The 144,179-nt window shown below is 46.2% G+C and overlaps 1 protein-coding gene across 2 annotated transcripts; it reads left to right on the forward strand.

Moving 5' to 3' along the window:
- The first annotated feature begins 10,905 nt into the window (after positions 1-10,905).
- LOC146355507 (vomeronasal type-2 receptor 26-like) lies at positions 10,906-114,518 on the forward strand. 2 transcript variants are annotated; one of them, XM_084840966.1, is made up of 9 exons: positions 10,906-11,132; positions 13,225-13,351; positions 44,422-44,713; positions 59,779-59,905; positions 99,596-99,882; positions 100,702-101,514; positions 109,491-109,617; positions 110,625-110,900; positions 113,552-114,518. In XM_084840966.1, exons 2-9 carry the CDS (start codon positions 13,320-13,322, stop codon positions 114,199-114,201), a joined length of 2,604 nt encoding a protein of 867 aa, XP_084697092.1. In that variant the 5' UTR covers positions 10,906-11,132; positions 13,225-13,319; the 3' UTR covers positions 114,202-114,518. The 2 variants fall into 2 exon arrangements, with proteins under 2 accessions (XP_084697092.1, XP_084697093.1); XM_084840967.1 differs by lacking the exons at positions 10,906-11,132; positions 13,225-13,351; positions 44,422-44,713; positions 59,779-59,905 and adding an exon at positions 90,878-91,131 and having other exon boundaries at positions 99,591-99,882.
- Positions 114,519-144,179: the final 29,661 nt, after the last annotated feature.

Genomic DNA, 144,179 nt, shown 5'->3' on the forward strand with positions numbered 1-144,179 from the left:
CATACAGGGAGCTTAAGAGCCGCTTAAGTGAACGTGAATGTGAGTAGAAATGTCCAGGCAATTGTGAATTCTGCAGATAGGCTAATACACCACATTGAGGCACAACAGGGTTCATAAGCCTGGAAGACTTGCTGCAGATTAGAGGTCCAAACATGGAGAGCGAATGTACAACAGAATTTACTCTTTCCCAAATGTGTTTTTTTTTCCATGTCATTCTAGTTTCACCCTTTTCTAAGAAAATTCCTTCTTTACAATACTTCCATGGATGGAGCTTATTTGGATGAGAACTGGGAGCTGGCATCCGACTTCTACATTGTGAACTGGGTGGTGTTTCCCAACAAGTCCACTGCTAGAGTGGAAGTTGGGAGTACAGAGAGAAAGGTCTCCTCGGAGATCAAGTTCACCATTGATCAGAATGCCATTGTGTGGCCTAAGTCATTTAACAAGGTGTGGTATGTCATTCATTTCTTTTCTTGCCCTGTAATGTCTCTTTCCATGCAATCCTATCCATGTCTAATGCAAAGTATAGCCCATTGAGTTTAATGGTGCTTAAATCCTCGTATAGGAGTGGGCATAGGCTTGCAATGTTAATGCCTATTGTTTTGTAAGCTACTGTACATAATGTTTAAAGGATGTGAGTTGTAACCCATTCATTGATACTGAAACAACATAGTGTCTATGAATAGGAAACATTAAGAATGATTTTAAGTAACCCTTGTAGTCCTGCTGTGAAGTTCATTAGGCCAGTGTTCCCCTATCTTTTTTACAAGGCTTATTAAAAAATGTTGCAGACTCTTCTGGGTGGTGTCACAAAACGTCTTCCATGATGGGGTGTGATCATTCATAAAATGGCGGTTAATGTGGGCCTGACCATCACAAGACCCCCATTTCACAGAAGGCATCAAAGGGTTCAGGGAAGCAGGGCAGCGTAGAAAGAGATCCCCCTGCTCTCATCATGTGTGCCATTGTATGGGGATGGTTGAGTCACCTGTGCAGGTGAGTGATCCAAACTGGCTTTATTGCATGGGTGTCCTGTGTGAATGGGGTGGCTGTGTTTGGTTGTGCATGTGTGTGCGAGAGAGAGGGAGAGAGAGAGAGAAAGGCCGGCTGACTGGATCCTGACCCCATGCCAGAGGAAGATAGGTTTCTGCATGTGTGCATGTATGTGTGTATATGCACACGCACACACACACATATATACAAATATAAATTTTTAGGTTGTTAAAATATACTTGTAAACTCATTTTGAGACCTCTTTTAATTTTTGTTTGTTTGTTTTAAAGAAACACCTCACTTCAGTGTGTTTTGCAACTGTATTTGTTAAACCACTCAAAATCATTGGTTATTATGCAACCCCACTACCTCACACTCAGCTTTTCAGGTATGCTTTCTCATGCTTAGTCCTGAGTAATCCAGTCCTCTGTACTTGTGGGTAGACCTGCATAAGATGGAGTTTTGTACTCTCCAGCTTCTCACTGTTACTTCTGAATAGGTATGAACTGGGGTCCATCCACATCTGATGAAGTGAACAGTGTCCACTAAACTTAGTCCAAAGTGAATTTGTTAGTCTTTAAGGTGCCACAAGAGTCTTTGTTGTCATTAAAAGAGGTGATATTTGGATGGTCTCAGAATTTGTTTTGGGGTTACAAAAACTGATTTTCTGTGTAGCTTTGAGGATATCATCATCATCATCATCATCATCATCATTCTTATGTGGCTGCCCCACTGTTCCAAACTCATGATCTTTAAGTCACTTGATTCCCTGTTCAATGTGAGGTGCTGATGGAACAGGAGAATCTGGGCCTGAACTAAAAGAATATTTTTGTTTGGATTGTTTTTGTCATTGTTACAAGTTGGAAAGGGGTGGTTTAGCGTTGCTCTGAGTATTGAGTGCTGTATTTCAAAGACTGCCTTTCTGTATGACTCATCATCACCATCATCATCATCATCATCATGACTTTATGTGGCCGTGAGACTTCTGCCCCCCCCCCCTTCACTGTTCTGGCCTGCTTTGGACGATGTCTGTGTAATAGGAGTCATTGCTAAAACAACTGTGGGCTCTGCCACTGAGATACAATCCCTCCCCAAGATCTCTCTCCTTTCTCTTTCTTTCCCTCCCCAGGGTAGGGGTGTATGAACCCCACTCACCCATCCGGTCCAGGGCATCCACTGGGGGGGGGAGATGATCCGTCCCTCCCACCGGAATCCTTCCTGGCTGGCTCCGCTCTGTGGCAAGTCCGTGGAGCCGCCGGCCGGGCCCGTCCGCAGCAGGACTTCTGGCCGCTGCCACGCAAATGGCATCTGGCATAGCGGATGCCATTTACGTCCCTGCCCTTGGCTGTAATAGGCTACATAATTATTTACGTAGTCTATCACAGCAAAGAACAGGGATGCAAATGGCTACGCCGGACGCCATTTGCATCTGCAGCCTGGCAGTGGATGGCTGCGGACGGCAGCAGATGGACCCGGACTGGCCGGTGCCAGGTAAGGTCCATCCCTACCGGACTTCACGGGGTGGTGGTGGGGAGCAGTCCATTCTGCCACAGACTCTGGGGGGTCTTTAGAATCTGGCCTCACTGGAGACCATGGCAGATTTCTCCACCATCCCTTCCCCAGGGCGGAGGATGAGTTTATGCCCCTGTGTCAGTTTTCTGAATTAATGACCTGTTCAACTTAATTAACTCTGGTCTTCATTCTGGTACAATGTTTAAAACCACCTCCTAAAAAATGTACCTTGAACATACTATGAAAGATAAGTTGAAATTAAAGAGTAAAAAGATTTAACTGGTGTACCAAAATTGTGGCATAGGCTGACCCTTTGCCCCTAAGGAAAACTACAGCTTTAGGGCAATGTCGGGCAATCTTCAGACTTTTAGGACGCAATTCCGTGTTTAGACAGGAAAAGGTCGTACAACTCCCAGGATGCCTTGGCCAGCCATGCAAGATGTGGGATGCTGGGAGTTGTAGGACTTTTTGTCCTACATGCATAGGATTGTGGCCTAAATTGTAGGGCTGTGTTAGATAAAAAGTCCTTGCTTTCAGTTTAGAAGAAAAGAATGCCAGGCAGGCAGCAGTGGATCCAACACTATTTTATTGAACGTTTTGCAAAACGGGTGCAGAGCAGTCTGGACCCCGAGACACGTGTGCAAAAGCCTTTTATATCATATCGCTTCTATTGTTCTCACCAGTAACCAATGAAACAGTTAGTACATCGGCTCACTAAGTTAATATCCAATAAACAGTCACTATCAGCTTACCAAGCCGTTAGTCATGAGTGCGTCAGTATGATTCCCTTTTTGCTCCGCCTATATTTTCCCGCCACTCGGGCTCTTACGTAACTTGAGACGCCAATGGTTATGGAGTCTCCTTTTTCTAACAATTCCCTCCTTTAAGTCTTTATTCACGTCTTAAAGCATTTAAAACGGAGTTTCTTTATCAGCACAATAAAGCAAGAGCATCTGTTTTGACAGAGCGGTTTCAATTAACCGCTGGGATAAGCCTCTAGCGCAGGGGATAATGCAACAACCAAATAACACTAAAACTCCTATCATCACTACAAGCGAAATAAGGATTGAGGCTGCTAGGTGTTTCCATTTTCCAAACCATCTCTCCAACCAGTCAGTCACGGGGTTGTTAATCCCTGAATTCTCGGCTAATTCTTCAGACAAGGCGGTGAGACCCTGCAAAGCCCTTGTTACCGTGCCATCTGGGGCAGTGTTGTTAGGGATGAAGGTGCAACACCGTCCACCTAGCATGACACAAACCCCTCCTTTTTCTGCTAACATCATATCAAGAACACGCCGATTTTCCCAAGCCATTTGGCTGGTGGCATCTAGCTGCTCAGCCAATCCTTTTACAGCATCTCGAGTATAGTTTATAAACCTCTGCTGATTATAATAAACGTAATTGATCCAATCTACATTTTTGTTAATGGTCACCCACCAAAACAGGGTAGATTCAAATCCTGCAGAAATTTGATTTCTTCCTTTGAACTCATCTGGCACTCCCCTTGGTACTCCTATGGAGTCAATATATATTTGATCATCAAAAGGGGTTACTGATCGTTTCTGCCGGGGTTGGCCAGTCTTCTCTGCTGGATGGTATGCAATTGAAAAGGGGACTGCCAACTGAACTAACCCACAAGCTCCGGACCAATTGGAGGGCAATACCTCATACAACTCTAGGCCACCACAATACCACCAGAGATCAGCTCGTGGGATTGAAAGGGAATTATTCCTAAAGCGGGTAGAATTAACACATCTTACTTTACTCGTCAGGTTCCCTATACGCCCCTCTGTGTCTGCAAGGTTTCGGTGTATGCATCCGGTATGGTTTCTTCTTTGCAGGAAGACTGTGGAAGGTCTGACACGATCCTTTGATTTGAGTGGGGGGTATAATTTATTGAGGGTTTGGCATTCCTCCTCTCCCCATGCATCAGGGTGTTGGAACAAACGGATCACGCAGGTGAGGAGGGAAGGAGTGTCCCATCCCAGTGGAAAGGGCAGCACCTTTGCCACAGATCTCCCTGTGGCACAAACAAAACAGTCAGACTTATTTAAAGACTTGGCTGTATACTTTATCCACTCTAACCACACATTATCAGTTTCCTCTGTTATTGGGATCCCTAACCTGGTTCTCCAGGGACGCCTCTCTTTCTCAGGGATCTGTACCAGAAGTGGTCTGAGGGGTGTTGGTGTGACATTTTGGGGTTTTATCTTAAAGCTGTCAAGCCCAAGTCCTTGAGGTATCACCATCCACGTTAATATTTCTTTAACCAACATTACCAACACCACCCACAATACTTGCTTCATATTACAAGTTTTTTGTAATTCGAACCCGAGCTTTTCCCAGATGTTGTGACTTGTATATTACAGGCGATTGTGGCTCCTGGATGGCTTCTTCGCCTGTGTCCTTGGCAGCTTCCAGAGGGGTGCCAGGGAGCAAAGGACCGTTGCCTGTGTCCTCCTGTTCTTTCCAAGTGACAGAAGGAAGCGAGGGTCGCTTAAATGGCTTTATCCGGCTGCAATGTGTCCATTTACTAGAACCCACAAGCTTTACACACGAGTGGCTGGTTGGTCCCACCAAATAAGGCCCCTCCCACCCTTCCTTTAAAGCTTCTTTATTCCACTTTTTCAGCAACACCTCGTCTCCCGTCTGGAAGAGATGGATAGGTGCATCTAACGGCAGTCTCTGAAACGGAACGGAATAAGCTCGTAGCTGTGAAAGAACAGACTGTAGAGAAGTCAACTGATCCCTTAGCATCTGATCACCCACCTCCCACTTGACTTCCTCCCTCCTTCCGCAGTGTACCCGAGGCGGGAACCCAAACATCAGTTCAAAGGGGGACAATTTTATGTCCTTTCTTGGCATCCTTCGAAGCTTCGTTAAAGCTATTGGCAGAGCCTCAACCCAAGTGAGCTTCACCCCTCGTTGGAGTTTGGTTAAAGTCTCCTTGAGGCTCCGATTGATTCTTTCAACCTGTCCACTTGCCTGGGGCCTCCAGGGGCAATGTAAATGCCACTCTATTCCCAGAGCTTGTGCCAGCCCCCGTGTAATAACTGAGGTGAAATGTGAGCCCTGATCGGACTCTATAACTTCGGGCAGGGAGAACCGGGGCACCACCTCCTGTAACAATTTAGCAACAACAGTTTTAGCTTGGCAGTTCCTACATGGAAACGCCTCTACCCACCCTGTCATTTGACATACTATTACAAGCAAATACCTGTAACCCCTACATGGTGGCATCTCAGCAAAATCAATCTGCGCCCTCTGGAAAGGATAGTAGGCCCATGGTCGCCCTCCTTTTGGAGGAGGGGGTGCCCTGGGAGGGTTGGTTTTCTGGCAAACTTCACAGGTTGCGGCTAGTCGGTGGGCGCATACAGTTAAGCCAGGGGAGACAAACAGCCTCTTGCAATAGTCGATCATGGCTGATGCTCCAGGGTGTCCAAGGGAATGGTGAACTTGCTCTAGAACAACCCTCTGCAGGGTCTGTGGAAGAAGCAGTCTTCCATCTGTCATCTGGATCCATCCGTCATCACAGGGACTTATTCCGTGTTCTTGTGCCATTCGTAACTCAGCAGGGGAGTATGTGGGGCGCTCTTTTCTTTTGGGTAGAATGAGGAATGTTCCTTGGATTCCCTCTCTGGCTGCTCTTTTTGCGGCCTCATCTGCCTTCTGATTTCCCTGTCTCCATTTTTCCTCTTTTTCTTTCCCATGGGCTCGGACGTGGACAACAGCTACTTGTGAGGGTAGCTGGAGGGCATCCAGAAGATCCACTATTAGGCCGCCATTAGCCACTGGAGATCCGTTTGCTGTAAGGAATCCCCTCTCTTTCCACAGTTGCCCATGACCATGCACAACGGCGAAGGCATTTTTGCTATCGGTATAAATATTTACTCGCTTTCCCTTGCTGGCTTGCAGGGCTCTTGTCAGGGCTACCAGTTCAGCGGATTGGGCGGAGAAATGAGGAGGCAGCCTTTCCTCACGCACACTCTCCTCTAGAGTAACGACAGCCGCGCCTGTGTAGCGCCTTCCATCCAGCATATAGCTAGATCCATCTACAAACAGATCTCTGGCTCCCTCTATTGGTTCATCCTCAAGGTCCGGTCGGCCTTTGGTGTCCAGGTCTAATACTTCAAGGCAGTCATGATCTGGGAGTCCTGATCCGTTTGTGCCCAGTAATGTTGGCAGCAGTGTGGCGATATTAAAGCTGGAGCAAGCCTTAAAAGTGAGGTTTTCGTTTGTTAGTAAACCTATTTCATATCGGGAATGCCGGGCTGGGTTGAGAAATTTGCTTCCTCCTCCTGATCCCAAAATTTGTGGCACTCCATGCGGCACCCAAATTTCAATGGGTCCTCCCATTGTCAATTTCTCCGCTTCAGCGCAAACCAGAGCCGTTGCCGCTACTGCCCTCAGGCAACTTGGCCATCCTCGCGCTACGACATCTAGGACCTTGGAGTAATATCCCACTGGTCTCCAAGAGGGCCCTTTTCACTGGCAAAGCACTCCCGAAGCTATGCCCTTATTTTCATGCACATAAAGTCTAAATGGCCGGCTGGGATTTGGTATGGCTAGAGCAGGTGGTGACACAAGAGCAGCTTTAAGACTGAGAAAAGACTTATTCATTTCCTTAGTCCATTTCCATTTATCCAGTCTATCTTTCTGCAGCGCCTCATACAGCGGCCGCGCTGTTTCCCCATAGTTTGCTATCCATAGTCGGCAGAATCCGGTCAACCCCAGGTAGGCCCTCAATTCGCGGGGGGACTTAGGGACAGGAGTGTCACGGATGACTTCAACTCTTTCTTGCCCTAGGCTCCGAGTCCCCTTAGTTATGTGGTAGCCTAGGAATTTTACAGTTGGTTGGGCCAACTGTACTTTTTCTTTTGACACTTTATACCCCCCCCCCTGCTAGATAGTTGAGGAGGGAAACCGTCCCACTCAGGCACGCATTCTTGGCCTTGGCTGAAATCAGGAGGTCGTCACAGTACTGGAGGAGATGCACCTCTGAGTGCTGCTGGACCCAGGGTTCGAGATCCTTTTGGAGCTGCTGGCCAAAGACCACCGGTGAGAGATTCAGCCCCTGAGGGATGACTGTCCATGCTAATTGAACTTTTGACCCCCCCCCCTGGGCTTTCCCATTCAAAGGCGAACAAAGGCCTTGAATCAGGGTGGAGGGGGATGCTGAAAAAGGCGTCTTTTAGGTCTATGACAGTGAACCATGCGTGCTCTTCCGGAATTCCTACAAGGAGGGTGTGTGGGTTGGGGACCACAGGATGGGGGGCCTCGATCTGCTGATTAATGAGCCGGAGGTCTTGCACTAAGCGGTAGCCCTTGCCCCCCCCTCCCCTTTTTGGCACAGCGATGATGGGCGTGTTATAGGGAGACATTATCTCAATGAGCCGGCCTTCTTCTCGGAGCTTTGTTATTACTGGTTGTAGGCCCTCCTTTCCTTGGCGGGAAAGGGGATACTGTTTCACATGAACAGGCCTTGCTCCCTCCTTGAGGGGAATTTTGTATGGTGCTGCCGACTTGGCACGAGAGGCCCCTCCAATCCCGGCCCAAGCTAGAGGGTTGACTCTGTTTTCTATTAAGCTCCAGTCCTCGGTGGCCTCTGGGATGGATTCTTCTGCAACCTTCAAAAGGGCCATTTGGTAGTTACTACTCTGCTGTTTAGGGAGCCGTATCTCCATCCTTCCGTCAGGAGTAAAAGCAATCTCAATTTGGAGTTTAGTCAATAAGTCCCTCCCTAGCAATGCCACCGGACAGGAGGGGGTACAGACAAATGCATGTTCTAGGTGTGTTTTCCCAACCTTGGTGAACAGGGGACGAGAGAGGGGCACTTGAGTTGCCCTTCCCTCGACCCCCATTATGGTGGTGAACCCCCCACCTCCCGTTGGGGGCTCACTGAGGGGGAGGACGGACAGGGCGGCCCCTGTGTCCACAAGGGCTTTATAGGAGTGGCCCCCAACCTTTATTTTGACCATGGGGTCCCGTCTTGCCTCAGAGACGGCTAAGAGGGGGCCGGGCCCCGGTCTGTCCTAATCTCTTTCCTGTTCATACAGAACTCTCTGCGCTTCTCCCGTATTTTCCCCTCTCTCTTTCTGCTTCAAAGCCTCACAGTCACGCTTCCAGTGCCTCATTTTCTTACAAAAGGCACATTGATCTTTCCCCAGGGGAGATCCTTTCCTTCCCCCTTTCCTCCCCTTCCTAGCTCCCTCCTTGTCAGGTTTAAGAACCGCAGCAAGGAGCTTGGCCTGCCTCTTGTCTTTTTCTTTTCCTTCTTCTTCTTCTCGCCTCTCATAAACCTTTTGAGCTACTTCAACTAAAACTCCTAAGTCAGCTGCCAACCCTCCTTCAACTTTTTGCAACTTCTTTCTGATGTCCTGGCAGCTATTTCCCACGAACTGAGTCGTGAGGATCCTTAAATTATTTGGATCATTCAAGTCAATGTCAGTATATTTAGCGAAGGCTTCCCTCAGCCTTTGGAGGAACACAGCAGGAGGTTCGTTTTTGTCTTGCTTTAGAGTCAGGACTTTTTGCAAATTGGGGGCCCTTCTCGCGGCTTGCTTCATGCCTGCTAAAATGAGTCGAAAATATTCAGCATGTAAGCGTCTATGTGCCGCTGTGGCCACCCCCCAATTGGGTCGCCCTGTGGGCAGAACCTCCACCGTCTCCTCCTCAGTTGCTTGGGGATTTTCCTCCCTATACTTGGCTCGTGCCCCTGCAAGGATGGTTGGCTTTTGGCTGAGAAAACAGGTGTTCAATAGCATTTGTGTATCGTCCCATGTGGGGTTGTGAGTAAGCCTCACATTCTCCATCAGAGACAGGAGTGGCCCGGGATCCTCTTCAAAGGAGGGGTTAAATTGTTTCCAGTTATACAAATCAGATGTTGTGAATGGGACATAAACAAACATCGTCCCTTGAGGATGTTGGGCGGTAGGGTCGGGGACTTCTCTGATGGGGAAGGTGAACTTCACCGGTGGTTGGGGGTCCTTTCGCAGGTTGTAGTTAGGTCCCCCTTTTGCCTCTCTCTGTAGGACCTCCAATTTTTCCTCTAGGGAATATAGACGAGCTTGGAGAGTGTCCTGGCGTTCAACTAGAGGGGTGGGGTCCTCCGGTACTATTTCATGAGAGGGGTCCTTCTTGGGGGCATCTAACCGCTGGGCGGGCCCCTCAGGAGAGGGTGGTGGTTGCAACGAGCGCCCTGCGACGGCTGTCCCGTAGGGAGGAGGAAGCAGTAGGTCCTCCGGTGCCGTGGCCACGACCCTGGGTGGTCCTTCTTTTGGTGGTTTCCTTTTCACCACCATGGGAAGGGCAAGGGACATGCATTTAACAACCCACGGAGCAGGCCTGCCGCCAAGGGGCACACAAGTTGCCCACGAATCAATATAAGGGAACTGGTCCCAACTTCCCCTCTGTGCTACTATTGTTCGCACATCAGATACCAAGGTTGGGTCAAAAGACCCCTCGGGTGGCCATTTGGGTTCTAATATTGGCCATTCCCGGGTGCAAAAAAAGACAAGACGATCCTTTGTCATCTTAGTTCCATAATCCTGCTTAAAATGTGACCAATTGCGCAAACAACACTCCAAGGGCGTATGGGACTTCTTCGCAGACTTAGATTGGGACCCGCCCATGATGGTGGGAATTTCAGTCAGCAATTCTTGCGCTTCGCCCTCCTCTGACCTAGCCCGTCTCCGGGGTAAGGAAATGCAGATCGGGGCTCCTCACTCGCTTCGCCCATAGGCGTCTCACACAATCACAAACACACCACCGTCCCGCGTTTATCCCCTGATGTAAGCTGTTTCACTTACCCCAAAAGCCTCTTCTGTCCCGCCCGCAGCTGCGTCCAGCTGCTTTATTGATCCACTGCCGGTGCCTAAAAGGAGTGATCACGTCTCCCTCTTCCTCTGGCGTTGGTCCCCAGGCACTTCTGCCGCCACCGTCGAGGCACTTCGCGCTGAGCCGAGGGGCCGCGTCGGAGAAGGCAGTATAAAACAACCGCCTGTGGCCACTTCTCCTCCGCGGCCCCTCGGCTCAGCGCGAAGGGGACGCGCCCCGAAGCAGGATCCGAGTCACGGCACCAAATTGTTAGATAAAAAGTCCTTGCTTTCGGTTTAGAAGAAAAGAATGCCAGGCAGGCAGCAGTGGATCCAACACTATTTTATTGAACGTTTTGCAAAACGGGTGCAGAGCAGTCTGGACCCCGAGACACGTGTGCAAAAGCCTTTTATATCATATCGCTTCTATTGTTCTCACCAGTAACCAATGAAACAGTTAGTACATCGGCTCACTAAGTTAATATCCAATAAACAGTCACTATCAGCTTACCAAGCCGTTAGTCATGAGTGCGTCAGTATGATTCCCTTTTTGCTCCGCCTATATTTTCCCGCCACTCGGGCTCTTACGTAACTTGAGACGCCAATGGTTATGGAGTCTCCTTTTTCTAACAGCTGTGCATTGCTTCGGTGCCGAGTCTGAATCCCCAGGTCAATCGATTCGGGTGTGCCTCATTGAGATCCGAAGTGGATCAGAACAGCACCGAGGTACGCCGAAGTGAAGCAGGTCACTGACAAAGCACCTCGGTCTGCCTCAGAGATTCAGAGATATTTTGAAGCCATTCTGAAGCCCAGGTAGCCTGTCTCTAAATGTATCAACTTGTAAAAGGTCAGGGAGGGGGCAAGGAGGAGGAGGGAGGGGGGAAAATGGTGAGCTTTAGTGAATGGCAACTCTAGCTGCCAAAATAGGATTGAACCTAATCCAGCAGTGTCCAATAAGTGACAGTGGTGGAGGAGGGGGCAAGGGAATACTGTATATATTGGAGATCAGCCTGCGTTCATTTTATTGTGTGAGAGAGAGCTGGTTAGAGTTGGCTACAGAGAAAGTTGGATAGATCTGTGTGGTGTGTATGTGTGTGTTGTACTGCAGTTTTGTTGTTCTTCTTCCTTCACTCCCAGCCCTTCTCAATTCAACTATTCCCTTCCTTCCTTCCTTCCTTCCTTCCTTCCTTCCTCTCTCTCTCTCTCTTTCTTTCTTTCTTTCTTTCTTTCTTTCTTTCTTTCTTTCCTAGATTCTTTATTAAAAAACAAAACAAAAAAACACTTAAAAGGAGTTTGCTTCCTCCTTTATTTGCCTTGTTCTTTGGCTCCCCACCCCCCTCTCAGTTCAACCATTCTTATTAGTTTTTGCTTCCTTCCTTCCTTCCTTCCTTCCTTCCTTCCTTCCTTCCATCTAGATTCTTTATACTAAATAAATAAATAAAATCTAAACAGTACATTAGTTTCCTCACCTTGACTTCTTCTTTGGCTCCCCCCACCTTCTCAATTCAAATATTTCTTAGTAGTTTTCCCTTCCTTCCTTCCTTCCTTCCTTCCTTCCTTCCTTCCTTCCTTCCTTTCTTTCTTTCTTTCTCCTTTATAAAAACACTAGATAGATAGATGATAGATAGATGATAGATAGATAGATAGATCGATCTTGCCTTTCCTTGTTCTTAGCTCCCCCACCCCACCCCCCAGACACACACACCCTTCTCAATACCTGTATTAATTCCCTTCCCATATTTGAACTTTGTATTTTTTTTGTAAAAAAGAAAAAAAGAAAAGAAAACCCCTTTTCTCTTCTACTAGGATTATAAATAGTGTACCGTACTCCCCCCTCCCCGTGTGTGTGTGTGTGTGCATGCGTGCTTGCGTTGTGGTCAAGCAAGTGGTAAAGAACTACACACAAGTCCACATTTCAAAATATAGTGGGCAAAACACTACAGGAATTAACATATATTATTTAAAATTAATACTGCACTCTGTGGCAAAACAAGCCCAATATGATGCATATTTGGGGTCTTGGCATGGGGGCTGCCCATTGCCCAGATTTTCAAGTATTTCTGTGCAACCAGTGAAAAGTTATAGCCCTTTGCTTTGAGAATTTGTGTTAAAAAAACACAATTTAGCACAAAAACTACTCCTGTTTTCCCAGGTAAGGTATGTAAGGTGTATTCCATTCAACCAAAGAAAGCCTGAGGTCATCCACTGTGAAGTAAAAGGGGAGAGGAGTAATTTGCACTTCAAAGAAACCTACACCAGAGATTAGGGATAGTGGTGTCCTCTCAATCACTGCTTACATACCTCACTTCTCTGATGATCCCTGTATGATATTTGGTTTGAGTTTCTGAGAACAGCATTTTTTACCTGTGCCTAGCACAAACACTGCTGGGCCACACTGTCTGGAATTAGGCACCTGGGCTCAACTCCATGGGGGCTGCCAGGTCTCCAAATTTCATGTATTTATGATGTAAACTGAAAAAGCGATGGCTGTTTCTCTTTTCCAATGCAAGTCAGTGGGACATCAAATCCAAATAATTTGGATATCCAAATCTCGCTTTGGATCCAAATCTGAAATAAAACGTATTGGGTCCAAATCGGTTCAAAACAAAGCAGGACATCTTCTGAATTTCCAAAGCAGCATCCAAAGCAAAGCCAGGAGTCTATGCAAAGCCCTCCTAAATTGTTCCTGTCAAGCACCAGATAGAAGACAGCCTCTCTCGTTCTTCTAGTATCACAAGTACAGCCACCAAGAAAGTGTATTTGGTGACAGAGTGAGAAAATTAGGTGTCGGGCTAAATAAAGTTTCCCTGTTATGCCATTTCCAAGTGTTTAACTAATTTCCACTGATTTAAATAAAACTTCAGACTAACTGATTTTCTTGGATGTTTCTTCTCTCAATGGATAGACTGTGTGTATTTCTCGATGTACTGCAAGTTGCCAGCGTGGATATGCCAAGTTGATTAAGGAAGGAGAGCCCATTTGTTGCTATGCTTGTGCCCCATGCTCAGAAGGAACAATCTCCGCTCAGGAAGGTAGGTGACTCTAGAGCAAAGAGCTGCTTTTTTGGAATAGGTTCACACACATTGGCATATTCTGGGAAGGGTTGTTTTTGGCGCAGGTTCCTTTCTGGCTGTTTGTATAGTGAACTATTAGTGGATTCATGAACTAATTTCACAAAGAGAGTTGAAAGAAATGTCCTGAAGCAATGGGGTACAGGAAGGAAAGCAGCCAGTCGGTGGACTCTTCAACATGATCCACTTGTGCTCCCCTTGTGTGCTTTTGTGACACTTTTAGTCTCCCATCTACTACTTGCTTTACACTTCAATGGACACACAGACCCACATTTAAAGACAGTGTTGGGTGCAGTTTGTGTCAGGGTGGAAACTGAGCCCAGAGAGCCTCAGAGCAGTTCGGATTCTGAGGAGGAACAGCTATCCATGGGAGAGGGGCCAGCTCATCCCTCACAGGCTCAGCACCTGGCAGAGATTCCTTCTGCCAGCATTCCAGAGATAGATAGTGACCCTGGCAGTGAGGGAATGTGGGAGGGGGGCTTCTTAGACGCTCGACGCAGATGCAAAGAGCGACGAGCGATGGAGGGCGTGGAAAGGAGGCATAGCACCCGTTTGGCACGCAAGCAACGGCCACCTCCCATGGACCCAAGGGAAAGAAGGAGGATCTCTCCCTAGCCCATAAGTTCAGGGTCTTCAATTGACTCCCTTTCAAATGGGGATAAACTGACTACTTGAAACTTAGGCTACCCTGCTGTTTCTTGCTTAGCTGCTGCTGATTAGCATCTGAAAGAATAATTAAGTTGTAAAAGGATTAAAGCTTTGAATAGAAATCCTTTCGTCTGTGTCTTAAGTTGGCAATTGGAATGTACTGGGAGAAGCCACCAGAGCGCTCCTGACAGTTTGGCCCCAACAGTATGTCCTGATTAGCGCAGCAACTAACCGGGGTGGTAGAGGTTCAGTTGATCTCTTAAGTACCACCATGAGCACAAGATAGCAACAGAGCTAGCCTCCATGAATGTATCTAATCCTTCTTCAGAATTACAGGCCACCACCTCATATTGCGGCATGGAATTCTGAAATCTGGCCTCTTCTCATCCCTAATTTATGTGGATAGTTTTTTTGCTCTGTCCCCCATCCTTGTCTCATCTTCCTCTCATGGCATCTATGCTTACACCCGCTAGCATATCCTTCAGAGCAAGGGTGGGCAGAAATTTGATCTCTAATTATTTGGGACTTCAACTTCCAGAATCCCCCACAAGCATGGCCAATGGAAAGAAATGCTGGACTCAAGGTCCAAAATATTAGGAGATGTATTTTCTGTCCTCCTCGGGTTTAGAGAATGTAACAGGCCACAGACTATGATAGATTGCAGCAGGTTTCCAGCACGTATCTCCCGTCAGATGTACTGAAGTTCAACTTCAGCAGACTGAGCCATGATGACCAATGCTCAGGAACCCAGGGAACTGTAGCCCAAATCATTTTCAAGGCATCACCATTATAAGGTGATGCAACTGGTCTTTTTATTTTTTCTCCCCCAGATGCTGGCCTTTGCAACAAGTGTCCTGATGAACAGCATCCAAACAGAGAACGATATCTATGTGTTCCTAAGGTTCTAAACTTCCTCTCCTATAAAGAACCTTTGGGGATCATCCTAGCTTTCTTTTCCCTTTTCTTATCCCTAACCACTGGTCTACTGTTAGGAATCTTCATTAAATATCGAGAAACTGCGGTAGTCAAAGCCAACAACCGTGACCTCACCTACATGCTCCTCGTCTCCCTCCTGCTTTCCTTCTTGTCCTCCTTCCTATTCATTGGTCGGCCCCAGAAGGTCACCTGCCTTCTCCGCCAAACTGCCTTCAGCATCATCTTCTCCATTGCCGTCTCTTGTTTGTTGGCAAAAACGATCCTGGTAGTGGTGGCATTTCTGGCAACAAAGCCAGAAAACAGGATGCAGAAATGGCTGGGGAAGAGTATGGCGAACTCCATTGTCATTTCTTCTTCCAGCGTTCAAATGAGCATCTGTATTCTCTGGCTGGGAATTTCTCCTCCATTTCCAGACTCTGACATGCACTCTCAACCTGGGCAGATCATCTTGCAATGCAATGAAGGGTCTGTCATCATATTTTATATCACACTTGGCTACATGGGCTTCCTGGCTGCCATCTGTTTCACTGTGGCTTTCCTAGCCAGAAAGCTGCCTGGTGCATTCAACGAAGCCAAGCTGATCACCTTCAGCATGTTGGTGTTTTGCAGTGTTTGGGTGTCCTTTGTGCCAACCTACCTGAGCACCAAAGGGAAGTACATGGTGGCTGTGCAGGTCTTCTCCATCTTGGCCTCCAGTTTGGGGTTACTGTGTTGCATCTTCATCCCCAAATGCTACATTATTTTATTGAGGCCGGATCTGAATAAAAAGGAGCATCTAATGATGAAATTTAAAGATGGCATCTGATTTAAGTACACTTATTTTTTATAGCATTGCATGGCAATAATAAAAACTAATGTACCTGCCTTGGGAGTGAACTTTATTTGTATGCTATTCCAACAAATCTCTCTTCCTTGCAAATGCATTGCAAAAAGAAACAATCTCTTCTAAGAAATGTCTGGCTGGGTGATGCTGGAAATTGTCTAGCACATCTTGGGGGCACCAGGATAGGGAAGCCTGATTTAGAGTGTGTGTGTTAGGTCTGTAGAGGATGTGGCCCACATCACCTTCTGTATTAGTGAAGGGCAGAGTTTGAAAATCAAGGAGATTTTATGTCTGCTTGGTCCTGTGTTGGCCTTTGTGTGTGCCAGAAGCTGGATACATCTGGGAATTGCAGCTTCCTCTCCAGCTCAAAGACTGACATGGCAACAGAGGCAGCAGAAGAATCAGAGCACAATTGTGCATGCATGTAAACGATGCAAAACAGGTATCTTGACCTGGTTAATAAGTGCTGTTCAGGAGAGAGTGGGAATTTTAGCTGGTGCTTGGAAAAGGGAAGGTTGTAGTTGTTCAGCAATTGAACACGGTTCTTGGGAAGTGGTGTATCTCCTTTGCTGGAGGTTTGCTGGCATCTCCTTTGCATTTAGTAGGGAGTTTGATTACATGTTTGTCGATGTCCCTTCCAACTATATACATACTTCTAGTAATATAAAAAAGAAGGCCCCCTGAAATTGTTATCCCTATGGATGTATGGAGCCATGTCTGTCCAGTGTACCAGAGAGTGTGATGAGCTGCCCCCCCACAATGCACACGGCCCAGACTTGTTCAGTGAGCCTCCCTGCTTATACCACCTGCCCAATGAGCCATGCAAGCTGCTGCTCCTGTCTGTGCCAAGGACTCCAGCAGTTAAGTCCTTGTGCTTTATGCAGACAAGCACTTGTCTGTTGGAGTCCTTGGCATATATACCCCCCTTGCCCTGGCCTCCCCTTGGAGCTGGGTGCTGCCAATGCCCTTCCTCCCCACACTGATTCTCAAAGGCTTCCTTGACAGCTGGCGGAGGCAGGAGGGGTCCTGGCTTGGCCAGCCCCCAGCGCTCTCACCCTGGCCACCCCCAGCTGGACACCAAGCTCCAGGGTGCTCAAGGGACATGCACATCAGTACCCCAGGGCTTGGCAAGCAGGGTCCAGGAGGCCAGACTGGGGGGGGGGGAGTCCGTCAGACTCCAACACTTTTTTCAGACTCCTGCACTATCCCTAGTTATTCCTTGATTGGAAGCTTGATATGTCAGTCACGTAACTACAGATCCCCCTCTTCCTTGCCCCTCTGCTGATATGGAGAACTTGGGGAAATGCTACAGTTTCAAAGAGATGGTCTGGGTCCATGAGAGTTTTCTGGGAATTTCGAGGCTTCCCCAAGTTTTGAGGCCAGTTAGATTTTGGATGCCTCAGAGGACACCTGCTTCAATTTGGCAGAGCCACAAATAGCTCAGAAGCAGCCAGAGTTGGTTCCGGATTCATCCAAACCAAATGCACAAGCCTACTATGAAATGATGTTACTGGATTTGTGGTGTCAGTGGACCAGGTTTGCATGCTTTAATTTTAAAACTATAACTGTGAAATTTATGGATTTTTGTAGCCCTTCTTCCACACATAACTGTGACAGAACCAATTTCTGCAGCTTAGACAAATTAGGGAAGGCGGAGAATTCCACCACGGATTCCAGTCCGGCCCCCCGGAATCCGTGGTGGAACGGTCTCCTGCCCTCTGCCCCCCCCATGGAATCCCCCCAGGACGGAACTTACCTGGAGCGAATGCAGCGGCTTCAGTGGCAGTGGCTCTGGCGGCTCTGGAGGCTGGTCTCCTGGCCGGCCGCGGACGGGCTGCTGCAGCCGCCATTTCCTTCCTTGCAGCTGTGATAGGCTACATAAGTATTTACGTAGCCTATCACGGCTAACCCCCCCAAAAAAAAACAGTGTACGCAAATGGCGGCGGCTACAGCGGCCACCATTTACGTTCCCTATTTTTTGCCGTTTTATCCTACGTAAATATTTATGTAGGCTATTACGGTGAAAAAAAAAGGAATGCAAATAACGCCCACTATGCTATTTGCGTTCCCTTTTTTCGCCGTAATAGCTTACGTAAATATTTACATAGGCTAGAATGGCGAAAAATAGGGAACGCAAATGGCGGCCGCTGTAGCCGCCGCCATCATTTGCATATGCTGGATTTTTGTTGTTTTTTTGGCTTGCCGTGATAGGCTACATAAATACTTACGTAGCCTATCATGGCAGCCTGGCTGGACACAAATGGCGGCCGCTACAGCGGCCACCATTTGTGTCCACAGCAGTCCGTCCGCGGCCGGAACTCCGGCTGTGGATGGCCCTGGCCGGCTGCTCTGCGGAGCTGCCGTGGAGTGGGGCCAGCCGGGCAGGATTCCGGGGGGGAGGACTGGATCGCCTCCCCCACCATTGAGGTTTCCGCGGGGAGGGACGGAGCGCCTCCCCCCCAACGCGAATCACATCCGCGAACAGGTAAGTTACTTTCGTACATCCCTAAGACAATATTTTTTTTAAGTCCACCTTTAAGTGCAGAAGAAATGGGATTTTCACCTTCCTCATAGCAATGTAAGTTGGATGAAAGGTCAGTTCTTAAGCATCGTTGTCACAACTTCAGTGTGGACGGCATTGGGCTCGATCCAGGTCAAAGCATCCCTGGGGGTGGGCAACAGGGCTCCAGCCCAGTTCAAGGGCTGGCATGCTGGTGCCACTCCCAGGGGAGCAGGGGGGAACCATGTGAAGGGCCCATGCCATGGCATGGTCAACCCCATGCTCAGGCCAAAACATCCCATTTAGAGCCACCAAACACACATGCTGGGATGTAAATCAGTCAGCAGGGAGACTGGCCGATTATTGGATCCAGCCCCATAGCATATCAAACTCTACACTGTAAGCAATAAAGTTATGGCCAGGTTATAACCCAACACTTTCTCTGTATGGTTATTGGTAGACCTTCCTGGGGTGGCCACCAAATAAGCCCTCCACATGCAATTTGTTTCTTCATTAATGGTCAGTAAAACATTGCTACCACTCATGTGATAAGTAACTTTTATATCCTGGACACATGGAAACCAGACTTATGGCTTCTGTTTATAGAGAAGTATAGGTCCTGTTTCCCTAGATCCCTTTTAAACTCCTTAAAAACCAAGCCAGTGCCTGCCAAGTGGTCCAGGTTTCAGGCAGACCACCCTCAAGCTAATCCAAAGACCTAATCATCTCCAGTGTCCAACTGATTATCTTCATCCATGAGAAATGGTTGGTTGCATTTGAGATTTAAAGATCATAAAATTAAATGCCTAAGGTCATTCAAACGTTGTTGAGTTACTCTATCACTGAGCCATGAAATAGGGTGACACTGCTGAGTTATGGAAAAAGGTTTTCTCCAGCTGTGCACCTGTCAATGGAGCCATACAGAGAGTCAACAAAGTTGCAGGAGTGATTTTTGCTGCCTTATAATTATAAAAACCATGGTTATTTATTCTAGTGCTCATCAAACCTTGAGGGATTTTGATTTCCAATGGTCAGTTTTGAAAACAATGCAAGAATCCTCAAATCAAGAGCAACACTTGCCCTTAGGGATGTACGAATCCCTTACCTGGCTCTGTTCTGGGGCGTCCGTGGTGGTGGGGAGGCGATCCATCCCTCCCCCTGGAATCCTCCCTGGCTGGCTCCGCTCCGTGGTGAGTCCATGGAGCCGCTGGCTGGGGCCGCCCACAGCCGGACATCCGGACAAACTCTAGACTTTGCTCTAGAGTCTTTATTAGTCAAGTTACTTCATCGGTAAGAGGTTGGCTTCCAATTAGTTGTTCCTGAGACCAGTCACACACATGTATATGCATGCATGTGCACATGAGGAACAGAAGGAGACTGTAGACACCTTTTCCAGCATGCTGCTGCTGCTGCTATTCCTTCTTCTGTTGCTGCACATTCCCTGTGGGATGCTGCTGAAGACAAAATGCCCATTGGATGTGATAAGTGATCAGAATGACCCATTTAATTTTTACAGGCCAGGAGAATACCTCATCGCTGCAATCACATCTACAGCAAATACTGTATTTCAGCCATATGTTTTCTTGGAGCCACCCACTACCAGATTTCACTCACGAATGATGAGGTGCCCAACTCTGAATTCCTATTCTCCAGATTTTCCTTTTTAGCATTTAATTGGTTGTCTGCCAATTCTAAATGTGCATGAACTGAAGAGGCCATACACACTCACAAGTACACACAGTCATTATCATGCCATACATAGCAAACATGGAAACAGAACATGGGCACATGCATGCAAGTCATTGCTCTTCAGAACTTTGAGTAACATTAATAGCCATATCATCATCAAAGGGCTCCTCCTTGTCACTTGATGACTATTCTCTGACAGTTGCAGCTGATGGTGGTGGAGGAGGAGGGAGGTGTTGCTTAGGAATCCATTTCCTGTTAGAACCTATAAAGTCAGGGGTACAGACATGTTAGTCTACTTCGCTGCTTGCTGACAATGTTCCAGGTGGTTAAAAACAGCCTTTCAGAGGACACACTCAAGGGAGGACAAGATAGATGGTAAATGGCAACTTTGGTCAGATTTGGCCAAACACCAAATTTTGTTTTCCAGTACAGGAAAGAATCACTCTCTGGTCTGCTGTGCATCACAGAGAAACTGTCTTGGACGTAAGCTTCCAGTTCCTTCCTAGCCACATCATAACCAAATCCTTTGCTGTGTCTTTCGGTATGGCTCTCCTGCACAGTTACATCAAGTTCCACTGCCAATGGAACTTTTCAAAAATTCATGCGATGTTCCTGTATGCGCTGGTGAACTTACTGCTGCAGATATTATCTTCAGGGGAGGTAGTAGTCCTCCTAGCCTCATTCTTACCCAGTTCCTCCTCATTCAGTACATCTTTCTTGTAGCACTCTATGATTTTCTCAGTTATATAGGTTTTAAGACTTTGGAAATCAGGGTCCTGGCTTTGCTGCACCTCCTTCATTGTGCTATCCCTGAACCATGGTTCAAGGAATGATGCAGCAATGTATTTCATATCCCTCCTCGTCAAAGGGATGTGTTCATTGGTGCAATTCTCCTCTAGAAGGAATTTAGAAAGCCCAACTGCAAGGTTGGGGACTTGAGTATCTTCAGTACCCCTGTGCTTACAAAGCCCAGTACAGCATTTTCTCAGTACTCCCTCTATAATCTTCAGCACAGGTAGGACTTGGCCTAGTGTAGAATTGTCTGCACTAAGTAGTGCTGTGTATTCATCAAATACCTTTCATATGTCAACCAGGTCTTTCATCAACACCAACTGCTCTGGTTTGACATACAATTTAGAAGAGTGTTGTTTCTCTATATCATAATCATTTATAGCTGCTTTCTTCTCACAGAGTCTCTCTAGCATATACAATGTGCTGTTCCAGTGTGTACACACATCCAAGATAAATTTGTGTTGGGGAAGACCGCAGCTACATTGGATGGCGCCTATTGCCTCCATTGATGATCACGACTGCCTGAAATGGGTGCAAATAGATTGGGCCACCTTAAGTAGCTTGCTTATTTCAGGAGAAGCAGTGTTCAATCCTGAATGCATCACAAGGTTCACACAGTGCACAATGCACTGAATGTGGTTTGGGCCCGCAATGCGGACCACTTTCAGGTAGTTGGAGGCATTATCTATAGCTAAGCAGCCTACTGATAGGTTTAGTGGGATGAACAAGGCTTGAATGACTTCATCAACTTTTTATGCAATGTTTTCTTCTGTGTGTGTCCTGGAGAAAATTGTAAGGGTCAAAGTTGATGTTTGTTGAGCCAGTCTACAGATCTCATTAATGGATACCCATTGCACAGTGACACACAGATAAGACTTTATTTGATTGCTTGTCTCTGTGTCACTTGTTAAATGCACACTTCCTGCAATTGCACATTTCAAACCCTTATGATTTCAGAAGCCAGGGCGGGAATGGCAATGTCGCTAGTGTAGTGATGAGAAGGGACCTCCCACCGAGGGCACAATTGTTTAATGAAATCCAGGAAGGCCTCCTCTTCCACTATGGAGAAGGGCAGCATGCATCGAGCAAAGTACTCTGTCAGGGCACAATTCAACCATGCTGCCTGGACGCTGTGTGAAAGGAATTTCTGTGTTAGCATGAGGCATTTTTTCATTGGCAGCTGCCACTGAACTAGGTTGCCTTCTCTGTTCTTCTCACCCACTTTGCGTTTGGTCTTTGCCAGATGATGCAAACAAGGCAGTAATGGTCTTTTTGGATTGTGGTGAGAGTGACTTGCCTTTACTATCTCTTGGCATGAGAAGATGATGATGCACCTCCATGTGTCGCTGCATGGCAAACATGCCCACTCGTCCACAGCCACCTTCCTTTTCTAGGCACACACAACTTTGACAAACACTGCAAATTACAACATACCAATCATTTCCATCATGTTGAAAGAAGCACCACACATAAGAAGTCACTCTTCCACCATCTTTTCATTGGTGGATGGGAGTTTCAGTTTCAGAAGAAGTGCACTGGCAACTGTACGTCGCCACTTATTTCTGCTTGTGGATGGTCTTGGTGGCATTGGAAATGATGATGACTGGTTCTGAGGAGCATGGGATCTTCATTCCTAAGATTTGGGTTTGTGCCAGAAGAACACTGCAGGCTTGGTCACAGACACAGTCTCAGCATCCATGGTATTGAAAGGCTCATCATTGTCATCAGTGTCTGAATCACACACATAAATAAGTCTTCCTGGCCTATTTTCCAACTTATTTCTACTACTGCCCTCTAAGTAAATATTAGATGGTAGCTCTGGACCTGGTTCATCCTCTGCTGTCTCACTTTTGCTCTCTGATACAGGGAGAGTGGTGGCTGTTTCTGTAAAGAATCCAAATAGAAGTGGAATTTCAGGATAAATGCACCTTTCACACATGGATAATAACAATGCAACAACACTATACAAATTTATAAAATGTAGCTTGAAATTGCAATCCAGAAGGTGCAGATATAAGGTACTACTGCACTAAAAGCACTGAAAAAAGATACATCGAAAGGTGCAAATACAAGGTATATACTTAAAACTTCCACAAGAGTTTTCCAAAATTGTCCTCCCTGCTTAGTCTCTGAAAAGACTGTGCCATTGCTGTGGGAGGATTGAGTCCTACCAGATTCATCCTTTGAAATGAGATAGATTTTGTGACTGTCATTCTGCTGCACTTGAATCTCTGTGGGAACAGGTTCATCTACTTTGGACACACTTCTACCTTTCTGCTCTCCATGTATGCACATTATTCCTGTTCCTCCAGAAATATGGTTGGCTGTGCCCCTTTCAGTAGCAGTATTTGGAAGTGTGAGCTTCTTGAGCTTTCAGGGTGGTGGACTGATGCTTGATCTGTTGGTGCTGGTCATACCTTGGGCTTCCTCCTCCTCCAAATATCGTTGAACTGCAACCTCCATGCTGACTCTCTGACGTCCATACATTTTTAGAGTACTGGTTTGATTACAGGTTCTTTTTTCCTCCATGTTCATGTGTCTCTGTGGTGGGCAGGATAAATAAATGCATGTGAGAATTACTCATGAACATATTTCACTATAGCAAAGCTGAACACATGTAGACAGCATAGAATCAGATATAGTCAAGAAAAAAATTGTTTCACATTTATTTGTGTTGAAAAGGAGAAAAGATGTTATAAATTGGGAAATTTCCCTTCAGGGGGTGGGGTGCCTGTGCCAAGCCCATTAGATGGCAAAATGAAGAGGATAGGGTTGTATAGCCCTCCTCACACTTCTGATGAAGGAAATTGTGCCGTGCCCTTAACTTCCTCAGAGAGTATTCCTTCCCCAAACTGCTGCCCTCGGATGAATACCCAGAGTAACTGGGTATTTTAGGGAAGCATATTCCACTCCCTAACTTTGCATCTAGTGAACACAGCCTTCCCCCACTGTATGCCATGCCAAATTGAATTCCCAAAATAAAGGCACATTTAGATTTCCATGGAAAGAATCCCCCTGTACAGACTGAAATACAGGCTGGAACCCTTCCCTGGCAATGTGCCACCCAAAATTCCAAAATAAAGGCATGTTTACATTGAAAGAACCCACTTTTACAGACTGAAATGCAGGCTGGAAGCCTTCCCCAGCCATGTCCACACTCCACACCAAATTCCCATGATAAAGGCACATTTAGATCTCCATTGAAAGAACCCCCTTGCACAGACTGAAATACAGGATGGAAGTGTTCCCTGGCCATGTCCCACCCCAAATTCCCAAAATAAAGGAGCATTTACATTGAAATAACCCACCTTTACAGACTGAAATGGAGGCTGGAAGTCTTCCCTGGCAATGTGCCACCCCAAATTCCCAAAATAAAGGCACATGTACATTGCAAGAACCCACCTTTACAGACTGAAATACAGGCTGCTTGAAGTTGGAGTCCTGCAGTCCTGTAAGGAAGATGGAGTCCCGTAAGTAACTGTGGCATTCCCCTGCCTTATGCCACCCCCAAATCACTACATAATAAAGGCCTATTCATCTGAAATATATCAAAGAACATACCTTTATGGACTGAAATACGGGTTTGAACTGTCCCATAGAACCAACGACGACACAACTTCCATGTCCCCACAGTCTGTCTGCAGGCAACAGCAGCGCCTCCAGCAAGCCACATGATGCCTCAACTGGTGGGAGAAATGGTTGGAGAACTCTCTCCTCTCTTCCCCTCTCCCCTGAGTCCCCCCCCTCCTGCTGGAGAAGGAAAAAAACCAAATGCTGCCCCATGTGCTTGGAAGAGCATTCACCTTAATGTAAATCCTGTATAAGCAAGCAAGACAAGCAGATGTGATCATTTTAAGCTCATCTATCTGGAGCATGAGGAGGTGGGTGGGAGGGGTCTCTCTGCTATGGCTCACCTCACCTCACCAGACAAGTAATAGAGGGCCTTAAAAAAAGATTGAGAATAGTATACCAATCATTTGTTTTAGAAGGATTATAGTCTTGTCTTTTTAATGGAGCTGTACAGTTCATTAAAAAAAAAACCTAGACATTTATTATCGTAATATTGCATGAATCGCATTCACATACTATCCTTCCGATTTACGAATTATATTGCACAGTTATTTACATGAACTTTGCGACTTTGCGAACAACAATAAAAGACCACATGATCGCAGGTTCCGCAGGACCACATGGCACCACTCTGCTGAGAATTCCACGGCATGGACTGAAGGGAATTCAATCCCATTTCTGTTCGTGGCAGAATTCTCTGACATCCCTAGCCTCATTACTGGAGGTCATAACTAGCCATCCTGATTAGTAGCCACTGATAGGTTCTCTGCCATGAATTTTTTATTTATTTATTTCATTTCTATGCCGCCCAATAGCCGAAGCTCTCTGGGCGGTTCACAAAAATTTAAACTTTTTAAAACTAAATTTAAAAATTTAAAATTAAAACTAAATTTGTTTGATCCCCTTTTAAAGCCATCCAAGCTATTGCCCATCTTGTAGTAGCGACTTCTGCAGCATAACTATTGTTGTTCAGTCGTTAAGTTGTGTTCAGCTCTTCGTGACCCCATGGACCATAGCACGCCAGGCCTTTCTGTCCTCCGCTCTCTCCCGGAGTGTGCTCAAGTTCATATTCATTGCATCCGTGATGCTATCTAGCCATCTCATCCTCTGCCGTCCCCTTCTCCTTTTGCCTTCAATCTTTCCCAGCATCAGGGTCTTTTCCAGGGAGTTTTCTCTTCACATTAGGTGGCCAAAATATTTGAGCTTCAGCTTCAGGATCTGTCCTTCCAATGAGCACTCAGGGTTGATTTCCTTTAGGATGGACTGATTGGACCTCCTTGCAGTCCAGGGGACTCGTATGAGTCTTCTCCAGCACCACAGTTCGAAAGCATCAATTCTTCGGCGCTCAGCCTTCCTTAGAGTCCAGTTCTCACAGCCATATAGTACTACTGGGAAAACCATAGCTTTGATTAGATGGACCTTTGTCGGCAAGGTGATGTCTCTGCTTCTTACTATGCTGTCTAGGTTTGCCATAGCTTTCCTTGGTATTCCTGCATGGCATAGCTTATGGCTTCACTGAGTTACGCAAGCCCCTTTGCCACAACAAGGCAGTGATCCATGAAGGGGAACATAACTATACACTGTGTGAAAAAGTAATTCCTTTAATTTGTACTGAATCTTCCAGCATTCAGCTTCATGGGATGACTCTGAGTTCCAGTGATATGGGACAATTTTTTCCTCTGCATCATGCATTTTTTTGCACACATCACATCTCTGCCATAAACACCTTCAACCATCTTGGACATCTACAAAATCCCACAGGTATATGGATGGGGGTGAGTGATGTAGGCTGAATTCTACTTTGCCATCTCTGATCTCTCCAGAGAAATCCAGAAGGTGGCATCGGGCTGGACATCATTTTCCTTAGGACACACCCTTATTCCTTTTGTCCCCCTGCCATCTCTGCACAGGGAAGTTTGAAACAGTTCAAAGGGAGCAGTGAGTTTTCAGTTTTTGAAATGGGCTTGAATCCAGATTAAGGGTGCTTCCAGGTGGAAGACTCCTAGCAGTAATACTCCAGAGGCATCTATTTCCTTAATGTATATTTTTCAAGTAAGAAAATAACCCAGAAGAAGAGGTGGGGAAACAGGGGAAGGTCACAAAGCGAAGACATCATCTTCTGGAACTCCAACTTAAGTAGTCCCATTGCAATCAGTGCACTGTGTGGAAAAGTAGTTCCTTTAATCTGTCCTGAATCTCCCAGCATTCAGCTTCATGGCATGACCCTGGTTTCCAGTGATATGGGACAATGTTTCTCCCTATCAGTTTTCTCCACATCATGCATAATTTTGTACACCTCTCTCTTCTCTCCCTATAAACACCTGTTATTCTAAGCAAAACAGTCCCAGATGTTGGAACTTTTACTCCCAGAGGAGTTACTCCAGCCCCTTTAGTTTCCCCTTGCTGCACCTCTTCCAAGTTTAAAATCTCCTTTTTTAAGGTTTGGTATCCACCATAGGATTGTAGTAATACATTATGATATTGGCTGTTGTATTAACAGTTCTCTTTTTTTCTGATTATGGACAACAGAGAAACTTCCTTGGTCAGAGCAGACACACACTGCCTCAACATTTATATCAAGCTGTTCACCACAACCCCAAGATCTCTTTCTCTGTCAAGCAATGCTAGCTCAAATCTCAACAGCATATGGAGGTGTGGTTTGCCTAGGCTGGTGTGGAGGGTGCTGGGGCTTCTGCTTTGCCTGTGTATGTGTAGGAGAGATGATTAGGGGACTCGAAACAATGCCCCATGATAAGATATTGAAGGAACTGGGGATGTTTAGCCTTGAGAAGAGAAGACTGAGGGGAGATAGGATAGCGCTCTTCAAGTACTTGAAAGGTTGTCACAGAGAGGAAGGCCAGGATCTCTTCTCTATCATCCCAGAGTGCAGGATATAATGGGCTCAATTTACAGGAAGCCAGATTCCAGCTGAATATCAGGAAAAACTTCCTGACTGTTACAGCAATATGACAATGGAACCAATTACCTAGGGAGATAGCAGGCTCTTCCACACTGGAGGCATTCAAGATGAGGCTGGACAGCCATCTGTCAGGGATGCTTTGATTGGGATACCTGCATTAAACAGTGGGTTGGACTCGATGGTCTTATGGGCCCCTTCCAACCTTACTATTCTATGTTTCTCTGATTCTATGATAATATCTCTTCCCACACAATCCTATACATGTCTAATGTGAAGTATGTCCCATTGAGTTCAATAAGGCTTGGTCATTGAGTTCAGTGGGGCTGACTCCCATGTAGGCCAGCATAGGATTGCAGCCTTAAGCTCTATCAGTTTGTTAGCCACTGTACATAACACTTTAGGAATGTGATTTCCAATCTATTAAATTGTACTAAAATAATATAGTGACTATGAATTGAAAAGGTTTAGCATGATTATACAGAACCTGTGGAGTCCTGCTGTGAAGTTTGCTAGTCCAGTCTTCCTATAACTTTTTCAGGGCATATTTGAAATGTTCCAAATTGTTGTGGGTGCTGTCACAAAATGGCTTCTATGAGGGGGTGTGCCCATTCAAAAAATGGCTGTTCTGGCGAGCAGGGATATCACAAGACACAGATTTCACAGAAGGTAGAAGAGAGAGCAGAGAAGCAGGGTAGTGATGGGATTGATCCCCCTGCCTCCCATCATGTATGCCATATTATGGCAATGTTTGCTCATGTGGCGCAGGGTGGTAGGCAGCAGTATTGCAACTGAAACTCTCCCCACGACCTGAGTTCGATCCCAGCGGAAGCTGGTTTTCAGGTAGCCGGCTCAGGTCGACTCAGCCCTCCATCCTTCCAAGGTTGGTAAAATGAGTACCCAGCTTGCTGGGGGAAAGGTAGTCATGACTGGGGAAGGCAATGACAAACCACCTTGCTATAGTCTGCCATGAAAATGCCAGCACAAGCGGCGTCCCTCTAGGGGTCAGTAATGACCCAGTGGTTGCACAGGAGGAACCTTTCCTTTCCTTGCATCTCCTCTGTAGGAGCTGGAACCCAAATTTGCTTTAAGGCATTGGTGTCCTGTGTGAATACGGGGGCTATGTGTATGTGTGTGTGTTTGTGTGTGTGTGTGTGTGAGAGAGAGAGAGAGACAGAGAGACAGAGAGACAGAGACAGAGGTGTAGAAAAGCAAGCTGACTGAATTCAGACCACACACCAGAGGAAGGTAGGTCTCTCTCTCTCTCTCTCTCTCTCTCTCTCTCTCTCTCTCTCTCTCTCTCTTTCTGAACACTCCCCAGATATCATGTATACACCCTAAAAACTGAAAAGGGTATGGCCATTTGTGTTTTCCCATGCAAGTCAATGGGAAAACACCAGAAACGAGTGATTGGGACGTCCGTATCTCACTTCATGATTCGGATGTAGGTCAAAGTGGATGTGGTCTCAATCAATCTGAAACAAAGTGAGGCCCCTTCCGAAGGTCCGAAGTGGAATCTGAAGCAAAGCAGGGAGTCTGTGCACAGGCAGCCCTAGTCAAAACTATATACAAGTTCTATGGACAAGTGCCTACTGTTCCTCATTGGATGCTTATATAATCAGACTTCTAATCAACTTAGATGTGGGCAGCAGGGACAAATTTCTAATCCAATCCCTGTTACAAGGGGCATAAGAAAGGGCCATATTTTGCCCCCTTTTCTTTTCAGTTTATTTTGAAATGATTTGGCCTCTTATGTTTGTAATGTTGATTCCCATACTTCCAATCTGTGCAATGCTAAAATACCTCTACTTTTCCATGCTGATGTTGCTGTACTGCTGTCACTTTCCAGAATTGGGTTCAATTGCTTATTGTCTGCATTTGTGTTTTATTGCTCCGAGAACAGCCTGACCATCAATTACAGCAAGTCTGAAGTTTTAGTGTTCTCAAAAGCTCGTAAACAATATAAATGGACTTTAAATGGTAACACCATCAAGCAAGTCTCCCATATAAAATACTGAGACATACAAATGCAGAGCACCGGATTCTGGTCTGAGCAACGTAGGCAGGCAATTGATTCTGCAAACCTTAGCCAGCAGCTGATCTCAAGATTTTTCTTTATGCAAGATGGTCAATTGACCCCCTCTGCAATTCAGATTTACAAAGCAAAGACTTTGGCCCAACTCACTCATGGCATTCCTGTTTGGATTTCGAGATTCAATTCCCAAATGGAAAGAGTCCAGTCTGGATTTGTTAGTGTGGTGTGGGGAACCCTTCTGGTGTGGGGAACGCAGCAATCTATCTGGAAGTGGGTATCCAATTGAATGCAAGGTATGGATCGATGCCTTCAAGTGGTGGTTACGTTGATGCTTTCTAGCAGTTCCTGATAGCTATCTCTCCTTACTGCTTTCAGATTCCTCTGTTGCCTGCTAAGAACGATGGAGAAGAACCTACATAGGTTATGCTTCTCTGCGGAAGTCATGGGCAATGATGGGCTTGAGAAGGCTTGTTGTTCAAAGTCTTGTTCAAAGTCTTGAACTTGAACAACAAAGACTTGTTCGAAGTCTTGTTGTTCAAAGAAGTCTGGTTGTTCAAAGGCTAATAGACTTAGACCTACAGCATCTGAGAACTGCTGCAAATAAAGTGTGCGTCCATTACATTATGCTAAATGTAATAATTTAAAAACTATGGAATCACTGCAGCTCCATATCTGTACACATTATCCATTCAAAACTACAGAAGAGCATCTGCTCTCTTGCCCATTTTACTGTGCTGCCATTGGCACTATTAAATTGATGATTTAGTAAGATCCTGGCTAGTGAAGAGATATGTTTCTGTAGTGCTGGAGTAACAGGATCAGTTGAACATATTCTCTTATATTGCAACTTCTATAGGGAATGCAGAGAAGGCTGAGTTCCCCAAAATTAACTGCTGTCCCAAGAAATACCTCCACCACTTTGCTCTCCATTTGGTTAAGGAACATGTCTATTTGTGCCACTGGAAGGGTTGCCAGGCTTCTTATGATTTCGTTGCAAACTAGGACAAAGTGTGGTTATTTTCTTGAGAGAAGGAATCTCATGTGTTGTATTTTGTTACTCTACTAGTTTTAACTGTGTTGTATATGTTTTATATTGATTTTGCTGGTCTGTGACCGTGCTAAATTAATTCATCCATTTACTAATTTTATTGACATATTGTAACATTTGGTACATCAAGAGTTTGCCTTTTCCCTCAAGGTCAGTCGAATTTTGCCACCACCCATGCCTTTAGTAACTCCTGTATCTTGGATATGGGAATCCAGACTTAATGGTTGTATTCATGGAGAAGGATAATTTTTCTTCTCTTCCCCCCCCCCCAAGATCCTCTTTAACTCCTTGATCACCAGGTTAGGGCATGCCAAGTGGTCCAGGCATGAGTCAGACTGCCCCCAAGGTAGGCCAAAGAACTAAATCAACTCCAATGTCCAATTGAGTGTATTTATTCATGAACCCAGCAGAAAAAACTTCAGAAATGGTTAGTTGCCTTAAAAATGAAATGAAATGTACAGTTAACTAGCTAATATCAGTCAACGTTTGCTGAGCTGCTCCCTCGCTGACTCATGAAATAGACTTACACTGGTGAAAGGTGCAAACATGTTTTCTCCAAATGGGCACCTGCCCATGGAGGCAGAAGGGGGGGGGGGAGAGAGAGAGAGAGAGAGAGAGAGAAGTTTGCAGAAGTGATTTCTGCTCTCTTATAATTATACAAATCATGGTGATTTATTTTACTTCTCACTAAGGCTCAAGGAATTTGGATTTCCAAAGATCAGTTTTGAAAATGATGCAATGAACCTCAAGTCAAGAGCAATACCTGGCAACTCTTCATATCTGAACGCTGAAACGCTGGTGCATAAATAGCTCCTGACTGAGTCTCTGAGAGCCTGGGGAGATGCAGGGAAGGCAGGGACTGTGCCAGTGTGAGGTTTCATATCATACTCTTCTAGGGTGGTCTGAGAACAGCACCTGGACAGCAGAGTGAGCAGGTGCACAGGTGAACTAGTTAGTCTCTCCACTAACTCTCCACTGAAATGTCTTACAATGTTATTTAAACTATAGTTACACTTTCTAAATACATATAAAATTAATACATATACATATAAATTTTCATATGCAAAAAGTCATGCAAATTGGTGTCCTCTTTGGTCCTCTGTTTTGGCAATGTGTAGCTAGCCACCCTTTGACCCCTTCAGAGCTGAGGCCAGGCCAGACCATAGCTTCATTAGTCAAGGTACTTCACCTGTGAGAGAGGCAGGCTCCTAATTCATTGTTCCTGAGACCAGTCACAGGATTTCCTTTCCTGTGTGTGGAGACCCAGGAGAAACAGAAGGGGACTGTAGCTGAACTTCCCAGCATGCTGCTGCTGCTCTTGGTTATTCCGTTGCTCCACATTCCCTGTGGGATGCTGAAGACAAAATGCCCATTGAATGTGATAAATGAAGAAAACAACCCATTTAATTTTTACAGGCCAGGAGAGTACCTGGTTGGTGGGATCACATCTACGGCAAACACTGAATTTGAGCCATATGTTTTCTTGGAGCCTCCCTCTACCCGATTTAAATCATAAGTGATGATGTGCCCAACTCTGAATTCACATTCTCCAGATTGTCCATTTTAGGAGAGGGGACACAGTGACTCTCCCTTTTCTGGTATTTGCCCCTTTCCATCAGGGTCCTTGAGTCTGGTAGTTCTCATCCCTATTTTGTCCTTCTTTCATTCCAGGGAAAGATTCTTGGGGAGGGTAGGCAGATGCTTGGGCATCACTAGTTAGTGCACAATGTGCAGTTTCAAATGTTGCCCCTTTTGAGGTTCTTTTGGACTCTTCAGTCAGGACCAGCCTCAGCACCTGAGGTGACTGGGCAGCTGCCAGCAGTGGTGCAATTGCTGCAGGATCATAAGGTGAGCGTCTGGGCCCCTGCAGAATAGCCCCCCCAAAAAAAAATGACTACCCAGACATCACCAGGTGATGGGAACACCTTCATTCTGGGGCTGAAAGTATTCACCACAGCATCTTTTGTTTCATAGTATGTTAAAAACGTATTTTATATTCAGGCTGCAATACAAAATGAGGCATAGATATCATTAAAGATCCTTATTTTATTATTTTTCAGCATATACAATCCTTTCTTTCCATTTCATTTCTTTTGTACAACAGTATGATGTGTATTCCCAAGTGAATGTGCTCAGCATCAGGGAAGCAGAAGCAAACTCCATTTTAATCCGATAATCATGATGGTGCTGTGATGTAATTAAGTGAGCTCAACTTGTGGAACTGCAGTTGCTGACAGGATTAACTTCTTAAGCAGGGTTGGCAAACATTTTGGGGTGGAGGATGGTTTCCAATATCTGAAGAATGAAGAAACAATTGTAAAATGTGCAGCTGTGGTGGTGGATGGGAAAAAATGTTCATTGTGTGCCACAAAACTGAAGTAAGACACCAATAGGGATGTACGAAAGTGACTTACCTTTCGCGGATTATGTTGATGGTGGGGGGGAGGCGTTCTGTCCCTCCCCCCGGAATCCTGGCCGGGGGGGAGGCGCTCTGTTCCTCCCCCCCGGAATCCTCGAACAGCTGGCTGTGCTCCACGGCAGCTCCGCGGAGCAGCCGGCCAGGCCCGGCCCGGCCAGGTCAGAGTCATCCGCAGCCGGATTTCCGGCCGCGGACGGCTCTGAGTAAAAAACCCCACAAAAAACGCGTACACAAATGGCGGACGCTACGCTATTTGCGTTCCCCTTATTTTCGCCATCTTAGTCTACATAAATCTTGACGTAGACTAAGACGTGCCAAAATAAGGAACGCAAATGGCGGCGGCCGTGGCTGCCGCCATTTGTGTATGCGCGTTGTTGTTGTTGTTTTAAAGTCAGACGTGATAGGCTACGTAAACATTTACTTAGCCTATCACTCTTTTTTTTTTTTTAACTGGAAATGGTGGTGGCGAAAGCCGGTCGGAAGACCAGCCATCGCTGCTGCCGCCGCACCGCCACCAGAGCCACCGCCGGAGCCGCCACTGCCCCGAAGATCCGCCCTAGGTAAGTCTCATCCTGGGTGGGGGGGGCGGGGGGGGCAGGCCGTTCCACCACCGATTTCAGGGGGCCGAATGCACTGGCATTCGGCCTCCCCGAGATCCATGGCAGAATACTCTGACATCCCTAGTGCCAACCTACCTGAGCACCAAAGGGAAATACATGGTAGCTGTGCAGTTCTTCTCTATCTTGGCTTGCAGTTTGGGGTTACTGGGTTGTATCTTCATCCCCAAATGCTACATTATTGTATTGAGGCCATATCTGAATAAAAAGGAGCATCTAATGGTGAAACTTAAAGATGGCATCTAATTTCAGTACGCTCATTTTGTATAGCACAGGAGAAATAAAAACTGATGCACCTGCCTTGGGAGTGAACTTCATTTGTATGCTATTCTTACAAAGCTGTCTTCCTTCCAAATGCATTGCAAAAAGAAACCATCTATTCTAACCAATGGCTGGCTGGGTAATGCTGTACGATGTTCAGCACATCTTGGGGGCACTAGGATAGGGAAAGCTGATTTAGAGTGTGTTTTAGGTCAGTAGAGGATGAGGCCGAAGTCACCTTCTGTATTAATGAAGGGTAGAGTTTGAAAATCCAGGAGAGTTTAAGTCTGCTTTATCCTCTGTTGGCCGTTGTGAGTGCCAGAAGCTTGATACAAGTGGGAATTGGATCAGTTACAGCTTCCTCTCCAGCTCAAAGCCTGATATGGCAACAGAGGCAGCAGAACAATCACAATTATCCATGTGTGTAAAAGATGCAAAACAAGTATCTTGACATGGTTAACCAGTGCTGTTCAGGTGGGCTTGGAATTTTAGCTGGTGCTTGGAAAAGGGAAGGTTCTAGGTGTTCAGCAGTGAAACAGGCTTCTTGGGAGATTGTGGATCTCCTTTTCTGGACATTTGCTCGAATCTCTTTTGTGTTTAGCAGGGATCTTGCCTAGGGTTGTACGAAAATTCTGCCACAGATCTCGGGGAGGCCGAATGCCAGCACATTCAGCCCCCTGAAATCAGTGGCAGAACAGCCTGCCCCCCGCCCCCCCCCCCGGGATGAGACTTACCTTGGGCGGATCTTCCTGGCGGTGGCGGCGGCGGCGGCTCCGGCGGCATTGCGGCGGCGGTGGCTGCGGCGGCCGGTCTTCCGACCGGCTGCTGCCGCCGCCATTTCCAGTTAAAAAAAAAAAAAACGTGATAGGCTATGTAAAGATTTACGTAGCCTATCACGGCTAGGTTTAAAAAAAAATTGTGATAGGCTACGTAAATATTTATGTAGCCTATCACGGCTGACTTTAAAAAACAACAACAACAACAACGCACGTATGCAAATGGCGGCGGCCATGACCGCCACCATTTGCGTTCCTTACTTTGGCACGTCTTAGTCTACGTTAACATTTACATAGACTAAGATGGCAAAAATAAGGGGAACGCAAATAGCATAGATGCTACGCTATTTGCGTTCCCCTTATTTTTGCTGTCTTAGCCTACGTAAATGTTTACGTAGACTAAGACGTGCCAAAATAAGGAACGCAAATTTGCATACGCGCGTTGTTGTTTTTTTTGTTTTTTTAAGTCAGCCATGATAGGCTACATAAACATTTACGTAGCCTATCACGGCTGACTGCAGGGACGCAAACTGCAACGGCTATGGCCGCCGCCATTTGTGTCCCTGCTAGCCAGCGGCCAGATGTCCGGCTGCTGGCAGAGCCGCCCGGCGGCTCCGCAGAATCCCTGCAGAGCACAGCCGGCCAGCCAGGATTCGAAGGGGGGAGGAATGGAGTGCCTCTCCCCCCATCCAGGATTCCGGGGGGAGGGACGGAGTGCCTCCCCCCCCACTATCAGCATAATCTGCGAAAGGTAAGTGATTTTCGTACATCCCTAGTCTTGCCTAGATGATCTTCAACATCCCACCCCAATATATCTACAAATAGAAAACAAAAAGCCCTGGAAATGATATTCCTATGGATGGATGGACCCATCTCTGTCCAGAGCACTGGTGAGTTTGATGAGCAGACACCACCACCAGCTCACACGGCCCAGAGCTGCTGAGCGAGCATCCCTGCTTGCCCCCCCCATCTGCTGAGTTGTGTGAGCCACCGCTCTTCTCTGCACAATTCTTTGGCATGTGTACTCCCACAGTGCTCTCATCCTGGCCTCCACTTTGCACTGGGGTGCCGCCAGTGCCCTTTCCCCCAATGCTGGCTGTCATTGGCTTCCTTCACTGACAGCGGAGGCATGATGGGTCCTGGTATGGCCAGCTCCCAGTATTCTTGCCTTGCCCAGAGGGCTAGTGTGCCACAGCACTTCCAACAACTCAAGGAGTTCTGGGGTTCTGGAATGAGGTTCCTGTCAGTGCCCCATGGCTTGGAAAGCAGGGAACAGCAGGCTGGGGGGGAGTTCATCAGGGGTTCACCACCCCTTCTTTGGACTCCTGCACCATCCCTAGTTATTCCCTGGTTGAAAGCTAGAGATGTCAGTAACATGACTACACGTCCCCCTCTTCCTTGCCCCTCTCCTTATAGGGAGTGCTTGGGGAAATGCTGCAGTTTCAGAGATGGTCTGGGTCTGTGAGAGTTGTCTAGAAACTCTGAGCCCCCACCCCAAGGATTGAATCCACATAAACTTTGGATGCCTCAGAGGACACCTGCTTCAGTCTGGCAGAGCCCCAGATACCTCCAAAGCAGCCTGAGTTGGGTACGGATTCATCCAAACCAAATGCCCAAGCCTAGAATGAACTGACATTCCTGGATTCCCGGTGTCACTGGACCACTTTTGCATGCTCTAATTTAAAAATATCAATGTGAAATTGAAGGATTTTTGTAGCTCTTCTTCCACACATAATTGTGAAAGAACCCATTTCTGCAGCTTGTACGTCTGCACACACATTTTTTTGAAAAGGCCTCCTTTATGTGCAGAAAAAAATGGGATTTGGCTTATCGTGAGGATATTAAGTTTGTTTCTGAAAAGATGCCTTACTCATTCTGGGTCTCAGGACTATTTCATCGTTATTATGGGAGGCGAGTTCTCCTTTTGCTAATATTTCTCCTGTATAACTTTAAGGAAAGACCCTTTTTTATCCCTTGTCTTTCAGTAGCAGACCAAAATGATCTTAATCTACATAGTTTTGTACTAATTTGCAAGGGATTGGGGAATGTCTTTTAGTTTCCTGAAAAATCTATACTATGTAAATGCGTTAGATATACAGAATTAATCTTGACAGACTACTTGGATAATTTCTGCTCCTCTATTGCCTGCTTCTGTTACTCCTTCCTCTCCCCCTCATGGAGCACAAGCACAGCCAACAGAGGTCTCAAGAGCTAGCTAACCACTGTTCAGTTTTACTGGCATATTGTAGCCCTTAATACATCAAGAACCCCGGTTCCCACCACTGTGGTATGGGTACTCAGACAGGAAACCTCTGAAATGGGGGGGGGGGTCCGAGGTTTCAGCCAGCTGCTTATGGCTGCACCTCCCACAGCCCAATCAGTGGCGTTGGCGAGGATTGTGGCGGATGGGGCTGAAGGAGCAAACTGGAGGGATTAGTTTTCCCTCCAGTCCATTCCTCAGGTAATTCAAACAGGCTGCAGCTGCCGCCTGGGTGTCCTCACTCTGCTGCCTCAGACATACCCAGCTGACCCTGCCCTAAGGAGGGTTGCCTACTGCTATGGACTGCTGTCAGCCACCGTATGATGGGGCTGGAAAGGAATTTTACCTGGGGACCAACTAGCTTGTTTTCCAGTGTTTCCACCTTCCTTGTAGCAATGTATGTTGATTGAAAGGTCAATCCTTAAGCATCATTGTCACAACTTTAGTGTGGATGGCATTGGGCTGGATGCAGGTCAAGGGGGAAGGGGGACACCCCTACCCCCCTGCGGATGGGGGGTCCTAGGTTTGGGCAACAGGGTTCCCACCTGGTTTGCAGGTTGGCATGCCAGTGCCACTCGAAGGGGAGCAGGGGAGAACCATGTGAAGGGCCACACCGTAGCATGGTCAAACACTCAACTTTAGGGCCACTCAGCACTGAGGTTTGGACGTGAATCAGTCAGCAGGAAGGTGTCAGGGTGGAAACTGAGCCCAGAGAGCCTCAGAGCAGTTCGGATTCTGACTGAGGAGGAACAGCAACCCATGGGAGAGGGGCCAGCTCATCCCTCACAGGCTCAGCACCTGGCAGAGATTCCTCCTGCCAGCATTCCTAGGATAGATAGTGACCCTGGCAGTGAGGGAGTGTGGGAGGGGGGCTTCTTAGATGCTCGCCGCAGATGCATAGAGTGATGAGTGATGGAGGGCGTGGAAAGGAGGTGTAGCACCCATTTGGCATACAAGCAACGGCCGCCTCCCATGGCACCAAGGGAAAGAGGGAGGATCTCTCCCTAGCCCATAAGTTCTGCGTCTTCAAGTGACTCTCTTTCAAACGGGGATCAACTGCCTACTTGAAGCTTATGCTACCCTGCTGTTCCTTGCTTTAGTCACTGGTGATTAACATCTGAAAGAGTCATGAAGTTATAAAAGGATTAAAGCTTTGAAAAGAAATTCTTTCATCTGTGTCTTGAGTTGGCCATTGGAATCTACTGAGAGAGGCCGCCAAGGCTGGCCAATGATTGGATCCTGCCCCATACCATGTCAAACTCTGTGCTTTAACCAATAATGTTGTGGCCAGTTTATACCCCAACATTGTCTCTGTATGGTTGATGGTAGAACTTCCTGGTGTGGCCACCAAATAAGCCCTCTGAATGCAATTAGTTTCTTCATTAATGGTCAGTCAAACATTGCCACTACACATCTGATAAATAACTCTTATACCCTTGACACATGGAAACCAGTCTTATGGCTTATATTTCTGGAGAAGGATAGGTTCTGTTTCCTACATTTCATTTTAAGTTCTTGTAAACCAAGTCAGAGCCTGGTTTCAGGCAGACCACCCTCAGGCTAAGCCAAAGACCTAAGTCAACTCCAGTGTACAGTGGAGTATCTTTATTCATGAGAAATGGTTGATTGCATTTAAGATTTAAAAATTGTAAAATGAACTCCCTAAGGTTATTCAAGTGTTGTTGAACTACTCTGTCACTGACCCATGAGATAGAGCTACACTGATGAGCTATGGAAACATGATGTCTCCAGATGCGAACTGCACATGGAGCCACAAAGAGAGTCAACAAGTTGCAGGAGTGATTTTGCCTGCCTCATAATTATAAAAATCATGGTTATTTATTGTCCTACTCACCAAAGCTCGAGGGATTTCTATTTGCACAGATTGCTTTTGGAAACAATGCAAGAATCCTCAAATGAAGAGCAACACTTGTCCTCCTCATACATGAAGCCTGAAAAAATGGTGCATAAATAGCTCCTGATCCTCTGAGAGCCTGGGGGGAGAAGCAGGGAAAGCAGAGACTGTGCTACATTGCGGTTTCAAATCATCCTCTTCCAGGGTACCCAGCTGTCTTCCATTAGAGAGAACAATCCTCTATTCTGAAGAGCTAGGAGAGGACAGTCCTGTATTTGGAGGTGTTCTCTCTGAGGTGGGCTGCCCAGACCAAAGCTGTTTTAAAAATAAAGAACCACAAGGAGGGAGAGGACATGGGGGCCTTGAAGGTTCCTAACAATAGAACCTGGACAACAAACTGAGCAGGCACACAGGGCACCTAGTCAGTCTCTCCACTATTGTGAGATGTCTTAAATTTTCATCTAAACACTAGTTATTATTTCTGCATTTGCACCTCTTCATATAAAATTGCATATGCAAACGTGATACAAATCTGTGTCCTCGTTTGTCCCCTTTTTTGGCATTGTGTATTTGGCCAACCTATGACGCCTTCAGAGCTGAGGCCCAGACAACATGTAAGTTAGTCAAGGTATTAGTCAAGGTACTTCAGCAGTGCCAGTGACAGAGGTTGGCTTCCAATTAGTTGTTCCTGAGACCAGTGTCACAGGGGTGTATATGTATGCATGCACACATGAGGAACAGAAGGAGACTATAGACACCTTTTCCAGCATGCTGCTGCAGTTGCTTCTTCTGTTGCTGCACATTCCCTGTGGGATGCTGAAGAGAAAATGCCCATTGGATGTGATAAGTGATCAGAATGACCCATTTAATTTTTACCAGCCAGGAGAATACCTGATCGGTGCCATCACATCTACAGCAAATACTGTATTTCAGCCATACGTTTTCCTGGAGGCTCCCACTACCAGATTTCACTTGTAAGTGATGAGGTGCCCAACTCTGAATTCATATTCTTCAGATGGTCCTTGTTAGCAGAGGGGACACAGTGAGTCTCTTTTTTCTGGTATCTGCCCCATTCAAGCAGGGTCCATCCATCTAGTTAGTGCGCAGCCTTCCATTTCGAATGCTGCCTCTTGCAAAGTTCTTTTGGACTTTTTAGTCAGGACCAGCATCAGCTGAGATCACTGGGCAGCTGCCAGTAGTGGTGCAATTAGTGCAGGATCTCCATGTGAGAGTCTGGGCACTGCAGAATAGTGTCCCCCACACACACACACACACGAACACACACTACCCAGAGATCAGCACATGATGGGAACAGCAGCACACATGCATACTGGAGTTGAAAGTATTGACCACAGCATCTTTTCTTTCTTGGCATTTTAAAAACACATTCTATATTACTGGGGCTATAAACTACTAAATATAGATATCATTACAGATCCTCATTTTATTATTTTTCAGCACATATGAACCCTTCTTTCTCTCTCTCTCTCTCCTTTTCTTTTATACTACAGTAAGGTGTTTATTGTAAGACCCTTGTGTGGCGCAGAGTGGTAGGTGGCAGTATTGCAACTGAAACTCTCCCCACGACCTGAGTTCGATCCTAGCGGAAACTGGGTCCCAGGTAGCTGGCTCAGGTCGACTCAGCCTTCCATCCTTCCAAGGTCGGTAAAATGAGTATCCAGCTTGCTGGGGGAAATGTAGTCACGACTGGGGAAGGCAATGGCAAACCACCCCGCTACAGTCTGCCAGGAAAATGCCAGCGAAAGTGGTGTCCCTCTAGGAGTCAGCAATGACTTGATGCTTGCACAGGAGGAACCTTTCCTAAGGTGTTTATTCCCAAGAAAATGTGGTCACCATCAGGGCATAAGAAGCAAACACTATTTCGATCCTGTAGTCATGATGGTGTTTTGATGTAGTTAAGTGAATTCAAGATGTGGAACTACAGATGCTGAGAGCATTAACTTCTTAAACAGGGTTAGCAAACATTTTTGGGGAGGGTGGGGGAAGGTTGTCCAACACCTCAAGAATGTAAAAGCAGTTGTAAAACATGGAGCAGTGGTGGTGGATGGGGAGAAAATGAATGTTTGTTGTGCCCTTCAAAACTGAAGTGAGACATTGGACTATCTACGTTGTGGGGGTGCATAAGACCATTACGTTCTTAATGGTCTTATTACAGTCATGATCCCAGCTGAAGAAAATATGTTCAGCATGGCAGGACATGCTGAGAGAGAATCAGATCTAGAGTTCTTTCTGATCATTTCCCAGAGACAAGGAAGTTAGGAAGGCATTTAGTCGTATGTATGTATGTATGTATGTATGCATGTATGTATGTATTTAATGTATTTATTTACTTAAGTCAAAAAGTGTCCCTGCCTCTGGTCTCTTTGTCAAGGGTAATACTTGTGGAGCATTTGGGGTGGGATGAGGCTATCCCTGCCTATTTTTCAAAAGCTCTGAAATTATTGTAACTTTTTAGCAATGTGGAAGTAAATGTCTGCCCACCCTCCATCTCCAGCCCTGTGTTCCCTTCCTTCTGGGAATGTTCTGTGGACATGGAAAGGGTGGGTTTGGGATGTCACTTGCTGCCCATGCTCAGTCTTGGGTTCCTGTTATTTCTGAGGGTAGAGGCTGTGGGTCAGTTGTAGAGAACATGCTTTTCATTCAGGATGTCTAGTTCAATCACTGGCATCTCCTGGAAGACTGGAGAAACTCTGGCCTGGACCATTGGAGACCTGCTGCCAGTGAGTGTTGCCATTACAGGGCTAGATGGTGCAGCATCCAATGTTCATAGCATTCTTCATTGTGCTGCTTCTCAATGTTATATGTGAAAAGACATGTAGAGGGATTTTGGGGAAATGCTTTGTCATGGAATATGCAAAGGGGAAGGCTTTTGATGGTCTCAGAATTTACTCTAAATTTTCAAAGGCTGTTTGGCTTTTCTATGTGTCTCTGAGGATATGACGATGATATACAAATCTCCCTTTTGCAACAGGTCATTGTTATTGTGTAGTTGTTGTTGTTGTTGTTATCAGAGTTATTATTATTGTTTGTGTGTTGATTCCCTTACAACCCCCCCCCCCTTTTGCACTTGTGATATTAAAGTCACTTAAGTCCCCTGCTTCCATGTGTTGCTGGAGCATTAGATGGACGAAAGAGACTTACTTGGTCCCGCAGCTTGCTTCGTGGTGGGGGGGAGGCGCTTCGGTTCTCCCCCCGAAGTTCAGGTGAGGGGGGGAGGCACCCCACCTCGCCCGGCCGAAATTCAGGCAGGGGGGGAGGCGCCCCATCCCTCGCCAGCGAAATTCAGGCCGGGGAGGAGCGCCGTCTTCCCGGCCGCAAAAAAAAAAAAAGTACAGTAAAAAAAAACACACACCCCCGTGATAGGCTACGTGACGATTTACGTAGCCTATCACGGCTAGATTTCCAAAGTCAGCCGTGATAGGCTACGTAAATCGTCACGTAGCCTATCACGGGTGACTTTTGAAAAAAAAAAAAAGCGTGTACGCAAATGGGCGCCGCCATTTGCGTTCCTTATTTTGGCACGTCTAGTCTACATAAAGATTTATGTAGGCTACGGCGAAAATAAGGGCAATGCAAATAGCGTTCCCTTATTTTTGCTGTAGTCTATGTAAATCTTTACGTAGACTACCCCTGTCCAAATAAGGAACGCAAATGGCAGCGCCCATGAAAAAGCGCTTTTTTCTTTTTTTTTCAAAGTCACCCGTGATAGGCTACGTGACGATTTATGTAGCCTATCATGGCTGACTTTGGAAATCTAGCCGTGATAGTCTACGTAAATCGTCACATAGCCTATCACGGATGTGGGGTTTTTTTAAAACTTTACTTTTTTATTTTGTAATGGTGGTGGCGCCCCTGCCCCTGCCGAAATGCCGCCGGGACTCGCCGCCGAGATGGACATTGGCCAAAGGTAAGTCCCATACCAGGGGGGGCGGGGGGCCGGCAGAGATTTTCCCCACCAATTTCGGGGGGCCGAATGCGTCAGCACTCGGCCTCCTGAAGATTCGTGGAGAAATTCTCCGCCATCCCTGAGTGTGGGTCCAAAGGAGTGCTTTAATTTGGTTGTGTTAATCCCCAAAACCTCCACTGCAGGAACTTAAAGTCCCTGTGATGCAGTTCCCCATTTTGGTGGCTTGAAGAGCTGGCAACTGGGGATTGCTCCATCTTTGGAAAACCTGCTCTCTGGGACACTCAACAGCTGCCATGTAGGGATGGGAGAGAATTTCTCCCCGAAACTTCGGGGGGCTGAGCGCTAATGCATTCGGTCCTCTGAAGGTTTGTTTGGGGAGAACTTCTCCGCCCCCCCACCCCCCGCCCCCCCCCCGGGATGGGACTTACCTTTCACAAATGTCCCTCCTGGCGGTGGGTCCCGGCGGAGGTTCGGCAGGTCTTCGTCAGGGGCGGGGGCGGCAGCCAGTCTTTCGACCAGCTGCCGCCGCCGCCATTACAAGCAAAGAAAAAAAAAATGCCCCTGTGATAGGCTACGTGATGATTTACGTAGCCTATCACGGCTAGATTTGCAAAGTCAGCTGTGATAGGCTACGTAAATCGTCACGTAGCCTATCACCGGTGACTTTAAAAAAAAAAAAAAAGCACGTACGGCTAATGGCAGCCCCCATAGGGAGCCACCATTCTCTTTCCTTATTTGGTCCCAGCGCAAATAGCGTTGCCCTTATTTTCGCTGTAGTCTACGTAAATCTTTACGTAGACTACAGGGACCAAATAAGGAACGCGAATGGCGGCTTCCTATGGGGGCCGACATTTGCGTACGCGCTTTTTTTTTTTTCCAAAGTCACCCGTGATAGGCTACGTGACGCTAAAACGTAGCCTATCATGGCTGACTTTGCAGATCTAGCCGTGATAGGCTATGTTAATCGTTACGTAGCCTATCACAGGGGCGTTTTTTGGTTGTTGTTTTTTCTTTTGAAGTTCGCGGCCGGGAAGACGGGGCGCTTCTCCCCAGTCTGAATTTCGGCCGGGCGAGGCAGGAAGCCTCCCCCCCAGCCTGAACTTTGGGGGGAGCAGCGAAGCGCCTCCCCCCCACCATGAAGCAAGCTGCAAGACCAGGTAAGTGACTTTCATGCACCCCTACTCAGGAGTCATAATATGGGCACCTCATTGCCCTGGAAATGCCAGGAAATATATGTTCCCACCAAACCGCACCAAAAGCAACACCACTTCCTAGAGCACCACCCCATCATCTCATAAACTACTTCACCATATATCTTGTTTGAACCAAAGGCCAATTGTGCATGATCAGTCAGATGTTCATACCACTGTACCCAATAGGGCTCATTCTCAGGCAAGTAGCTTTCGGATTGCAGTCATAAATCATTGATGGGTCTGCACAGCCTTCTCCAGCACTTGGCTGGACATCTGCCCTGGTTTTGTTATCAAGGGCCTTTTGTTTGCAAACAGTCATGTGCCTTGTCATTAAGGAAACTCCTTTCTACACACTCAATAAGCTGGGATCATCAGCTATGTTGCATGAGGCTTTAGATCGGAGATAGCATGAGGGTCATGATGTGACATTAAAGGTGAATAATTGAATGTAACATCCACCTTTTTAGAAATATCAAAAACTGCTAGGCAGGGGGGACTGTTAGGTACATGGCTACAAATGGAGGGGGAGGGGGAGTGCAAACCTTTCCCTCTCTGTCATGGACCTAACAAAGAACAAACAACCCCATCCCAACCCTGCATGGAGACAGCCCTCTGCATTGGGAGGAAAGTTCCCATTGGTGTTAAGTGGAATGTAGTTCCAAGAGTAAACACTGGAGATCTCTGTTGCCTGAATCATGTAAGAATCGTTCAATGTTTTCATGGAATTAAGGATAAAACTCTGATGGCATCTGTATTTGTTACAGTGCGAGAGAAATGAGGAACTGGTCGATCCTGCCCTTCTTGTTAGCCATTCATGAGATCAACCAGAATCCGAGACTCTTGCCCAATATCACCCTGGGCTACAACATCTATGAGAACTATTTCCATGGAAGAATGACTTACGAGACCATGGTAGACCTGCTGTCTGTTGGGGGGCAAAGTATTCCAAACTTCAGCTGTGGAAGACAGAATAACCTCCTGGCAGTCCTTGAAGGGGCCGACTCGGAGATCTCCACCAAGATTTCAGCCATGCTGGACATCTACAAGATCCCACAGGTATATATGAATGGGGGCGAGGGATGGAGGCTGAGTCTGCTTCTGCTTGGGCCTGGCCAGAGAAGTTCAGAGGGAGGAATTGGCCCAGCACCACCAAATTAGGCTGAAGACAGGCAGTCCTCTGAAAGGAACTGAACATGGTTTGAGAAGGTTTTCCTCTCCTTATTTCTTTTGTTCCCCTGTCACCACTGCTAGGGATGTCAGAGAATTTCACCATGAATCACAGGGAGGCCGAATGCCAGTGCATTCGGCCCCCTGAAATCGGTGGCGAAACGGTCTGCCTCCCCCGACCCCCCCAGGACGGGACTTACCTTGGGCGAATCCTCCTGGCGGTGGCAGTTCGGCAGCAGTGCAGTGGCGGCGGCTGCAGCGGCTGGTCTTCCGACCGGCTGCCGCCGCCGCCATTTCCAGTAAAAAAAAAACATGATAGGCTACGTAAAGTTTTACGTAGCCTATCACTGCTAGATTTTTAAAAAATACCGTGATAGGCTATGTAAATGTTTATGTAGCCTATCACGGCTGAGTAAAAAAACAAACAAACCGCGCGTACGCAAATGGTGGCGCCCATGGGCCCCGCCATTTGTGTTCCATCTTTTGGCACGTCTAGTCTACGTAAACATTTACGTAGACTATGGCGAAAATAAGGGGAACGCAAATAGCGTAGCGTCTATGCTATTTGTGTTCCCCTTATTTTCGCTGTCTTAGTCTACGTAAATGTTTATGTAGTCTAAGACATGCCAAAATAAGGAATGCAAAAGGCAGCGCCCATGGGTGCCGCCATTTGCATACGCACTTTTTTTTTCTCTTTTAAATCAGCCGTGATAGGCTACATAAACATTTACGTAGCTTATCACGGTGTTTTTTAAAAATCTAGCCGTGATAGGCTACGTAAGTCTTTACGTAGCCTATCACGTTGTTTTTTTTTTAACTGGAAATGGCGGTGGCAGCAGCCGGTCGGAAGACCGGCTGCTGCAGCAGCCGCAGCGGCCGCCGAACCGCCACCGAACCGCCGACGCAGCCGCTGCCGCCGCCGCCAGGAAGATCCGCCCAAGGTAAGTCCCATCCCTGGGGGGGCGGGGGGGCAGACCGTTCTGCCACCGATTTTGGGGGGCCGAATGCGCTGGCATTCGGCCTCCCCAAGATTCGTGGCGAAATTCTCTAACATCCCTAGTATAATCCAATGAACTGGAGGCTTAACAACACTAGCAACATTTCAAAAAGTGTTTTACAGGTGTAACTTGCAAATGGACTTACATGCGGATATTTGGTCTGTTTTCACTGAAGTTGAGGTGTAACCTCCCCCCGGCTTTTCCCCCTCGAATATAGTAAAGTTAGAAACTATAAATTTTGAACAAGTTTTTGTTTTTTATTTCAATTCCATTCCTTTCTCTTTTTTTAGGTTTTGTAATGTTTTCAGTTTGTTTTGTTTTGTAAACATTCACAATTAAAGATTAATTAAAAGGAAGAAGACTGTAGACTAGGAATGCCTCCTGATGGAGGCTCAGCTAAGACACTCCAAAGTCATTCTGCAGCTATTTGGACTTTTTGTTTGTTTGTTTTAGTTTTACTTAACAAATATTGATATAGTATGAAAACAACAGCGAGAAGAAGAGGGGGGAAACATAGGAGGAGGTGGGGAAACATTACAATACGAAAACATTCTCTTTTGTGCCTCCTATAAAAATCATCACCGGGAAGCATCCAAGGTCAGTCATACAGAGGTACCACTGCAATTAATGGGACTGGAGACACAGTTGATTTTTCACAATGATTTCAGTTTCAAGTCGGACAGATTTAGGCTGGATTGAACTTTGTATTTTGTTTTATTATATCAGTAAAAGCAAAACATGGACTGAGTGTATGCACCATATGCAGAGAGTCCTCTATCACCCTGCATGCAACAGTCCCTCGAGGATACACACAGACACACACACACACACACACACACACTTCAATCTATATCATGTCTCATAATTAAATTTCCTTTGAACCACTTCCTTTTTATAATTAGGGAAAAACGATCATGTGCATTTCAAGTAATTATACATTTATTATGGCATATCCATTTGTGGAAAAGAGTGTGCTTTTTTTTGGTTATGTAATTCTCCCACCCCCATGGATCACTGCCTTGATGTGGCGAAGGGGCTTGCGTAACTCACAGAAGCCATAAGCTATGCCGTGCAGGGCCACCCAAGATGGACAGGTCATGGCGGAGAGTTCTGACAAAATGTGGTCTACTGGAGAAAGAAATGGCAACCCACTCCAGTATTCCTGCCAAGAAAACCCCATGGAACGTATCACAAGGCTAAAAGATATGATGCCGGAAGATGAGCCCCTCAGGTCGGAAGGTGTCCAATATAGTACTGGGGAAGAGCAGAGGGAATTTCCAAGTAGTGCCAGAAAGAGTGAAGCAGCTGGGACAAAGCCAAAAGGACACTCAGCTGTGGATGTGTCTGGTGGTGAAAAGAAAGTGGAATGCTGTAAAGAACAATATTGTTTAGGAACCTGGAATGTCAGATCAATGAATCAAGGTAAGCTGTCTGTTGAGACAAGTGGCTGTCTGTTGAGGCTTTACAAGTAGCTGAGGAAAGAAGGGAAGCGAAAAGCAAGGGAGAAAGGGGAAGATATATCCAACCGAATGCAGAGTTCCAGAGAATAGCAAGGAGAGACAAGAAGGCCTTCTTAAATGAACAATGCAAAGAAATCAAGGAAAACAATAGAATGGGAAAGACTAGAGATCTTTTGAAGAAAATCAGAGAACTCAAGGGAACGTTTTGTGCAAAGACAGGCATGATAAAGGACAAAGAAGGCAGGGACCTCCCCGAAGCAGATGAGATGAAGAAGAGGTGGAAACAATACACAGAAGAACTATACAGGAAAGAACTTAATGTCCCTGATAGCCATGATAATGCAGTCACTGAACTTGAGCTGGACATCCTAGAGAGTGAAGTCAAGTGGGCCTTAGGAAACATTAGTAACAACAAAGCTAGCAGAGATGACAGTATTCCAGCTGAGCTATTTAAAATCCAAAAGATGATGCTGTTGAAGTGCTGCACTCATTATGCCAACAAATTTGGAACACTCTACAGTGGCCACAAGACTGGAAAAGGTCAGTTTACATTCCAATTCCAAAGGAGGGCAATACGAAAGAGTGTTCAAACTACCGTACAATTGCGCTCATTTCACATGCCAGCAAGGTGATGCTCAAAATCCTACAAGCTAGTCTTCAGCAGTATGCGAACCGAGAACTACCGGAAGTACAAGCTTCAAAGCGGCAGAGGAACTAGAGAACAAATCTCCAATTTGCTGGATCATGGAGAAAGCAAGAGAATTCCAGAAAAAATGTCTATTTCTGCTTCATTGACTACGCTATAGCCTTTGATTGTGTGGATCACAACAAACTGTGGCAAATTCTGAAAGAGATGGGAGTACCAGACCACCTGACCTGTTTCCTGAGAAACCTGTACGAGGGTCAAGAAGCAGCAGTAAGAACCGGACATGGAACAACCGACTGGTTCAAAATTGGGAAAGGAATATGACAAGGCTGTATATTGTCGCCCTGCTTATTTAATTTATATGCACAGTACATCATGAGAAACGCCAGGTTGGATGAATCACAGGTCGGAATTAATTTTATTTATTTATTTATTTATTTATATATATATTTATGTATGTATTTATGTATTTAATATTTACTTCATTTCTATATCCCCCAATAGCCGAAGCTCTCTGGGTGGTTCAAAAAAATTAAAACCAAACAACACACATTAAAACAATTTAAAATATATAGAATATTAAAACCACAATATAACAATAAAACCACAATAAAACCTAGCAGCAGTGCAGGAGTTTAAAGTACAAATTTTTAAAACAGCAAAGCTAAAAGTTTAGAAAGCTAAAATGCTAAAGTGCCTGGGAAAATAAAAAGGTCTTCACCTGACACCGAAAGAATACAATGTAGGTGCCAGGCGAACATCACTAGGGAGCTCATTCCAGAGCCAGGGTGCCACAGCAGAAAAAGCCCTCCTCCTAGTACCACCTGCCTCACTTTCTTTGGCAGGGGCTCATGGAGAAGGGCCACTGACGATGATCTTAAGGTCCGGGCAGGCACATATGGGAGGAGGCGATCCTTCAGATAATCTGGCCCCACGCTGTTAAGGGCTTTGAATGTTAATACCAGCATTTTGAATCAGGCCCGGAAATGGACTGGCAGCCAGTGAAGCTGAAAAAGTACTGTGCCTCAAGTGACAGTTCTGGATCCAAGAGCAACCCCAAACTACAAACCTGGTCCTTTAGTGGGAGTGCAACCCCCTCCAGAACAGGTTGAATATCACCTAGCCAGGCAGACGAACCACCCACTAACAGTACCTCCATCTTGTCTGGATTGAGTTTCAGTTTATTGGCCCTCATCCAGTCCATTACTGTGCTCAGGCACTGATTCAGAACAGCCACTGCCTCACCTGGGTTTGATGAGAAAGAGAGGTAGAGCTGGGTGTCATCCGCATATTGATGGCACCTCAGCCCACACCTCTGGATAACCTCCCCCAGCGGTTTCATGTAGATGTTAAACAGCATGGGGGATAAAATAGAGCCCTGTGGAACCCCATGGCACAATTGCCATGGCACAGAGTAATAATCCCCCAGCACCACCTTCTGGAATCGGCCATCCAAGTAGGAGCGGAACCATTGTAGTGCAGTGCCTCCAACTCCCAACCCAGACAACCTATCCAGAAGGATACCATGGTTGATGGTATCGAAAGCCGCTGAGAGGTCCAGAAGAATCAACAGGGTTGCACTCCCCCTGTCCCTCTCCCGCAGAGGTCATCCCACAGGGCTACCAAGGCAGTTTCCGTTCCAAAACCAGGCCTGAAGCCTGATTGAAATGGATCTAGATAATCACTTTCATTCAACAGTGCCTGGAGCTGTCCTACAACCACCCGCTCAAGCACCTTGCCCAGGAAGGGGATGTTGGCCACTGGCCTATAATTGTTAACATCCTCTGGGTCCAGGTTAGGCATTTTCAGGAGTGGTCTAATTACCACCTCTTTTAAAGCGGCGGCACCACTCCCTCTCTCACAGAGGAATGTACAACCTCCTGGACCCAGCCGGACATCCCCTCCTTGTTTGATTTAATAAGCCATGAAGGGCAAGGGTCAAGCACACAAGTGGTCTATCGGACTTGGCCAAGCTCCTTGTCCACATCCTCAGGCCTCAGTAACTGAAACTCATCCAATAAAACTGGACCAGACGGTGCTCTGAACGCCTCTACCAATGGAACTGCATTAATTGTGGTGTCCAATTCATGACGAATTTGAGTGACTTTATCTTCAAAGTGCCGTGCAAACTCGTCACAGTGTGCCACTGAGGGTTCCACCATCTCTCTCCCTGGCCCAGAATGTAACAGGCCATGAACCACTCGGAAAATCTCCGCTGGACAACACTGAGAAGATGCAGTGCTGGTGGAAAAGAACTGTCTCTTTGCCACCCTCACCACCACAGAGTAGACTTGATAGCGGGCTCTTACCTGTGTTCGGTCAGACTCAGCATGAGTTTTCCTCCATCTGCATTCTAGCCATCTCCACTTTTGCTTCGTTGCCCTCAGCTCAGGTGTATACCAAGGAGCTGGCCGGGCTCTGCTCAGAGAGAGAGGACGCTTGGGCGCGATTGTGTCAACCGCCCGAGTCATCTCTGCATTCCACAGAGCGACCTGGGCTTCAGCAGGAGCACCAGCCATACCAGCAGGAAAATCCCCCAGAGCCCTCTGGAATCCATTAGAATCCATTAATCTTCGGGGGCAATTAAGATTGCTGGGAGAATTAGCAACAACATTAGATACACAGACGATACCACCCTAATGGCAGAAAGCGAAGACAATCTAAAGAGCCTCTTGTTGAGGGTGAAAGTGGAGAGTGCAAAAGCTCATTTGAAACTCCACATTAAAAAAACTAAGATCATGGCATCTGGCCCCATCACTTCCTGCCATATAGAAGGGGAAGAAATGGAAGCAGTGACAGATTTTATTTTCTTAGGCTCCAAGATCACCGCAGACGGTAACTGTAGCCATGAAATTAAAAGATGCTTGCTCCTTGGGAGGAAAGCTATGGCAAACCTGGACAGCATAGTAAGTAAGAAGCAGAGACATCACCTTGCCGACAAAGATTCGTATAATCAAAGCTATGGTTTTCCCAGTAGCAACATATGGCTGTGGACTATAAGGAAGGCTGAGTGCCGAAGAATGGAATCCTTCAAACTGTGGTGCTGGAGAAGACTCTTACGAGTTCCCTGGACTGCAAGGAGATCAAATCAGCCCATCCTAAAGGAAAGCAACCCTGACTACTCATTGGAAGGACAGATACTGAAGCTGAAGCTCAAATATTTTGGCCACCTAATGCGAAGAGAAAACTCCCTGGAAAAGACCCTGATGCTGGGAAAGATTGAAGGCAAAAGGAGAAGGGGATGGCAGAGGATGAGATGGCTAGATAGCCTCACCAGTGAAATGAATATGAACTTGAGCACACTCCGGGAGGGAGCGGAGGACAGGAAGGCCTGGCGTGGTGTGGTCCATGGGGTTATGTAGTCAGACATGACTTAACGACTGAACAACTACAACAACAAACAATTTTCCCCCAGGGAATGCACCTAATGTACAATCCCCCTCCCTCCAGTCCCTTCCTGGCACAAGGTATCACTGGCAAACTTTGCTGGGGAAAGACAGGAGACAACATGAGGTGTGCACAGACCCTGAGCTTTGTTTGTGAACTGACCCTGATTCATCACTGTGAAAAGGGTCTGCATTCTGGACAGACTGATTTGGATCCAGTCTGCTTTGAGTCACCACCAAACCCAAGTCGAGGTTTGGAAATCTGGGGCTTCCTGCTCCCATTGACTATCATAGATGAAATTTGTAGACATCATAGCCCTTTAGGAGATGTTTATGCTTGCCAAGAATCATAGAAATTATGGCAGGATTTGTCATGCTCCATCTGTGTGCATGTGCGAGTGCATGCCTGTGTGCATGTGCGTGTGCGAGAGAGAGAGAGAGAGAGAGACTCTTTTGGTCTTCTTTCTATCTAGTGGGAACTGCCAGGAACTCATTTATTCCTTGGCAGATGTGGATGCAATTCTCTTGGACAGTTGGTGCTTCAGGGGGGATCGAACCAGTTTGGGCTTTGTGCAAGAGTAGCCTTGAAATTTTCAGGTTATCCCTATGATACCCACCTATGATAAGAACGTGAGAGCTGTGCTGAATCCGACCAAAGGCCAATCTAGTCCAGCAAACGCCTTTCCAGTCCAGGCCAACCAGCTTCCTGTGGGCCCACAAAATAATGTGAGCACAACAACACCCTGCCACTCATATTCCCAAGCAGCACGTAAACAGATGTATCCTGCCACAATACTGGTGGTCATAAACAGTCGTCGTGATTAGTAGGCTAGGCACTGATATCTGCCATGAATGTCTTTATTCCACTTTTAAAGCAATTGAAGCTATTGCCCATTTTGTGGTAGCAACTTCTATAGTATAAGTATCAACTGTGTGAGAAAGTAATTCCTTTCATCTGTCCTGAATCTCCCAGCACTCAGCTTCATGGGATGACCCTGGGTTCCTGTGATATGGGACAATTTCTCTCCCTATCCCTTTTTTCCACATCATGCATAATTTTGTACACCTCCCTCATCTCTCTCCATAAGCACTTTGTATTCTAGGCAAAATAGCCGCAGATGTTGTAATCTTTCCTCACAGCGGAGTTATTCCAGCCCATGCAGTTGTCCTTTTCTGCACCCCTTACAATGCTACAATACGATTTTTTTGGTTCGGCATCTACCATAGATTTGCAGTAGCATATTATGATATCACCTGTTGGATTAACATTTATATTTTCTAATTACGGCAAAGAGAATGGTCATTTTTCACAGCAGACACACACTGGATCAACATTTTCATTGAGCTGTTCACCACAGCCCCAAGATCTCTTTCTCTCTCGAGCAATGCTAGCTCAAGTCCCAGCAGCCTATGCAGGTGTGGTTTGCCTAGGTTCATATACAGGGTGCCGAGGCTGGTGTTCTGCCTGTATGTGTTTCACTAAGCATCACCAATTTTAGTTGCATGCTTTGTGGGGGCAAACATGTAGCTTTGGCCTCAGAGTCCATCTGTGCCTGATACGTTCCTTGGCCAAGGTAGTTTTTTCTGAGCCAAGTCAATTTACCTTCTGTAAATTGGGGAAGGATGGTAGAACCAGTGATAGTCAAACTTGCCAAAATTCTCCAGAATCCACATGCAGCCTTATTCTGTTTTCAACCTGTTTTCCATCTTGTTGAAATGGGGAAAATTGAATATATCAGTGTGTGTGTTTTCCCCAAAATTGCACGTTGCTCACATAGACTGAAGTGGGAGAAGTAATACTTATTTTTTGGAAACACCCATGTCTTTCTCTCTTTTCTAGGTCAGTTATGGGTTTTTCAGTCCAGTTCCCAAGGGTAGACACAAGTACTCTTTCTTTTACCGGATGGTTCCCAAATCAGAACCTCCATACTTGGGGATTGTCCAATTGCTTCTGCACTTCAGATGGACTTGGATTGGCATCTTGGCTCCAGACAATGACAATGGAGAAAGGTTCATGAGCAGCTTTCCACCTTTGCTTAGAAAAAATGGAATTTGCATTGCCTTCTCAGCAAGCATCCCAGTGCTGGATAGGAGAAAATGGAAGTTCAACATAATTTCATATTTTATGGACACTCGGGTCAATGTAGTTATTTTTCCAGGGGACTATCAGATCATAACAGCTCTAGGACTAGTAATTCATAGAGTTGAGCAGATCACAAGATCAACTGTGGGGAAAGTGCTGATTGCAACAGCTCTGCGGGACCTCCACATAAGCTTGTTGTACAAAACAGTTGATCTCCAGAACACCCATGTTTCCTTGTCCTTTGTAATAAAGAAAAACAGAAGGACACAATATGACAATTTCGACTCATTTTTCATTGCTGTCAATCAGTTTGTGGAGACAGTGTTTCATTGTTTATATTCAAGGTATATTTTGTCCATCAAAGCCTGGAAACGATGTACAGAAAACAAGAAGTGGGAAAAATTGCCCCAGGATGTGATTGAAAAGGTCCTGTCTCAAGACTCCTACAGTGTTTACACTTCCATCCAGGCTGTGGCATGGACCTTACATGCTGCATACTCATCTCGACTGAAGGGGATGAGGATGGTGGGTAGAGAGAAGCCAGAACTTCAACGGGTACATTCATGGCAGGTATTCATTTTCCTTCACAGACATTGCCTTCACCTATGTTTATCCCCCAGCTTTTCTCCAAGGAACTCCAACCCATTTTTTGTCCTCACAACAGTCCTTTACATTAGGTTAAGCTAGTGAGCTTCATAGTAAAACTATAGTGGGGATCTGAACCCACCTGGGGGCGGGCATACAGAAGTGGATACACTTAGGGATGCTCAAGAAATTCGAGACAGACTGAATTGTGCTTGGATTTCTAGAATTTCTACATGCAGAACCCACTGTGGAGCAACCCCTTCAGGCAGGATGGAGTCCGTGGACTTCCGGATGATTTTTTTACTTTCCCAACATTTACGCAAATAAATTCATAGGAAAATATGTATGTTTCTGCTGAAGAAACATTGAATGCAATGGGGGACAATACACTAAATATTATGTACTAAGGTAAATTATGTAAATACTTATGTAAGTACTTATGTGAATATTTATTTAATTATTTGCGTATTTTTCTGCATGATGAAAAAATATATATTTGTATCAGTGTGTGGCAGACAATGGAACAAAAAGCACCTGACAATTCGTTAAACACAGACAGAGCGGATTCTATAGAGTCCATACATCCCAAGACATACTGTGTTCTATCAGGTGCCTCAGTCAGAAATCGTTCTATTCTTGAGTTGTTATTTTGAAAAGAAGTCCAGGAGCACCAGGGATTCCATGGCTGTACTTAGCAACGTATGAACCCCTCACTTCCCAGTCCGGGGGCTGGGTGTCTGTGGAGGGGCAATCCGCGCTGCTCGGGGCCCTGCAGGATCCTCTGGGGCCTATTCGCTTCCACTGGAGTTGGCAGAGCGGCTCTCCAGCTCCCTATACAATGAAATATGCTAATGGCAGCTGCCTTTAGCCTATTGCAGAAAAGATACAGTCGTCAATGGTGTATGGTACACCATTTGTGGCCATAAAGCACTGACTTTGATTTAAATTGCAGCAATTTAGGTCAAAGTCAGTGCTGTACCACCACAAATGATATTCGACTTGCCATTTGCAGCTGTATTTTTCCACATGGTAGGCTAATGGCATTAGCATGTTGCATTGTATAGGGATATTAAGAGCCGCTCTGTGGGAACTCCTCAAGACCCAGAGGTAAGTGAAGCTGCTCTACCGTGGACTCTGTAGGTTGGATTCTTTGGAATCTGGCCTCATTTGAGTCTGCAGCAGAATTCTCCAGCATCCCTAGCTGGACCACACAGCCCACTACAAAACAGTCTGCCAATCTGGTCTATCCAGGGTGGTGTCAGATGTGGTTTTGGGGAATCTTGAGGTAAATGTGTTGAGACACTTCAACATTCACGCAGAGGCTGCCGTGCTGGGACTGGCTTTGGGTTTCATGGCTGTATCCAGCAAAGGCTGGTGGCTAATCTGCCTGAGGAGGATATGCAAAGGCCTCTGTTTTCTCACAGGATGATCTGGGCCAGGCACTACCTCTCAGCCTAACCTACCCCACAGTACTGTGAGGTTAAAAATGGGGAGGAAAGGCAGAACAGAAATGTAGTAAAAATGAAGTAAATAATTGTAACCTAGAAAAACGTAATTGTCTTCCACTATGTTAATCATAAGCCTCCTAGTATGTAAAATGGCCATCTGTGCAATGCACTCCTGTGTGTACAGCATTAGTGTTCCGGAAAGACCCGAGAGGCCAATTTTGTAACAATAGCAGATCAGGGAAGGAGCGGGAGGCCTACCCCCATTTGTGGACTCTGCAGCACTCAGTGAATGGTCCGGTATGTGCCGCACGGTCTCTCTTCCACACATAAACATGCAGTAGGGATGTCTGGATTTGGAGAAATCTGTCCTGTGTGTGTCTTCTGGATTGTGCAGTGTCCTTCATTATAGTGTCCACTCACAGAAGGATTTGATTTTTTTCCCCATTACGTGGAAAAATATGCAAATGATTCAGTAAGATGGTTCACAAGAAGGTATGTAATTTACATTACATTAGCACGTAAATTTTAGTGTATTGTCCTCTATTCAATTCCCCTCTTTCCTGCATACATTTTCCGGGATGGCATATGTCTCAGCAGAAACCTCTGTATTTTCCCACAAATAAATTTCCTTAGATTACAGGAATTTTGAAAAAAGAGATCCAACCGTCCATGGGTGCCACGTGACCCAAGGAGTTCGCTGTGCAGCAGATTTCGCAGGTCAAATTCATAGAAATACAAGCTCATTTTAGTCCATCTCAAATTTCTCCAGCATCCCTACCCACTGCCCCGGGTTGTGTCAGATGATCTGCCTCTGGTTTTTTTGTTTTGTGTAAGGGGATGATGGTGATCTGGGTATGTACGCAAAGAAAGTTGTCTATTTGTCATGGAGAGATCACAACCTGGTTGGTATTACAAGAACTGCCCCACTTTGCTTTGAGCTGCAGGCCTGGAAGGACCATGTATGTACATTTGCTTGAACAGGACTAGAACTGTCCAGGCAATTGGGAATTCTGCAGACAGGCTAACATACCATATTGAGGCACCACAGGCCTCACTGGCCTGGAAGACTTGCTGCAGATTAGAGGTCCAAACATGGAGAGCCAAGATGTACAACAGAAGTTCCTCTTTCCCAAATGTGTGTTTTTTCTATGTCATTCCAGCTACACCCTTTCCTAAGAAAATTCCATCTTTACAATACTTCCACAGATGGAGCTTATTTGGATGAGAATGGGGAACTGGCATCCGACTTCTACATTGTGAACTGGGTGGTGTTTCCAAACAAGACCACTGCTAGAGTGGAAGTTGGGAGTCTAGAGAGACAGGCCTCCTCAGAGATCAAGTTCACCATTGATCAGAATGCCATTGTGTGGCCCAAGCGGTTTAACAATGTGAGGAATATCACTCATTTCTTTTCATGCCCTTTAATATCTCTTCCCATGCAATTCTATACATGTCCAATGCAAAGTATGGCCCACAGAGTTTAATGGTGCTTAACCCCTCATAAGTGGGCATAGGATTGCAACCTTAACGCTTATCGTTTTGTAAGCTACTGTACATAATACTTTAAGGATGTGATTCGTAACCCATTCATTTATACTGCTGTAACATCGTGACTATGAACAGAAAACATTAAGAACAGTTTTAAGGAACCCTTGGAGCCTTGCTGTGAAGGTTGTTAGGTCAGTGTTCCCCTATCTTTTTTACAAGGCTTATTAGAAATGTTGCAAATTCATTTGGGTGCTGTCACAAAATGGTTTCCATGACAGTGTGTGGCTATTCATAAAATGGCTGCTACGGTGGTCATGACCATCACAAGACATCCATTTCACTGAAGGTAGCAGAGGGTTCAGGGAAACATGGCAGTGTAGGAAGACATCTCACTGCCTCCCATCATGTGTGCCGTTGTATGGGAATGTTTGACTCACCCATGCAGGGGTCAGATTTGGATTTGTTTTACGGCACGGGAGCTCTGTGTGAATGGGGTGGCTGTGTTTGGTTGTGCATGTGTGTGAGAGAAGGAAAGAAAGAGGGAGAGAGAGAAAGGCCAGCACACTAGATTCTGACCACATGCCGGAGGAAGATAGGCTTTGTAGGTATGCTTTCTCATCCTTAGTCCTGAGTAATCCAGTCCTCCGCACTTGTGGGTAGGCAGTCGTGAGATGGATTTTTGTACTGTGTGGCTTCTCATTGTTACTTCTGAAGAGGGGTCCATGTGCATCTGATGAAGTAAACAGTGTGTATGAAATTCAGGCCAGAGTGAATTTGTTAGTCTTTAAGGTGCCATAAGAGTCTTCATTGCCATTAAAAGAGCTGGAATTTGGATGCTCCCACAATTTGTTCTTTGGTTGCAAAACTGCTTTTCTGTATGGCTCTGGGGATATCATCACCCATCATCTTATGTGGCTGCCCCCACTGTTCTGAACTTGTGATCTTAAAGTCACTTTATTCTCTGTGTAATTAGGGATGGCGGAGAATTCCCCCACGGACTCCAATGAAGCTGGATTCTAAGAATTCAGCCCCCCAGAGTCCGCAGTGGAATGAAAGACTCACCTCCGCCACCTGAGGGAATCCACGCCGGCCAATTTTACCTGCTGCTGTCCGTCCGCTGCCATCCGCTGCCATCTGCTGCTGCCTGTCTTCGGACGCAAATGGCATCTGGCATAGTGGACGCCATTTGCGTCCCTGCCTTTTGCTGTGATAGGCTACATAAAGATTTACATAGCCTATCACAGCAAAGAGCAGGGACACAAATAGCATCCGCTACGCTGGATGCCATTTGCTACGCTGGACACCATTTGCATGGCAGCAGCCGGAAGTCCGGCTGTGGATGGGCCCGGCTGGCGGCTCCGCGGCCTTGCTGCAGAGCGGAGCCAGCCAGGGAGGATTCCGGGGGGAGGGACAGATCACCTCCCCCCCCGTGGACCCCCCCCAGCAGACTGGTGAGTATGTTTCGTACACCCCTATGTGCAATGCGAGGTGCTGTGGGAACAGGAGAATCTAGGCCCCAACCAAAGGAATATTGTGTGGATTGTTTTTCGTGTTGCTATAACATGTAAAGGGGTGGATTAAGGATGCTCTGAGTACTGAATACTGTGTTTCAAAGACTGCCTTTCTGCATGGCTCATCATCATCATCATCATCATCATCATATGTGGCTGTGTGAACCCCAGCCCCCACCCTTTCACTGTTTTGGCCTGTTTTAGAGAAGATCTGCGCTTGTCGGAGTTGTTCCTGAAACAAATATGGGCTCTGCCACTGAGATAAAATCCCTCCCTACAATCTCTCTTGTTGTTCAGTCGTTCAGTCGTGTCCGACTCTTCGTGACCCAATGGACCATAGCACGCCAGGCCTTCCTGTCCTGCGTTCTCTCCCGGAGCGTGCTCAAGTTCATATTCATTGCATCCGTGATACTATGTAGCCATCTCATCCTCTGCCGTCCCCTTCTCCTTTTGCCTTCAGTCTTTCCCAGCATCAGGGTCTTTTCCAGGGACAATCTCTCTTCTCTCCCTTTAATTTTCTCCCCAGGTTGGTGTATGAGTTAATGCCCCAATGTCAGTTTTCTGAATTTCATCACTTATTCAACATACTCAATTCTCATCTTTATTCTGGTACAGTTTTTAAAACGACCTCCTCAAAAATGTACTTTTCAATTCAACTATTCTTAATAGTTTTCCCCTCCTTTCTATATCCTTTATAAAAAATAATTATTCTCTCTCTCTCTCTCTCTCTCTCTCTCTCTTTTCCTTCTTCTTGGCTCCCCCCAACGCCCTTCCCAATTTCTGTATTCCCTCCCTTCCCAATTTTGTAGTCTATATCTTTTCCCTAAACAACAACAACAATGAAACAGATTACAAACCCTTTTCTCTTCTGTCAGCACCACAGATAGTGTACTGTACTCCTGCCCCACCTTGCTTGTAGGTAGTTCTGTATTTGCTTTCCGTGTGTATGTGTGTGTGTGTGTGTGTTGTGGTAAAGCAAACAGTGTGTGGCAAAAAACTACACACAAGTCCACAATTCAAAATATAGTAGGCAAAGCAAAGTGGTTCCAAATCAGTCTGAAGCGAAGCAGGGCTGATTAGGAAAGACCGAAACGACATCCGAAGTGAAGCGCAGCCCTCCTAAATTGTTCCTGTCAAGAGCCAGATGGAAGACAGCCTCTGCCTTTCTTCCAGCATCACAAGTACAGCTACCAAGAAAGTGTACTTGGTGATAGAGTGAGAAAATCAGGTATGGGACTGAATAAAGCTTCCATGATATGCCATTTCTGAGTGCATACCTAGTTTCCACTGATTAAAATAAAACTTCCAGACAGAAAAATTTCTTCAATATTTCTTCTCTTCATCAATAGATGGTGCATTTTTCTCGATGTACTGCAAGTTGCCAGCGTGGATATGCCAAGTTGATTAAGGAAGGAGAGCCCATTTGTTGCTATGCTTGTGCCTCATGCTCGGAAGGAACAATCTCCCCTCAGGAAGGTAGGAGACCCTAGAGAAAAGTGATGGCCAATGGAGAGAAATGATGGAGTCAAGGTCCAAAACATTAGGAGATGTATTTTCTAGGGATGGCGGAGAATTTCTCCCTGAAACTTCGGGGGGCCGAGCGCCAACGTATTCGGCCCCCCGAACAAGTTTTGGGGAGAAATCCTCCGCACCCCCCCGCACCCTGCACCCCCCCCCCGGGACGGGACTTACCTTCCCTGAATGTCCCTCCCGGCGGCGGGTCCGGCCAGCGGTTCGTCGGGTGTTCGAGCGGGGCGGGAGCGGCAGCCGGTCTTTCGACCGGCTGCCGCCACCACCATTGCAATAAAAGAAAAAAAAAACGCCCCCTGATAGGCTACGTGACGATTCACGTAGCCTATCACGGCTGACTTTGCAGATCTACGTCACGTAGCCTATCAGGGGGCGTTTTTTGTTTTTTGTTTTTACTTTCGCGTTCGCGGCCGGGCGAGGCGGCAAGCCTCCTCCCCGGCCTGAATTTCGGCCGGGCGAGGCGGGAAGCCTCCCCCCCCGTCCTGAACTTCACGGGGGGAGCAGCGAAGCGCTCCCCCCCACCGCGAACAAGCTGCGAGAAAAGGTAAGTGACTTTCGTCCACCCCTAGTATTTTCTCTCCACTCTGAGTTAGGGAGTGTAACAATCCACAGACTGAGATGGATTTTTTTAAATTTTTAAGCAGCTTTCCCTGACCCATTTCCCATCAGATGTAGTGGAGTTCAATTGCCAGCAGACCAAGCCATGATGGCCAGTGGTCAAAAACCCTGGGAACTGTAGCCCAAAGCATTTTCAGAGCACCACCCATTGGATAAGGTTGGTAGGGATGTCAGAGAATTCCACCACAGACTCCAGTTAGGCAGGATTCTTTAGAATCCAGCCCCCCAGAATCCATGGCAGAACAGCCTCCCCCCCCCCGCCACCCCGCGGATTCCCCCCAGGATGGATCTTACCTGGCGGTGGATGCAGCGGCGGCTCCAGTGGCAGCTCCGGCAGCAGCAGTGGATGCAGCAGCGGCGGCTCTGGCTGGTCTCCCAGCCGCTGCCAGGCTGCTGCAGCCACAAATGGAGGCCGTCATAGCGGCTGCCATTTGCATGGTTGCCTTTTGCCGTGGCTGCCTTTTGGCAGCTGCTATGCCATTTGTGCCCCTGCTCTTTGCCGTAATAGGCTATGTAAGTGTTCACGTAGCCTATCACGGCAAAAGGTAGCCACGCAAATGGCATAGCGGCCGCCATTTGCATGGCTACCTTTTGTCGTGATAGGCTACATAAGTATTTACATAGTATCACAGCTTGGCAGCCACACAAATGGTGGCCAGCATAGTGGCAGCCATTTGTGGATGCAACAACCTGGCAGCAGCCGGAATTCTGGCTGCGGCCAGCCCTGGCCAGTGGCTCCACGGAGTCGCCATGGAGCAGAGCCAGCCGAGGAGGATTCTGGGGGGTGGGACAGAGAGCCTCCCCACCACCACGGTTGCCTCAAACAGGATGAGTGAGTGGGATTCATACATCCCTAAAGTCTGGATTATGATGCTGATGCAATGGGACCTTTTCCTTCTTCAGATGCAGAACGTTGCAACAAGTGCCCTGATGATCAGCATCCAAACAAAGAACGATATCTATGTATTCCAAAGGTTCTAAACTTCCTCTCCTATGAAGAATCTTTAGGGATCATCCTAGCTTTCTTTTCCCTTTTCTTATCCCTAACCACTGGTCTACTGTTAGGAATCTTCATTAAGTATCGAGAGACTCCAGTAGTCAAAGCCAACAACCGTGACCTCACCTACATGCTCCTCATCTCCCTCCTGCTTTCCTTCTTGTCCTCCTCTCTATTCATCAGTCAGCCCCAGACGGTGACCTGCCTTCTCCGCCAAACTGCCTTCAGCATCATCTTCTCAATTGCTGTCTCTTGTTTGTTGGCAAAAACTATCCTGGTGGTGGTGGCATTTCTGGCAACAAAACCAGGAAACAGGGTGCGGAAATGGCTGGGGAAGACTTTGGCAAACAGCGTTGTCATTTCTTGCTCGAGTGTTCAAGTGGGCATCTGCATTCTCTGGCTGGGAATCTCTCCTCCATTTCCGGACTCTGACATGCACTCCCAACCAGGGCAGATCATCCTGCAATGCAATGAAGGGTCTGTCATCATGTTTTATATCACACTTGGCTACATGGGCTTCCTGGCTGCCACCTGCTTCACTGTGGCTTTCCTAGCCAGGAAGCTGCCTGGGGCATTCAATGAAGCCAAGCTTATCACCTTCAGCATGTTGGTGTTTTGCAGTGTTTGGGTGTTGTTTGTGCCAACCTACCTGAGCACCAAAGGGAAATACATGGTGGCTGTGCAGGTCTTCTCCATCTTGGCCTCCAGCTTGGGGTTACTGGGTTGCATCTTTGTCCCGAAGTGCTACGTCATTGTATTGAGGCCAGATCTGAATAAAAAGGAGCATCTAATGATGAAACTTAAAGATGGCATATGATTTAAGTACACTTATTTTGTACAGCATGGTGGTAATAAAAATCAATGTACCTACCTTGGGAATGAAATTCATTTGTATGCTATTCTAACAAATCTCTCTTCCTTTCAAATGCATTGCAAAATGAAATGATCTGTTCTAACAAATTGCTGACTTGGCAATGCTGGAAGTTGTTCAGCACATCCCCAGGATGGGGAAAGCTGATTTAGTGTATGTGTGTGTTAGGCGTGTAGAGGATGTGGCTGATGTCACCTTCTATAGTAACGAAGGGCAGAGCTTGAAAATCCAGGAGTGATTAAGACTGCTTGGTCCTGCATTGGTCTTCGCATGTCCCAGAGACTGGAAACAAGTGAGAATTGGATCAGTTGCAGCTTCTTCTCCAGCACTAAGCCTGATATAGCAACAGGGGCAGCACAACAATCAGAACACAATTATCCATGCATGTAAAAGATGCCAAAAAGGTATTTTGACAATGTTAATATGTGCTGTCCATGTGGGAGTGGGAAGTTTAGCTGGTGCTCTGAGAAGGGAAGCTTTTCAGCAGAATTGCTAAGTGATGGAACAGGCTTCTTGAGAGGTGGTGGATCTCCTTTGCTGGAGATTTGCTCGCATCTCCTTTGCTTTCAGAAGGGGGTTGACTACATGATCTTCAAGGTCCCTTCCAACTATATACTTCCACAATCATAAAAAGGAGAGCCCTGGAAAAGTTATTCCAGGGTTGGACAGACCAATCTCTGTCCCTTACAAAGGGGAGTTTGATGATCTGCCCCCTCCTTTCTGTGGCCCAGACCGGCTTGGGGAGTCTCCCTTCTTGCCCCACCTGCATGCCGAGCCACTCCTCCTATTTGTGTGAAGAACCCCAGCAGTCAAGCGCTTGTGCTATATGTGCACAATGTCTTGACTGCCGGCCTCCTCGGTGCACATCCTCCCCAGTGTCCACACCCTGGCATCCACTTGATGACGCCAGGGTGAGAGTACTAGGGTGCCACTGAGGCCCTTCCTCCCCACGCCAGCTGTCCAGGGCTTCTTTGACAGCTGCCAGAGGTCCCAGTGTGGCTATCCCCCAGCACTTTTGTCCTGGCCTCCTCCCAAGGTGGCCAGGGTGAGAAGTGTTACACAGTAGCTCTCTTTTTAGTGAACACTTGTTGTTGTTCAGGCGTTCAGTCGTGTCCGACTCTTCATGACCCCATGGAACATAGCACGCCAGGCCTTCCAGTCCTCCGCTCCCTCCTGGAGTGTGCTCAAGTTCATATTCATTGCATTGGTGATGCTATCCAGCCATCTCATCCTCTGTTGTCCCCTTCTCCTTTTGCCTTCAATCTTTCCCAGCATCAGGGCCTTTTCCAGGGAGTTTTCTCTTAGCATTAGGTGGCCAAAATATTTGAGCTTCAGCTTCAGTATCTGTCCTTCCAATGAGCAGTCAGGCTTGATTTCCTATAGGATGGACTGATTTGACCTCCTTGCAGTCCAGGGGACTCGTAAGAGTCTTCTCCAGCACCACAGGTCGAAGGCATCCATTCTTCGGCGCTCAGCCTTCCTTACAGTCCAGTTCTCACAGCCATACATTGCTACTGGGAAAACCACAGCTTTGATTACATGAACCTTTGTCAGCAAGGTGATGTCTTTGCTTCTTACTATGCTGTCTAGGTTTGCCATAGCTTTCCTCCCAAGGAGCAAGCGTCTTTTAATTTCATGCATACAGTCACCATCTGCGGTGATCTTGGAGCCCAAGAAAAAAACATCTGTCACTGCTTCCATTTCCTCCCCTTCTTTATGCCAGGAAGTGATGGGCCAGATGCCATGATCTTAATATTTTTAATGTGGAGTTTCAAACCAGCTTTTGCACTCTCCACTTTCACCCTCAACAAGAGGCTCTTTAGATCCTTTTCAGTTTCTGCCATTAGGGTGGCATCGTCTGCGTATCTGAGGTTGTTGATAATTCTCCCGCCAGTCTTAATTCCGAGCTGTGATTCATCCAACCTGGTATTTCTCATGATGTACTCTGCATATAAATTAAACAAGCAGGGTGGCAATATACAGCCTTGTCATTTTCCTTTCCCAATTTTGAACCAATTGGTTGTTCCATGTCTGGTTCTTAGTCGTACAGGTTTCTCAGGAGACAGGTAAGGTGGTCTGGTACTCCCATATCTTTAAGAATTTGCCATAGTTTGTTGTGATCCATACAATCAAAGGCTTTAGTGTAGTCAATAAAGCAGAAATGGACATTTTTCTGGAATTCTCTTGCTTTCTCCATGATCCAGCAAATGTTGGTGATTTGATCTCTAGTTCCTCTGCCTCTTCGAAACCCCGCTTGTACTTCTGGTAGTTCTCGGTTCACATACTGCTGAAGCCTAGCATGTAGGATTTTGAGCATCACCTTGCTGGCATGTGAAATGAGCGCAATTGTACAGTAGTTCGAACACTCTTTGGCATTGCCCTTCTTTGGAATTGGAATATAAACTGACCTTTTCCAGTCTTGTGGCCACTGTTGAGTGTTCCAAATTTGTTGGCATATTGAGTGCAGCACTTTAACAGCATCATATTTTAGGATTTTAAATAGCTCAGCTGGAATACCGTCATCTCCACTAGCTTTTTTGTTACTAATGCTTCCTAAGGCCCACTTGACTTCATTCTCGAGGATGTCCAGCTCAAGTTCAGTGACGGCACTATCATGGCTATCAGGGACATTCAGATCTTTCCTGTATAGTTCTTCTGTGTATTCTTTCCACCTCTTCTTAATCTCATCTGCTTCTGTCACCTGCCTTCTTTGTCCTTTATCATGCCCATCTTTGCACAAAACGTTCCCTTGAGATCTCCAATTTTCTTGAAGAGATCTCTAGTCTTTCCCATTCTGTTGTTTTCCTCGATTTCTTTGCATTGTTCATTTAAGAAGGCCTTCTTGTCTCTCCTTGCTATTGTCTGGAACTCTGCATTCAGTTGGATATATCTTCCCCTTTCTCCCTTGCTTTTCGCTTCCCTTCTTTCCTCAGCTAATTGTAAAGCCTCATCAGACAGCCACTTGGCTTTCTTGCATTTCTTTTTCTTTGGGATGGATTGAGGTGCTGCCTCCTGAACAATGTTACGGACCTCCGTCCTTAGTTTCTCAGGCACTCTGTCTATCAGGTCTAATCCCTTAAATCTATTCCTCACCTCCACTGTATATTCGTAAGGGATATGATTTAGGTCAAACCTGAATGGATTAGTGGTTTTCCCTAAGTTCTTCAATTTAAGCTGACATTTTTCAAGAAGCAGCTCATGATCTGAGCCACAGTCAGCTCCAGTTTTTGTTTCGACTGACTGTACAGAGCTGCTCCATCTTTGGCTGCAAAGGACATAATAAATCTGATTTCGATATTGACCATCTGGTGATGTCCATGTGTAGAGTCGCCTCTTGTGCTGTTGGAAAAGAGTGTTTGCTATGATCAGCGTGTTCTCTTGGCAAAACTCTATTAGCCTTTTCCTGCTTCATTTTGTACACCAAGGCCATGCTTGCCTGTTATCCCAGTGATTTCTTGACTTCCTACTTTAGCATTCCAATCCCCTATGATGAAGAGGACATCTTTTTTGGCTGTTAGTTCTAGAAGGTGTTGAAGGTCTTCATAGAACTGATCAACCTCAGCTTCTTCGGCCTCAGTGGTTGGGGCATAGACTTGAATTACTGTGATGTTGAATGGTTTGCCTTGGAGTCGTACTGAGATCATTCTCTCGTTTCTGAGATTGTACCCCAGTACTGCTTTTCCCACCCTTTTGTTGACTATGAGTGCTACTCCATTTCTTCTAAGGGATTCTTGCCCACAGTAGTAAATATGATGGTCACCTGAATTAAATTCACCCATGCTTGTCCATTTTAGTTCACTGATTCCCAAGATGTCGATGTTCAGTCTTGCCATCTCATGTTTGACCACCTCCAGCTTACCTTGATTCATTGATCTGACATTCCAGGTTCCTAAAAAATATTATTCTTTAGAGCATCAGATTTTCTTTTCACCACCAGACACATCCACAGCTGAGTGTCCTTTTGGCTTTGTCCCAGCTGCTTCACTCTTTCTGGCACTACTTGGAAATACCCTCTGCCCTTCCCCAGTAGTATAGAATCATAGAATCATAGAATAGTAGGATTGGAAGGGGCCTACAAGGCCATCGAGTCCAACCCCCTGCTCAATGCAGGAATCCATGTCAGAGCATCCCTGACAAATGGCTGTCCAGCCTCGTCTTGAAGGCCTCCAGTGTGGGAGAGCCCACCACCTCCCCAGGTAATTGGTTCCATTGCCGTATTGCTCTGACACTCAGGAAGTTTTTCCTGATGTTCAGCCGGAATCTGGCTTCCTGTAACTTGAGCCCATTATTCCGTGTCCTGCACTCTGGGATGATCAAGAAGAGATCCTGGCCTTCTTCTCTGTGACAACCTTTCAAGTACTTGAAGAGTGCTATCATATCTCCCCTCAGTCTTCTCTTCTCAAGGCTAAACATGCCCAGTTCTTTCAGTCTCTCTTCATAGGGCTTTGTTTCCAGTCCCCTGATCATCTTTGTTGCCCTCCTTTGAACCCTCTCCAGCTTGTCTGCATCCTTCTTAAAGTGTGGTGCCCAGAACTGGACACAGTACTCCAGATGAGGCCTAACCAGTGCTGAGTAGAGGGGAACTAGTACTTCCCGGGATTTGGAAGCGATGCTTCTATTAATGCAGCCCAAAATAGCATTTGCCTTTTTTGCAGCCACATCACATTGTTGGCTCATATTCAGCTTGTGATCGACGACAATTCCAAGATCCTTCTCGCTCGTAGTGTGGTTGAGCCACGTATCCCCCATCTTGTAACTGTGCATTTGGTTTCTTTTTCCTAGGTGCAGAACTTGGCATTTGTCCCTATTAAATGCCATTCTGTTGTTTTCTGCCCAGCACTCCAGTCTATCCAGATCACTTTGAATTTTGTTTCTGTCTTCCAAAGTATTAGCTATCCCTCCCAATTTTGTGTCATCTGCAAATTTGATCAGCATTCCCTGCACCTCCTCCTCCAAGTCATTAATAAAAATGTTGAAGAGCACTGGGCCCAGGACTGAGCCCTGCGGTACCCCACTCGTTACCTCTCCCCAGCTTGAGAAGGTCCCATTGATAAGCACTCTTTGAGTCCGATTCTGTAACCAACTGTGGATCCACAGGATCGTTGTTTCATCTAGCCCACTTCGAGCAAGTTTGCTCATCAGGAGATCATGGGGCACTTTGTCGAAAGCTTTGCTGAAATCGAGGTATATGATGTCTACAGCATTCCCACGGTCTACAAGGGAGGTGACTTGATCAAAAAATGAGATCAGATTTGTCTGGCAGGACTTGTTTTTGACAAATCCATGTTGGCTTAGAGTAATCACGGCATTGTTGTCAAGGTGCTTCCAGATGGATTGCTTTATGATCTGCTCCAGAATTTTCCCAGGGATTGATGTCAGACTGACTGGTCTGTAGTTCCCAGGTTCCTCCTTTTTACCCTTTTTGAAGATAGGGACAACGTTAGCCCTCCTCCAGTCATCTGGCACTTCCCCGGTCCTCCAAGATTTCTCAAAGAGAATAGACAGCGGTTCTGAGAGTTCTTCTGCCAGTTCCTTTATTACTCTAGGATGCAGTTCATCTGGCCCTGGAGATTTGAACTCATTCAAAGTAATGAGGTGTTTCTTGACCATATGCCTGTCGATCTCAAGCTGCAATCCTGCCCCTTCAGCCTGTACTTCGCCTTTGCCAGGGGGGTCATAGACCCTCTTTAGGGAGAAGACTGAGCCAAAGTAGGAATTGAGCACCTCTGCCTTTTCTTTGTCATCTGTTATCATTTTGCCATCCTTATTTAATAGCTGAACAACCATTTCTTTCCTCTGCCTTTTACTATGCACGTAGCTGAAGAAAGCCTTTTTGTTGTTTTTAGCATCCCTCGCTAACCTCACCTCGTTCTCCGCTTTAGCCTTCCTGACGCCATCCCTGCAATTCTGTGCTACCTGTCTGTACTCTTCCTTTGTTACTTGGCCTTCTTTCCACTTCCTATATGTGTCCTTTTTTGTTTTCAGGTCATCCCTAAGCTTTTTGTGAAGCCACATTGGCTTCTTCTGTTGTCTTCCACCTTTTCTTCTTGTTGGAATTGTTTGTGATTGTGCCTTGAGAATTTCCTTTTTTAGAAGTTCCCACCCATCTTGGACTCCTTTTCTCGCTAGCATTGTTTGCCATGGGACCTTACTGATCATTGTTCTGAGTTTATTAAAATCAGCTTTCCTAAAATCCAGGGTACGCGTTTGAGTACACTTGGCTTTTGCTTCCCTTAGAACCAAGAACTCAAGTACAACATGGTCGCTTTCCCCCAGAGTTCCTGTAACTGCTACTTTATCCACTAAGTCATCTCTGTTGGTTAGGATCAAGTCAAGGATAGCCGATCCTCTAGTTCCTTCCTCTACTTTCTGTAGGAGGAAGTTATCCGCCACACAAGTCAGGAATTTCCTGGAGGGGCCATGTTTTGCAGAATTTGTCTCCCAACAAATATCGGGGAAATTGAAGTCCCCCATTACTACTACATCATGCTTCCTTAAAACATTGGCTATTTGCTTTTCAGAAGTTTCATCCTTGGCTTCTCCTTGATTGGGTGGCCGGTAGTAGACTCCGACCACCAGGTTCCTTTTATTCTTTGCTCCATTTATTTCAACCCAGATGCTCTCGATGGGGCTACCAAGCTCCTCCTCCTGTATTTCTGTGCAGAGATATGTATTTTTCACATACAGTGCAACCCCGCCTCCCTTTCTGTTCCTCCTGTTCTTTTTGAACAAGTTATATCCTTCAACTGCTGTATTCCAGTCATGAGAGTCATCCCACCAAGTCTCAGTTATACCTATCAAGTCATAATTTCCCTCCTGTATTAAGAGTTCAAGTTCGTTCTGTTTGTTTCCCATACTCTGGGCAATAGTATATAGACATCGAAGACCATGTGCTTCATAGTCTGGCTTTCTTCCTACATGTGTCTGAAGACTATTATTGGGCGCTATCAGCGCTGTTCTCTCCATTGCAGTGCATGCGCCTACGTCCATTGTTTTGGACGTCCATTGTTATATTGGACACCTTCCGACCTTAGGGGCTCATCTTCCAGTGTCATATCTTTTAGCCTTGTGATATGTTCCATGGGGTTTTCTTGGCAAGAATACTGGAGTGGGTTTCCATTTCCTTCTCCAGTGGACCACATTTTGTCTGAACTCTCTGCCATGACCTGTCTGTCTTGGGTGGCCCTGCACGGCATAGCTTATGGCTTCACTGAGTTATGCAAGCCCCTTTGCCACAACAAGGCAGTGATCCATGAAGGGGTCAGTGAACAGTACTGGTTCCATTTTGAGGCACAGCCACAAAGCCAGGCATCTTCATTCCCAGCCTCAGCAAAGGTGGGAGAAAGGCACACGAATGGGGCTGGGGGCAACGTGCAAGACCAGATTAAGCAATTCAGTTTCTAATGGACTGCTTAAAATGCCTTCCCCAAAGGCAAAGGTATGGGTCAAAATTCAGCAAAACATGAATGTGCTGGATAGCAAGAGTGATACATGGGAAATTACCTAGTCAGCCCCCTCCAATATGCTCCTATTGTTGAACTCCAGCCTTGACACCTGTCTAGGGATGTCAGAGAATTTCTCCACGAATCTCCGGAAGGCCGAATGCCAACACATTCGGCCCCCCGAAATTGGTGGAGAAACGGTCCGCCACCCCCCCTGCCACCCCCCGGGATGGGACTTACTTTGTGCGAATGTCCTTCCCGGCGGCAGCTCCCAGCGGTGGTTTGGCGGCTCCCGGCAGCGGCAGCAGCCGGTCGTCCGACCGGCTGCTGCCGCCACCATTTCCAAGTAAAAAAACAAAACAAAACAACAAACGTGATAGGCTACGTAAAGATTTATGTAGCCTATCACAGCTAGATTTTCAGAAAACACCGTGATAGGCTACGTAAATGTTTATGTAGCCTATCACAGCTGACTTTGGAAAAAAAAAAAAAGCGCGTACGCAAATGGCGGTGCCCATGGCGGCGCTTTTTTTTTTTTTCAAAGTCATCATGATAGGCTACGTTAGCAATTATGTAGCCTATCCTGGCTGACTGCAGGCCAGGGACTGCAGGCCAGGGATGCAAACGGCGGCGGCTACGGCCGCCGCCATTTGCGTCCCGGCAGAAGTAGAACTTTCGCGGCTGGAGAGGCGGTGCGCTCCCCCCCAGCCAGAATTTCGCTGGGGAGGGATGGGGCACCTCCCCCCACCAAGAATTAAGCCGGGGAGGGATGGGGCACCTCCCCCCCGCCCAGAATTTTGTGGGGAGGGACGGCGCACCTCCCCCCCACCGTGAAGCAAGCTTCGGGATCAGGTAAGTGACTTTCGTCCATCCCTAGTCTTCAAGACAGACTTTGAGATGCAAAGTCATATTTGTGAAGTGAATAAGAGATAGAAAGTAGGACTTTTGTTTCCAGCAAGTACAGCCATCATCCCCAAGCACCCTCTTTTGTTAGACGGGATGGAAGGCCAACTCAGTCTTTCTCCCATAGCAAGCAGCACCATTCCCAGTGCCTGGGTCATCAAGGGTTGATGTCATGGCCTTTCTCTGAATTGTGTAAGAAGCCCCAGGTGGGAACAGTCCGAGTCCCCCTCTTCCCAGAGGTGGGGGGCCATGCTGCTGAAATCACTAGGTGCCTCACATCTCCAGCGGGATGGTGCCACACCGCTGCTGAAATCACCCAGAGTCTCTCCTACCAGAGGAAATGCTCCATACTGAAATCACTGAAATCGCGAAGCTCCTTGCTTGCCAGAGCAAGGTGCCAACAGTGAGTGTTTTGCCTTCCCTTGCCAAGGCTTTCTGCTCTCCTTCCTCTTCCCCCAAGACCTGGGCAGGGATGTACGAAAGGTACTTAGCTTTCCGCGGATTATGCTGATGCTGGGGGGGAGGCGTTCCGTCCCTCCCCCCGGAATCCTGGTTGGCTGGCTCTGCTCTGCAGGGATTCTGCGGAGCCGCTGGCCGGCTCCGCCAGCAGCCGGACATCCAGCCACTGGCTAGCAGGGATGCAAACGGCGTCGGCCGTAGCCACCGCCGTTTGCATCCCTGCAGTCAGCCGTGACAGGCTATGTAAATGTTTACATAGCCTATCACGGCTGATTAAAAAACAAAAACCAAAAACACGCGTATTCAAATGGCGGCGCCCATGGGCGCCGCCATTTGCATTCCTTATTTTGGCACGTCTTAGTCTACGTAAACATTTACGTAGACTAAGGCGGTGAAAATAAGGGGAAGGCCAATAGCGTAGATGCTACGCTATTTGCGTTCCCCTTATTTTCGCTGTCTTAGTCTATGTTGATGTTTACATATACTAAGATGTGCCAAAATGAGGAACACCAATGGTGGTGCCCATGGGCGCCGCCATTCGCGTATGTGCATTTTTTGTTTTTGTTTTTTTAATCAGCCATGATAGGCTTAGGGATGTACGAAAGGGACTTACCTTGTCCCGCAGCTTTTCTCGCGGTGGGGGGGGAGGCGCTTCGCTTCTCCCCCCGAAGTTCATGCGAGTGGGTGGTGTCTTCCCGCCTCGCCCGGCCGAAATTCAGGCCGGGGAGAAGCGCCCCGTCTCCCTGGCCGCGAACTTCAACAGAAAAGTTAAAAAAAAAAATGCCCCGTGATAGGCTACGTAACGATTTACGTAGCCTATCACGGCTAGATCTGCAAAGTCAGCCGTGATAGGCTACATTAATCATCACGTAGCCTATCACAGGTGACTTTAAAAAAAAAAAAAGCGCGTACGCAAATGGCGGCCCCCATAGGGAGCCGCCATTCGCGTTCCTTATTTGGTCACTGTAGTCTACGTAAAGATTTACATAGACTACGGCGAAAATAAGGGCAACACGAACATCCTCAGAATCCCTGCAGAGCGGAGCCAGCCAACCAGGGTTCTGGGGGGAGGGACGGAACGCCTCCCCCCCAGCATCAGCATAATCCATGGAAAGCTAAGTACCTTAGCCTATCACAGGGGCGTTTTATTTTTTTTACTTTTCTTGGAATGGCGGTGGTGGCAGCCGGTCGAAAGACCGGCTGGCGCCCCCGCCCCTATCGAAGCCCTGCCAAATCGCCGCTGCGACCTGCCACCGGGAGCGACATTCGGGAAAGGTAAGTCCCATCCCGGGGGGGGGGGGCGGGGGGGAATTTCTCCCTGAAACTACTTCGGGGGGCCGAATACGTTGGCACTTGGCCCCCCGAAGTTTTGGCGAGAAATTCTCTGACACCCCATAGATAGGCTATGTAAACATTTACGTAGCCTATCACGGTGTTTTTTTAAAATCCAGGCGTGATAGGCTACGTAAATCTTTACGTAGCCTATCACTTTTTTTGTTTGTTTGTTTTACCTGGAAATGGCGGTGGCGGCAGCCGGTCAGAAGACCGGCCGCCGCAGCCGCCGCCGAACCGCCGCCGAACCGCCACCGGAGCCGCCGCCACCGCCAGGAAGATCCACCTAAGGTAAGTCCCGTCCCGTGGGGGGCGGGGGGCAGGGGGCCATTCTGCTACTGATTTCGGGGGGCCAAATGCACTGGCATTCGGCCTCCCCGAGATCCATGGCGGAACTTTCGTACATCCCTAGACCTGGGATTGCAACGCGCACTAGTTCCTGTCTGCAGGAAAGGGCTTCTAGAGGTTCTTTGCAGAAATTGTAGCCTCCACCCCCTCTTTACCTTCTCTCTCTCTCTCTCTCCCCCCCCCCCTCTGTATGTGCTTCAAGCCTTGGGAAGACTCCTTCCCATAGTCTTGAAAACTGCTTTTAAGCCTGGAGCTCAGCTTCACCAAGAATGCAGCTAATTTCCCCACCAAAGCATAACTTGGTGAACGCTGATGCATCCTCAGTTGGTCTTAAGAGTTACATCCATTGGCTCAGTTAATTCCCCCCAAACTAGCTTGTGCATTTGAATCTTTGTAAACCCCAATACATGTCCCATTGTGGCATTATCCTCTTCAACTGTCTCTGCATGTGAATCCCTTTGGGTGGGAATCGCCTTCTTAGCTATAGACGCTGTTTTGCCAATGTCTAAAGATTCCTTATAAGTGGGTGTGTGAGTCTCGTCAGAACGTGTGCAAGGCTGTATGCGGGTCTAACTAGAGCACATCACATAACAGAGTACCTTGGTGCTTTAGGGATCCCAGTCACTCACTGAGAACTGGTCTGTTCGCGGATCAGGCCTGTCACTGCCCCAGGGAGTGGGTTCTAGGATGCTGGCGGGGGGGTAGTATATCAGACTCTACCCCTTCTTTAGAGTCCTGCACCATTCCTAGTTATTCCCTGGTTGGAAGCTAGCCATGTCAGTCACATGACTACACATCTTCCTCTTCCTTGCCCCTCTCCTTATATGGAGAGTTTGGGGAAATGCTACAGTTTCAAAGAGATGCTCTGGGTCTATGAGAGTTTTCTGGGAACTCTGAGGCTTCTCCCAAAGTTTTGAATCCAATTAGATTCTGGAAACCTACTTCACTTTGGCAGAGCCCCAGATACCTCTGAAACAGCCTGAGGTGGCTCTGGATTCAACCCAACCAAATGCACAGGCCTAGCATGAATTGACGTTACTGGATTCCTGGTATCACTGGACCAGTTTTGCATGCTCTAGTTTTAAAACTATGAATGTGAATTGGTCAGATTTTGCAGTGCTTCTTCCACACATAATTGTGAAAGAAGCAATTTCGGCAGCTTAGACATCTGCACACAGATTTTTAAAAAGTCCTCCTTTAAGTAAAGGATAAATGGGATTTGGCTCATCATGAGGATGCTAAAATTGTTTCTGAAAAGATGGCTTGCTCATTCTGAGTCTCAGGACTATTTCATTGTCATTATGGGAGGTGAGTTCCTGTTTTGCTAATATTTCTCCTGTAAACTTTAGGGAAGAGCTTTTTTTTTTTTTTTTACAGCTTCCCTTTCAGTAGCAAACAGAAATGTTCTTAATCTACATATTTTCATACAGATTCGCAAGGCATTGCGGAATGTCTTGTAGTTCCCTGAAAAATCTATACTATCTAAATGTGTTAAATTTACAGAATTAATCCTGACAGAATACTTGGATAATTTCTGCTCCTCCCCCTCCCCCTCATGGAGCACAAGCACAGCCAGCAGAGGTCTCACGAGTTAGTGAACCACTGTTAGCTTTACTGGCATGTTGTAGCCCTTAATTCATCAAGAAGCCCAGGTCCCAGATCCCCTGCTCACCAGGGGTCCCAGTTTGCATTTTGGTGTGGGTGCTAAGCCAGGACAGCTGAGAAAGGGGGAGGTCTGTGGGTGCAGCCAGCTGCTTATGGCCGCACCTCCCACAGCCCAATCAGTGGCACTGGTTGGGCTTGTGGAGGGTGATGCTGATGGGTTGACCTGGAGGGAAGAGTTTTCCCTCCAGTCCGCTCCACAGCTACTTCAAGGGGCTGCGGCCTGGACCTCCTCCTCACTCTGCTGCCTCGGACTTGCCCAACTGACCCTGCCCTAAGTAAGGTTGCTACAGATTGATCTCAGCCACCTCTTGATGGGGCTATGAAAGAATTCTGCTTGGGGACCAATTGGCTCCTTTCACCGGGTTTTCACCTTCCTCATAGGGATGTACGAAAGTCACTTACCTTTTCGAAGGGTGACATTCACGGTGGGGGGGAGGCGCTCCATCCCTCCCCCCGAAATTCTCTCCGGCCGGCTCTGCTCCGCGGAGATTCCGTGGAGCCGCCAGCCGGGGCTGCCCACAGCCAGACATCTGGCCACCGGGCAGCCTGCAGGGACGCAAATGGCAGCTGCCATAGCTGCCGCCATTTGTGTCCTTGTATTTTGCTGTAATAGGCTACGTAAATATTTACGTAGCCTATCATGGCAAAAAACAAACAAACAGTGGTCACAAATGGCAGCTCCAAGAGCAGTTGGCTGACTCAGTAAAAGCCAGCTTCTGATGTTCATAGCATTTCTATATAGTGCTGCTTCTCAAAGTTACATGTGAAAAGACATGAGGAGGGATTTAGGTTAAATGCTTTCTGGTGGAATGTGCAAAGGAGAAGATGTTTGATTCTCTCAGAATTTGCTCCAAGGTTCCAAAGGCTGTTTGGATTTTCTATGTGGCTCTCAGGATATGATGATGATGATATACAAAACTCCCTGTTGCAACAGCTCATTGTCACTGTGTTGTTGTTGCTGTTGTTGTTGTTGTCACTGCTATTATTGTGTGTGTGTGTGATGATTCCCTTACAACCCCCCCTCCAGTTTTGCACTCGTGACATTAAAGTCACTTAATTCACCTGGTTCCATGTAGTGCTGGAGGAACAAAGTGTGGGTCTAAAGGAGTGCTTTTGTTTGGGTGTGTGAATCCCCCCCCCTCATCTAAAAGTCCCTGTGCTGCAGTTCCCTCTTTTGGTGGTGTGAGCCACGGAGCCGCAGGCCCGGGCCGACCCGCAGCGGGGCCTCCAGCTGCTGCTGGGCTGGTGCGGACTCAAATGGTGTCCTGAGTGGGGGATGCCATTTGCGTCCCTATGGTAGCCCGTGATAGGCTACATAAATATTTACGTAGCCTATCACGGCTAAAGCAGGGACACAAATGGCGTCCCCTTTGCCATTTGCGTTCCTGTTTTATCCATGATAGGCTACATAAGTATTTACGTAGCCTATCATGGGCTACCATAGGGATGCAAATGTAGGGATGTACGAAAGGGACTTACCTTTTCGCAGCTTGGCTTTGCGGTGGGGTGGAGGCGCTTAGCTTCTCCCACCGAAGTTCAGGCAATTGGGGGGAGGCATTCCGCCTCGCCCGGCTGAAATTCAGGCTGGGGGGGAGGCTTCCCGCCTCGCCCAGCCGAAATTCAGGCCGGGGAGAAGCACCCTGTCTCCCCGGCCGCGAAACCAAAAGTAAAAAAAAAAGACCCCATGATAGGCTACATAATGATTTACGTAGCCTATCACGGCTAGATTCCCAAAGTCAGCCATGATAGGCTACGTAAATCGTCACGTAGCCTATTACGGGTGACTTTGGAAAAAAAAAAAGCACGTACGCAAATGGCGGCGGCCCATGGGCGCCGCCATTTGTGTTCCTTATTTTGGCACGTCTAGTCTACATAAAGATTTACGTAGACTACGGCGAAAATAAGGGCAACGCAAATAGTGTTCCCTTATTTTTGCCGTAGTCTACATAAGTCTTTACATAGACTAGACATGCCAAAATAAGGAATGCAAATGGTGGCGCCCATGGGCCGCTGCCATTTGTGTACGCGCTTTTTTTTTCCCCCAAAGTCACCCGTGATAGGCTACGTGACGATTTACGTAGCCTATCATGGCTGACTTTGGAAATCTAGCCGTGATAGGCTATGTAAATCATTACGTAGCCTATCACGGGGTCTTTTTTTAAAAACTTTTTTATTTTGTAATGGCGGCGGCGGCAGCTGGTCAGGAGACCGGCCGTCGCCCCCGCCTGCGACGAAACCCCGCTGAACCGCCGCCGGGACCCGCCGCCGAGAGGGACATTCAGCGAAGGTAAGTCCCGTCCCAGCGGGGGGGGGGCGGGGAGCCGGCAGAGAATTTCCCGAACACTTTCGGGGGGCTGAATGCCTTGGTGCTCGGCCTTCCGAAGATTTGGGGAGAAATTCTCCGCCATCCCTATGCAAATGGCATCCCCTACTCAGGACACCATTTGCGTCCGCAGCAGCCCAGCAGCAGCTGGAGCTGCCACCACTGCCGGAGCCGAAGCCGAAGCTGCAGCTGCAGCCGCAGCCAGGTAGGCTCCGTTTCGCGGGACTTTTGCGGGGTGTAGGGCTGGGGGGCTCCGTTCCACCATGGATTCCGAGGGGGGCGAATTCACTGGAATTCCGCCCCCCCGAGATCTGTGGCAGAATTCTCTAACATCCCTACATAAATTGCATGTTGTTACTGTACTTGTTTTAACAGTGTTTAATATGATTTGTATTGATTTTGCTGTTCTGTGACCTAATAGATGAATTCATGTTTTCACTAGTTTTATTGATATACTGTAACATTCAGTTCATCAAGAGTTTGTCTTTTCCCTGAAGGTCAGTTGAATTTTGCAACCACCCATGCCCTTAGTAACTCCTATACTCTGGTCATATGGGAATCCAGACTTCAGAGTTGTCTTTATGGAGGAGGAGAACTTGTTTTTCCCAAGATGCTCTTTAAACTCCTTGATCACCAGGTTAGTGTATGCCAAGTGGTCCAGGTGTGAGTCAGACTGCTCACAAGGTAGGCCAAAGAACTCAATCAAGTTGAACGTTCAGTTGAGTGTATTTCTTCATGAACCAAGCAGAAAGAAGTTCAGAAAGGGTCAGTTGCCTTAAAACTAAAATGAAATGTACAGTTAATTAGTTAATATCAGTCAACCTTTGCTGAGCAGCTCCCTCACTGACTCATGAAATAGACATACACTGGTGAATGGTGCAAACATGTTTTCTCCAGATGGGCACCTATCCATAGAGCCAGAGAGAGAGAGAGAGAGAGAGAGAGAGAATAAGTTTGCAGAAGTGGTTTCTGCTCTCGTATAATTATACAAATCATGGTTATTTATTTTACTTCTCACCAAAGCTTGAGGGATTTGGATTTCCAAAGATCTCTTTTGAACATGATGCAAGGAATCTCAGATTAAGAGCAATACCTGGCAACTCTTCATATCTGAACCCTGAAACACTGGCGCATAAATATCTCCTGATCCTCTGAGAGCCTGGGGGGAGATGTAGTGAAGGCAGAGGCTGTGCCAGTGTGAGGTTTCATATCTTACTCTTCTAGGGTGGCCAAGTGTTTTAGATTACAGAGCACAACTCTCTATTTTGGAGAGCTAGCAGAGGACAGCCCTGTATTTGGGGTGTCCAGATTGAGTCTGGATTAAAAATAAAGAACCACGAGGAGGGAGAGGACGCGCGGCTTTGAAGGGTTCTGACAACAGCACCTGGACAGCAAACGGAGTCCGTCTCTCCACTCTAATGAGATGTCTTATGTCTCTATTTAAATAGTAGTTATTATTTTTAAATTTGCACCTGTACATTTAACATTTAACATTGCACATGCAAATGTTATACAAATTGTCCTCTTTTTTGGCAATGTGCATTTGGTCATCTTATGACTCCTTCAGAGCTGAGGCCATGCCAGACTACATCTTTTATTAATCAAGGTACTGCGGCGGTGAGAAAGGTTGGCTTCCAATTGGTTGTTCCTGAGACCAGTCACAGGTGTGTGTATGTATGCTTGCACACGTGAGGAACAGAAGGAGGCTGTAGACTGTAGACATGGTGCTGCTGCTGTTCCTTATTCTGTTGCTGCACATTCCCTGTGGGATGCCGAAGGGAAAATGCCCGCTCCATGTGACAAGTGATCAGAATGACCCATTTAATTTTTACCGGCCAGGAGAGTACCTGATCAGTGCGATCACATCTACTGTAAATACTGTATTTCAGCCATATGTTTTCCTGGAGCCTCCCGCGACCCGATTTTCCTCGTAAGTGATGAGGTGCCCAATTCTGAATTCATATTCTCCAGATGGTCCTTGCTAGCAGAGGGGACACAGTGACTCTCTCTTTTCTGGCATCTGCCCCTTTCAAGCAGTGTCTGTGAGTCTGGTAGTTCTTAGGGGGGAGACACATGCTCAGGCACCGTCTAGTTAGTGCACAGCCTCCCATTTCAAATGCTGCCCCTTGTGAGGTTCCTTTTGGAGTCATCAGCCAGGACCAGCATCAGCCCCTGAGATCACCTGGCAGCTGCCAGCAGTGATGCAATTACTGTGGGATCTCAGGGTGAGAGTCTGGGCCCATGCAGAATGTGGCCCCCCAAATGACTACCCAGGGGTCAGCAGGTGATGGGAAGTGCAGCACACTGGTGTCCTGGGGCTGAAAGTATTCACTGCAGCATCTTTTGTTTCATAGTATTTTGAAAACACATTTTATATTAAGGGGGTTATAAACAGCTAGGTATAGATTTCATTCCAGATACTTTTTTTTTCTCCAGAAAATATAATCCTTCTTTTCCTTTCCTTTCCTTTCCGTTTGTACAGCACTATGGTCTGTATTCCCAATTAAATGAACTCAGCATCAGGGCAGCAGAAAGAAACTCAGTTTTTATGCTATTAGTCATGATGGTGCTATGACATAATTCAGTGAGTTCAACATGCGGAGCTGCAGATGCCGAGAACATTAGCTTCTTAAACAGGGTTGGCACACTTTTTTTCGGGGGGGGGGTGAGGTTGTCCAATATCTCAAGAATGTAGAAGCAATTGTAAAGCAGGGAGCAGTGGTGGTGGAGATCGCGGAGAAATGTTAGTTATGTTCCCCCAGGCTGTCTAAATTGTAGGGTTTCATAAGACAGTTATGTTCAGGGTCTTAGATTAGCCAGCTGTCACACTGGTCATGATCCCAGGTGAAGAAGATGTATTCGGCATGGCAGGACATGCTGAGGGAGAATAGGCCCAGAGTAATTTCTGATTATTCCCCAGAGACAAGGAAGGTAGGAAGGAGTTTAATTTAATGTTTCTATTTAAGACAAAAAAAAGGAGAAAAGCTGTGCCCTTTCTCTCTCTCTCTCTCTCTCTCTCTCTCTCTCTCTCTGTTGGAGAATACATTTGGTGCATTTGGGATGAGGTGAGGCTAACCCTTTGTATTTTTTGAAAGCCCTGGAATTATTTTCAGTTTTTAGCAATGTGAAAGAAAATGTCTGGGTGCCCTTCCTTTTGGGGATGCTCTGTGAACATGGAAAGTTTCCGTTTTGGATGTCTCTTGCTGCCCATGCTTACTCTTGAGTCTTTCTTACATCTGAGGGTAGAGGCTGTGGTTCAGTAGTAGAGAATATCCTCTTCATTCAGGAGGTCCCAGACATTTCCAGGGAGGTCTGGAAAACCTCTGGCCTGGAACATTAAGAGATCCGCTGACAGTCACTTTTGACAATAAAGGGTTAGATGGACCAACGGTCTGACTGAATACATGGCAGCTTCCAATCTTCATATTGTTTTTATATTGTGCTGCTTCTCAATGTTACTTCTGAGAAAACACGCAGAGGGATTTTCGAGAAATGCTTTGAGGTGGAAAGTGCAAAGGAGAAGATGTTTGATGCTCTCAGAGCTTGTTACAAGTTTCCAAAGACTTTTGCTTTGCTTTTTGGCTCTGAGGATATGATGATGATATACAAGAAACCCTGTTGCAACAGGTTGTTGTTATGGTTTTGTTGTTGTTGTTATTGTTATTATCACTGTTATTATTACTGCAGGTGTGGGGCCAAAGGAGTGCTTTTGTGTGGATGTGTGAATCCCCACACCCACCACATGATCTCAAGGTTCCTGTTCTTTCTTTCGCCCTTAGTATGGCATGAGGTGCTGCCTACTGGGGATTTGTCAGGGTGGACACTGAGCCCATAGAATCCCAGAGTAGTTCTGATTCTGAGGAAGAGCAGTCGCTCCTGGGAGAGGAGCGCGCTCCTCTTTCCCAGGGCCCACAGCTGACGGAGATTCCTCCCACCAGCATTCCTAGCTTAGATAGCAGTCCAGGGAGTGACAGAGCGCGGATAGCAGACTTGGTGGGTGCGCGACGCCGACGCAGAGAGCGGCGCCAAATGGAGGGCGCAGAAAGGAGGCCTAGTGCCGGTTGGCGCGCAAACAACGGCTGCGCCCAGAGGATCCATGGGAAAAGGGGAGGAACTCTCCCTAGTCCTTAAGATCAGGGGTGTGCCAGTAATTTCCTTTCAAATGGGGACCAACTGTTCCAACTTAGGGCATAGGTACTGTGCTGCTCAGATCTAGTTGTAAATGGTAGAGTTGTTAAGTTGTAAAAGAAGAATAAAGCTTCGAAAGGAATCCCTTTGTCTGTGTCTGGACTTGGCTACTGGATTAGACTGAGAGAGGCCTCCAAGGAGCCCTTGACAGGATTTATATGACTGCTCCATCTATGGAGATGCTGATCTCTGGCACCCAAGATCCAGTTAGCACCAGCTGCCACTCAGGAATAATAATATGGGCACCTCATTGTCCTGGATTTGCAGGAAAGAAAATGAAGTGATTCACCCCATATTTGCTGTAGATACTGTGTAAGGATGGTGGAGAAATCTGCCACAGACTCCCCCCAGAGTCCATGGCGGAATGGACTGCTCCTCACCACCACCTCATGAAGCCTGGTTGGGATGGACCTTCCTGACACCGGCCAGTCCGGGTCTGTCGTCTTCGTTCCGTAGCCATCTGCTGCCGGCTTGTGAATGCAAATGGCGTCCAGCATAGTGGACGCCATTTGCGTCCCTGCTCTTTTTGTGATTGGCTATGTAAATATTTACGTAACCTATCACAGCCAAGGGCAGGGATGCAAATGGCATCCCCTATGCCAGACACCATTTGCGTGGTTGCGGATGGAAGTCTGGCTGCAGACAGGCCCAGCTGGCGGCTCCGTGGACTCGCCGCGGAGCGGAGCCAGCCGAGGAGGATTCCGGGGGGGGGGACAGATTGCCTCCCCCCCCCGCAGACCCCTTCAGCAGACTGGTAAGTGGGTTTTGTACATCCCTAATACTGTGTAATGTTCTGCTAATCTTTATGAGAAGGAAGATTTTAAACTCTTTTCACAGATGCACGTGCTTGAGAAGGAAGTATAGGAAGATTGCTGGGGAGGTAAATGAGCTGAGCCTTCTGTATTGCACTTCATTGACAGTGAGAGGAGGGGAAGGTCCATGCTCAGGCCCTATCTCTGTTCCAGAAATATTGGTGCTTTTTGGATTTAGCTGTGTAACAAAGTGCCTGTGAGTTGGTTGGGGAGTTGAGGGGTTTCTGGTTCAAATGATTCCTTGACTCTGCTAAAGCTTCCTTTATCTCTCTTTGGAGATTGGGTGTACTGCAGCCATTAAGGACCAAGACCCACTAAAGCCAGGCAGAAATATTCACTCAGCCATGAACCTCACCGTCACCGGGTCACCTTGGGCCAGTCACCGTCTCCCAGTTTATTCACCCCCACACGGTTGTTGTCTGGATCCAGTCTGGGAGCAGGAGCAAGTGCACCACCTTGAACTCCTATGAAATAGAACAGATAAATAATTGTTGAGATAATCTAATTTTATTTATTTATTTTGTTTCTAATTTGCATTTCTCCCCATAAAATGGCACTCAGTTTCATTGGCAATCATGGATAAATAAAACTTTGATTTAAACAATAATACAGTAGATACATTTAGCACAATTCTACTACAACCATAGTAGAATAACAACAGCACCCAACCCAACAGACCCGCATCTGTGCCAAAGGCCTGCTTGAATTAAAGTGTGTTTGCCTGCCAGGATAAGGGCAGCAAAGAGGGAGCCCACCTGGGGTCCCTTGGCAGGAAGTTTCACACCCCGATTTCTGAATTGGCTTGCTTCCCAGATGCAGCATGTCTGAGAAGAACACAGTGTTACGAAGTATCCCACAATTCCGCTGATCTGGGAAAACGTGGCCTGTATCTGGATGGGGACTAGGGTCTTTTGGTCTTGGAGAAGGGCAGGAAAACAGGTCCCATATGGTGTTACAGCCTTGCACAACCCAAGAGAAGATGCAGACTTCTCGCATAAACTTGCTGGCCAGCCACTGTGCTCTGATTGCCTTAATTCCTCAGTTAGCACTTGCAAATTTCAGATCTTGCCTCAGGACAACCACTACAGAACCCCCACCATGAAAACATTCTGTTCAATGCCTTTTAAAGCTACAAGACCCCACTATTGTGTAAGCTAGCATGCCTACATGACTCTTTTGTCACCTTTGCTTATGACCATCACCAAAATCCCCCTGGCTATCTTGCTTCCCTGGACCTGAGAAAACCAAAGAAATGCACCCATCAACTCCTATCCTTTCCTCACATCAGGAAAGAAAGAGAATGCCATTGTCTCCTTTCTTCCCTTAATGTACGACACTTAAAAATCCATTTTCCAACATCCTCGAGTAATCTTGTAAGAAAGACTTGTTTTGTTTTATTCTGATTACTACATCCTGAGAGAAAAAAAGGTAAAAACAACAACTCAAATTCATAGAACAAGCAGGGAGGGAGAGAAAGAAAGAAAGAAAGAAAGAAAGAAAGAAAGAAGACTCCTTCCATCCTTTCTGCTCAGAAGGGCACCCCCCCTTCCTCCCCGGTTTCTCCCCTTCTTTCCCAGAGAAGGAACTCAACAGAACTTCCCATCACTTCACAAGCCAGCAGATAAGCAGAGGTAAATCCTTGCATCATCTTCTATTCTCCTTCTCTCTTTTCTTCTCTTTTCCTAATATTCCATCCAATAGCAATCTTCAAACTCGATCCATTTTCTCCCCAAACCCTGCATTCCCTCTAAAACTCTCTCACAATCCCCCAAAACGGTACGTTACTCTCCCATTCCAAAATATCAAGCTGAAAGTTTCTTCTCCACCCTCTTCTCTCTCTTCCTCCATGATCAGCTACAAATACAACACACACACACACGCACACACACACACACACACACACACACAGTTTTCAATGCATCCCAGTGTACTTCACTATTGACTCTAAATGCTTGTCTCTATTTAATAAATCAAAGAATTGCTTTCAAATACCTTGCGGTGGTCTCTAACTCTCTCAACTTTGGGGGGTACCAGGTTTTTCTAATTGCCCAGAGTTCAATACAAGAGATCCCTCATGTATGTGTTTGGTTTACATGTATGTGATATGCATGTCCATGTAAATTAAAGCATACCTCATAAGAACAGTTTGCCCATGGATAGAAACAAATTCCTTGGCTACTGTTCTTCTAGTTTGGAAACTTATTGCTCCTATTCATATATGTTGCCACCAAGCCTCACTAAAAACAATACCACTTCCTAGAGCACGCCCTCCATCATCCCATAAACTCCTTTAACATATATTTTGATTAAACCTACAGTGCAATTATGTTTTGCATGATTACTCAGACGTTCATACCACTGAACTCAAAGGAGTTTACACTCAGGCAAGTAGCTTTAGGATTGCGGTCATAAATCTGCTCAGCCTTCTCCAGAACTTGCCTGGACATCTGCCCTGGCTTTGTGATTAAGGGCCTTTTGTTGGCAAACAGTTATGCAACTTGTCATTAGGAGAATTCCTGTCTAGACGTCCAATAAAGCTGATATCATCAGTGATGTTGTATGAGGCTTTAGATTGGAGGGCCAAATTAATGTGACATGAAATGCTATTTTTTGCATCTCACACCCACATTTTTAGAAATATCAATAAATGCCAAGCAGGGTGGACTGTTAGGTACATGGCTATAAGGAGAGAGGTAGGGAGAGTGTAAACCTTTCCCCCTTTCATGGATCACTGCCTTGTTGTGGCGAAGGGGCTTGCATAACTCAGTGAAGCCATAAGCTATGCCATGCAGGGCCAACCAAGATGGACAGGTCATGGCGGAGAGTTCTGACAAAATGTGGTCCACTGGAGAAGGAAATGGCAACCCACTCCAGTATTCTTGCCAACAAAACCACATGGAATGTATCACAAGGCTAAAAGATATGATGCCAGAAGATGAGCCCCTCAGGTCGGAAGGTGTCCAATATACTACCGGGAAAGAGCAGAGGGTATTTCCAAGTAGCACCAGAAAGAGTGAAGCGGCTGGGCCAAAGCCGAAAGGACACTCAGCTGTGGATGGGTCTGGTGGGGAAAAGAAAATCTGATGCTGTAAAGAACGATATTGTTTAGGAACCTGGAATGTCAGATCAATGAATCAAGGTAAGCTGGAGGTTGTCAAACATGAGATGGCAAGATTGAACATTGACATCTTGGGAATCGGCAAACTAAAATGGACAGGCATGGGTGAATTTAATCCAGGTGACCATTATATCTACTACTGTGGGAAAGAATCCCTGAGAAGAAATGGAGTAGCACTCATAGTCAGTAAAAGGGTGGGAAAAGCAGTACTGGGGTACCATCTCAAAAAAGATAGAATGATCTCAGTACAAATCCAAGGTAAACCATTCAACATCATGGTAATTCAAGCCTATGCCCCAACCACTGATGGTGAAGAAGCTGAGGTTGATCGGTTCTATGAAGACCTACAACACCTTCTAGAACTAACACCAAAAAAAGATGCCCTTTTCAACATAGGGGCTTGGAATGCTAAAGCAGGAAGTCAAGAAAAAACCAGGATAACAGGCAAGCATGGCCTTGGTGTACAAAATGAAGCAGGACAAAGGCTAATAGAGTTTTGCCAAGAGAACACGCTGATCATAGCAAACATTCTTTTCCAACAGCACAAGAGACGGCTCTACACATGGACATCACCAGATGGTCAATATCGAAATCAGATTGATTATGTACTTTGCAGCCAAAGATGGAGCAGCTCTGTACAGTCAGTTGAAACAAGATCTGGAGCTGACTGTGGCTCAGATCATGAGCTTCTTATTGCAAAATTTCAGCTTAAATTGAAGTATGTAGGGAAAACCACTAAACCATTCAGGTATGACCTAAATCATATCCCTTATGAATATACAGTGGAGGTGAGGAATAGATTTAAGGGATTAGACCTGAAAGACAGAGTGCCTGAGGAACTATGGATGGAGGTCTGTAACATTGTTCAGGAGGCAGCACCTCAATCCATCCCAAAGAAAAAGAAATGCAAGAAAGCCAAGTGGCTGTCTGATGGGGCTTGACAAGTAGCTGAGGAAAGAAAGGAAGAGAAAAACAAAGGAGAAAGGGGAAGATACACGCAACTGAATGCAGATTTCCAGAAAATAGCAAGGAGAGATAAGAAGGTCTTCTTAAATGAACAATGCAAAGAAATCAAGGAAAACAACAGAATGGGAAAGACTAGAGATCTCTTCAAGAAAATCGGAGATATAAAGGGAATGTTTTGTGCAAAGATGGGCCTGATAAAGGTCAAAGAAGGCAGGGACCTAACAGAAGCAGATGAGATTAAGAAGAGCCATGATAGTACGGTCACTGACCTTGACCTGGACATCCTAGAGTGAAGTCAAGTGGGCCTTAGGAAGCATTAGTAACAACAAAGCTAGTGGTGATAACAGTATTCGAGCTGAGCTATTTAAAATCCTAAAAGATGATGCTGTTAAAGTGCTGCACTCAATATGCCATCACATTTGGGACACTCAACAGTGGCCACAAGACTGGAAAAGGTCAGTTTACATTCCAATTCCAAAGAAGGGCAACGCCAAAAAGTGTTCAAACTACCGTACAATTGCACTCTTTTCACATGCCAGCAAGGTTATGCTCAAAATCCTACAAGCTAGGCTTCAGCAGTATGTGAACCAAGAACTACCGGAAGTACAAGCTGGGTTTCAAACAGGCAGAGGAACTAGAGATCAAATCACCAACATTCGCTGGATCATGGAGAAAGCAAGAGAATTCCAGAAAGCATCTATTTCTGCTTCATTGACTACACTAAAGCCTTTGATCATGTGGATCACAACAAACTGTGGCAAATTCTGAAAGGGATGGGAGTACCAGACCACCTTACCGATCTCCTGAGAAAACTGTACGAGGACCAAGAAGCAACAGTCAGAACCAGACATGGAACAACCAATTGGTTCAAAATTGGGAAAGGAGTATGACAAGGCTGCATATTGTCACCCTGCTTATTTAACTTATATGCAGAGTACATTATGAGAAACGGCGGGTTGGATGAATCACAGGTCAGAATTAAGATTGCCGGGAGAATTATCAACAACCTCAGATACACAGATGTTGTTGTTCAGTCGTTCAGTCGTGTCCGACTCTTTGTGACCCCATGGACCATAACACACCAGGCCTTCCTGTCCTGCGCTCTCTCCCGGAGCGTGCTCAAGTTCATATTCAGTGCATCGGTGATGCTATCTAGCCATCTCATCCTCTGCCGTCCCCTTTTCCTTTTGCCTACAGTCCTTCCCAGCATCAGGATCTTTTCCAGAGAGTTTTCTCTTCGCATTAGGTGGCCAAAATATTTGAGCTTCAGCTTCACTATCTGTCCTTCCAATGAGCACTCAGGGTTGATTTCCTTTAGGATGGACTGATTTGACCTCCTTGCAGTCCAGGGGACTCATAAGAGTCTTCTCCAGCACCACAGTACGAAAGCATCAATTCTTCGGCGCTAGGGGTGGACGAAAGTCCCTTACCTGTCGTCGAAGGACATTCACGGTGGGGGGGAGGTGCTTCACTGCTCCCCCCGCGAAGTTCAGGCCGGGGGGGGAGGCTTCCCGCCTCGCCCCGGCTGAAATTCAGGCCGGGGAGGAGGCTTCCCGCCTCGCCCGGCCGCGAATGCGAAAGTTAAAAAAAAAAAAACAACGCCCCCTGATAGGCTACGTGACGATTCACATAGCCTATCACAGCTAGATCTGCAAAGTCAGTCGTGATAGGCTAAGTCAATCGTCACGTAGCCTATCATGGGTGACTTAAAAAAAAAAAAAAGCGCGTACGCCAATGGCGGCCCCCATAGGGAGCCGCCATTCGCGTTCCTTATTTAGTCGCTGTAGTCTACGTAAATGTTTACGTAGACTATGGCGAAAATAAGGGCAACGCAAATAGCGTTGCCGTTATTTTCGCCGTAGTCTACGTAAATCTTTACGTAGACTACAGCGACCAGATAAGGAACGGGAATGGCAGCTCCCTATGGGGGCCGCCATTATCCGTACACGCTTTTTTTTTTTTTAAGTCACCCGTGATAGGCTACGTGACGATTGACATAGCCTATCACGGCTGACTTTGCAAATCTAGCCGAGATAGGCTACGTGAATCGTCGCGTAGCCTATCGGGGGTGTTTTTTTTTTCTTTTATTGCAATGGCGGTGGCGGCAGCTGGTCGAAAGACCGGCTGCCGCTCCGGCCCTGCTCGAACACCCACCGAACCACCGGCCGGACCCGCCGCCGGGAGGGACATTCGGCGAAGGTAAGTCCCATCCTGGGGGGGGGTGCGGGGTGCGGGGGGGTGCGGAGGATTTCTCCCCGAAACTTGTTCGGGGGGCCGAACACGTTGGCGCTCGCAGCTCTCCAGCTCTCACAGCCATACATTACTACTGGGAAAACCATAGCTTTGATTAGACGGACCTTTGTCGGCAAGGTGATGTCTCTGCTTTTTACTATGCTGTCTAGGTTTGCCATAGCTTTCCTCCCAAGGAGTAAGCGTCTTTTAATCTCATGGCTACAGTCACCGTCTGCGGTGATCTTGGAGCCCAAGAAAATAAAATCTATCACAGCTTCCATTTCTTCCCCTTCTATATGCCAGGAAGTGATGGGGCCAGATGCCATGATCTTCGTTTTTTTGATGTTGAGTTTCAAACCAGCTTTTGCACTCTCCTCTTTCACCCTCAACAAGGGGCTCTTTAGATCCTCTTCGCTTTCTGCTATTGGACTGATATCGTCTGCATATTGGAGGTTGTTGATAATTCTCCCAGCAATCTTAATTCCAACCTGTGATTCATCCAACTCAGCGTTTCTCATGATGTACTCTGCATATAAGTTAAATAAGCAGGATGACAATATTCAGCCTTGTCGTACTCCTTTCCCAATTTTGAACCACTCAGTTGTTCCATGTCTGGTTCTTACTATTGCTTCTTGACCCTCGTACAGATTTCTCAGGAGACAGGTAAGGTGGTCTGGTACTCCCATCACTTTAAGAATTTGCCAGAGTTTGTTGAGATCCACACAATCAAAGGCTTTAGCGTAGTCAATGAAGGAGAAATAGACATTTTTCTGGAATTCTCTTGCTTTCTCCATGATCCAGCAAAAGTTGGCAATTTGATCTCTAGTTCCTCTGCCTCATTGAAACCCATCTTGTACTTCCGGTAGTTCTCAGTTCGCATACTGCTGAAACCTAGATTGCAGGATTTAGAGCATCAACTTGCTGGCCTGTGAAATGAGCGCAATTGTGCGGTAGTTTGAACACTCTTTGGCATTGCCCTTCTTTGGAATTGGAATGTAAACTGACCTTTTCCAGTCTTGCGACCACTGTTGAGTGTTCCAAATTTGTTGGCATATTGAATGCAGCACTTTAACAGCATCATCTTTTAGGATTTTAAATAGCTCAGCTGGAATACTGTCATCTCCGCTAGCTTTGTTGTTACTAATGCTTTCTAAGGCCCACTTGACTTCATTCTCGAGGATGTCCAGGTCAAGTTCAGTGATCGCACTATTGTAGCAGCCATATCGGGGGTCAGACTAAGTAGCCTCATGCAGTCTCATGCTTCATGTTCTTGCTGAGCTCTTTCTCCCTTAAATATATTGTTGTAAGCTGACGAGACACAGGAATTCCTTATCTTGTCAAAGGTCATAGAATTGTATATCTTGTTCTCTGCTGTTCTCTTCTGTTCTCTCCTTATCATGGCTACCCTATAACCCAGTTCTTGTATTATAAACAATAGTGCTAAGAGAAGAAATGTTGAGGATTGCAACCCCATGCGGGAGGGGGAGGAGGAGCCGTTTCATATGTGTCACAATGTCTATAAAACCAATGTGCTAATGTAAATCGGGGCTTCTGGCTCTTTGGAAATGATTCCAGCCTTAAGCCCGCGCGTTAAATAAGAATCTCTTTTTCCTTCACTCCGTGGTCTCTCTGACTCTGGGTTCTGCAACATAAATGGTGCTGTGACTCGGATGTGGCAGGCTCTGAGCCAGACAGGTGGCAGTTGCCTGCTCTTGATCGCCGCACCAGGAAGACGAGCTCGGCGCATGCCTCCCTTTCTTGGCGCCACCGACCTTTTTGTCGAGTGAATGGGAGAAAGCCTGCACCGGGATCGCCCAAACGGCAGCGAGCGGCAAGAGAACCTTGGGAAGCGGAGGAAGGAACTTGAGCCCTGCCTGTATCACAGCTGCAATTGAGTTGAAACCCACATTGGAAGCCTTCAGGAGAAAGGCAAGTATATGGAAAAAAGAGGGCCCCGCCTTTAGGGAGAAAGGCCACTGGGCAGAAAAAAAGAGGGCCCTGCCTTATGAAGAAGGTCAGGGTTGGTGGTATACGTAAACAAAAGAACCTACTCCTTGCGAGTAGAAGGGGGGCCTGATCACACCCCCGAGTGGGCGCCAGTACCCAGCACGCCAGTACTCAGTAGGAAGCTGAGGAAGCTGGGGAAGCCGTTTTCCGCTCTGGTAAAAAGTGGGAAAAGTGGGTGGCAGGGACATATGGATGTAGTGGAGAGATTGATGATTGTGTGAGTGGCTACTGCGGTTTCTGAAGCATACCGTTGACCGTCCGGGTGCCCAGGCCAGTAGCAAAGTGCGTGGTGTGAAAAATCCTCTTGTGTCGGCCAGTGAGACCCCTTACTCACTGACCAATTCCCATTCCCTAATTGTGTCTGTCTTCAATTTAGGAGGGAGGCTATGGGTGGTGGGGGAAGCAAACCTTGCACCCCCTTGAGATGTATGTCAAACAAAGAAGGAAAAAGGTTTTTTTAAAAAGATTCAGAATAGAAAGAGAAAACAGCAAAAAGCTCAAGGTCGAGCTGAGAGGAAAAAAAGAACAAGATCTGAGGCTGTTAATTAGAAAAATGTTGCAGGACAGTCTGGCTTTTAACAAAGCGTGGGAGCGTGAGAGTGTAAGGCCGAAGAAGTAGCTGTTAGCCTAGCACGCCGAGAGAGGGGGGGCAGGAAAATTGCCCACAACGTTCTGAGTTGTGCAACATCATCACCTCGCCTAATTGAGATAAAATCCCTAAGAAATGGAAACTGAAAATGAAGACCCAGAAGATAAAGGCAAAATAGAAAATAAAGGTGAAGAATCAGCCCCCAGAGCACAGGCTAGACCCCTCTTCGAGTGAAAAGTGTGCCATAAGACTGTCCCAAAGCAGAATGAAGCGGAGAGACCATGTTGAAGATCTCTGCCAAGGTAACCGTGTTTAGCTTTGAACTGTGTTAGAATTGCATAGAGCCTGTAGCTATTAACCATCAGCTATATGATTTCTGAAGAGCTAACCATTAAGCTTTTGCCGTGGGATTCCCTGCAATGAAGAAATCTCACTGATTTGAGTATCCAGTGTTACACTGCCTAAGTGTGTGTGCTAAAGAGACCGAGAAACCAGACAGCATGTTCCTGGCCAAGCCAAAATCACGCTACTACCCTGCTCCTGAAAGCTGCAATAAACTGTGTAAGCTGGGAGACCCAACCTGATTGAGAAGAAAAGAAGATATTGGAGCAACTGTCTTAAAAAACAATGAGATCTGTGTAGCTGGCTGGCTGACGCTGTCAGTGATGTTACAACTTTAAATTAAGACTGTTTTCCTGTTTGAGACCCCAGCGAAGAAAGCTAACCCCAGTTATTTGTTGCCCGTGCCAAAGCAAGAATTTGGTGGCCCTGTACCTCATCGTGTCCTGTTTTGAGCTTGGGATTTACAAATACAAACAAACTGAGAAGCTTGCCTTTGAAGTCCTGCAAATCACCCCACCACCTCCCTGAAGATTAATGGCTGCTTGAAAAATGCAAGTATAAGGCGATGCCCATCACCCCCCAGCGTCCTGAGTTTCGGCACTCAGTGTTTCAGTGCTTTCGTGTACCAGAGAAAAAGAGAAAAAAAAAAGAGTAAGTTTTTAAAATGTCTGTGAGAAAACCTGACAGAAGTAAAATAAAATTTACAAAGGAGTTGCCCAGGTTAAAGCGTCACGGCTAGAGAGCTGAGCTGTGCCGCTCTGTTTAGACAGAGGCCTTGCTAAAAAGTTAAAGGCCCTTGTCTGTCAGAAGGGCTGTAGGGCCACACTTTCCCTTTTTAAACTGATGCAAAAGTGGAGAGCCTTTGCTGAAAACATCGCATCTTCATTGCCCAGAGCCTTCTCTGTTTGCCTCCATCATCATCTGGGCTTTTTAGAGACACTCTGCACATGAACTAAAATTTTAAATTGTCAAAGACTTGCCATGGACAGTGCTGTGAAGCTTTTGATAAACTTAAGTTCTCATCACTGTGGACCGTGTGTCTGTGTTTGTAGTCAGCTCAGTGTACAGCAGGCTGAGTTTGATCTATAACTTTTAGATTTCCTTCTGCTAAAACTCATGCAGCATAGAGTTGCCGATGCAAAAATGGTGACCTAGAACTCTTTGCGTGTGTGGGTATGCCCGTCCCTTGATTTTAATGGGCCCTGAGCTTTCAGCCAGAAGAGCAGTATGATTGCTGGATCTGCTCCATCATGCCCCATGCAAAAGGTGTTTTCCATTCATTGTGTTAAATTGCAGAAAAAGTTTGTTGTGTATATTTTATGATTTCTTAAATATCATAAAATATATGTGATATTTGCAGATTAGTGTTAGTTGCAACTCCAAATGATACTAAGTGTGGTTCCCAATGGATGACAAGGAAAAAAGACAAAGTCAAGTAGAAAAAAGACAAAAGCAAGTAAAAAAGAAAAGGAATAGAGAAAGTAGAAGACAGATAGAGAGAAAAAAAAAGAAGAAAGAAAAAGCAAGAGGCAAGGAAAAAACATTTGTAGAAAAGAAGCGTGGCCATAGTTGCCCCCAGGGTAAATTAAAAGCAGCTGATTGTGCCTGGAGCTTATTACCTGGGATAAAGTAGCCACAATAATGTAATAGTTCTTTAAGATAAAGAAAATGTAACTAGAAGAAAAAAAGACCCTATCCCAAATGTGTGTCATTGAGACTAGTGTAAGGCAGAAAGGTTTAAGTAAGTAAGTTTAACTTAAAAAAGACAAATAAAGAGACAAGGCTGGTGCATGGAGCAGAAAGTTTTATGTAAAAAGTTTGAAACATGATCTGCAATACAGGCAGATCAGCAAAGAAAAAGAAAGCAAAAGAAAGAGAAAAAATTTGTCTTCCCATACTAATAAATAAAAGTGTTATCAAGCACTTTGGGAAGGGAAGTTGTTTACAGGAAGCTGTGCCTGAAAACCAAACACTTCTAGCCTATGCTAAAAATGCTTGCTAGTGTTGTGCTGCCTCATGGGTAACATGTATGGTATAAAAACCCATTTAGTCCAATAGCTCGTAGTTCAGAGAAGCTGTCTGATCCAACAATTAAGTACGCCTATGTGCTGTAAGTTACCCAATAAAGTCTCCTTGTAAGTAACCCCCCCCCCCTGCTGGAATCCCAAAACACAAGTGGGGCTAGAGCGCCTCACCCAGTATCAAACCCTGCTATTAAAAGCCGTAAAGGCAGGTATGAAGAAGTCAGTTAATATGACCAAAGTGTCTAAAGTGCTGCAAGGTGCCACCGAGGCCCCAGAGCATACTTGGAGCGTCTTTCAAATGCCTATCGCCAGTAGACCTCCCTCAACCCAGAGGCCCAAGAAGACATGGATAAAAGAAGAAAAGAAGAAGACCCGGCAGAGGCAGAAGATTCTTAAAAAAGAACCAGTGTGCCCAATGTGGACAAGATGGACATTAGTGGCATGAATGCCCAAATAAAATAAATCAAATACACAAAGGAAAAAACCAAAGGGGCCAGAATGGGCGAAGAAGGAGACAGCTTGAGAGGGGCCGTGACATTGACTGTGAGGGGCCGTAACATTAACTTCATAATTGACACTGGAGCAGCATCAAAAGCAAGCAAACGTTAGCCTTAAACAAGAAGTTCAAACACTGAGCAAAGTTCTTCAAGCCCAGCGTCTTAAAAAAATAAGCCATTCCCATCACAGAAGCTAATCCTTTCCAACCAAGAGTTAAAGTATGAGTTAAAAAGGGAAAAATAACCCTTTGACTCCCAGATAGAAAGGACTGAAAACTGTCATACTTTCCACCCCCACAGCTATGAAAGCAGCTGGAGTTAAACCCTGGATACACTGGACATGAGTCAAGAAAGTGAGAGGGGGAGAGTAGACTATAAACAGAAATCCTGAAAATCCTTTAAAAATCATTCTTAAAAAGCAGTAAGAAGACTCAGGCTAGACCTTACTGTGGACACACCGGGAGACTGTCCCCCTGCGTACGGTCAGACCTGCAACTGGAGAATTGAAGAAGGGGACTAAACCCTACTGCAGCTTGCCAGGTGAATAGCTGCCCGGCGTACGGTCAGATCCCAAAGAAGATCAAACATGCGTGTTGTAGTGTTAGTAGTGTTGCATTGTGTTTCCTTAATAAAGTGCAAAAAGGGGGGCCAGCCCCTGAAAGGAAAAGTTTGTCCCAGTGATTTGCAGATCATTACTGGCTTCACCTGGCTAACATCACGAAAGTAAAACATTTTTGTTTGCCAAGAGGTATACCTGCAAACAGGCTTATTAGCTCTTGCCTAATACCTGTCTGTAGACATCCTGGGAAAATTCAAAAAGATACCATGTTGAGAGTTTATGGTGTAAGTTTAACTTATTCCCAAAATGCTAATTGGGGCATGGTTGCAAAGATCCTACCCCCTACAAAGTTCACTCTATGCACCCCCATCGTTGCTGAAACAAATGCTACGTGTGCACGAATGCTTAATTGTCAAAAAAGTTTCCAGAAAATATAAAGCTATCCCTGGCCCCCTTCCACTGTAATAAAATTCAAAACATATCTTTTAATGATGCCCACATACTTTTGCCTCATAGTTTTAAACATGTAGTTCCCGCACTTGGTCATTCATTCCTGCCAACTTGTCTAATAACCACCCATGTTGCCTCAGCCGCCAATTGAACTGGTGCCAATTCTTCCCCTGTAGCCCAAGAAAATCCATCAACGGCAGCCTCGAGCACTCCAACTAACTAAAAATTGTAATAGTCATGTGCAGTTATATTCTGACTCAGAAAAATTGGCCTTAGCAATGTCACTAGTTGGGGTTCCAGGTTTAGCCTTGGCTAATAGTCTGGAGATCAACCGGTTAGCTTGCAGCTTAGCCAAAAGCATAAATGCCACCTCACGAGCATTGTCATTGTTAAATAAAGAGTTGCGTGATCTAAGAGGTGCAGTTCTAGAAAATAGAGCTGGTATAGATTACCTCTTCCTTCTTCTTCATTTAAGTTGTGAGACCCACCAAAAGCTCTGTTGTTTTAACTTAACTGATAATGGCAATGCTGTAGATGAACAGATCAACAAGCTGCACAATATAGTAGCTAAAAAAACAATAAGATAAAACAATTAGCTAAATTAGTTAACCCCTTGGCTTCCAGATCTTAGCTAGCTTGAAAGCATTGTTCATCCTAATTCTACCAGTGTTGTTCATAAAGATACTGTTATGTCTCTGCGTTCCTTGTCTTATGCGCTGTTTAACCAATCTGTTTTATGTCTCAGCTAGTAAAACTACTGCCCTCTACGCTCTAATAGCCCAACAAAAGGCTAAGTAATATGTATGTCACAAAAAGCTTTGTATGGTTATCAAAAATGCTATAATTGTAATGAAATTATGCATTTAAGGGGGGAATGTAGCAGCCATATCGGGGGTCAGACTAAGTAGCCTCATGCAGTCTCATGCTTCATGTTCTTGCTGAGCTCTTTCTCCCTTAAATATATTGTTGTAAGCTGACGAGACACAGGAATTCCTTATCTTGTCAAAGGTCATACAATTGTATATCTTGTTCTCTGCTGTTCTCTTCTGTTCTCTCCTTATCATGGCTACCCTATAACCCAGTTCTTGTATTATAAACAATAGTGCTAAGAGAAGAAATGTTGAGGATTGCAACCCCATGCGGGAGGGGGAGGAGGAGCCGTTTCATATGTGTCACAATGTCTATAAAACCAATGTGCTAATGTAAATCAGGGCTTCTGGCTCTTTGGAAATGATTCCAGCCTTAAGCCCGCGCGTTAAATAAAGAATCTCTTTTTCCTTCACTCCGTGGTCTCTCTGACTCTGGTTTCTGCAACACTATCATGGCTATCAGGGACATTCAGATCTTTCCTGTATAGTTCTTCTGTGTATTCTTTCCACCAGTTCTTAATCTCATCTGCTTCTGTTAGGTCCCTGCCTTCTTTGTCCTTTATCATGCCCATCTTTGTACAAAACATTCCCTTGAGATCTCCGTTTTTCTTGCAGAGATCTCTAGTCTTTCCCATTCTGTTGTTTTCCTCGATTTCTTTGCGTTGTTCATTTAAGAAGGCCTTCTTGTCTCTCCTTGCTATTCTCTGGAACTCTGCATTCAGTTGGGTATATCTTCCCCTTTCTCCCTTGCTTTTCGCTTCCCTTCTTTCGTCAGCTACTTGTAAAGCCTCATCAGACAGCCACTTGGCTTTCTTGCATTTCTTTTTCTTTGGGATGGATTGAGGTGCTGCCTCCTGAACAATGTTACGGACCTCCATCTATGGTTCCTCAGGCACTCTGTCGATCCGGTCTAATCCCTTAAATCTATTCCTCACCTCCATGGTATATTCATAAGGGATATGATTTAGGTCATACCTGAATGGTTTAGTGGTTTTCCCTATGTTCTTCAATTTCAGCCAAAATTTTGCAAGAAGCAGCTCATGATCTGAGCCACAGTCAGCTCCAGGTCTTGTTTTGACTGACTGTATAGAGCTTCTCCATCTTTGGCTGCAAAGGACATAATCAATCTGATTTCGATATTGACCATCTAGTGATGTCCATGTGTAGAGTCGCCTCTTGTGCTGTTGGAAAAGAGTGTTTGCTATGATCAGCGTGTTCTCTTGGCAAAACTCTATTTGCTTTTGTCCTGCTTCATTTTGTACAGCAAGGCCATGCCTGCCTGTTATCCCGGTGATTTCTTGACTTCCTACTTTAGCATTCCAATCCCCTATGATGAAAAGGGCATCTTTTTTTGGTGTTAGTTCTAGAAGTTGTTGTAGGTCTTCATAGAACCAATCAACCTCAGCTTCTTTGGCCTCAGTGGTTTGGGCATAGACTTGAATTACTGTGATGTTGAATGGTTTGCCTTGGATTCGTACTGAGTTCATTCTATCATTTTTAAGATTGTACCCTAGTACTGCTTTTCCCACCCTTTTGTTGACTATGAGTGCTACTCCATTTCTTCTCAGGGATTCTTGCCCACAGTAGTAGATATGATGGTCACCTGAATTAAATTCGCCCATGACTGTCTATTTTAGTTCGCTGATTCCCAAGATGTCAGTGTTCAGGCTTGCCATCTCATGTTTGACCAACTCCAGCTTACCTTGATTCATTGTTCTGACATTCCATGTTCTTAGACAATATTGTTCTTTACAGCATCGGATTTTCTTTTCCCCACCAGACACATTCACAGCTGAGTGTCCTTTCGGCTTTGGTCCAGCCGCTTCACTCTTTCTGGTGCTACTTGGAAGTACCCTCTGCTCTTCCCCAGTACTATATTGGACACCTTCTGACCTGAGGGGCTCATCTTCCAACGTCATCTCTTTTAGCCTTGTGATAAGTTCCATGGGGTTTTCTTAGCAAGAATACTGGAGTGGGTTGCCATTTCCTTCTCCAGTGGACCACATTTTGTCAGAACTATCTGCCATGACCTGTCCATCTTGGGTGGCCCTGCATGGCATAGCTTATCTCTTCACTGAGTTACACAAGCCCCTTTGCCACAACAAGGCAGTGATCCATGAAGGGGATACGCAGATGACACCACCCTAATGGCAGAAAGCGAAGAGGATCTTGTTGAGGGTGAAAGAGGAGAGTGCAAAAGCTGGTTTGAAACTCCACATTAAAAAAAGAAGATCATGGCATCTGGCCCATCACTTCCTGCCATATGGAAGGGGAAGAAATGAAAGTAATGACAGATTTTATTTTCTTGGGCTCCAAGATCACCAAAGACAGTGAGTGTAGCCATGAAATTAAAAGATGCTTGGTCCTTGGGAGGAAAGTGATGGCAAACATATACAGCATAGTCAGAAGCAGAGACATCACCTTGCCGATAAAGGTTCATATAATGAAAGCTACTGTTTTCCCAGTAGTAATGTATGGCTGTGAGAGCTGGACTATAAGGAAGGCTGAGCACCGAAGAATTGATGGTTTTGAACTGTGGTGCTGGAGAAGACTCTTACGAGTCCTCTGGACTGCAAGGAGGTCAAATCAGTCCATCCTAAAGGAAATCAAGGCTCACTGCTCATTGGAAGGACATATCCTGAAGCTGAAGCTCAAATATTTTGGCCACCTAATGCGAAGAGAAAACTCTTTGGAAAAGACCCTGATGCTGGGAAAGATTGAAGGCAAAAGGAGAAGGGGACGGCAGAGGATGAGATGGCTAGATAGCATCACCAATGCAATGAATATGAACTTGAGCACACTCTGGAAGAGAGTGGAGGACAGGAAGGCCTGGTGTGCTATGGTCCATGGGGTTATGAAGAATCAGACATGACTTAACAACTGAACAACAACAAAACCTTTCCATCTCTGGTCCTCACAAAAATCTAGGGATGTCAGAGAATTTCGCCATGAATCTCAGGGAGGCCAAATGCCAACGCATTCGGCCCTCCGAAGTTGGTGGCAAAACAGTCTGCCCCCCCCGCCCCCGCCCTGGGACGGGACTTACTTTGTGCGAATGTCCCTGGCGGCGGTGGCTCCGGCGGCGATTCGGCGGTGGTTCGGCGGTGGCGGCTGCGGCGGCCGGTCTTCCGACCGGCTGCCGCCACCGCCATTTCCAAGTTTAAAAAAAAAAAGTGACAGGCTACGTAAAGATTTCCGTAGCCTATCATGGCTAGATTTTTAAAAAACACCGTGATAGGCTACGTAAATGTTTACGTAGCCTATCACGGCTGAGTGAAAAACAAAAACAAAAAACCGCACGGACGCAAATGGCGGCACCCATGGGTGCTGCCATTTACGTTCCTTATTTTGGCACATGTAGTCTACGTAAACATTTACGTAGACTACGGCGAAAATAAGGGGAACGCAAATAGCGTTCCCCTTATTTTCGCCCTAGTCTGCGTAAATGTTTACGTAGACTACACGTGCCAAAATAAGGAACGCAAATGGCGGCGCCCATGGGCGCCGCCTTTTACATACACGCAGTTTGTTTGTTTTTCTTTCACTTAGCCGTGATAGGCTATGTAAACATTTATGTAGCCTATCACGGTTGACTGCAGGGACGCAAATGGCGGCGGCTACAGCCGCCGCCATTTGCGTCCCGGCCGGCCAGGATTTGTGGCGGGAGGGACAGGGCGCCTCCGCCCCAGCCAGAGTTTCAGGGGGGAGGGACGGGGCGCCTCCCCCCCAGCCAGAATTTCAGGGGAGAGGGATGGAGCACCTCCCCCCCACACACGAATCAAGTTTCAGGTTCAGGTAAGGGACTTTCGTACATCCCTACAAAAATCTGCCTCCCACCCCCACCTACTGCCACCTCTGGATACAGCCTGTTGCACTGGGAGGCAAATTCCCATTGGTGTCCATGGGAATCAAGTTCCAAGAATAAAATGTAGAGAGTTCTGTTGCCTAAATCTTGTAAAAAATGTGAAATGTTCTCATCAAATAAAGGGTGATATCTGATGATATCTATTTCTGTTGCAGTATAGAACGTATGAGGTACTGGTCCATCCTTCCCTTCTTGTTTGCCATTCATGAAATCAACCGGAATCCAAGACTCTTGCCCAATATCACCCTTGGCTACAATGTGTATGAGAACTATTTCCATGCAAGAATGACTTACGAGGCCATGGTAGACCTGCTGTCTGTTGGCGGGCAAAGTGTTCCAAACTTCAGCTGCGGAAGACAGAATAACCTCCTGGCAGTCCTTGAAGGGGCTGACTCTGAACTCTCCACCAAGATTTCCACCATGCTGGACATCTACAAGATCCCTCAGGTATATGAACAGGGGTGAGGGATGTAGGCTGAGTCTGCTTCAGCTTTTCCAGAGAAGTTCAGAATATGGCATTGGGAAGGCATCACTAAGTAAGGCTCTGGACAGGCAGTCCTTTGAAAAGAATTAACTATGGTTTGACTGAGGTTTTACTTTCCTTATTTCTCTTGTCCCCCTGTCATCTCTGCACAGGGGAGTTTGAAAGGGTACAGTGGGTGCAGTGAGGCTTCAGTGTTTGATAATGAGTTGAATCTTGACTAGGAGTGCTTCCAGATGGAGGGCTCCTAACTCTAACACTCTGAAGTCATGCTGCCACAATTCAGACATCTGGGGTTCTTTTTTGTTTTACTTAGCAAATGTTTGTATAGTATGAAAACAACAAACAAGGAGAGGAGTTGTGGAAAAATGGGAGGGTGACAAAATTAAGACCTCCCTTTTGTGCCTCCTATAAAAGTCATCATCTGGAAGCACCCTAAGGGCTCTATCACAGAGCTGGAGAATTCCATATCAATGCCAGTTCTTTCCCCACCCGGTATCATTGCAGGACTGGGTCGACTCTTTAGATGGCTTTCCCAGTCACTTCATTTTTTGTTCCTTTCCTTCTCATGGGGGTGGTGATGCTGCTCAGAGGCATTGCCACCTCTCCACAAGAAAGCATTTCACATCCTTGGGGTGTAGTGACAGCTTCTCCCTGGCTCCTGCCCGTTTCCCTCCCCTTGCAGTGTGTGTCTTTTCCAAGAAATTGTGCTTTACTCGCATAGACTGAAGTGTGAAAATGCATATTAATGTTGGGAAACACCCATCTCTTTCTCTCTTTCTTAGGTCAGTTATGGGTTTGTCAGTCAAGTTCCCAAGGATAGACACAAGTACCCTTTCTTTTACCGGATGGTTCCCAAACCAGAACCTCCATACCTGGGGATTGTCCAATTGCTCCTGCATTTCAGATGGACTTGGATTGGCCTTGTGGCACCTGACAATGACAATGGAGAAAGGTTCATGAGCAGCTTTCCACCTGTGCTCCTAAAAAATGGAATTTGTGTTGCCTTCTCAGCAAGCATCCCAGTGTTGTATGACAGAACGATGAGTTTCAACATAATTTCATATTTTATGGACACCCGGGTCAATGTGCTTGCTTTTCCAGGGGACTTGCAAATCATAATAACTCTAGGAGTTATAATTAATGGAGCTAAACAGATCGCAAAGTCAACTGTGGGGAAAGTTTTGATTGCAACAGTACTGCAGGACCTCCACATAAGCTTATTGTACAAAATGGTTGATCTCCAGAACACCCATGTCTCCTTGTCCTTCTTGATTAAGCAAAACAGAAGGACACAATATGGCAATTTTGACTTATTGTTCTTGGCTATCAAGCAGTTTGGGGAGACCGTGTTTCATTGTTTATATTCAAGGAATGTTTTGTCTGTGAAAGCCTGGAAAAGGTGTAGAGAAAAAGAGAACTGGGAGAAATTGCCCCAGGATGTGATTGAAAAGATCCTGTCTCAAGACTCCTACAGTATTTACACTTCCATCCAGGCTGTGGCATGGACCTTACATGCTGCATACTCATCTCGACTGAAGAAGATGAGGATGATGGGTGGAGAGAAGCAGGAACTTCAAAGGGTACATTCATGGCAGGTATTACTTTTCCTTCACAGACATTTCCTTCCAAGGAACTTAAACCCATTTTTTCCCCTCACAACAGTCCTGTACTTTAGGTTAAGTTAGTGAGCTACACAGGAAAACCACAGTGGGGATCTGAACCCAGCTTGTTGCAGGGATGTGGCAGTGGACATACTGTGGTCTATCAGGTGCCTCAGTATGAAATCCTTCCATTTTTCAGTTGTTACTTTGAAAAGGTGTCCAGGAGCAAACAGGGATTCCCTGGCTGTACCACACATCCTGCTACTCAACGATTTGCCAACCTGGGCTAGCCAGGGTGGTGTCAGATGTGGTGTTGGCATCTCTTAAGATCATTGTGTTGACTCACTTCAGCATTCATGCAGAGGCTGCCCTGTTGGGAATGGCTTAGGGCTTTATGGCTGTATCCAATGGAGTGATGTATGAACCCTCCACTGTCTGGTCTGGGGGGGGGGGTCCGATCAGGGGTAATCCAGGCTGCTCGGGGCCCCGTGCAATCCTCCAGAGCCAGTAATGTCCACTCAAGTTGGCGGAGCAGCTCTCCGGCTCCCTAAATCCTTCCCGTGTGTCTTTCATGGATTGTGCAGTGTCATTCATTCCAGTGTCCATTCACAGAAGGATTTGATTTTTTTCCCCACTAGGTGGCAAAAAAGCCAATATTCCTGTAAGAGGGTTCACAACAATTTACATAATTTACAATACGTTTGTACGTAACATTTACCATATTGCCATTCTATTGAAGTCCCCCCCCCCCCATATATTTTCTGGGATGGCATATTTCTGAGCAGAAACCTGTGCATTTTCCTACAAATAAATTTGCTTAGATTACAGGAATGTTAAGAGAAAGATCTGACAGTCCATGGCCTGCGCATGGCCTGAGGAGCCTGGTCCACAGGGGATTCTGCAGGTCAGGTTCATAGAAATCCAAACTCATTTCGGTCCAGCTCAAATTTCTCCAGCATCCCTAACACCCCCTGCCGTATTTCTCCAGAGTATATAGGAACAGAACGAAAGCAATTTGTAGGCAATAATAACAACAACAACTGCAATAATAAGACTGCATTATATACTCCACCTCTCTCCACCCTATTTAAAACACTTCATATACCAGGATTGTGCTGAGCAGAGCTAGATCCTCAAAGTAAACAGAAACACTGACAGCATGTCAGCAAGCCAGCACAAGCACATGATGCCCACCCACCCCTTTCACTCCTGCAGCTCCTTTTCCTGCCTCTTTTTTAGCTTAAAGATTGGCTGGCTTGGCTCAGCCTGTGTCCCAAACAGCAATGCCCTTATGGGTGACATCCACATCTGACTAAAGACCCCCTCCTCTACAAAGGCCCTTCTCTAATTGAACAGTAGAGGGTTGGCATTTGCATTGAGGAATGTGATGTCATTATTTCCTTAAAAGATGTGCCTCAAGGCAGTGGGCTCAGCCAGAGGAGCCAGGCAGCCTCTACTTCTTTCAGGCTCTGCAGGGAAGAATGCTTTCACACCGGGGGCAAGCACAGGTATCAGATGATCTCCCAGTGGTTCTCTGTTTTGTACAATGGGATGATGGTGATCTGGATATGGAGGCAAAGGAAGCTGTATATTTGTCATAGAGTGATGACAACCAGGTTGGACTTAGAGACTTAAAAGAACTGCCCCATTCTCCTTGAGCTGTAAGGCCTGGAAGGACCACGTAAGCATACTTGCTTGAACATGAACAGAACTCTCCAGGCAAATGGGAATTCTGCAGATGGGCTAACATACCATATTGAGGCACAACAGGGCTCATAAGCCTGGAAAACATGCGGCAGATTAGAGGTCCAAACATGGAGAGCCAAGATGTACAACAGAAGTTCCTCTTTCCCAAATGTGTGTTTTTTCCATGTCATTCTAGCTTCACCCTTTCCTAAGAAAAAGCCATCTTTACAATACTTCCATGGATGGAGCTTATTTGGATGAGAATGGGGAACTTGCATCTGACTTCTACATTGTGAAATGGGTGGTGTTTCCCAACAGGTCCACTGCTAGAGTGGAAGTTGGGAGTCTAGAGAGACAGGCCTCCTCAGAGATCAAGTTCACCATTGATCAGAATGCCATTGTGTGGCCCAAGTGGTTTAATGAGGTGGGAAATATCACTCTTTTCTTTTCATGCCCTTTACTATCTCTTCCCATGCAATTCTATACATGTCTAATGCAAAGTATGGCTCACAGAGTTTAATGGTGCTTAACCCGTTGTAAGTGGGCATAGGATTGCAACCTTAACGCCTATCATTTTGTAAGCTACTGTATGTAATACTTAAAGGATGTGATTCGTAACCCATTCATTTATCCTGCTATAACATCGTGACTATGAATAGAAAACATTAAGAATGGTTTTAAGGAACTCTTAGAGCCTTGCTGTGAAGTTTGTTAGGCCAGTGTCCCCCTATCTTTTTTACAAGGCTTATTAGAGATGTTGCAAATTCATTTGGGTGCTGTCACAAAATGGCTTCCATGACAGGCTGTGCCCATTCATAAAATGGCTACTACAGTGGGCATGACCATCAGAAGTCTCCCATTTCACAGAAGGCAGCAGAGGGTTCAGGGAAGCAGGGCAGGGTAGGAAGAGATCCCTCTGACTCCCATCATCTGTGCCTGTTCAGGTGTCAGATCTAAATTGGCTTTACGGCATGGGTATTCTGTGTGAATGGGGTGGCTGAGTTTGGTTGTACATGTGCAGTGTGTGTGTGTGTGTGTGCGTGAGAGAGAGAGAGAGAGAGAGAGAGAAGGACAGGGACAGAAAGAAAGGCTGGCTTACTGAATCCCAACCACACACCGGATGGAAATATGTTTCTGTATATATATTGAGTGGATTTATTAATAATAAATCCTTTATCTGCTGGCTCTTAAACACTACCAGGACATGGTATTCAAACTAGCAGATAAAGGAGGTGCCCTAGTCATAATGGAATTTACGGATTATTGTAATGAAGCACATAGACAGGCAGCTAGATAACACCACTCATTATCAACAATCTCGAAATAACCCCGATTTACAAGTAAATAAGGATATAGTTAGAATAGTAGATAAGGCACTCTTAGAAAGATTTATTAATCAATCCACTCATGTTTTTTTTGTTAGAATCCCAGGATGGGACACCGAGGTTTTATCTTCTCCCCAAAATACACAAACATACTTTTCCAATACCAGGGAGACCCATTATTGCAGGTTGTGGTTCATTAGAACCATTATCTGAGTATGTTGACTTAAAAAAAACAAAACCCTTTGTTAACAATATAGAATCCTACATCAAAGGTGCTACCCATTTTTTTGAATATCCTAAGTACTATACCCAAGGATTTGCAAGATGTCTGGTTGGCACTCGGGCACCAATATTCCACAGCAGGAGGCTATAGAAGTTATAAGATGTACTTTAGATAGAAGAGAGGATATTTGGGACCCTCCCACTGAATTACTATGTTCATTAGCTGAATTAGCTCTTCAAATTAGGGATGGCAGAGAATTCTGCCACGGATCTCGGTGAGGCCGAATGCCAGTGCATTTGGCCCCCCGAAATCTGTGGCGGAATGGCCTGCCACCCCCCACCGCCCCGCGGATCCCCCCCGGGTCGAGACTTACCTGGGGCAGATCTTCCGGGTGGCGGCAGCTCCAGCGGTGGCTTCGGTGGTGCCGCCGCCATTTGCAATCTTGTCGCTTTGTTTTGTTGGGTTTTTTTTACAAAATGTGATATGCTACGTAAAGACTTATGTAGCCTATCGCGTCTGGTTTAAAAAAAAAACAAAACGCATACACAAATGGCAGCGGCTACAGCTGCTGCCATTTGCGTTCCTTACTTTTGGCCATCTTAGTCTACGTAAATATTTACGTAGACTAAGACGGCGAAAATAAGGGGAATGCAAATAGCGTAACGTATTTGCATTCCCCTTTATTTTCACCGTCTTAGTCTACGTAAATATTTACGTAGACTAAGACGGCCAAAAATAAGGAACGCAAATGGCGGCGGCTGTAGCCGCCACCATTTGCGTATGTGCGTTTTTGTGTGTATTTTTTAAGCCAGACGTGATAGGCTATGTAAGTCTTTACGTAGCCTATCACAGCTGACTACAGGAATGCAAACGGCGCGGCTACGGCCGCCACCATTTGCATCCCTGCTAGCCAGCAGCCGGATGTCCAGCTGCTTGCGGAGCTGGCCAGCGGCTCCACAGAATCCCCGTGGAGCAGAGCCGGCCGGACAGGGGGGAGCCGGCGAGGATTCCGGGGGGAGGGACGGAGCAACACCCCCCCCAGCAGAACCCGGCGGAGCCAGGTAAGGGGACTTTCGTACATCCCTACTTCAAATGAACATTTTTCAGTTGGAAGATGTTGGCAAATATCGGGGACAGCAATGGGGTACAGGTTTGCCCCAGAAGTGGCCAATCTCTTCATGGATGTATTTGAACAAACTCATATATTGCAGGAGGGGAATATGTTAAAAACATATATAGGTTTATACAAGAGATAACTTTGTGATATTTTTCTCCTTTGGAAAGGTTCTGAGAAAACCCTCATGGATTTTTTTTCAGTATATCAGTAGTGTACATGACACAATTAAATTTGAGATTAGTTATAATCAGTCCAAGATTAATTTTCTGTATTTGGAAATGTGTGGAATGGGTCACTTATGACTAATATCTTCCATAAAAATATGGATGCGAACTCATTTTGACAATATGAAAGTTATCATCCTATGCATGCTCAAAGAAACTTACCTTATTCTCAAATGTAAAGATTAAGAAGGAACTGCAGCAACATCCAGGACTTTAAGATACAGGCTGATATCCTGATAGAACACCTAAATTTGTGTGACTACCCTATGAAATTATTAAGAGGGGCTAAGTATAAGGCCCTACAAAGAAATAGAAGTGTGTTACTAGACAACTAGAATAGAATAGAAAAAGACTAGACCTAGAATAGAAAAGATGGTGGTCCCTATTACATATGACCACTTCTAGAGGGGAATTCAGGACATAATTAGCAAAAATTGGCATGTATTAAAGGATGTCCCGGGTTGTCAAGATGTCCCATTGTTTACATATAAAAGGACACAACATATCAGGGATCTTCTAGTACATAGCACATGTGGAGGAAACTTTTCATCTACCAGGTATGGCATCCTGGGTAAGGAAGCGTTGGGCAATTCTCATGTGGACATTGTAGTGTTTGTAAAAATTGCCTTCCTGGGAAATACTATGTCAACCCAGTAAATATTGTGAAATATCTCCATAGGCATTTTTTTTAACTATAACACTAAAGCAGTTATATATATTATTATATGCCCGTGTAACAAAATCTATGTCAGCATGACTGCAAGAGCCATCAAAATGAGAATTTGTGAACACAAGTGTTGCATAAGGAATCAGAGAACACAGGCTCCAATTGTTCAACATTTCCTAGAACAAGGACATAATGAAAAGAGCCTGAGATTTTGCTGCATTGAACAAATTCAGGAGCAAGGACCTCAACTGCATAGGAGATTACATCAGGGAGAACTCTTTTGGATACACACTTTAAGGACCGAAAGTCCCAGGGGCCTCAGTGAAGAGGTGGATTGGACAGTTATGAGTTAAAAGCCAGCCATTATTTCAAACATCTGGTGCTAATATATATATATATATATATATATATATATATATATATATATATATGTGTGTGTGTGTGTGTGTGTGTGTGTGTGTATGTATGTATATATATATATATATATATATATATATATATGTATGTATATGTATGTACACATAAGGGAATGAGGTTTCCCAGATTCCACAGTCAGTAAACACTGATGTTGGAAGCAGGAAATATGAACATTATTTATAATATCTTTACTGCCAAAAATTCATGTAAGTATTTTTATTTTATCCATTCCTTTAAACTACAATTTGGGGACTTGGAATCTTTTAATTATATGCTCATATTTTTTGGTTAGGAACCCTCCTAGCCTTGAAGATTTGAGAAGTCCAATGTAGGAGGGCATTTTTTAGCTTTGTTATTGCTTTAGTATTTTGGTTCTGAGAAGAACGTCTCTTGTAAACCAACAGGTAAGTTCTTGCTGAATAAAAATACTCATTCCATTTGGTGACCTTATCTTCCTAACCAACAACTTTATTTATCTTCACAGGTTTATTTATTTCTGTTAAGTATTGGCTTTATTGTGTGTATAAAATTTGTTGGTAGTTTGATCACTGAGGAAGACTTGTGTTGAAATGGGTTTGGTCTTTTTATATTAATTCATATTGTGGTTGTATTGATCATTGTAATTGGTGTTTTTCTAGTAAATAATTTCAGTATAAAGATTCCAACAACAACAAAATTCTTTAGAGTTTCTAATTGCACTAATTTGTGATGCATCCAAATTCTTTGTTTGTTGTGTGTGTGTTGTACTGCAGTTTTATTGTTCTTCTCCCATCCCTCCCAGCACTTCTCAATTGAACTATTACCTTCCTTTCTTTCCTAGATTCTTTATTAAAAACAAAACAAAACAAGAACATATTAAAAAGTACTTTAGCTTCTCCTTTCCTTGCAATGTTCTTTGGTGTGTGTGTGTGTGTCCCCCGCCCCACACTTCCCTTTCAAACATTCTTATTAGCTTGCTTGCTTGCTTTCTTTCTTTCTTTCTTTCTTTCTTTCTTTCTTTCTTTCTTTCTTGATCCTTTATAAAAGCAACAACAAGGATAAACACACATAAAGGATAAATTCACACATACAGATACATATACATAATTTCCTTTCCTTGTTCTTGGCTCCTTGTCCCACAAACCCTTCTCAATTCTTGTATTCCTTCCCTCCCTATTTTTGAACTCTATAATTTTTTCCTAAAAAAAATTAAAAATATAATGGAAGTTAATAACCCTTTGTCTCTTCTGGTAGGATTATGGGTAGTTCTGTATCTGCTTTTCTTTTGTGCACGCACACGTGTGTGCGTGTACCTGCTTGTGTTGTGGTTGTGCAAATAGTGTGTGACAAAGCACTACACACAAGTCCACATGTCAAAATACAGTGGGCAAAGCACTACATGCAGTAACATATATACATTTAATAAGATGCTGTGTGGAAAAGAAAACCCAGTATGAAGCATCTGTGGGGACTTGGCATGGGGGCTACCCCTTGCCCAGATATTAAAGTACTTCTGTGGAACCAGTGAAAAGTCGTAGCTCTTTGCTTTGAGAATTTGTGTTGAAAAAAGCACATTTTAGCCCAAAAAATTATTCTGCCAGCCTGCCTACCAGCCTCTTTTCCCAGGTAAGGTGTATTCCATTCAGCCATAGAGATCCTGAGGTCATCCACTGTGAAAGACTAGGGGAGAGGGGTAATTTGCAGTTCAAAGAAACCTACACCAGAGATTAGGGACAGTGGTGTCAATCACTGCTTACATACCTCACTTTTCTGATGGTCCCTTTATGACCTTCTGTTTGAATTTCTGAGAACAGCACAATTTACCTGTGCCTAGTACAAAAACTACTGGGCCACAATGTCTGGAATTTGGCAAGTGAGCTCATCTCCATGGGGGCTGCCAGGTCCCCAAATTTCATGTATTTATCATGAAAACCAAAAAAGTTATGTCTGTTTCTGTTTTCCAATGCAAGTTAAGGGGAAAATGTCACATCCAAATAATTCGGCAATCCGAATCTCAATTCAGATCCAAATCCAAAGTGAAGTGGATTGGTTCCAAATCAGTCCAAAGTGAAGCAGGACAGATTCAGAAAGTCCAAAACAGCATCTGAATCTAACGGGGGGGGGGGGAATCTATGCACAGCCCGCCTAAATTGTTTCTGTCAAGCACCAGATGGAACACAACCTCTCCCCTTCTTCCAGCATCACAAGTACAGCTGCTAAGAAAGTGTACTTGGTGAGAGAGGGAGAAAACCACGTATGGGACTAAGTAAAGTTATGCCAAAAACTTCCAGACTGACTAATTTTCTTGGATGTTTCTTCTCTCAATGGATAGATGGTGTTTTTTTCTCGATGTACTGCAAGTTGTCAGCCTGGATTTGCCAAGATGATTAAGGAAGGAGAGCCCATCTGTTGCTATGCTTGTGCCCCATGCCCAGAAGGAAGAATCTCCACTCAGGAAGGTAGGGGACTCCAGAGCAAAGAGCTGCTTTTTCAGAATAGGCACATACACATTGGCATGTTCTGGGAAGGGTAGTTTAAGCACACTTCGTTTCTGGCTGTTTGTATAGTGGACTATTAATGGATTCGTGACCTAATTTCACAAAGAGAGTTCAAAGAAATATCCTGAAGTAATGGAGTACAGGAAGGAAAGCAGCCAGTCGGTGGACTCTTCAACTTTCAGTCTCCCATCTACCCCCCACTTTACACATCAGTGGAGAGACACATATTTAAAGACATGTGCTGTTTGGCCCCAACAGTATCTCCCGATGAACACAGCGACTAACAAGGGTGGTAGAGGTTCAGCTGATCTCTTAAGAACCCTGGTCTTGAGTAGTTTAGGACACACAATGAAAAGGGATGGGGAGGCCACCACATAGATACCATGAGCACAAGATACCGATAGATCTAACCTCTATGAATGAATCTAATACTTCTTGAAAGCTACAGGCCACCACCACATATTGCAACATGGATTTCTGAAATCTGGCCTCTTCTCATCCCTAATTTGTATGGTTAGGGTTTTTTTTCCTCTCTCCCCCATCCTTGTTTCATGTTCCTCTCATGGCATCTATGCTTTCACCTGCTAACAGATCCCTCAGAGCAGGGGAAGGAAGAAAATACATCTCCCAATCTTTGGGACTTCAGCTTCCAGAATCCCCTGCTAGCATGAATAATGGAGATAAATGCTTGGAGACAAGGTCCAAAACACTAGGAGATGTATTTTCTGTCCACCCCAAGTTTAAAGAATGGAACAAACCACAGAATAAGGTAGATAGCAGCAGCTTTCCCCAACCGATTTCCCATCCCATCAGATGTTCTGGGGTTCAACTGCCTGCAGACTGAGCCACAATGGCCGAAGGTCAGGAACATTGGGAACTGTGTTGCCCAAAGCACTTTCAGGGCACCACCATGTGGCTAAGGATGAATTATAATGATGATGCAACTGGTCTTTTTTTTTCTTCTCCAGATGCCGGCCATTGCAACAATTGCCCTGATGATCAGCATCCAAACAAAGGCCAATATCGATGTGTTCCTAAGGTTCTAAACTTCCTCTCCTATGAAGAATCTTTGGGGATCATCCTAGCTTTCTTTTCCCTTTTCTTGTCAGTGAGCACTGGTCTGCTGTTAGGAATCTTCATTAAATATCAAGAAACTCCAGTAGTCAAAGCCAACAACCGAGACCTCACCTACATGCTCCTCGTCTCCCTCCTGCTCTCTTTCTTGTCCACGTTTCTATTCATCGGTGAGCCCCAGAAGGTGACCTGCCTCCTTCGCCAAACTGCCTTCAGCATCATCTTCTCAGTCGCCATTTCTTGTTTGATGGCAAAAACGATCATGGTGGTGGTGGCATTTCTGGCCACAAAGCCAGGAAACAGGATGAGGAAATGGCTGGGGAAGAGTTTGGCAAACACCATTGTCATTTCTTCTTCCAGCATTCAAATGAGCATCTGCATTCTCTGGCTGGGAATCTCTCCTCCATTTCCGGACTCTGATGTGCACTCCCAACCTGGGCAGATCATCCTGCAGTGCAATCAAGGGTCTGCCGTCATGTTTTATATCACACTTGGCTACACGGGCTTCCTGGCTGCCATCTGTTTCACTGTGGCTTTCCTAGCCAGGAAGCTGCCTGGGGCATTCAACGAAGCCAAGCTAATCACCTTCAGCATGTTGGTGTTTTGCAGTGTTTGGGTGTCCTTTGTGCCTACCTATTTGAGCACCAAAGGGAAAAATATGGTAGCGGTGCAGGTCTTCTCTATCTTGGCCTCCAGTTTGGGGTTGCTGGGTTGCATCTTCATCCCCAAATGCTACATTATTGTCCTGAGGCCAGATCTGAATAAAAAGGAGCATCTAATGATGAAACTTAAAGATGGCATATGATTTAGGTACACTTATTTTCTATAGCATAGGAGTAATAAAAACTAATGTTCCTGCCTTGGGAGTGAAGTTCATTTGTATGCTGTTCTTACAAATCTCTCTTCCTTCCAAATGCATTGCAAAAAGAAACCATCTATTTTAACAAATGGCTGGCTGGTTGATGCTGTACAATGTTCACCACATCTTGAGGGTGCTAGGATAGGGAAAGCTGATTTGGAGTGTGTGTTTTATATCAGTAAAGGTTGAGGCCATAGTCACCTTCTGTTTAAATGAAGGGTAAAGTTTGAAAATCCAAGAGAGCTTAAGTCTGCTTTATCCTCTGTTGGCCTTTGTGAGTGCCAGAAGCTGGATAAAAGTAGGAATTGGATCACTTGCAGCTTCCTCTCCAGCTCAAAGCTGGATATGGTAACAGAGGAAGCAGAACAATCGGAACACGTTTGTCCATGTGTGTAAAAGATGCAAAACAGGTATCTTGAGATGGTTAACAAGTGCTGCTCAGGTGGGAGTGGAAATTTTAGCTAGTGCTTGGAAAAGGGAAGGTTCTGGTTGTTCAGCAGTGGAACAGTCTTCGTGGGAGATGGTGGATCTCCTTTGCTGGCATCTCTTTTGTATTTAGCAGGGGGCTTGCCTAGATGATCTTCAATGTCCCTCCTCACTATATCTACAAATAGAAAAAGGAGAGCCCTGGAAATGATATTCCTATGGATGGATGGACCCATCTTTGTCCAGAGCACTGGACAGCTCAATGAGCAGCCCCCACCTCCAGCTCACATGGCCCAGAGCTGCTGAGCGAGCATCCCTGCTTGCCCCTCCCCCTCCATCTGCTGAGTTGTGCAAGCCACTGCACCTCTCTGCAACCTTAACGCATATTGTTTTGTAAGCTACTGTACATAATACTTTAAGGATGTGATTCATTACCCATTCATTTATACTGAAATAACATAGTGAGCATGAACAGAAAATGTCAAGAATCATTTCAAGGAACACTTGGAGTCCTGCTGTGGAGTTTGTTGTCTTTGTACAAGGCATATTAAAAATGTTACAAACTCTTCTGTGTGGTGTCACAAAATGGCTTCCATGACAGAGTCTGCCCATTCATAAAATTGCTGCTACAGACAGTGGGCATGACCATCACAAGACACCCATTTCACAGAAGGCAGAAGAGGGTTCAGGGAAGCAGGGCAGGGTAGGAAGAGACCCCACTGCCTCCCATCATGTGTGCCATTGTATGGGAATGTTTGAGTCACCTATGCAGGTTTTGGATCCAAATTGGCTTAACCGCATGTGTGTTCTGTGTGAATAGGGTAGATGTGTTTGGTTGTGCATGTACTAAATTGTAGGGCTGTTAATAGCTTCAGTGCTGAATCCGAATCTCGAAGTGAAGCAGGCTGATTTAGGGGTTCCTCACTGAGATTCAGAGCAGATCAGAACAGCACTGAGGTGCTCTGAAGCAAACTGGGTCACAGCTCAAGCATGTTGGTCCACCTAGGAGTTTTGGAGCTAGTCTCTAAATCCATCAACTTGTGAAAGATCAGGGAGGGGGCAAGGAGGAGAAGGGAGGAGGGAAATGGTGAACTTTGATGAATGGCAACTCTAGTTGCCAAATTAGGGCGGAACCAAACCCAGCAGTGTCCAATCAGTGACAGTGGTGGTGGTGGGGGGGCATACAGTATACATTGGCCATCAGCCTGCATTCATTTCATTGTATGTGAGAAAGCTGGTTAGTGCTAATTAGAGAGAAAGTTCACTAGATCTGTGGGGTGTGTGTGTGTTTTGTACTGCAAGTTTGTGTTTCTTCTTCCTTCCCACCCAGCCCTTCTCATTTCAGCTATTCCCTCCCTCCCTTCCTTTCCTAGTTCCTGTCAGATGCTGTGGAGTTCAACTGGCAGCAGACCGAGCCATGATGGCCAATGGTCAGGAATGCTGGGAACTGTTGTTGAAGGATTTTCAGGGGACCACCCTTTGGCTAAGGCTGGATTATAATGATGATGCAATGGGCCTTTTTTTTTTTTTTTTCAGATGCAGAAAGTTGCAACAAGTGTCCTGATCATCATCATCCAAACAAAGAACGATATCGATGTGTTCCTAAGGTGATAAATTTCCTCTCCTATAAAGAATCTTTGGGGATCATCCTAGCCTTCTTTTCCCTTTTCTTGTCCCTAACCACTGGTCTTCTTTTTGGAATCTTCATTAAATATCAAGAAACTCCAGTAGTCAAAGCCAACAACCACGACTTCACCTACATACGCCTCATCTCCCTCCTCATTTCCTTCTTATCCTCCTTTCTGTTCATCAGTGAGCCCCAGAAGGTGACCTGCCTTGTCCGCCAAACTGCCTTCAGCATCATCTTCTCAGTCGCCATCTCTTTTTTGTTGGCAAAAACGATCACGGTGGTGGTGGCTTTTCTGGCAACAAAGCCAGGAAACAGGATGAGGAAATGGCTGGGGAAGAGTTTGGCAAACTGCAAACTGTCATTTCTTGCTCAAGTGTTCAAGTGGGTGTCTGCATTCTCTGGCTGGGAATCTCTCCTCCATTTCCGGACTCTGACATGCACTCCCAACCTGGGCAGATCCTCCTGCAATGCAATGAAGGGTCTGTCATCATGTTTTATATCACACTTGGCTACATGGGCTTCCTGGCTACCATCTGCTTCACTGTGGCTTTCCTAGCCAGGAAGCTGCCTGGGGCATTCAACAAAGCCAAGCTGATCACCTTCAGCATGTTGGTGTTTTTCAGTTTTTGGGTGTCCTTTGTGCCTACCTACCTGAGCACCAAAGGGAAATACATTGTAGCTGTGCAGCTTTTCTCAATCTTGGCCTCCAGCTTGGGGTTGCTGAGTTTCATCTTCATCCCCAAAGTCTACATTATTGTAGTATGGCCGGATCTGAAAAAAAAGGAGCATCTAATGATGAAACTTTAAGATGGCATATGATTTAATTAAACTTATTTTGTACAGCATAGCAGTAATAAAAACTGATACACCTGCCTTGGGAGTGAATGTCATTTGTATGCTATTATTACAAATCCCTCTTCCTTACAAATGCATTGTAAAAGAAATGATCTATTCTAAGAAATGGCTGGCTGGGCAATACTGGAAGTTTTTCAGCATATCTTGTGGGTGGCAGGATGGAGAATCCTGGTTTAGAGTGTGTGTGTTCAGTCAGTAGAGGATGTGGCAGATGTTACCTTCCATATTAATGAAGGGCAGAGTTTGAAAATCCAGGAGAGTTTAAGTCTGCTTGGTGCTCCATTGGCCTATCATTATCATTATATCATTATCACTATCAAGTGCTGTTCAGGTGGGCTCAGAAGTCTAGCTGGTGCTTGGAAAAGGGAAAATTTAAAACAGAATTGTTCAGCAATTGAACAGGCTTCTTGGGCTGTGGTGGATCTCCTTTCCTGGCAGTTTGCTGGGAACAACTCTCATGCAGTTTTGCTCGCATCTCCTTTGCATTTTGCATGGGGGTTGACTAGATGATCTTCAAAGTACCTTCCTATTATATAGTTCTACAAATATAAAATGGAGAGCCCTGGAAAAGTTATTCCTAGGGATGGGCAGATCCATCTCAGTCCAGTGCACAGGGTAGCTTGTCGAGCTGTTGCCTGTTCCCTTCAGCTTGAGTGGCCCAGACCTGCTTAGGTGCTTCCCTGCTTTCCTCACCTGCCAGCCAAGCCACTCCTCCTCTTTGTGTGAAGGATTCCACGCATGCACCCCCCCCACAGTGTTCTTGCCCAGGCCTCCACTTAGTGATACCAGTGAGAGATCAATAGGGTGACCCTGAGGCCCTTCCTCCCCACACTAGCTGTCACAGGCTTTTTTGACAGTCACCGGAGGTGGGACAGGTCCTGATGTCTTATCCCTTCCCTTTCAGTAGCAAACAGAAATGTTCTTAATCTATATATTTTTGTACTGATTTGTAAGGCAATGTGGAATGCCTTGTAGTTCCCTGAAAAATCTATACCATATAAATGCATTAAATATACAGAATTAATACTGACAGAATACTTGGATAAGTTCTGCTCCTCCAAGGCCTGCTTCTATCACTCCTCCTCCTTCCCCTCATGGAGCACAAGCACAGCCAACAGAATTCTCAAGAGCTAGTAGTTTTACTCGCATGTTGTAGCCCTTAATACATCAAGAAGCCCGGGTCCCCTACTCACCCTGGGTCCCAGTTTGCCCTGCATTCTGGGTTCTAAGCCAGGAAGGCTGAGAAGGAGAGGGTCCAAGGCTGCAGCCTGCTTCTTATGGCTACACCTCCTGCAGCCCAATCAGTGGCGCTCGCTGGGCTTGCTGGGGGTGGGACTGAAGGAGCAATCTGGAGGAATGAGTCTTCCCTCCAGTCTGCTCTTCAGCTACTTCAAGGGGCTGCAGCCTGGGCCTCTTCCTCACTCTGCTTCCTTAGACTTGCCCAACTGACCCTGCCCTAATTAAGGTTGCCTACTGCTTCAGATTACTGTCAGCCACTGGTTGATGGGCTGTGAAGGATTTCTGCCTGGGGACCAATTGGCTTGTTTCAAAAGGTTTTTGCCTTCCTCATAGCAATGTGAGTTAGTGGAAAGGTGAATTATTAAGCACCATGGTCACAACTTCAGTGTGGATGTCATTGGGCTGGATCCAAGTCAAGGGGAAAGGGGGTACACACCCCACTCCCCAGTGGAATGGGGGCCCCTGGGGTGGGCCACAGGGCTCCAGCCCAATTTGGGGCTGGCATGCTGGCACCACTCCCAGGGGAGCAGAGGGGAACCATGTGAATGGCCTACACCGTAGCATCGTCAACCCTATGATCTGGCCAAAACCTCCCCTTTAGGGCCACTCAGCACTCAGGCTGGGATGTGAATTGGTCAGCAGGTGGGCTGGCCAATGATCAGTTCCAGCCCCATACTATGTCAAACTCTATGCTGTAACCAATGAAGTTGTGGTCAGTTTATAACCCAACACTATCTCTGTGTGGGTTTTGGTAGACCTTCTTGGGGTGGCCACCAAATTAGGGGTGGCGGAGAATTTCTGAGAATTTCTCCACAAATCTCGGGGAGGCCGAATGCCAACGCATTCGGCCCCCCAAAATTGGCGGTGAAATTCTCCGCCCCCCACCCCCCCCAGGATGGGACTTACCTCCTGCGAATGTCCCTCTCGGCGGCGGGTCCCGGCGGCGGTTCAGCGGCGGTTCGGCGGGGGCAGGGGCAGAGGCCGGTCTTCCGACCGGCTGCCGCCGCCGCCATTACAAAATAAAAAAGTAAAACAAACAAACAAAAAAAACACCCGTGATAGGCTACGTGACGATTTACGTAGCCTATCACGGCTAGATTTCCAAAGTCAGCCATGATAGGCTATGTAAATCGTCAGGTAGCCTATCACGGGTGACTTTGGAAAAAAAAAAAGCGCGTATGCAAATGGCGGCGGCCCATGGGCGCCGCCATTTGCATTCCTTATTTTGGCACGTCTAGTTTACGTATTGTGTTTTCCTTAATGTCTTTGCATTGTTCATTTAAGAAGGCCTCCTTGTCTCTCCTTGCTATTCTCTGGAACTCTGCATTCAGTTGGATATATCTTCCCCTTTCTCCCTTGCTTATCACTTCCCTTCTTTCCTCAGCTACTTGTAAAGCCTCATCAGACAGCCACTTGGCTTTCGTGCATTTCTTTTTTGGGGGGATGGATTTCGTTGCTGCCTCCTGAACAATGTTACGGACCTCCGTCCATAGTTCCTCAGGCACTCTGTCTATCAGGTCTAATCCCTGAAATCTATTCCTCACCTCCACTGTATATTCATAAGGGATATGATTGAGGTCATACCTGAATGGTTTAGTGGTTTTCCCTACGTTCTTCAATTTCAACTGAAATTTTGTAGGGGTGGACGAAAGTCACTTACCTTTTCTCGCAGCTTGTTCACGGTGGGCGGGGAGCGCTTCGCTGCTCCCCCCGCGAAGTTCAGGTCAGGGGGGGAGGCTTCCCGCCTCGCCCGGCTGAAATTCAGGCCGGGGAGGAGGCTTCCCGCCTCGCCCGGCCGAAATTCAGGCCGGGGAGGAGGCGCCTCGCCTCGCCCGGCCGCGAACGCGGAAGTAAAAAAAAAAAAAGCCCCCTGATAGGCTACATGACGATTCACGTAGCCTATCACGGCTGACTTTGCAAATCTAGCCATGATAGGCTACGTGAATCATCACGTAGCCTATCAGGGGACTTTTTTCTTTTTCTTTTATTGCAATGGCTGGGGCGGCAGCCGGTCGAAAGACCGGCTGCCGCTCCTGCCCCGCTCGAACACCCGCCGAACCGCCGGCCGGACCCGCAGCCGGGAGGGACATTCAGGGAAGGAAAGTCCCGTCCTGGGGGGGGGGCGGGGGGCGGGGGGGGCGGAGGATTTCTCCCCAAAACTTGTTCGGGGGGCTGAACACGTTGGCGCTCGGCCCCCCGAAGTTTCGGGGAGAAATTCTCCGCCATCCCTAAAATTTTGCAAGAAGCAGCTCATGATCTGAGCCACAGTCAGCTCCAGGTCTTGTTTTGACTGACTGTATAGAGCTTCTCCATCTTTGGCTGCAAAGGACATAATCAATCTGATTTCGATATTGACCATCTGGTGATGTCCATGTGTAGAGTCGCCTCTTGTGCTGTTGGAAAAGCGTGTTTGCTATGATCAGCGTGTTCTCTTGGCAAAACTCTATTAGCTTTTGTCCTGCTTCATTTTGTACACCAAGGCCATGCCTGCCTGTTATTCCGGTGATTTCTTGACGTCCTACTTTAGCATTCCAACCCCCTCAGTCCACTCCTCAACTACTTCAAGGGGCCATGGCCTGGGCCTCCTCCTCACTCTGCTGCCTCGGACTTGCCCAACTGACTCTGCCTACTGCTACAGACTGCTGTTAGCCACGTTTTGATGAGGCTGGGAAGTAATTTTACCTGTGGACCAATTGGCTTGTTTCACAGGGCTTTTGCCTTCCTCAATTGTGTCCAATGTTAAAACCAACACTGTCTCTGTGTAGTTATTTGTAGACCTTCCTGGGGTGGCCACCAAATAAGCCCATCCAGACAAAATTTGTTTCTTCATTGATGGTCAATCATTGCCACTCCCCATGTGATTATTATTATTATTATTATTATTATTAATTCCATTTCTATACTGCCCAATAGTCGAAGCTCTCTGGGCGGTTCACAAAAATTAAAACCAAACAACACACAATAAAACAATTTAAAATATATAGAACATTAAAACCACAATATAACAATACAACCACAATAAAACCTAGCAGCAGTACAGGAGTTTAAAATACAGATTTAAAACAGCAAAGATAAAAATTTAGAAAGCTAAAATGCCTGGGTAAATAAAAAGGTCTTCACCTGGTGCCGAAAGGAGTACAATGTAGGCGCCAGGTGAACCTCACTAGGGAGCTCATTCCAGAGCCGGGGTGCCACAACAGAAAAAGCCCTCCTCCTAGTAGCCACCCGCCTCACTTCCTTTGGCAGGGGCTCACGGAGAAGGGCCGCTGAGGATGATCTTAAGGTCCGGGCAGGCACATATGGGAGGAGGCGATCCTTCAGGTAACCTGGCCCCAAGCCGTTCAGGGCTTTGAATGTTAACACCAGCACTTTGAATCGGGCCCGGAAATGGACTGGCAGCCAGTGCAGCTGGAAAGGTACTGGCGTAATATGAGCTCGCAGGCCAGTCCCTGTTAACAATCTTGCTGTCCTATTTTGGACCAGCTGAAGTTTCCGGACCGTTTTCAAAGGCAGCCCCACGTATAACGCATTGCAGTAATCCAGACGAGAAGTTATCAGAGCATGGATAACTGTAGCTAGGCTCTCTCTGTCCAGATAAGGGCGTAGTTGGTATACCAGCCTAAGCTGATAAAAAGTGCTCCGTGCCACTGAGTTCACCTGTGCCTCAAGTGACAGTTCTGGATCCAAGAGCACCCCCAAACTATGAACCGGATCCTTTAGGGGGAGTGCAACCCCCTCCAGAACAGGTTGAATATCACCTAGCCGGGCAGACGAACCACCCACTAACAGTACCTCCATCTTGTCTGGATTGAGTTTCAGTTTATTAGCCCTCATCCAGTCCATTACCGTGCCCAGGCACTGGTTCAGAACAGCCACTGCCTCAATGTGATAAATAGCTCTTATATCCTGGACACATGGAAACCAGACTTACGGCTTGCATTTCTGGAGAAGGATGGGTCCTGTTTCCCTAGAGCCCCTATAATCTCCTTAAAAACCAAGTTGGTGCCTGCCATGTGGTCCAGGTGTCAGTTGGACCAACCTCAACCCAGGCCAAAGACGACCTAAATCAACTCCAGTGTCCAACTGAGTATTTTTCTTCATGAAAAATGGCTGGTGGCATTTAAAATTTAGAAACTGTAAAATTAACTGCCTAAGGCCATTCAGACATTGTTGAATGACGCTGTCACTGACCCATGAAATAGAGCTACACTCTTGAGTTGCGGCAATATGTTTTCTCCAGGTGTGCACCTGCACATAGAGCCACAAAGAGAGTCAACAAAGTTTCAAGAGTGGTTTTTGCTGCCTCATAATTATAAAAATAATGGCTGTTTATTCTACTGATCACCAAAGCTCTAGGGATTTCTATTTCCAAAGATCATTTTCAAAACAATGCAAGAATACTCAGAATGCTTGTTCTCCTCATGTGAGCCCTGAAATGCGGGTGCATAAATACCTCCTAAGCCTCTGAGAGCCTGGGGGGAGATGTAGGGAAGGCAGGGACTGTGCCAGTGTGAGGTCTAAGATCACCCCCCTCTAAGGTGGCTAAGTGTCTTCCATTACAGAAGACAATCCTCTGTTTTGGAGAGCTAGAAGAGGACAGTCCTGCATTTTAACTTGTTTTCTCTCAGGTGGGCTGTCCAGACCTAGTCTGGTTTAAAAATAAAGAACCACAAGGAGGGAGAGGACACAGGGGCCTTGAAGGTCCCTTGCAATAGAGCCTGGACAGCAAACTGAGCAGGCACACAGGGCAACTAGTCAGTCTCTCCACTATGATGAGATGTCTTATATCTCTATTTAAACAGTAGTTACTATTTCTAAATTTGCACCTACACATATAAAATACATATGCAAATGTTATACAAATTGGTGTCCTCGTTTTTCTTGTTGTATGAGTCCTGGCCACTCTATAATGCCTTCAGTGCTGAGGCCATCCCAGACTCCATCTATATTAGTCAAGGTACTGCAGCAGCTGTGAGAAGGTTTGGCTTCCAATTACTTGTTCCTGAGACCAGTCCCTGGCATGTATATGTACGCATGCACATGTCGGAAACAGAAGGAGACTGTAGATGTCTCTTCCAGCATGCTTCTGCTGTTGTTCCTTCTTCTGTTGCTGCACATTCCCTGTGGGATGCTGAAGACACAATGCCCGTTTGATGTGATAAGCGATCAGAATGACCCATTTAATTTTTACCGGCCAGGAGAGTACCTGATCTGTGCGATCACAACTACAGTAAATACTGGATTTCGGCCATACGTTTTCCTGGAGCATCCCGCTACCAGATTTCAGTCGTAAGTGATAAGGTGCCCAACTCTGAATTCATATCCTCCAGATGGTCCTTGTTAGCAGAGGGGACACAGTGACTCTCTTTCTTATGGTATCTGCCCCTTTCAAGCAAGATCCATCTAGAAATTCTCATCCCTGTTTTGTCCTCCATTCCTTCAAGGGAAAGATTCTTGGGGAGGATAAACAAACACTGAGGCACCATATAGTTAGTGCACAGCCTGCCACTTCAAATGTTGCCTCTTGCAAGGTTCTTTTTGGACTCTTCAGGCAGGACCAGCCTCAGCACCTGAGATCACGGGGCAGCTGCCAGCAGTGGTGCAAGTACTGCAGGATCTCAGGGAAAGAGTCTGGGCCCCTTCAGAATATGCCCCCCCAAATTGACTGCCAAGAGATCAGCAGGTGATGGGAAGCAGAGCACATAGGTGTACTTGGGTAGAGAGTATTCACAAGAGCATCTTTTGTTTCATAGTATTTTAAAGACACATTTTATATTAAAGGGTTATACAGACCTAGGTATGTGTGTATATGTATGTATGTATGTGTGTGTGTGTGTGTGTGTGTGTGTATATATATATATATATATATATATAGTTACAGCTCCTCGTTTTATGGCTCCTGGGGATTTAAGAGACTGCTCCATCTATGGTGACCCCACTGTCTGGGACACTAGCTCCAGTCAGCAACAGCTGCTGCCCAGGAATAATAATATGGGTACTTCATTGTACTGGAAATGCCAGGAAAGAAAAAGAAGTGATTCCCCCCCAAGTTTGGTGTAGCTGCAGTGTAATGTTCTGCTAATCTTTATGAGGAAGAAGGTGTTACACTCTGATGCACCTGCTTGAGAAGCAAGTACAGGAAGATGATCGAGGAATACATGAATATGATATGGAATATGCACATGGAAGAGCTGAGCCTTCTGTATTGCATTGGTTTGAGAGTGGGAACAGGGAGAGTGGGAACAGGGGAGGGTCCGTGCTCAGGCAGTGATCTTTGTTCAAGAAATACTGGTGTTTTATGTATTTAGCTGTGTGACAAAGTGCCTGTGAGCTGGTTGGGGAGTGGAGTGGTTTCTGGTACAAATGCTTCCTTTGCTCTGCAAAATGTTCCTTTATCTATCTTTGGATATCGGGTGTACTGCAGTCGTTAGGGACCAAGACCCACTAGACTCAGGCGGAACTCTTCACTCAGCCATTAATTTCACTGGGTCACCTTGGGCCAGTCACCCTTTCCCAGTTTAATCATCCCAGCACAGTTGTTGTGTGGATCAAATGGGGAAGAGGGACCATGTGCAGCACCTGGCTTGAAGTCCTATGGAATAAATTGAAAAACTGGTTGTCGACAACCGTCTGATTTTATTTATTTTTTTACATTGAACTTTTCCTTCCTGCCAAGAAAATGGCTCTGAAGTTCAATGACAATCATGAATAATAATAATAAAAACTTGATTAAAACAATAGTACAACAATACAGTTAAACACAGTGAAAAATGCAACCATAATAGAATAAAGACACCACCCAACACAAGAGACCTGCAGACATGCGAAAGGCCTGCTTGAATTAAAATATGTTTGCCTGCAGGGATAAGGACATCAAAGGAGGAGCCAACCAGTGGTTTCTTGTCAGGGAGTTCCACAACCTGATGTTGGAAGTTGCTTCCCAGCTGCAATGTGTCTGGGAAGAATGCTGCCCATGGAGAGAAACACATTGCCTGGCAAGTTTGGAAACAGATTGCTGCCTTTAGCTGGCAAACAGTAATGCGCCTTGTCATCAGGAGAACTCCTTCTATGCATCCAGTAATGCTGGTACCATCATCTACGTTGCATGAAGTTTAGATTGGTGACAGCATGAAAGTCAAACTAACTTTGACATGAAATGTGATTTTTAGCATCCAACATCCACATTTTTAGAAATGCCAATAAAATTGCTAGGCAGGATGGACTGTTACATACATGGCTACAAAGGGAGAGGGAGGGGGAGTGTATACCATTTCCTCTCTGTCATCATCCTAAAAAGCAATCACACACACCCCACCCCCGATATGGCCCTCTGTATTGGGGGAAAGTTCCCATTGGTGTTAATGGGAATCTAGTTCCAAGAGTAAAACCTAGAGATTTCAATTGCATAGAAAGGCCATTTTAATAAAACATGTAAGAATTGTGAAATGTTTTCATGGAATACAGGGTAAAAATCTGATGATATCTATATTTGTTGCAGTATAGGAGGTACGAGGTACTGGTCCATCCTGCCCTTCTTGTTTTCCATTCGTGAGATCAACCAGAACCCGACGCTCTTGCCCAATGTCACCCTGGGCTACAACATCTATGAGAACTACTTCAATGCAAGAATGACTTACGAGGCCACGGTAGACCTGCTGTCTGTTGGGGAGCAAAGTGTTCCAAACTTCAGCTGTGGAAGACGGAATAACCTCCTTGCAGTACTTGAAGGGGCCGACTCTGAACTCTCCAACAAGATTTCATCCATGCTGGATATCTACAAGATCCCACAGGTATATATGAATGGGGGTGAGGGAGGTAGGCTGAGTCTGCTTCCACTTTGCCAGAGATGTCCAGAAGGTGGCATTGGGTCAGGCATCACCACGTAATTCTGGAGACAGGCAATACTTTGAAAAGATTGGACAATGGTTTGAGAGAGGTTATGCTTTCCTTATTTTTTGATCCCTCTGCCATCTCTGCACAGGGGAGTTTGAAACAGTACAAAGGGTACAGTAAATTTTCTGTCTTTGATAATGGGTTGAACTAGGCTAGAAGTACTTGTATGTATGTATGTACGTATGTATTTCTATACCACCCAATAGCCAATGCTCTCTGGGCAGTTCACAAAAATTAAAACCAAAAAGCACACAGTAAAACAATATAAAATATAAAAGCATTAAAACCACAATAGAACAATACAACCACAATAAAACCAGAATAAAACCTAGCAGCAATGCAGAGATTTAAAATATAGATTTTAAACAGCAAAGCTAAAAGACTAGAAAGCTAAAATGCCCCGAAAAATAAAAAGGTCTTCACCTGGCCCAGAAGGAATACAATGTAGGTGCCAGGCGAACCTCAGTAGGGAGCTCATTCCACAGCCGGGCTACCACAGCAGAAAAGGCCCTCCTCCTAGTAGCCATCCGCCTCATTTCCTTGGGCAGGGGCTCACAGAGGACCGCTGAAGAAGATCTTAAGGTCTGGGAAGGCACATATGGGAGGAGGTGATCCTTCAGATAACCTGGCCCCAAGCCGTTCAGGGCTTTGAATGTTAATACCAGCACTTTGAATCAGGCCCAGAAATGGACTGGCAGCTAATACAGCTGGAAAAGAACCAGCGTAATATGAGCTCGTTGGCCAGTCCCTGTTAACAATCTTGCTGCCCTATTTTGGACTAGCTGAAGTTTCCAGACCACTTTCAAAGGCAGCCCCACATATAACACATTGCAGTTATCCAGAAGATAAGTTATCAGAGCATGGATAACTGCAGCTAGGCTATCTCTGTCTGGATAAGGGCGTAGTTGGTATGCCAGCCTAAGCTGATTAAAAGTGCTCCGTGCCACAGAGTTCACCTGTGCCTCAAGTGACAGTTCTGGATTCAAGAGCACCCCCGAACTATGAACCTGATCCTTTAGGGGGAGTGCAACCCCCTCCAGAACAGGTTGAATATCACCTAGCCGGGCAGACGAACCACCCACTAACAGTACCTCTGTCTTGTCTGGACTGAGTTTCAGTTTATTAGCCCTCATCCAGTCCATTACCATGCCCAGGCACTGATTCAGAACAGCCACTGCCTTACCTACATTTGATAAGAAAGAGGTAGAGCTGTGTGTCATCTGCATATTGATAGCAGCTCAGGCCACACTTCCGGATTACCTCTGTTATGAAGTATGCTTTAATTTACAAAGACATGCGTATCACATACATGTAAACCAAACACATACCAGAGGGATCTTTGGCGCTGAACTCTGGGTGCTTAGGTAAACCTGATACTCCCCAAAAGTTGACAGAGTCAGAGACCACAAGCTGAGGGAAGTGCGAAAATGCATATTATTTCTGAAAATACCTATCTCTTTCTTTCTTGCCCAGGTCAGTTATGGGATTGTCAGTCAAGATCCCAAGGATAGACACCAATTCCCTTTCTTTTACCGGATGGTCCCCAAGCTGGAACCACCTTACCTGGGGATTGTCCAATTGCTTCTGCACTTCAGGTGGGCTTGGATTGGCCTCCTGGCTCCAGGCAATGACAATGGAGAAAGGTTCATGAGCAGCTTTCCACCTGTGCTCAGAAAAAATGGAATTTGCATTGCCTTCTCAGAAAGCATCCCAGTGCTGGATAGGGGAAAAATGAATTTCAACATAATTTCATATTTTATGGACCCTCGGGTCAATGTAGTTGTTTTTCCAGCAGACTCTCAGATCATACTAACTATAGTTTTAATAATTCATAGAGCTGAACAGGGGAAAGTTTTGATTGCTACAGCTCTGCAGGACTTCAGCATAAGCTTGTTGTACAATATAGTTGATCTTCAACACACCCATGTGTCCTTGTCTTTCTTAATCAAGAAAAACAGAAGGACACAATATGACAATTTTGAGTCATTTTTTTTTGCTATCAAGCAATTTGGGGAGAGAGTATTTCAATGTTTATATTCAAGGAATATGTTGTCTGTGAAAGCCTGGAAAAGATGTACAGAAAATGAGAACTGGGAGAAATTGCCCCAGGATGTGATTGAAAAGATCCTGTCTCAAGACTCCTACAGTATCTACAGTTCCATCCAGGCTGTGGCACAGACCTTACATGCTGTAACCCAATTGAATGGGATGAGGATGGTGGGTGGAAAGAAGCCAGCACTTCAGAGGATACATTCATGGCAGGTATTCCCTTTCCCTCACAGATGTTGCCTTCACCTGCAGTTATCCCTCAACATTCCTCCGAGGAACTCAAACCCAATTGTTGCCCTCACAACAGTCCTGTATGTTAGGTTAAGCTACTGATCTTCATAGTAAAACTATAGTGGGGATTTGAACACAGCTGGGGGCAGGGATGTGGCAGTGAACATACTGTGGTCTGTCAGGTGTCTCACTCAGAAATCCTTCCATTTAGGGGGCGGTATTTTGAAAAGGTGTCCAGGAGCAAACGGGGATTCCATTGCTGTACCACACAGCCTGTTACTCAATGAACTGCCAACCAGGGCTAGCTGGGATGGTGTCAGATATGGTGTTGGGGTCTCTTAAGGAAATTGTTTTGCATTACTTCAACATCCATGCAGATGCTGCCCTGTTGGGACTGGCTTAGGGCTTCATGGCTGTTTCCGCTGGAGGCTGGTTGGTAATCTGATGGGGTGGGGGTGGGGGAGGACAGGTCAGCAGAGGTAGAGCCAATGGGTCACAAGATGCAGAGCCAATAGGTCACAGAAGAAGAGGCAATGGGTCACAGGAGGTGGAACAGTCTGTTGTATCCCCAACAGCCAGCAACCCATTCCACAGAAAGGAAGAACTGAGGCACATAACATTTAAGATTGAAAATCACAGCCACACAACAGCATTCCATTGGACTCACATTCTCTTGTTCCATAAACAACTCACATTCCCCATAGAATCATTAGTGGGGGGTTGGGGATGTCACACAATCACACATGATCAGCTCAAGGCCATGATGGACCCCATGGTGGCCATCAGCAGTGAGCCTTCTACTCTGCCCCGATACTGAACTCACACATAACATACGGGGGGGGGGGGAGAGAAAGAGAGTCAACAATGTACAATAATAATGCAAAAATGTTTTTCACTACATGTTGTTGTGGAAATGATCTTCCCTGCTTTCCTGGAAGCAAAAGCCTTAGTAGGAAATTCAAATACAAATACATGCTTTTCCTTTTACAACATACAGCACACAAACACAGAACACATAAACACACTTCAAAGCACACTCTCGTACACACACAGACACACTCAAGAAAGAGAAATAAACTGACTCTCTGCCTCGTTCAGATGCAACGACCAAGGAGAACACACATACATGCAGCCACTGCTGGTCCAGGGCATTTTGCTGTCTGAGGAAGACCAGCAAATGCCTCCCATTTCTAGAGATGTACGAATCCCACTTACCAGTCTGCTGCCTGGGTCCGCTGGGGGGAGGCGGGAGGCAATCTGTCCCTCCCCCCGGAATCCTCCCCAGCCAGCTCTGCTCCATGGCAAGGCTGCAGAGCCGCCAGCCGGGGCCGGCCGCAGCCGGACTGCTGTGGCCACAAATGGTGGCCGTTGTAGTGGCTGCCATTTGCGTCCTTGCATTAGGCCGTGATAGGCTACATAAATACTTACGTAGCTAATTACAGCAAAGAGCAGGGGCGCAAATGGCGTAGCGGCCGCCATTTGCGCCCCTGCTCTTTGCCGTGATAGGCTACGTAAGTATTTACGTAGCCTATCATGGCCTAATGCAGGGACGCAGATGGCAGCCACTACGATGGCCACCATTTGCGGCCATAGCAGCCTGACAGCAGCTGGAAGATGACCCGGAGGTACTGCCGCCACCGCCAGGTAGGTCCGTTCTGGGCGGGATTTCGGGGGGTGGCAAGGGGGAGTAGTCTGTTACACCACGGACTCTGGGGGGCTGGATTCTAAAGAATCTGGTCTCACTAGAGTCCGTGGCGGAATTCTCCAACATTCCTACCCATTTCTCACAGGCTGACGTGGGCCAGTCACTTCCTCTCAGCCTAACCCACCTCATAGTATTGTTAGGGTAGAAATGGGGAGGAAAGGCAGAACATAAATGTAATAAAAAGAAGCAAATAATTTTATACTAAGAAAACACAATTGTCATGTACTGTATTCATAACCCACCTCCTAGCATGTAAAATGGCCATCTGTGCACTGCATTACTGAACGGACATATTTGTATTCGTGTGCACTAGAGAGGAGAAGCATCCTGCACTCTGCTTACGTATTTATCTAATACAGGCCCTGGGGAGGGAGCCTGAAGTCTGACACCGTCTTTTACACCTCACATCCGACATTCAAAATCTCTGAAACCTCTTGCTTTTCATATGCCCCACCCAGACTCATACAACAAGGCAGTCACACAGAGAGACACATCTATGGTCTTTCCTTAAGGCTTCAATCCTGTGCATACTTACATGGGAGCAAGTCCCACTGAATTTAGTGAGACTTAGTTCTTCGTAGACCTATAGGATTGCTCTACATATCCCATTAACCTCTCCTCCCTCTCTCTTACACACACACACATACACAGCAGTTTCTCCAGAGTATCGTACAGAGAGAAAGCAATTTATGGCAGAGTCCGGATTTAAAGGAAAGGGATGAGAGTAAGAGCAATCTCCTTCTCCTCCTTCTTCAGAATAACAATAATAAATTATATCCCCTTCATCCCACCCTTTAAAGAGCTTGACATACCAGGATTGCACTGAGCTGGCTCCTCATGGTAAACAGAGCAATAGCAAAGAAGGAAGCCAGCATGAGCGCATCACACACACACACACACACACACACACACACACTCCCAGTCTCCCCCTCGCTCACTCATCTTTCTCCTTTTTCCTCCTTTTTTTAAGCTGAATATTCGACTGGCTTGGCTCAGCCAATGACACAGCCAGCAATGACCTTATGGGCGACAACCCCATCAGCCCAAAGACCCCCTCCCTTGCGGACAGCAGGGGCCTTCTCCAGCTGGATAGCACAGGCTCAGCGCTTGCACTGAGCAACTTTGATGTTGTTGTTGTCGTTGTTGTTATTTGAAATGTGCCTCAAGGCAGCTGGCCCACCCAGAGAAGGACAGCCCAAGAGCATTTCTAGGCCATATGCCTGTGTGAGCATTCACAGTTGAAGAAAGGAAGCTCCCGCTGGGAAAGGACACTCTCAGCCCAGGGGCAGGTGCAGTGGTGGCCCCCAAAGACTGCTGCAAAGGGAACATTTGGTGGGGCTGGAACTGGAAGACAGAGTCTTCCTTCTCTTTTACAGGCTCTGCCCTTCCTGCCCTTAAAGACCCACTGACACACAGGAACACTCACTCACTCACTCACTCACTCACTCACTCATCTCTCTCCTTTTTCCTGCCCTTTTTTTTAGCTTAAGGATTGACTGGCTTGGATCAGGCAGTGACTGAGGCAGCAATACCCTTATGGGCAACAACCCCATCAGCCAAAAGACCCCCTCTCTTGCAGATGTAAGGTGTCTTCTCAACTGGAGAATTGTGGCTGAATCTACACATAGCAGTTATACCATTATCATACTGTTATCGTAACTATTGGTACACGTGGCACCAATAGTTGTGATAATGGTATGATAACAGGTATAACTGCTATGTGTAGATTCAGCCACAGTCTCAGCACTTACACTTATCAAGAGTGTGTGTGTGTGTGTGTGTGTGTGTATATATATATATATATATATATATACACACACACATACACATACACACACACACATAAAACGTGCCTCAAGGCAGTGTCTAACTTTTTGAGTGTCTAACTCAAAAGTGTCTAACTTTTTCAGGGCATATATATATATATATATATACACACACACACACACACACACACACACACAAAACGTGCCTCAAGGCAGTGGGGTCAACCAGAGAAGCCAGGCAGCCTTAGAGCATTTCAGGGCTCTGCGTGTGTGTGAGCAGGTGCAGTTGAAGACAGGATGTTATCACGTTGGGAAAGGATGCTCTCACCCCAGGGGCAGGCCCAGCTGCAGCAGAAGCCACTGCCAAAGATCACTGCCTCAGCAAAGGTTTGTTTTTTCAGTGAAGGGAGGCGATTTGGCAGAGATGGAAGAAAGAGTCTTCTTTTTCTTGTCTTTTTTGTGTGTGTTCATTTTACATGTCTCCTGGGCAGGCTCTGCCCTTGAGGACCCATCAGTAGGGATGCATGGACTTTATAAAATCCACTCGGCCTGTGTTTTGCGGATGGTCAGGCGTCTTTTGTTCCATCATCCGCTCACAGATGGATACGATATCTTTTTTCGGCCTGCAGAAAAATGCACACAGAATTACATAAGAGGTCAGAAAAATTTACATCCTTTACCTTAGTACATCACATTTAGCATATTGCCCCCCCATTCCATTCAATTTTTCCTCAGCAGAAACTTGCGTATTTTCCTACGAGTACATATGTGTGAATTAAAGGAAAGTAAAATACACACACAGACAGACAAATCCAAAACTCCACACAAATTCTGAGTGGCTAGAGGGGTTTGCTCCACAACAGATTCCACAGGTAGGATCCTTAGACATCCAAGCTCATTTGAGTCCATGTTGAATTTCTCCAGCATCCCTACCCACCCTGGTTGTATCAGATGATCTCTCTCTGGTTTTCAGTTTTGTATAACGGGATGATGGTGATCTGGGTATGGAGGTAAAGAAAATTGTCTACTTGTCATGGAGAGTTCACAACCTGGCTGGGTTTAGATACTTACAAGAAGTGTCCCACTTTGCCTTGAGCTGCAAGGCCTGAAGGAACTATCTATGCACATTCGCTGGAACATGATTAGAACTCTCCAGGCAATTGGGAATTCTGCAGGCAGGCTAACATACCACATTGAGGGTATTGCTTGAACAGGGCTCATCCTCCGGAAGACTTGCTGCAGATTAGAGGTCCAAATGAAGAGCCAAGAGGTATAACAGAATTTCCTCTTTATCGAATGTGTGTTTTCCCCATGTCATTCCAGCTTCACCCTTTCCTGAGACATTTCCAGCTTCACAATAGTTCTGTGGATGGAACTTATTTGGATGAGAACGGGGAACTGGCATCCGACTTTTATATCGTGAACTGGGTGACATTTCCAAACAAGTCCACTGCTAGAGTGGAAGTTGGGAGTATAGAGAGACAGGCCTCCTCAGAGATCAAGTTCACCATTGATCAGAAGGCCATTGCATGGCCCAAGCTGTTGAACCAGGTAGGGGGGGGGGAGTTTCATTTGAGCCCTTTTAAAATCTCTTCGCACACAATCCTATACATGTCTAATGTGAAGTATGTCCCACTGAGTTCAATAATTCTTGGTAATTGTGTTCAATGGGGTTTATGCCCATCTAGGCTGGCGTAGGATTGCAGCCTTAAGCTCTATGAGTTTGTTAACTATTGTACAAAACACTTTAGGAATGTGATTTCCAGTCCATTACTAAAATAACACTGTGACTACGAATAGAAAAGGTTTACCATGATTATAAGTAACCCTTGGGGTCCTGCTGTGAAGTTTGCTAGGCCAGTGTTCCTCTAACTTTTTCAGGGCATATTTGAAATGTTCCAAACTGTTGTGAGTGCTGTCACAAAATAGCACCCATGAGGGCATGTGCCCATTCACAAAATGGCTGTTCTGGTGAGCATGGCCATCACAAAACACAAAGGTAGCAGAGAGAGCAGTGAAGCAAGGTAGTGAAGGGATAGATCCCCCTGGAGCCCATCATGCTTTAATTTTGCTTTAAGGCAAATTTTGGTTTAAGGCATGGGTGTTCTGTGTCAATATGGGGGCTGTGTGTGGCGGTGGGAGTGAGAGACTAAGAGGGAGAGGGAGAGGGAGAGGGAGAGAAAGGGGTGTAGAGAAACAAGCTGACTGAATTCAGACCACACACCACAGGAAGGCAGTTTCTCTCTCTCTCTCTCTCTCTCTCTGTGTGTGTGTGTATACACGCACATGCACACGCACACGCACACACACATAATTTTGAAGGTGTTAAAATGTCTTTGTAAACTCTTCTTTGGATCCTATGTATTCAGGTTTTTTGTTTTTTGTTTTTAAAAAACTCCTGCCTTTAGTGCTTTTTGAAATTTTGTTTGTTAAATCCACCCTAAAATCCTTTATTACTAGACAACCCCACCACCCCACAAACCCAGCTTTGCAGGTGTGCTTTCCAGTCCTCTTTTCCTGTGAGTAGACATTTATTAGTGGATTTCTGTATTGTGCAAATTCTCACAGTTACTTCAGAATAGGTAAGAAAGGGGATCCATTGCATCTGATGAAGTGAATGGTGCCCACAAAACCTAGGCCAGAATGAATTCATTAGTCTTTAAGGTGCCATAAGACTCTTTATTGTCATTCAAAGAAATGGAATTTGGATGTTGTCGCAATTTTTTGTCAGGTTGCAAAAACTGCTTGTCTGTGAAGCTTTGAGGATAACATCATCATCATCATCACCATCATCATGACTTTGTGTGGCTGCCTCCCCCCCCCCCCATTCTGCATTCTTGACCTTAAAGGGACTTGGTCACTGTGCAGTGGGAGTTCATGATTAAACAGTAGAATCTGGGCCCAAACCAAAGGAATATTTTTGTTTGGATTGATTTTGTGTTGTTACAACACGCAAAGGGGTGGATTAGGGATGTTCTGAGAACTTAATCCTCCTCCTCATTTTCTGTGGCTGTGTGAATTCCCCCCCCCACACACACACACACAGTTTTGTACCTTGGATCTGAAAGTCACTTCAATCTCTGTGAAATGCAAATTGTTGCAGAATAAAGAGAACATAAATCCAAGGGTGTGCTTTTGTGTGGATGTGTGAATCTCCACTACCCACTTTGCACTCATTATCTTAAAGTTCATATGCCTCAGTTTCCCATTTCTGTAGAATTAGGTTGCTGGCTTCAATGATTGAAAAGACTGTGCTATCTCTGATAGTCCCCTGGCTTTGACTTTGGTGTCCCTGCTCCCCACATCTCCCCCAATGTCATGGGAGGCACCAGCCTCAACTGACTGAAACCAAACTGGTTCTGGCTCCTTCTCAGCATTCTGTTTTCCACTGGACTATAACAAGCTGCCAGGTTCTTGGTCAATCTATCCTCTTATTGTCTGTTCTAACTGGTAGTGATGTTCTCAGACTTTAGGAATGATTTTTCACATCACCTGATACTTTTGACTGGAAATGCCAGGTCTTGAACATGAGACCTTAGTCAGTATGGGCTCTACAGCTGAGACAAAATCCCTCCCCAAGATCTCTCTCTTCTCTCTTTCTTTCCCTCCTCAGGCAGATGGATGGGATCATGCCCCAATTTCAGGTTTGTTACATTATGTGCTCTAGTTAGACCTGTGTACAAACTTGCACATGTGCTAACGAAACTCACACAGCCTCTGATAAGGAATCTTTAGACATTGGCAATAGAGATTCTATGGCTAAGAAGGCCATTCCCACCCGAACAGATTCACACTCGGACACTGTTGGAGAGGATAATGCCACAATGGCACATTTATTGGGTTATAAAGATTCAACGGCACAAGCTAGTCTTGGGGAAATTGGCTGAGCAATGGATTTAACAATTAAGAGTAATTAGGGATGCTCCAGCCTTCACAAAGTTATGCTGTGATGGGGAAATTAGCTGCATTCTTGGTGAGGTTGAGCTCCAGGCCTAAAAGTAGTTTTCAAGACTGGGAAGGAGTCTTCCCGAGGCTTGAAGCACACATGGGGGAGGGGGAGAGGGGGGGAGGCTACAATTTGTATTAAGACTTTCTAAAAACAAATACCTTTCCTTGGGCTGAGGCCCTTTCCTGCAGTCAGGAACTAGGGCGCATTGCAATTCCTGGTCACAGGTGAACAGGAAGGTAAGCAGAGAGCCTTGACTAGGGAAAGCGAAGCATCCACTGTTGGTACCTTGGTGTTGCAAGCAACGAGCTTAGTGATTTCAGCAATTTCAACATGGAGCCCTTCCTCTGGGAGGAGAGACTCTGAGTGATTTCAGCAGCTGTGTGGTGCCATACCCCTGGAGGGGTGAGGCGCCTCATGATTTAAGCAGCACAGCCCCACTTCTCTGGGAAGAGGGGGACTCGGGACTTCGGCACTACCCAAACTTGAGGTTTCTTATGCAGTTCAGAGAAAGGCAGTAACATCGTAATTTTGATGAGCCAGACACTGCTCATAGGCACTGGAAATGGTGCTACTTGGTATGGGATAAAGACTGAGTTGGCCTTCCATCCCATATAACAAAAGAGGGTGCTTGGGGATGATGGCTGTACATGCCAGAAACAAAAGTCCTACTTACTATCTCTTATTCTTTTAACAAAAGAGGACCTTGCACAATAATGGCTGTCTTAAAGACAGGTGTCAAGGCTAGAGTACAACAATAAGAGCATATTGCAGGGGGTTGACTAGGTTGTTGTTGTTTATTCGGTCAGTCGCTTCCAACTATTCGTGACTTCATGGACCAGCCCATGCCAGAGCTTCCTGTCGGCTGTCGCCACCCTCAGCTCCCCCAAGGTCCAGTCCGTCACCTCCAGAATATCATCCATCCATCTTGCCCTTGGTCGGCCCCTCTTCCTTTTGCCTTCCACTTTCCCTAACATCAGCATCTTCTCCAGGGTATCCTGTCTTCTCATGATGTGGCCAAAGTACTTCAGTTTTGCCTTTAATATCCTTCCCTCAAGTGAGCAGTCTGGTTTTCTTTCCTGGAGTATGGACTGGTTTGATCTTCTTGCAATCCAGGGCACTCTCAGAATTTTCCTCCAGCACCACAGTTCAAAAGCATCTATCTTCCTTCGCTCAGCCTTCCTTATGGTCCAGCTCTCGCAGCCAGAGGTTACTATGGGGAATACCATTGCTTTAACTATGTGGACCTTTGTTGTCAGTGTGATGTCTCTGCTCTTAACGATTTTATCAAGATTTGTCATTGCTCTCTTCCCAAGAAGTAAACATCTTCTGATTTCCTGGCTGCAGTCAGCATCTGCAGTAATATTTGCACCTAGAAAGACAAAGTCTGTCACTGCCTCCACGTTTTCTCCCGCTATTTGCCAGTTATCAATCAAGCTGGTTGCCATAATCGTGGTTTTTTTGAGGTTTAACTGCAACCCGGCTTTTGCACTTTCTTCTTTCACCTTCATCAGAAGGTTCCTCAGCTCCTCCTCGCTTTCAGCCATCAAAGTGGTATCATCTGCATATCGGAGATTGTTAATATTTCTTCCAGCGATTTTAACTCCAGCCTTGGCTTCATCAAGCCCAGCACATCGCATGATGTGTTCTGCGTACAGGCTGAATAGGTAGGGTGAGAGTATACAACCCTGCCATACTCCTTTCTAGGGGTGCACGAAACCCACTTACCTGGTCTCGCAGCTTTTCGTGGTGGGGGGGAGGCGCTTCGCTGCTCTCCCCCGGAAGTTCAGGCCGGGGGGGGAGGCTTCCCGCCTCGCCCGGCCGAAATTCAGGCCGGGGAGGAGGCGCCTCGCCCAGCCGCGAAATTACAAGTTAAAAAAAACAAACGCCCCCGTGATAGGCTACGTGATGATTAACGTAGCCTCTCATGGCTAGATCTGCAAAGTCAGCCGTGATAGGCTACGTAAATCATCACGTAGCCTATCATGGGTGACTTTAAAAAAAAAAAAGCACTTACGCAAATGGCGGCCCCCATAGGGAGCCGCCATCCGCGTTCCTTATTTGGTCCCTGTAGTCTACGTAAATCTTTACGTACACTACGGCAACCAAATAAGGAACGGGAATGGAGGCTCCCTATGGGGGCCGCCATTATCCGTACGGGCTTTTTTTTTTTTTTTTTTTTTAAAGTCACCCGTGATAGGCTACGTGACGATTTACATAGCCTATCATGGCTGACTTTGCAAATCTAGCCATGATAGGCTACGTTAATCGTCATGTAGCCTATCACAGGGGCTTTTTTTTTTTTTTAGTTTTATTGGAATGGCGGAGGCGGCAGCTGGTCGAAAGATCGGCGGCTGCCCCCGCCCCTGACGAAGACCCGATGAACCGCCGCCGGGACCCGCCGCCGGGAGGGACATTCGGCAAAGGTAAGTCCCGTCCCGGGGGGGTGCGGGGGGCAGGGGGGTGAGGAGAATTTCTCTCCGAAACTTGTTCGGGGGGCCCAACACGTTGGCGCTCAGCCCCCCAAAGTTTCGGGGAGAAATTCTCCGCCAACCCTACTCCTTTCCCAATCCTAAACCAGTCCGTTGTTCCGTGGTCTGTTCTTACCATTGCTACTTGGTTGTTATACAGATTCCTCAGGAGGCAGACAAGATGACTTGGTATCCCCATAGCACCAAGAACTTGCTACAATTTGTTATGATCTTCAGAGTCAAAGGCTTTAGAATAGTCAATAAAACAGAAATAGATTTTTTTCTGAAACTCCCTGGCTTTCTCCATTCTCCAGCAGATATTGGCAATTTGGTCTCTAGTTCCTCTGCCTTTTTGAAACCCAGCTTGTACATCTGGCAATTCTCATTCCATGAATTGCTGGAGTCTACCTTGCAAGATCTTGAGCATTACCTTACTGGCATGTGAAATAAGTGCCACTGTTCAATAGTATGAACATTCTTTGTTGCTTCCCTTTTTTGGTATAGGGATATAAGTTGATTTTTTCCAATCTGTTGGCCATTCTTGTGTTTTCCAAATTTGCTGGCATATGGCATGCATCACCTTGACAGCATCATCTTGCAAGAGTTTGAACAGTTCAGCTGGGATACCGTCATCTCCTGCTGCCTTGTTATTAGCAATGCTTCTTAGGGCCCATTCAACCTCACTCTTCAGGATGTCTGGCTCTAGCTCACTGACCACACCATCAAATCTATCCCTGATATTATTATTCTTCCCATACAGATCTTCCGTATATTCTTGCCACCTTTCCTTGATCTCTTCTGCTTCTGTTAGGTCCTTGCCATCTTTGTTTTTGATCATACCCATTTTTGCCTGGAATGTACCTCTGATGTTTCTAATTTTCTGGAAGAAGTCTCTTGTCCTTCCTGTTCTATTATCTTCTTCCACTTCCGTGCATTGCTTGTTTAAAAATAATGCCTTCTCTCTTCTGGCTAACCTCTGGAATTTTGCATTTAATTGGGCATATCTCCCCCCGTCACTGTTGCCTTTTGCTTTCCTTCTTTCTTGGGCTGCTTCCAGTGTCTCAGCAGACAGCCATCTTGCTGTCAAGGGCTCCTTGGAGGCCTCTCTCAGTCTAATCCAGTAGCCAAGTCCAGACACAGACAAAGGGATTCCTTTCAAAGCTTTATTCTTCTTTTACGACTTAACAACTATACCGTTTGCAACTAGATCTGAGCAGCACAGTACCTATGCCCTAAGTTGGAACAGTTGGTCCCTGTTTGAAAGGGAATTACTGGCAGACCCCTGAACTTAAGGACTGGGGAGAGTCCCTCCCCTTTTCCCTTGTATCCTCTGGGCGCAGCCATTGTTTGCGCGCCAACTTGGCACTATGCCTCCTTTCCACGCCCTCCATCTGGCGCCGCTCTCTGCGTCTGCATTGCACATCCACCAAGTCTGCTATCTGCTCTCGGTCACTCCCTGGACTGCTATCTAAGCTAGGAATGCTGGTGGGAGGAATCTCCATCAGCTGTTCGTCCTGGGAAAGAGAAGCGCGCTCCTCTCCCAGGAGCGACTGCTCTTCCTCAGAATCAGAACTACTCTGGGATTCTATAGGCTCAGTGTCCACCCTGACACTTGCCTTCTTGGTTTTCTTATTCTTTGGGACGTTTTTTGTTGCTGCCTCCTGAACAATGTTGCGAACTACTGTCCATAGTTCTTCCGGGACCCTATCTACTAAATCTAGTCCCTTCAATCTATTCTTCACCTCCACTGCATATTCATGAGGAATATTAGTGAGCTCATATCTAACGGATCTGTGGGTCTTCCCTATTCTCTCTAGTCTGATTCTAAATTGTGCAATAAGAAGATCTTGATCTGAACTACAGTCAGCTCCAGGTCTTGTTTTTACCAACTGCATAGATGTCTGCCACCTTTGGCTACAAAGGATGTAGTCAATCTGATTTCGGTGTCGACCATCTGGGGAAGACCGTGAAGTCCATGTATAAAGTCGTCTCTTAGGTTGTTGGAAGAGAATGTTTGACTAGGTAACTTACCAGGTATCACTCTTGCTATCCAGCACATTCATGTTTTGCGGAATTTTGACTCCCACCTTTGCCTTTGGGGAATGCATTTTAAGAAGTCCATCAGAATTTGAATTGCCTGATTTAGTCTTTAATGATGGTTTCAATCCCATTCCTGTGCCTTTCTCCCACCTTTGCTGAGGCTGGGGATGAAGACGCCTGGTTTTTTGGCTGTGTCTCAAAATGAAGTCAGTACTATTCACACAAAAGAGAGCTACTTCGTAACAATTTTCTGAATCTAATCACATATTCAGCCCCTTTATTTCTGGTCTGGTATAATGGTATTAAACATCTGGTATGAAGTTTAAATAACAAATTAAATTTCCCTGCTTTGTTGTTTCCAACTTTATAACTAATTTCCACCAATTTAAATATATCCTCTGGACTAACTAATATTCTTGGATGATTCTTATCTTCATGGATAGAGAGTGCCTTTTTCTAGATGTACTGAAAGTTGTCGGCCTGGATATGCCAAGATGGTTAAGGAAGGAGAACCCATCTGCTGCTATGCTTGTGCCCCATGTGCAGAAGGAACAATCTCCACTAAGGAAGGTAGGAGACTCCAAAGCAAAGAGCCTCTCTGTAGGAACTGGGTACATGCACATTGCTGTGTTCTGGGAAGGGTTGTTTTCGGCACTGGTTCCTTTCCAACTTTTTGTATAGTTAATTATTAATGTATTAATTAACTTGACAAAGGGCATTGAAAGAAATGTACTGAAATAATGGAATACAGGGGGGAAGTAGTCTGCTGGGGGAGTCTTCAACTTGATCCACCAGTGCTCCCTTTGTCTGTAGGGGTGTACGAAACCCCACTTACCTTGCTCCGCTGGGGTCCATGGGTTGGGAGGTGATCCGGTCCTCCCCCCTGGAATCCTCCCCAGCCGGCTCCACTCCGCGGCGTGTCCGCAGAGCCACTGGCTGGGCCGATCTGCAGCCAGACTGCTGTGGACGCAAATGGTGTCCTGCATAGGGGACGCCATTTCCATTGCTGCTGTAGCCGTGATAGGCTACGTAAATATTTATGTAGCTTATCATGGCTACAGCAGCGATGCAAATGGCATCCCCTATACAGGATGCCATTCGTGGCCACACACCGGAGCAGCGGCCAGCAGCGGCCGGATCTGGGCCACCAGAGGCAGTTAGGATCCAGTCTGTGGGGACTTAGCAGGGTGGTGGTGGGGATTGCTCTGTTCCACCACGGACTCTGGGGGGGGGCAGATTCTAAAGAATCCAGCCTCACTGGAGTCCATGGCGGAATTCTCTGCCATCCCTACTTGTATGCTTTTGTGAAACTGTCAGTCTCCCATCTACTGCCGACTTTACATATCAGTGGAGACACCAATACTTAAAGACACTGTTACGGACAGTTTGGGCCCCAGAGTATATCCTGCTGAGCAGAACAAATGAGCAGGATGGAAAGAGTTCAGGATTGGGATGTATGAGAATTCTGTTTGGGAGGTGAAATCTTGACAGATGCTTCCAGTTCAGCCTTGGTGGATTAAGTTCTATTTTCCTGCGCTGGCATTAACTTGACCTGTAGTGAGTGGATACAATATGCAGATTCCCATTTTTTAATGGTGGCAATTTCTGAAAATTGGAATGGGTGGGGGGATCTTGTAATTTGTGCAAATGGGATCATTAAAAAAAAACACATTGGCAATTTTGTACAAGGTTACAAGTGTGCACGATCGCAAGTCTTCCTGCCTGCTATGTAGTCCTGCAGAGGCATGTTCCTTTTCTAAATATCCTTGTCAGTTTTCTCCTCTGCACACATGACTTAATTTAGCCCAGGACAGCCATATTCTCTGCTTGTCAAAGGACCTCTCAATTTTATCCTCCACTTCAGTGCTCCCTGAGTGAAGGGTGATGGTGGGAGAAATTGACAAGTTCTTTGACCAGTACAGAATATGGCTCTGCTGGGCTAAACATAGTGGTGTGTGGACAGGATGATGATCCAGGGCAGTTCCCTCAGCATACTTTTAATAGGCTGGTGATTAGCTGCTTCTGTTGCCATCGAAGTTGGGTGTTCTGCAACAAGTGCTGCTTCCAAACAAACCTTAAGGGCAGCCCCACAGAAGCACATTGCAGTAATCCATGTTTGTGTTTCACCAAAGCATGCAACACTGTGGTCAAGCTATCTCTGTCCAGGAGTGACCATAATTGTCATACCTGCCAGAGCTGGTTTTAGGCACACCTAGCCACTGAAGACAACTGTGCCTCCTGTGACTGTGCTGGTTCAATGCACACCTTCAGATTAGAATCATACAATAGTAGGGTTGGAAGGTGCCTACAAGGCCATCGAGTCCAGCCCCCTGCTCAGTGCAGGAATCCAAGTCAGAGCATCCCTGACAGATGGCTGTCCAGCCTCGTCTTGAACACCTCCAGTGTGGGAGAGCCCACCACCTCCCTAGGTAATTAGTTCCATTGTCGTATTGCTCTAACAGTCAGGAAGTTTTTCCTGATGTTCAGTCGGAATCTGGCTTCCTGTAACTTGAGCCCATTATTCCATGTCCTGCACTCTGGGATGATCAAGAAGAGATCCTGGCCTTCCTCTCTGTGACAACCTTTCAAGTCCTTGAAGAACACTATCATATCTCCCCTCAGTCTTCTCTTCTCAAGAGTAAACATGCCCAGTTCTTTCAGTCTCTCTTCATAGGGCTTTGTTTCCAGTCCCACAATCATCTTTGTTGCCCTCCTCTGAACCCTCTCCAGTTTGTCTGCAAAAAGGCAAACTACACAGCTGTTCCTTCAGGGGGAGAGTAGCCCCATGCAGAGCAGGGAACTGACCCAGTCCCTGGACTCTGGAGCCACTCACCCAGGGAGTGATTTTGACAGGTAGAGAATCCAGCATGTCAGGCAAGGGGCTTTCCTGACCCTTCTTTCTGGGATCCTCCTTGAGTGTTGATGCACTAGAATGAACTTGAAGCTTTCTCCAAGTTAAATGTATTCCTGGCCACTTAACAGAAGAAAAGCCACATTGGTTGACTTCAATAGACCATCTAGTCCAGCATCCTGTTCCTAAAGGGGCCAACCAGGTACTTCTGGGAAGCCCATAAGCAGGACATGAATGCAACAGTCAGTTGCTATGGTTGCTATCAGCAGCTCATATGCAGAGGCAGACTGCCTTCATATCTCTAGGACGTAGGAATTTATTATTTATTCAAACTATTTTAATCTTGCTCATCAGCAAAAAAAAAAAAAAAAAAAAAGACTCCAAGAACAACTTACATTGAATCAGAAAAATGGGGACGCCTCCATATAGCCATCATGATTACGAGATACCCATAGACCTAACCTCCATCAGTATATCTAATCCTTCTTCAAAGCTACAGGCAACCACCATATATTGTGGGATGGGATTTTAAAAATTGCCCTCTCCTTATCCCTAAATGATGTGGTTAGTTTATGGTATCTCCCCTATCCTTGTATCATCTTCCCCTTGTGGCATCTATGGCTTCATACCCTAGCATATATCTCATAGCAGGGGTGGGCAGGAAGTAGATATTACAGAAGACCCAGCTAGTATGGCCAATGGTCAGGAACACTGGGAACTGTAGTCCAAATGTTTTTCAGGGTACCACCCTTTGGATAAGGCTGAATCATAGTTACGCTGCAGATGCTCTTCTTTTTTTCAGATGCAGAACATTGTAACAAGTGTCCAGATGATCAGCATCCAAATGAAAATCGAGATCAATGTGTTCCCAAACTTATCGACTTCCTCTCCTACAGAGGAACTTTGGGGATTATCCTCATGCTCTTTTCCCTTTTCTTGTCCCTAACCACTGGCCTTCTTTTGGGAATCTTCATTAAATATCGAGAAACTCCAGTAGTCAAAGCCAACAACCGTGACCTCACCTACATGCTCCTCGTCTCCCTCCTGCTTTCCTTCTTGTCCTCCTTTCTATTCATCGGTCGGCCCCAGAAGGAGACCTGCCTTCTCCGACAAGCTGCTTTCAGTGTCATCTTCTCAGTCGCTGTCTCTTCTTTGTTAGCAAAAACTGTCATGGTGGTGGTGGCATTTGTAGCCACAAAGCCAGGAAACAGGATGAGGAAATGGCTGGGGAAGAGTTTGGCAAACTCTGTTGTGATGTCATGCTCCAGTGTTCAAGTGGGCATCTGCATTGTCTGGTTGGGAATCTTTCCTCCATACCCAGACTCCGACATGCATTCCCAGACTGGGCAGATCATCCTGAAATGTAATGAAGGGTCTGCCATCATGTTTTATAGTGCCCTTGGCTACATGGGCTTCCTGGCTGCCATCTGCTTCACGGTAGCTTTCCTAGCCAGGAAGTTGCCTGGGGCATTCAATGAAGCCAAATTGATCACCTTCGGCATGCTGGTGTTTTGCAGTGTTTGGGTGTCCTTTGTGCCGACCTACCTGAGCACCAAAGGAAAATACATGGTAGCTGTGCAGGTCTTCTCCATCTTGGCATCCAGTTTGGGGTTACTGGCTTGCATCTTCATCCCCAAATTCTACATTATTATATTGAGGCCGGATCTGAATAGAAAAGAGCATCTAATGATGAAATAAAAAGATTGCATATTTTTAAAGTAAACTTATTAGGGATGTACGAAAGTCACTTACCTGTCCGCGGATTATGTTGATGGTGTGTGTGGGGGAGGTGTTCCATCCCTCCCCCCGGAATCCTCGACAGGGGGGAGGCGATCCGTTCCTCTCCCCCGGAATCCTCCATGGCCGGCTGTGCTTCGCAGCAGCTCCGTGGAGCAGCCGGCCAGGCCCAGTCCAGAGCTGTCCACAGCCGAATTTCCGGCCGCAGAGGGCTCTGGGTAAAAAACCAAACAAATGCATACGCAAATGGTGGCGGCTGTGGCCGCTGCCCTTTGCGTTCCTTATTTTTGGCCGTCTCAGTCTACATCAATATTTACATAGACTATGACAGCGAAAATAAAAGGGAACGCAAATATTGTAGCCGGCGCTATTTGCATCCCTTTTTGATTCACCGTTTTAACCTACGTAAATATTTACATAGACTGAGATGGCCAAAAATAAGGAACGGAAATGGCATTTGTGTACGCGTTTTGTTTTTGTTTTTTTACCCAGCCATGATAGGCTACATAAATCTTTACGTAGCCTACCACGTCTAGTAAAAAAAAAAAAAAAAAAACAAGCCTGCAAATGGCGGTGGCGGCAGCCGGTAGGAAGACCAGCTGCCGCTGCCGCCACCGAAGCTGCTGCAGGAGCCACCGCCACCACCCGGAACATCTGCCTCACGTATGTCTCGTCCCGGGGGGGATCCACGGGGGGGTGGGGGGTGTCAGGCCATTCCGCCACAGATTTTGGGGGGCCAAATGCATGGGCATTCGACCTAGGAGTGCTCAAAAGTCACTTACCTCGTCTCGCAGCTTGCTTCACGGTGGGGGGGAGGCGCTTCGCTTCTCCCCCCGAAATTCAGGCCGGGGGGGAGGCGCCTCACCTCACCCAGCTGAAATTCAGGCCGGGGGGGAGGTGCCTCACCTCGCCCGGCCAAAATTCAGGCCGGGGAGGAGGTGCCTCACCTCGCCCGGCCGCAAAATAAAAAGTTAAAAAAAAAACGCCCCCGTGATAGGCTACGTGATGATTTACGTAGCCTATCATGGCTAGATCTGCAAAGTGAGCTGTGATAGGCTACATTAATCATCACGTAGCCTATCACAGGTGACTTTAAAAAAAAAGCGCGTATGCAAATGGCGGCCCCCATAGGGAGCCGCCATTCACGTTCCTGATTTGGTCGCTGTAGTCTACATAAATCTTTACGTAGACTACGGCGAAAATAAGGGCAATGCAAATAGCGTTGCCCTTATTTTCGCCGTAGTCTACGTAATCTTTACGTAGACTACAGAGACCAAATAAGGAACGCGAATGGCAGCTCCCTATGGGGGCCGCCATTAGCCGTACGCGCTTTTTTTTTTTTAAGTCACCCGTGATAGGCTACGTGACAATTTACGTAGCCTATCATGGCTGACTTTGCAAATCTAGCTGTGATAGGCTGCGTTAATCGTCACGTAGCCTATCACGGGGGCATTTTTTTTTTTTACTTTTCTTGGAATGGCGGCTGCCGCCCCCGCCCCTGTCGAAGCCCTGCCAAACCGCCGCTACGACCCGCCACCGGGAGCGACATTCGGGAAAGGTAAGTCCCATCCCGGGGGGGAGGGTGCGGGGGGTGGGGGGGTGCAGAGAATTTCTCCCCAAAACTACTTCGGGGGGCCGAATACGTTGGCACTCGGCCCCCCGAAGTTTCGGCGAGAAATTCTCTAACACCCCTAATTTGGCCTCACCGAGATCTGTGGCGGAATTCTCTGTCATCCCTCATTTTGGACAGC

Source organism: Heloderma suspectum, chromosome 2, assembly GCF_057233095.1.
Source record: "Heloderma suspectum isolate Gila_16-S chromosome 2, 16-S_ref, whole genome shotgun sequence".
In the NCBI taxonomy this organism is placed as follows: domain Eukaryota; kingdom Metazoa; phylum Chordata; class Lepidosauria; order Squamata; family Helodermatidae; genus Heloderma; species Heloderma suspectum.

Coding starts and splice junctions, on each gene's coding strand:
- LOC146355507 (XM_084840966.1), top strand. CDS start 13,320: ATGCTCAGAAGGAACAATCTCCGCTCAGGAAG. Junction 109,618..110,624: donor AAGAATCTCCACTCAGGAAG/GTAGGGGACTCC, acceptor TTTCTTCTCCAG/ATGCCGGCCATTGCAACAAT. Junction 110,901..113,551: donor GTCCACGTTTCTATTCATCG/GTGAGCCCCAGA, acceptor TTTTTTTTTCAG/ATGCAGAAAGTTGCAACAAG.